This window comes from Trichomycterus rosablanca, chromosome 2, assembly GCF_030014385.1.
Source record: "Trichomycterus rosablanca isolate fTriRos1 chromosome 2, fTriRos1.hap1, whole genome shotgun sequence".
In the NCBI taxonomy this organism is placed as follows: domain Eukaryota; kingdom Metazoa; phylum Chordata; class Actinopteri; order Siluriformes; family Trichomycteridae; genus Trichomycterus; species Trichomycterus rosablanca.
Window position 1 is genome coordinate 54,831,865 of NC_085989.1, and position 121,565 is coordinate 54,953,429.

At 39.3% G+C, this 121,565-nt stretch overlaps 4 protein-coding genes across 4 annotated transcripts; 2 read left to right on the forward strand and 2 right to left on the reverse strand.

Annotated features, from left to right (window-relative positions):
• Window positions 1-2,860: 2,860 nt before the first annotated feature.
• Window positions 2,861-27,579, reverse strand: LOC134302326 (interferon-induced very large GTPase 1-like). The gene is made up of 4 exons (XM_062987393.1): window positions 27,561-27,579; window positions 21,532-22,212; window positions 12,104-12,855; window positions 2,861-8,506 (listed from the first exon to the last, which is right to left on the reverse strand). Exons 1-4 carry the CDS (start codon window positions 27,577-27,579, stop codon window positions 3,809-3,811), a joined length of 6,150 nt encoding a protein of 2,049 aa, XP_062843463.1. The 3' UTR covers window positions 2,861-3,808.
• An 8,267-nt stretch (window positions 27,580-35,846) lies between these two features.
• On the reverse strand, window positions 35,847-66,149 carry LOC134302332 (interferon-induced very large GTPase 1-like). Its single transcript, XM_062987406.1, has 7 exons — window positions 66,007-66,149; window positions 65,698-65,807; window positions 57,461-57,508; window positions 55,201-55,884; window positions 45,632-45,819; window positions 41,538-41,852; window positions 35,847-40,622 (listed from the first exon to the last, which is right to left on the reverse strand). The coding sequence occupies exons 1-7, from the start codon at window positions 66,147-66,149 to the stop codon at window positions 35,952-35,954; spliced, it is 6,159 nt and encodes a 2,052-aa protein (XP_062843476.1). The 3' UTR covers window positions 35,847-35,951.
• An 859-nt stretch (window positions 66,150-67,008) lies between these two features.
• On the forward strand, window positions 67,009-85,607 carry LOC134302341 (interferon-induced very large GTPase 1-like). The gene is made up of 6 exons (XM_062987417.1): window positions 67,009-67,017; window positions 69,558-69,630; window positions 71,042-71,680; window positions 72,269-72,786; window positions 73,155-73,382; window positions 80,835-85,607. The coding sequence occupies exons 1-6, from the start codon at window positions 67,009-67,011 to the stop codon at window positions 85,539-85,541; spliced, it is 6,174 nt and encodes a 2,057-aa protein (XP_062843487.1). The 3' UTR covers window positions 85,542-85,607.
• Window positions 85,608-93,209: 7,602 nt separating this feature from the next.
• On the forward strand, window positions 93,210-114,471 carry LOC134302351 (interferon-induced very large GTPase 1-like). Its single transcript, XM_062987429.1, has 10 exons — window positions 93,210-93,229; window positions 96,292-96,339; window positions 96,938-97,573; window positions 99,085-99,423; window positions 99,523-99,811; window positions 99,862-100,011; window positions 105,888-105,948; window positions 106,510-106,584; window positions 107,675-107,809; window positions 109,191-114,471. Exons 1-10 carry the CDS (start codon window positions 93,217-93,219, stop codon window positions 113,895-113,897), a joined length of 6,453 nt encoding a protein of 2,150 aa, XP_062843499.1. The 5' UTR covers window positions 93,210-93,216; the 3' UTR covers window positions 113,898-114,471.
• Window positions 114,472-121,565: the final 7,094 nt, after the last annotated feature.

The following is a 121,565-nucleotide window of genomic DNA, read 5'->3' on the forward strand; positions in this document are numbered from 1 at the left end:
TACTGCAGAATCATCAAAGTGGATTTCGAAGAGGAAGGAGCACTATAGACCCAGTTATATGACTAGAAGATGACATAAGAAAAGCTCAAATAAATAAAGAGACATTGATATCTGTATTTTTTGACATAGAAAAGGCATATGACATGTTATGGAAGGAAGGTCTGTTAATTAAACTAAACCAAATAGGAATTAAGGGACGAATTTTCCAATGGGTTAAGGAATTCTTAACAAAAAGGACAATAAAAGTTAAAGTTAATGGAGAAATTAGTAAAAGTTACATCGTTGAAAATGGTGTTCCACAAGGAAGTATTATTAGTCCTTTACTATTCTCTGTAATGATTAATGAAATATTCAAAGATGTAGGACAGTCGGTAAATGTTGCACTGTTTGCAGATGATGGAGCTATGTGGAAAAAAGGAAGAAATATAAGTTTTGTGATAAACAAGATGCAGCAAGCTATAAATAGTGTCGAAGAGTGGGCCCTGCAGTGGGGATTTAGAATATCAATCGACAAAACTAAAACAATGTTTTTCACCAGAAAGAGAACAGATTTAAATATAAAACTTAAAATATCAGGGAAGGAGCTGGAAAAAGTAGAGTCATTTAAATATTTAGGAATTTGGTTTGATAAAAGACTTACAGTACATGGGCAACACATATTCAAAAGATAATTGACAAATGTAGTATTGTAATGTAGTAAAAGTATTGAACATAATGAGATGTTTGCGAGGGGTTGAATGGGGAGCAAGCAGAACTGCGTTAAAGGCTATCTACACAGGGCTCATTAGATCAGTGTTTGATTATGGATGCTTGGTGTATGGCTCTGCGGCCAAAAGTTTAATAACCAAACTAGACATTATTCAAAACCAGGCATTAAGATTATGTTGTGGGGCAGTTAAAACAACACCGGTTACATCAATTCAAGTAGAGATGGGGGAGATGCCTCTACATCTTAGAAGAGACCAACTGGCCCTGGTATATTGGGCAAATCTTAAAGGTCATAATGAAAACCACATAAGCCAATCAGTATTAAGGCAGTGTCAAGAAAGAGTGAAAGAAAAAGTTAGAAGCTATGGATGGACAATAAATAGCAAAGTTAATGACATGGAAATAAAACAGTTAGAAGTAAGTCCTACAGTGGCATATCCAGCTGTCCCTCCCTGGGTACAAGAAGAAATAACAATAGACTGGTGCCTGTTGAACAAAAGACAATAACATGAAATAGACAAATACTGGGTGATGAATTATATGGATAAAAAATAATAAAACAGTAAAAACAATACTATAATATATACAGATGCATCAAAAAGAACAGACAAAAGAATGGGAATATCATATGTCATACCAGAACATAAAATATTCTGTAATAAAAGAATAAATTATGAGTTGGCTGTATATACGGGAGAATTAGTGGCAATTCAACAAGCAATGACATGGATAGAGCATAATAGACCAAAAGAGGTGGTAGTGGCATCAGATTCCAGCTCAGCTCTATTAAGTCTTGAATTATCTCAGGTTGAGGCAAGACAAGATATTGTATGGGAAATAAAACAGTTGGTAAATGACATAACAAAATCAGGGACAAGAATTTTATTTGTATGGGTTCCGGCTCATATAGGAATAGCAGGGAATGAATGTGCAGACAAATACGCAAAACAAGCAGCAGGAAAAGAAAGAATTGAAATTAAGATCAAATATAGTAAAGCAGAAATTAAAAGTATTATTAAAGCTAAAATGAAAGACAAATGGCAAGAGTTATGGGACACAGCACAGACAGGTAGACAGTTTTATAATATTCAAAGAAGAGTGGGAAAGGGCAGAACCACAAGCATTTTACTCTTAATGATTCGCATTTTACCTACATCTTGTGGTGCTTGACCCTGAGGAGGTTCTGGCGGACACCTGTTTACCCACCCGAGGTTGTCGAAACTGCCGTGCCAACAATGCTGCTCCTGCTAGATGTGACGGTAACCTGGCATGTTTGCACCAAAAATGTCAAGAACTCACTACTGACTTCATCACAAACTGGACTGAATAATGAAGAACTCCAATTGCTTGTTAATTTCTTAATTAATTTTGGTTGTATGATTTGTGTAAATTCTATTTACTTAAATGATCATCCAGGCCACCCAAAAAGGGTGGAGGTTCCTGCTGAGTTTGGTTCCTCTTAAGGTTTGTTCCTGTAATTTTAAGGGAGTTTTTCACCCTCGGCTGCTCAATAGGAGATTTTTGGTCTGTCAGTTCTAGATTCTGTAAAGTTGTTTTGAGATGATGTCCATTGTAAAAAGCACTATACAAATAAAATTGACTTGACTTGAATCATGACCCACCCTTATTTGTAAAGGCTAAGCTCTTGGTGGATGCTCCTTTTACACTCAAGCTTGATTAAATCTCTTGTCACCAGTTAAATGGCTAATTGTGGAACCCTTTCAGATCAGATCAGTCTAATATGCTTTAAAATGCAAGAATACACATTTAAGTTTTGAAGTAATACAATTATTGTTCTTTTTGATAAAACAATAAATTAAAGTTTCTGGGCTGTGTCCACAAATCAACCCTGCCACACTATGTAGTGCACATGAACTAGTGCACTATTAACAGCATCAGTACTACTTTGATCTGCTATTTAGTCGGTGTGATACAGACTGGAACCTCATTGAAATCGTTTCATCAAATTTAGAATATGCATTTATAAACAAAAAGCAATAATGTTGTTTAGCTGAAATTCATTCACCTTTGGGTAATAATCAGTTCATCAGAAACTAGTGCAGAATTTAGAATTCAGTTTTATTTGTATTTTGGAGACATTTCTACATTTGATTCATTAGAATACTGAATAAAGTTTCAGTGAAACTGTTGGTGAGCTTTGAGATATTGATCTTTATTTATTGTTACATGCACTTACATTGAAAACCACAATCATTATTACATTCATTAAGAAGAAAAAGATCAAATTCACTTTCACATTCTACTAATCTATAAATCCCACAACCATAAAACTTAAATGACTCTTTATAAAACACTGAGAATATAAATGATTACTCATCTGATCATGCTAATAGGTAATCACTGAATCTTTTGTGTGTTTACATACTGTATATCATGTGTGTCTGTGTATGTAGAGTTTGTGTGTATATATTGTGTGTACACATATAGGGTGTGTTCGAAAACCTAGTGAGCTGCCTCAGTAGAGAGGATTCTAATATTGACTTGTCATTGACTTATAAGTCAGGTTATTTGAACGCACTACTTAGACAGTGATAACATTGAGTTTTGCTTACTATGCTAACATAGTTATCCTCTTGCCATTAAAACCAATGGGATGGGGTGGCACAGCGCATTAGCATATCAACTAACATCTCCCTTCGTGTACCAAAAACGGTTACATTCACTGACAAGCCCAAATTTGCAAATAAAAACACATGTACAAGTTTATACAAGTTAAATATAACAATAATTTATTTACATTTGACAATAACTCAGTTTCTCTCCACCGTCAGCCATGTTATTTTATTTTTTCTGTGAGAAAAGTTATGCTGCATTGAATTCTGGGATAGCCTTGATCGCTAAGGACGCTTCCGATGCTCCCTCGTTCTTGAGTCAAAATTACATTGAAATGTTAAGATGCCTAACTAGTGAGGATATTAAGGCATCTAGAATTTCGAACAGCCTATTTCTCGGGAGTGCGCATAGGATGACGTAGAGAGAGAGCTAGCTTTTCGAACACACCCCATGTGTGTCTGTGTATGTAATTTGTGTGTACACATACATATTGTGTGTGTGTGTGTGTGTGTGTGTGTCTTATTCTTCAGATGTAATCATCCAAACTCTCAATAACTTCTTTTCTTGTGTATTTTCTCCATGCAGTGGGAATCTTTCCCTTTTCCTGAAATGTTTTACCATAAAGCATTTCCAGGTCTGTTTTGAATCTGCACACAAACCACTTCCAGTATGGGAGCTCTGAATTATCAGGAGTGATGCTCCACTCAGCATATTCTCCTCCTGCTGTTCTGTAGATTTTGTAGAGTACGAAATGATCTATATCATGACTGGGGTAGAAACCTTGATCACTTTGTACTAAAGTTGTACAAATATTAGCACAGAGATTTGTTGTGTATCTGTTGTACCATCCTGCGATTCCATTTACTCTGTGGAAGGGGACACTGTGATCTCCATCATGATCCTCCATTGTGTTGGTGCAGACGGCTTTACAGAATGGACACTGAACCCAGCAGCACTGACAGAGATGTTCAATCAGAATCTCATCTGGTTTCTTCCTGAACTTCTCCATGTTGATGTCTGTTACACTTTTGAAGATTTTATGTTGTTCTGACATCATCTTTGTGAGACCTTCACACACAACCTGCCGAAGAAAATCTAAATCTGTAATTTCCTCCAGACCAGTGCAGGTTATTTCTTTTAAGCTCAGCTCATCTGTTAGTGAAATGTTCAAACTTCTCAGCCACATGTTTGCATCACGACTGCTCTTCTTCACTTCTTCAGTTGTGATGTTCACAGCGTTCATCACTTTCTGCTCTTTGTGTTTCAGGTTTCCTTTGAGAAGATTCAGAACCTTGCTGTTATTTTCAGTGATGTATTTATCAACATTTTCTGTAATAAACTGTTCAAAATGTTTCTTGGGACGGTGGACGTACTTCATGTACTTCTCAAAGTTCTCCTGCTCTGCCAGAAATTTCAAAATGTGTTTCTCAAGCTGTGACCTGTTACCATTAAATTCTAGCATGTCTGATCTCATCTGTGTTGACAGATCAATAGCAGTTTTATTGTAAGCGGCTTCCAGGATGGCTGGTACAAGATTGTTGTAGACAAGTTCACCAAATACTGTTGTGGTTGTTGCTCCTCTGCAGTAGTTTTGGAAGACGCTGTAATATTGTGGTTTCTGCTTTTCCAGATACAATTTTACATCATTTTCATCTCTGAACTGTTGGTGGATCTTGGTGAATTCAGGATTTGCAAGTTTACACACATTAAGACAGAGATCCAGAGTGAATTCCTTCTTCAGCTTTATTTTCTTGTTCTCACTGTGATATTGTTCAACTCTGTGTTTGACATATTCAGTTATTTCCTGAATGTAGCTGTTTTTGTAGCCCAGTCCTGCAATTTTGCTGCAGATCTTCTTGATTAAGTCCTCAGATTCTTGGATGACATTGTTGATTAACTTCCTCACTGATTCCTGGACTTCAAAGGGAATCATTTTTATTGTCTTTAAAATGTACCATGAATAATCTCCCAGTCTGTCTATCTTTGTGTAATTTTCTTGAGATATTCGGTCATATAAAGCAGCTTGTTCATGACCTTCAGATAGAATCTGTATCACATCCTCCCAAACATCAAATGGTTTCTCTACAGGTGTGTCTTGTGTCAGATCAGTGACCCATTTGTTCCACACTTTATCAAATTCCTGTCTGAGGACTCGTTCATCAGTTTCTGTGCTTTTTAGTTGTAGAGCAAGTGCTTTACTCACATTGAAGAGCTTTTCATCATACTCTGTCTTTTTGTGATCAAAAGCTTCTCGAGCTATTTGCTGTTGAAGAAAAACATTCAGGTTTGTTTTTGCATTTTTAACAAGATCTTCAAGAAGTTGTTTAATTTTGTTTTCACATCTCACTTTCCACTGAATTAAAATGTCTTTGTCTCTGTCCTCTTCAAAGTAACATTTCATTGATTTCTCCACTTCTTCTTTGGTCTTCTTCATGTGAGCATAAAGGTCTTTGTCCTCAATCTTTTGCAGTTTTCTGTTTTTAATTGTGTTGTGCAGTTTTTCTTCATGTTCTAACATGGCACTTCTGAGGGACCAGGTCCATTTTACAAACTCAGTTTCTAGTTTCCTGTAGACTGCAATCTCCAGTGTGTTTCTGAAGCTAAAAACAAAGTTCTCGTTCAGTAGAGCCTTCCACAGATCACTGATGCGAGATTTAAACTCTGAAAGTTTCATACTATGAGACTTGGTAGCATTTGTGAAAATAGCTCTCTTTAACTTCTGAACTTTTTCACTGTATGAGGGGTTTGGTGGAGCCATTGGTGGGCTGCCCTCCCAGAGCTGTGCAAAATACTGAACATCATGTTGTACATTGAAAGCAATAACATCACTGAAGCACTCAGCTTCACTGTCTTCCTCTTTAGCAGCTAATCTTGTCATTTTATCCAGTTTATCCTGTAGACGTCTCCTGCCCTCCATGTTCTTCTCTCCAGCTGTGATGTCACCAACATTCTGATGGACAAACATACATCTGGGATCCAGTTTGACCTTCTTCATTCTCAGGAAGGCCTGAACAACAATCTGAAGAATCTCGTGCATCTCAGCAGGGTTCTCACCAAATATGTTGATCAAAGTCAGATTTCCAAGACCTACAACAAATGTTGCAAGTTCATTATCATGATGGTAAGTGGATTTTCCTGCAAGTTCAAGTGCTCGAAGCCCTTCAGTATCTACAATAAGTACGTAGTCAAACTTCAGCTGCTCCTTCATCTCCTCTGATACTCTGACCAGCTGCATGAAGGCTCCTCGGGTGCACCTTCCAGCACTGACAGCAAACTGGAGCCCAAACATTGCATTCAGCATGGTGGATTTTCCTGTGCTCTGAATCCCTAGAACTGACAGCACAAAGACTCTCTGGTCTCCCAGTTTCTTTATGAGTTCATCTAGAACTGCTAAAACCCAAATCAGAGGAACATGAGCAGCATCACCATCCATCAGCTCCATTGGAAGACCAGATTTTATGAGTTCTGCAGCAAGTTTGGGAAGATTAGAGAGGCTTTCTTTAAAGGTTTTCTTACTTGTTTGTATGGACATATTTGACTCATATATCTGACCTATCTCTCTGAAGATGTGTTCCAGACCAAACATTGCTGCATTTAGTTTTACAGATATTTCTTCAAGTTTTGTTTGCTCAGCCTTCATCTTTCCTGATTTATCATGTTTCTTTTTAAGCTCTAAAACCCTTGTCCATGTTTCATTGTACTTGTGATGAAGATCTGAAAGATCATCTGAGGTTTGTTTTTGCAGTAGAATCTCGAGCCATTTAATAAAGAACGATTTTTCATTTCCTGATAGAGAATTCAGTGAGGGAATAATTTGTTTCATAAATCCTGATTTTCCATTTTTTTGTTGCTGTTCACGGATTTCTTTCATTTGTGTTTGTTTTTCACTCTTTTGCATTTCTAAATAGTTTCCTTGAAGTCGATGTGAGTCTTTGTTTATCTGACACCACTCATACCAGAGCTTCCCTTGACAGGGCAGGTGTGTTTCCTTTAATGTGGATATTTCCTTCCCCTCCAGCTGTTTTGTTATCTCTAGTGCAGCTTCTTTTCCTTTCCTGCATTCAGGATCATCTTCATCTGTGCTGATCTCATCGTTTTTGTATAAATTCTCAAGTTTAAAAACTGAAGATGACTTGGACAGACACTCTGTGATGATTGTTCTGAGGTTCTCTGATACGTCTGACTGATTTCTGTCTTTTAGACCAATTCTGTATTTTCCATTCTTAATCTTACTGACACCTGATTGATCCTCAGAAAGGAGACAGATGAGTGGTTTGGGGTCTTTCAGAAGCTTCTGTAGCATCTCCTTATTTCTTCCATTTTTAGGATCAAATAAAAGAACAACATTTACAGACGACATTTCAGTCAGAATATCCAGTTGTTCTTTACTGGTTTCTGCATCACCGTGTAGATTACAGAAAGCAACACAGTCAGTAAAATGATCAGTTTCATTTCCAGATGGACAGTACCAAGCAATCTCCACAACTCCATCCATCAGTAGACGGTTTTTAATGCTGCCACGACAGTGTCTGTGGAAGAACGTCTGCTGCTTCTCATTGATGAAGCTGTTCATCAGCTGAGACTTGGAAAAGGACACGTCTCCTAACCTGAAGAACACCACCATTGGAGTTTCTGCTTCATAAACATGCTGGGTTTTACTGATCTTGGTACCAGAAGTGTCAGTGGTTTTCCAACTTTTAATAATTTGGCGAAATGTCCACAGAGGAAACTCGATCTTTCCAGTAAATGGATTTGGCACCAGTAGAGGCAGAGCGTACTGACACTGAGAGAGTTTATTTACTATTAGTTGCTTCAGGAAACTGTCTGAGCAGTGGAACACCGCCATCTGAAGATCCATGGGGTGAATAGGATTTTTTAAACTGTCCTCATCAAAAGATTTTCCTTTTTCACTAAAAAACTCATCAAATTCATCACCTTCTTCTTCATCTGTTCCTGGAGAAGAAGGGTCTAAAGCAGCTTTTTTGGTGGTGATGGATCTTGCTCTGTAATTCATCATTAACAACCTTTGTAGGAAGGTTTGAACCAGATCTTTTTCTTCACAAGGTTCTTGACAATGTAATATATGAGAAGTTAGTTGAAGAACATCTGAAGTTTTCATTTTTAGTTCGTGTTTGTCCAGAAGATGAAGTCTAGTTAAAAGTTGTTTTGTTTTTATCTTTTCTTCACATCCAGATTCTTGCACTCCAAGCTTCATCTTTTTCTCCTGTAAAATACATTCAAACAGTTTGATCACTGCAAATGTATTAAAGGTCATAATCCATTTCATTAATTTTGTTTAACAGCATTGGGAAAGGAAATCAAAAGTCATAAAGGTCAAAATAGACTTGTAATAGACATGTTATGGCAGATCATGGATTTCAGTGATTTTGGTAAATGTTCTTGTTCTGTGCTTGAATGAGTGTAATACTTTTTTTTCTTATTTAATAAAAGTGTTTTGGAGATTAATATAGAAGTATATCGGCCCAAACATTAACTTTCGGGTTGTTTCAGTCACTGGAAAGTTCATGTGTAAAGGTGCAGGTGTGCGCTTTATCGCGAGTTCAGTAACGTTACCGAGGGAAACCCGAGGACAACAAACTCGAGCTTCATAAATCGCTTGGGCACGTTTGAATCGTTAAATGCGGACGACACGTGAAGTGAGTTGCTTGCTGTCTTGGACGAGCCAAGAGGACTGCAGCTATGAATGAACTGAGTGCTTTGTGCAACGTGTGGATAATAAATGAGTAGTCTTCAGCTGTTGCTGTGGATGTTCAACTGGTTCCTGTGTGAACTTCGTGGATCTGTGAGTATCGGTTCAATTGAATCTTCTGATTCACTGACACCTGCATTTTGGATCTTCTAAAGTACCCCAACGTTTCTTAATTACAAGCGCTTGTATACCCTGGTACTAACACAACCATAAGACAATTTAAAGGGTCATTTTGGGTTATTTGATACACATCTTTTAAAGGACATTTGTGCATTTGCTTTTATTTTCTGGTCTATATTTTCTTGAGATACTATTTTGTTTAATAATTCAGTTTTCATTTACTAATGACCGCATTTAAAAGAAAGATATTGAGAAGCTTATTTTATTGTGGTTTCTGCCTATGTTTTTTTTACTATGTTTACAAAATAAACAGCTCCAGTATTGTTGTTTTATATAAACACTTGAGTATTGTTAAATTATTCTAAGGTCAATATTAATGATGCATTTATTTTCTGTTTATTAAAAAGAGGTATAAATACATAAATACATTTTTGGAGGCACCGCGCTATAGTGTTTGCATTGGCTAGTCCATTTTAGAAATGACAACATTTAACTTGCAGACATCAACAGTTATTGACATGTATGCTCCCTAAATTTTTATTTGGCGCCTTCAGGGAGGGGTTACACAAGTAAGAGGAAGGCTCACATCCAGGAAGAAGAGCAAGGGAGAAAGCTTGCATCTAGGAACAAGAAGATGAAGCATGTGGGGAAGTTTACATCCTGAAAGAGAACTGACAGAAATCAGTGGCGACTTAACTATTACTTAACTACAGGCAACACTCAAGCATGGTGGAGGTTCCTTGCAGGTTTGGGGTTGCATTTCAGCAAATGGCAGCAAATCTTCAGTGTAAAGAAGAACAAGAAGTGATGATATGGCCCCCATAGAGCCCTGATCTCAACATTTGGTACAAAAGCAATATCCACAAAAGTCTTTAAGGAGCAAAAATGAAAAGAGGCTCTCCGATTCCTCTGACAACACTGCATCAAGAACCATCAATAGCTGATATAACCATGTGGGTGAGGGATTATATTAGCTTTTGTCAAGCACTACAATACAGAGTTACTGCACAAATTCCACTTAAAACTTTACTGTGCAAAAAAGGAGCCTTATGTTAGCCATGTCCAGAAATGATGATAAGGGCTCAGAGGCATCTGTCCAGCAGTCCTGACCTGTCCCCAACAGAGTACTCTTGCACAAGTTAAGATGTGTTTGCAGGACAATTGGCACAAAATTACTTGAAACACAAACTTCATTTCCTGTTGTCCTCTGTGCCAAAACATCCTTCAGTGTCATGACCAAGGGTGCAATTAAACCCAGGCCCCCTTAGTGGTAACCCCAAGTTGGAAACACTATACTAGTAACAGACCCAAGTGCAGAGACTTAGTTGAAAGGAATACATTTTATTGACTTCTTAACCTTTTAGTCAACTTTATTTAACCAAAACAAACAGGGGCAAAAGCTCAGAAGATGTCTACAAAAACAAGGTTCATGATCAAAGAACAAAAAGGGACAAAACGCTCAGAGGATAGGAAACTTACAGTGCAATATTAAAGGACAAAATGAGGACAAAAGCACAGAGGATCTCAGTAAACTCACCAACGAACATCAAAGATTCAACAAAGACAAACAGGAAACACAGGTTTAAAAACACAGGTTAATTAGTCACATGAGAGGCAAGTAATTAGACACATGTGATACAAGGAGCAAACTGGCGGGAAACTGGAACAATGGCAGGCGGGGCTAAGGCAAACACAAAGGCACATGGCCAAGTAAACAAAGATTTCAAAAAGAGTTCCTAGTGGCCTCTAGAGGTCACCACAAACCCCAACTCATGACAGGACTCCCTCCTCTAGGGTCGTCAGGATGTTGGAAGTGATAGTCCCTGATGAGATCTTTGTCCAGAATGTCCCGGGCAGGTACCCAGGAGCATTCTTCCGGACCATAACCCTCCTAATCAACTAAATACTGAACCCCACCGCGAACCCGGTGGGAGTCCAGTAGGTGGTGGACAGTGAAGGCTGGTTGGCCCTTGATTTGGGAGGGAAGGGGAACTTTGGCCACAGGAGCAAGCGGTGAGGAAAGGACCGGTTGTAGCAAGGACACATGAAAGGTGGGGTGTATTCTGAGGGAGCTGGGCAACTGGAGCATGTAAGTGGCTGGGTTGATTCTCCGGATTACTTTAAAAGGACCAATGTAACGGGGGGCAAGTTTGCAGGACTCCACCCACAAAGGAATGTCCCTTGAGGACGACCAAACTCTTTGGCCAGAGCGGTACTGCAAGGCTAGCCTTCGATGTCGATTGGCCTGGCGCTGGTTGATTATGGAGACCCGCTGCAGTGTCTGATGAACTTTTCACCAGGTCCTTCTGCAACGCCTCATGTAGTGAAGAACTGAGGGTGCTCTGATGTCCTCCTCTTGCTCAGGAAAGAGAGGTGGCTGGAAACCAAACTGGCACTGGATAGGGAACATCTTGGTGGACGAAGACTGGAGAGTATTGTGCGCATAATCCGCCCATGGTAATTGAGAACTCCAGGAAGAGGGGCAGTCCATCACCAGACTCCTTAGAGTGGACTCAAGCTCTTGATTAATTGCAGAATGCCCGCCAAACTTGGGAGGAGAATTGGGGTCCCCGGTCTAAGACCTAAGTCCTGTGGAATCCCGAACACTCTGAAGACATGATCAAAGATTAGTTTGGTAGTTTCAAAAGCAAAAGGCAGTTTCTTAAGAGAAATAAAGCGACAGGCCTTAGAAAACCTGTCGACCACTACTAAAATAACAGTGTTACCATGAGATTCCGGAGGACCTGTGATGAAGTCGATGGACAAATGAGACCAGGGGCGGCTTGGAATGGTTGGATGTAGTAACCCTTGAGGGCGTTGATGGAGATTTTTGCTTTGGACGCAAATAGTGCAGGCCCCCACAAAGGCCTTAACATCCCTCTCCATGTCTGGCCACCAAAAACATCTTCGTAGAAATTCCAAGATTCTTTTAGATCCAGGGTGGACAGTCAGATGAGACGAGTGCCCCCACTGAAGTACCCGAAAACGTACCCCTTGAGGAACGTACAAAAGTCCGGTTGGAACGGTTCCAGGGTTAGACTCCAGTTGTTGAGCCCGTTTAACCGTCGTCTCGATTCCCCAGCGAATGGGAGCCACAATTCGGGAGATCGGGATGATAGGTTCTTTGTCGTTCTCCTGCTCAGCTGAGGAAAACTGCCTTGACAGGGCATCAGGCTTGCTGTTCTTTGAGTTGGGGCGGTAGGAAAGCGTAAAATCAAAACGACTAAAAAACATGGCCCAGCGAGCTTGGTGAGGGTTCAAACATTTTGCTTGCTTCAGGTACTCCAGGTTTCTGTGATCAGTCCAGACAATGAATGGGTGCTGAGCCCCCACTAACCACTGTCTCCATTCCTCCAGAGCCCTCTTAACTGTAAGTTCACGGTCACCCACATCGTGTTTGGACTCAGTAGGGATTAAACGGTGAGATAGGAAAGCGCATGGGTGTAATTTTTCATCAGAGTAGCACTGGGAAATAATAGCTCCTACACCTAAATTCAAGGCATTCACCTCAACAGATGGGCGGATGATACCAGAGGCTAATGCTTCCTGAATATAATTGTCCATAGCTTTGTGCTCTGGTAAAGAGAGGGAAAACAACCGTCCACGAGGAGGACTGGTACCAGACAGTAAATCTATGGCGCAGTCATATGGTCTGTGAGGCGGAAGGGAAGCAGCTCGGGTTCTACTAAAAACCTCTTTCAGGTCGAGGTACTCGGCAGGAACTTGGGATAACTCGGTGGGATCTAGAGACTCAGTAGGAGGAGGTGGAGAGCTAGAAAAGAGGCATGTAGCATGGCAGGTAGGCCCCCACTAAGATGTCTGGCCTGTCACCCAATCAATCTGAGGATTATGGCAACTGAGCCAAGGAAAACCAAGGACCACGGGAAACTCTGGTGAGTGTATAAGATATAGGGAGATCTCCTCTTGATGAGCTCTGGATCGAAGGTGTAGGAAACACAGGTTTAAATACAGGAAACACAGGTTTAAAAACACAGGTTAATTAGTCACATGACAGGCAAGTAATTAGACACATGTGATACAAGGAGCAAACTGGCGTTAAACTGGAACAATGGCAGGCGGGGCTAAGGCAAACACAAAGGCACATGGCCAAGTAAACAAAGAGTCAAAAGAGAGTTCCTAGTGGCCTCTAGTGGTCACCACAAACCCCAACTCATGACATTCAGGTGTTGTAAAAAGAAAAAGCAACTTTACAAATGCTTTACTACGGCAATTTGGAATGTGTTGCAGAATTCATTATATTTGCATTATTCCTACTTACCAATTTTGTTTCTGCTGGATAAAAGTTAGAGCTGGAGTCTGTAAATAAAAATGACAAAATATTGTGAGATGAAGATAATAAACACTTTAAAGTACAAATGATTATTTATTTCATCCTAACTGATTATGATGGAACTAGTGTTAGCTCACTCCTGCTCACAATTGTAAATCACTCTGAATAAAAACGTAAGGCTCAAATCTCTTAACCTGTCTACAGCAACATGATACTACATGGATCATGCAGAATAATAGCTGTTAATCCTACACATTCATACTGATAACAAAATGATGTGTATAATGTTTCATGATATACTCAGTTAGTTAGGGATTTATTTATTCCTGAATATTTCTGTTAATTAAACAAGATTGTAATGTTACAAACAGGTGTATGATGGCTGGTAACACAGCTTGTAGCGTGGCTCCTGCAATATAAGGACTATAGGATCTAATTTTGATCCTGCCTACAAGCACTGTGATGAGTTTTGTATGTTCTCCATGTGTCCACAAGTTCTGGGTTTGCTTTAAATTTGCTGCTCTAAATCACCAAGGTTAATTTAGATTAAATTATGTTAATAAATGAGTGAAACCCTGCACTGAACTGACCCCCTGTTTAGTTTATGATTATTTAACATATTTTAGTGTTTATTTGGGTATTATTTTAGTATTTATTTGGGTTTATTTATTTATTTATTTATTGTGTTTGTCATAATGAATTCACAATCATAGTAATGTGTGCTAAAGCTATAGATCATATTTGATATTATTAGTATCAAAACATATTTGATACTAAGAGTGAACTTGTATCTGAGTGTATCCAGGATTAACTGGTAAGGGAAATAAAAGAAAATATTTCTAGATGAACCTGATAAAAACAGTCAACTGGTAGATGTACCTATAGCGCCATCTAGTGGCCACTATTAATTTGCTCTCTTGGTGAGGCACGCGATTTCGTTACACCCTCGAAGGTGGTTCTATTGCTCATTGGCTATCTCCAACCAAAACCACCCCTCCTATTTTTTCTTCACAAAAACTTTAGAACATCGGAGTTGAGAGGTGAACAGCAGCAGAACCCAGAACAGAGAGATCGGCGCAAGAGAAGAACCGAGCAGAGCCGATCAGCAGAAGGAAGTGGCCTGCTGGCTTCTTGGCTGTTTTGCAGATCTCAGAGCTCGCAGTCTTGACTCCCTGTTCACAGTCTCTAGGTTATGTTCGTAGTAAATTAGTCAAAATTAAAGTGTGCTGGTCGCCTTTACTGGACTTCTGAAAGGTTGCTATTGGCCAAAGCAGCATTTCCCGAGTCTCACAAAAGTGATTCAGTTATGAATTCGTAGTACTGATTTATTTACACCTTTATTTTTACCTTTCTTGCCGTTTAATTTTTGATTCCCTGATTAATCACTGTTTTTATGCTATGTCTTTAACTTTTATTAAACATTATAATTCTTTAAACATAGTGTTGTAAGTTTAATAACCAGGAGTGAGGAATAGTTGACTCAAAGAACTTTACCGTTACGAAACAGGACTGATTCATTCTTAATTTGTTTTTTCTGGGATTTGCCATAAAATTCCGGTGGTGCCCCCATAATTGATTTTAGGTTATTAATTCTATAATTAACGGCTAACACCTTTTCCCAACGTTTAACACTATAGCTATACGTACTTTAACGTGATTATTTCTGTAAATAATTAATAAAATGACTTTTTATTTATTAACAATACAGTGATAACTGATCATAGGAATATTTCCACAGTTTAGCAAAAGTGTCTTGTTGATAGTCACAAACACTCAGAAATTCAGTGCATTCAAAAAGACTTCAGACTCTTTTTAATAATGTTTTCTTTCTGCTGAATATTTTATGTCCCTTCACCTGTAACTCAGTTAATCACATTTAGCTGAAAGAATGGTTTCTTGTTATTAGATCTAATGTTGTACTCATCTGTTTTCCATCTGGCCTAATTAATCTGTGAATTCATACCCTTTAGCTTCCTTTCTTTCTAGCAAAGTAATGTTAACGAGCTGTTCTCAACGAGAGTTTTCTATTCTTCTGTCATTAAAGGAAACTTGTATAGGCTATCTCATGTCATATCAGTAAGCCTTCATTCCTTTGCAATGGTAGAAGACAGAAAAAATACGACTTCAAAGTCAGAGTGTGTCACTTGGCACTAGCTGTAGACTAGTGGTTAAGATACTAGAAGATTACTAATTGCCGGTTCAAGCCCCACCACTGCCAGGTTGCCACTGTTAGGCCCTTGAGCAAAGCCCTTAACCCTCAATTGACAACTTATATTGTATACTGTCACTGAGGATGAAAGCATCTGCTAAATGCTGAAAATGTAAACATTTAGCATCATTTCACTTCGAGCTGCATGAGTGATAATAGTGACGTATCCAACAAGGTAATCCAACTAAATTCCTTCCATCTCGTCTCCCAAACTAAACCAAATGTGTTGATTAAATCATCAAAACCATCATCATGTTTACTTGACCCTGTTTCAACTTGCTCACTTAAAAAAATTACTCCCAGCCATTGTAGAGCCCCTTCTTACTTTAATTAATGCATCTCTTAGACTTGGGTACATACTGTAGGTCCGTGTACCTTTGGTAATTAGTTTTTCACTTTAAATCCCAAAGTTGAAAAACAAGAAAACGGGTAGTTTTTCGTTTTTCGTTTCAAAAACCAATATTGAAAAACGGGAAAACGGGGCGTTATTCGTGTTTCGTTTTAAGATCACAAATCAAATAACAAATAAGCAGAAATTGAAAAACGGGTCGTATTTTAATTTTCCAAAATCAACATTTTTTATCAGTTCAACCAGAAATAAAAGAGCGAGTGCGTGCACGTGCTGAGGTGCGTATACATGCTTCATATAAAGTGTAAATCAGGTACAAGTGTTGAGAAGACGGAGCACAAAGTCATAATAACGTTACACCGCGTCCCCTGTTCTGACTTTTGTGTCTGCCGTACTTTTTCCTGCCCTTGTAATTCACACAAGAACTATTTATCCTAAAAAAAATAGGGGGCTATTCTAAGAAAAAAGAATCCTGCATTATTTTTTACATTATTATCATTATTACCGTATAGGACTCAATTCTGTAATACAGGCATAACTAATCGTACATGTCACATAGTGGTGGTAAATTCGGTTCATTTTATGGACTCGGGTTAGTCTGAGTCACTCAGTGATGTGATTCGGTTCACTTGAGTCACTGACATCTTGATTGCGATTGATTTACTGCATGAAAATGCATCCAAATATCACTTATCTTCCGTGCACTCAGAGCCCGTTTTTCAACTTTGGGATTTAAAGTGAAAAACGAATTACCAAAGGTACACGGACCTACATACCTAAATTGTTCAAAAGTGCTGTTATTAAACCCCTGATTTAAAAACCTAATCTTGATCCGCATGTTCTATCTAATTATAGGCCAATTTCAAACCTTCCTTTTGTCTCTAAGATACTAGAAACTTCTAAACAATTCTGTTCTTCTTTACATGAAAACTGTATTCATGAAAAATTTCAGTCAGGATTTAGACCCAACCATATTACCAAAACCGCTTTAATTAGAGTAGTTAACGAGTTGTTAATGTCCTCTGATAATGGATGTGTCTCTTTTCGTGTTCTATTAGATCTTAGTGCAACGTTTGATCCTGTCGATCATAACATTTTACTGGATAGGCTAGAAAATGCAGTAGGTGTTAAAGGACTTACACTCTCTTGGTTTAAATCCTATCTGAGTGACCGCTCTCAATTTGTTTATGTAAATAATAAATGCTTGGTTTCTGAACTCCTCGGTTTGAAAATGAGTGTTGCCACCGGTCACCTGGGCACCATCTAGTAAGCATAATTGGCAGTGCCTGCAGCAGACACTGATTGGCTGCTAGGGGGGCAGGGTGACTGGACTATGTGGGTGGGGTCTTCAAACACTGTTTAAAGACCCAGATTGGCAGATAGAGAGGCGCCTGTGCAGAGTGCATGGGTGAAAAAGGGTTCTGCAAGGGGCTCTGTGCGGGTCTGAGGAGGTGTGAGCAGCAATACACCCACCTCAACTGCAAATTGGGGATCCCCCAGCAGCGGAACACAAATTGACTACACTAATTAAGGAGAAAAATGAGAGAAAATGCATAAATAAAATAGAAAAAGTATGGTATTCCACAGGGGTCTGTATTGGGACCTCTATTATTTACACTCTATATGCTACCACTAGGAGATTATTCATTAGTCAAATTACTCATAACATGGCATCAATATTCACTGCTATGCAGACGACACACAGCTGTATATATCAGCCAAACCAAATGATACTGACACAATCAGTAAGATTGAAGATTGTGTAAACGACATAAAAAACTGGATGTCGTGTAACTTTCTTTTACTTAATTCAGATAAAACTGAGGTTTTACTTGTTGGATCTAAAGCTGCAAGAGACAAATTGTCTAACCTGGTGCTAAACCTAAACACTTTCTCTGTTACTCCCAGCTCAGATGTAAAGAACTTGGGTGTCACAATAGACTCAGACTCTCCTCTGATGCTCTTCTTTTACAGAGCTCCATAAGGTGCTTGCATGAGTAAGTAAAGCAAGTACTCCATTCTATTTTACTCAGTTCAGAATCAGAAAAGTATTTATAACTGATGAACTACATGTCTGAACAACATACAACTAAGAAGAAATGAATGGATAAAGCTGAGAAAATAAAGTAAAGAATTCACATTTTGTAATTAAACATTTCTAGTGGTGCCAATAATTGTGGCATAAGTGGTTTTGTTAAAATTGTTAACCAGTTACTTCTTATTTTTACTTATAACCTACTTAAATGTAATCTTATTTAAATACCAAACACCAACTATCAAACACTAACTGTAAAGTAATCTAAATCTGCCATCAGAATTAGTGCAGTTCTGATAAATATGGAAGTCACATTTCATAAAGCATTTGGTTAGTATTTCTATAATACATTATATATGATCTGGTTGTTAATAAACTTTTGTGTAGAAATGTATGTATTATGTAAACATGCAAAAACAAACTTTTCATTCTAAACACTTACCAGTAGTATGTTGTTCTCTGGTGAACCACTTTTTTACTGCTGTAAAACCTAGTCATAAAAAGAGAAACAAAACATTCATTTGTATGTAGTTTGTTCATGATTTGGCAAATTGTGTGTCTCAAAAATGAAGAAGCTGGCATAGATTTTTCAGTGGATGTTTGTGGCACACTGTAGGTATTTACAGTAGTCAAAATATTTACATTTACATTTCGACATTTAGCAGACACTCTTATCCAGAGTGACGTACAGAGGTGCTCCCACAGTAAACATTACCCTACTCTAGTTTAAATAAACAACAGTACAAGAATACAAATCTGCTGAAAACTTGTTTTTAACAAGATGCTATAGGATGTTAGAAAATTCTCAGCTTAAGCGCTTAGTAAAGACGTGATGAAGGTCTTTTAAAGACAGTAAGAGATTCAGGTGTTCAAACAGATGTAAAGTTCATTCAAAGTTTCACTTAAAGCTGCAAGCTCTTATTTTTCTATCTCTCTCCCACTCTTCTTCTCACATATTGTCAACGACTGAACCCAAAAATGTCAAACCTACATTTGTCACGCCGTCATACTCTTTTCACTGATCTTCATTCCAGTCTTTGTGAGCTTTAGCATATCTTATTCTTTTCACCCAGTTTCCCTTTAGTAAAAGTGGTTTCTTGGCTGAAAGACCAAAAAGACAATTCCTGGTCTGTAGAAGGGTCTACTTTGAATTTCAATGAAGATGACAGATGCTGAGCCAGGTCCTTGCTGGACTATTTCTGGTCTCTAAAATAAGAAACTCAGAGATGTTTCTTTCACCTTCTAGTCCTTGACTTCTTCTGATTCTTAAAATTTCTTTAACAGCTTAAATATCATATCTTGAGTGTTGATGCAGAATTATGATCTTATGTCTGTCAAATTCTGTGATTCTTGATATTTTAAAAGAAATTATGTGATTAAAGTTGGTGTTATACATATTAGCAAGCTTCCAATCTAATAAACTCATACTACATGTGTATGTAACTCTCAAGCATGTCTTGCCTGGCACCAGCTGGCTTGCTGGTGTAATAAAATATTGAAGTAGTAAATCCAGGGAGCAATAACATTATTAGGGTTTCTGCAATTGCTCAAGTATAAGGGAAAGTCACACTAAATACTAAATATTTTAGCCTGTACACACTCTGCTTTTTTCAGATTTTTGTTTGTTCATTTAATTGCATTTTGTGAGACTAAGTGATGATCAAGTTAAATCTAAGCTTCTCTTTAGCTCTGTAAATAAATTCTACAAACGCAGAAACGTGTTCCCCCATGTTCCATCAGTGTTCCTATTAATGGGACTTTTTAATGCATGAAGAACTGAGGACAATAATTGTTGCAGTTGTGCAAGTTGCCGTTGTCTGATTCTTCTCATGACACACCGTACATTTTTAATAGCAGACAGATCTGGACTGCAGGAAGGTAAGTTAAGTACACACATTCTGTGTCCACAAAGTCACACTGTTGTAGCAAACGCAGAATGAGGCCATAACCACATCATTTTCCAAAAACTGAAAGCTGAAAAGGGGACTCCTTTGGATCCAACCACAGCATTTCAGTTTCTTTTGAACCATCTTAGATGAGCTTGGCTCTAGAGAACTCAAGTGTTTTTGTACAAAATTCCATGTACAGAATTGATGCAGGATATCACCCTCAATCTAATGGACAGTGTGAACGGGTTAAACAGTCTCTAGGGAAATTCTTAAGACTCTACTGTTTTAATAACCAGACTGACTGGTCAAATTTTCTGCCCTGGGCAGAGTTGGCCCAGAACTCCTTAATTAGTTCCTCCACAGGAATCACTCCTTTTCAATGCATCCTTGGTTATCAACCCCCCCTGTCTCCATGGACGGCTACACCATCGGACATACCCGCGGTGGACCACTGGATGAGGAGAAGCGAGCAAGTTTGGGAGCAAACTCATCAAAGGATTGAAACTGCGTTGAGACAACACAAACAGCAAGCAGACCGGCGGCGTGGTGACACACCCATCTACTCTCCGGGGAGTTTGGCTTTCAGCTCGAGACTTCAAGATCTCTGAGGGAAGTAAAAAACTAAATGCCAAATATATTGGTCCTTTTAAGATTCTAAAACAGATCAATGATGTTTCGTACAGATTAGACCTACCACGGCAATACAGAGTCTGTCGCTCATTCCATGTTTCTCTGTTGAAACCTTTTATTTCCACTCGATGAGGTGTCTTCTGACATTAATTCTCCACCACTTATGGAGGTTGAGGGCTCGCCGGTCTATGCTGTTCGTCGTCTGCTGGACTCCCGTTGACGTGGTGAAGCTCTCCAATACATCGTGGATTGGGAGGGTTATGGTCCTGAGGAGCGGAGCTGGGTACCAGCTAACGACGTCCTGGACCCAGTTTTGGTGCGGGAGTTCCATCTGCGTCACCCTAGTCGGCCCATGGTTTTGGATCGGTAGCTCATTGTAGGACCAGGACTCTCCACTCCAACTAAAGGCACACTCTTGTACCTCCTAGCTCTCCTTTTCAGTTATGCTGTAATAATTAAGGCTGTCGGAGACTCATGCTACTTTGCACAATTGGTATTATACTATTAATGATTTTGTTTATATCACATTTTAACTACATACATGGCGTGAACCTGTTTCCCACCTGAGGCTGATGACTGTGGGTGTAAACTCAAATTCTTTATGATTTCACTTGGTATAACTTTTATTAGAAATAATTTTATTTTAATGTTTTAAATCAAATTCTAATTCATTCAAATTAATCTTTAAGTCACCCAAGAAAGATGGAGGTTTCTGCTGAGTCTGGTTCCTCTCAAGGTTTAATCCTTGTTGTTTTAATGTTGCTCTCGGCTTGCAGGGTTTTTTTATATTAAGGGATTCTGTGCAGTTGTTTTGAGCAAATGCTACGCTAACCATACAGATAAAGCTCCAGATGAAAGATCAGAGTTTGTGAAGCTGAGCAACCACTTTCACCATAGTAAAAATGTCAACATTCACATGAAATAGTTCCATTTCCAAATGAACATGTACAAATGTGACTTATTTCTTTAACCATGGTAAAGTGTGCTGATATATTTATGTTCATTTCAACACTTACCTTTTCTAACACTTTCTACTCTGTTAAATGGCTTCTTGCTACTTTTTTCTTTAGAACAACCTGCACTTTTCCTCTCTTCATCTTTTCCATGTTTGTCATAATGTTGCAAAGTTTCCTCTGCATCTTCAAAAATCTCACATGTGAGGTGACTTCCATTTATGTTCACCACTTTGTCAATATCCTCAAACAGTCGACAAACTGAAGTCTTGTCATGTTTATCTCTGTGTTTAAATCTGTGAAACCTTCCATCACATTCATCCAGAAACGTGTTAAAACTTGCAGATTTTTCCTCTTCAGCCTCCCAGTCAGTACTGATCAATATAGAATAGTTTAGTGCTCGGTCACTGAAACAGTTCAGTAAGAGTTTCAGTTGGTCCGTGTCCTCCTCTGTAAAACTCTGAGGTTGCACCACGAGTAAGAAAGCATGAGGACCAGGAGCAGTAAGTGAAACACACTCTTTTAGTCTCTCAGTCGTCTGAGTGAGTTCTGGATTGTACAGATGAGGAGCATTGATGATGGTGATGTATCTCTCCTCCACCCATCCACTGGCGTACTTTCTGTGCTGATCTACTGAAAGTGGAGGAACTTCAGTCTCAAATGCAGCTCTACCCAGAATGAAGTTCCCCACACTGCTGGTCTCTGAGTGACTCTTTCCTAACAGAATTATCCTCAGTTCAGACACTGAAAATAAAGGAAAATATAAATAATTCATAAACATATAAATTAATGCTGTTTAGAGATTTAACAGGAACAGAATGCTTGACTATAATACACATGTACTAATTAATGGGTTTTATCTATTTTAATTAGAACATGAATAGGACCTACAGTGAATTTAGAAAGTATCAACACTTTATTGTGTTGTGGATTTGATTTTGATTATCCAATACATATACACTGCCTGGCCAAAAAAAGGTCAAAATCTGGATTTAACTAAGCAAATAAGTAAGATCCTCCCATTGGATAATTACTGCATGGGTGATTATGTTTCAGCTGGCAACAAGTTATTTTACTTTAACTGATGCAGTGAGTAGCTTCTCATTTGTTCAACAACCATGTGGAAAGACACATCCTGTGGTCGTGGAAAAGATGTTAATCTGTTTCAGGAGGGTCAATTTATTGGCATGCGTCAATCAGAGAAAACATCTAAGGAGAAGCTAAAACGACTAAAATCGGGTTAAGAACTGTCCAACGCATTATTAAAAAGTGGAAGGACAGTGGGGAAACATCATCTTCGGAAAAGAATCTTGAATGATTGTGATCGGCGATCACTTAAACGTTTGGTGAAATCAAATAGTACAAAAACTCCAGTAGAACTCAGGGATGTTTAATAGTGACAGTAAGAGCATTTCCACATGCACAATGTAAAGGGAACTTAAGGGATTGGGACTAAACAGCTGTGTAGCCTTAAGAAAACCACTCGTCAGTGAGGCCAACCGGCAAAAACGGCTTCAATTTGCTAGGGAGCATAAAGATTGGACTCTGGAGCAATGGAAGAAGGTCATGTGGTCTGATGAGTCCAGATTTACCCTGTTCCAGAGTGATGGGTACATCAGGGTAAGAAGAGAGGCGGCTGAAGTGATACACCCATCATGCCTAGTGCCTATCGTACAAGCCTGTGGGGGCAGTGCTATGATCTGGCGTCGCTGCAGTTGGTCAGGGTCTAGGTTCAGCAATGTTATGTGCCCAAAGATTGAGGTCAGTTGACCACCTGAATCGACTGAATCATACTGAACCACCAGGTTATTCCATCAATGGATTTTTTTCTTCCCTAATGGCACAGGCATATTTCAAGATGACGATGCCAGGATTCATCGGGCTCAGATTGTGAGAGAGTGGTTCAGGGAGCATGAGACATCATTTTCACACATGGATTGGCCACCACAGAGTCCAGACCTGAACCCCATTAAGAATCTTTGCGATGTGCTGGAGAAGACTTTGCTCAGTGGTCCAAATCTCCCATCATCAATACAAGATCTTGGGGAAAAATGAATGCAACTCTGGACAGAAATAAATGTTGTGACATTGCAGAAGCTTGTGGAAACTATGCCACAGCAAATGTGTGCCGTAATCAAAGCTAAAGGCGCTACAACCAAATATTAGAGTATGTGATTTTTTTTATTTTTATTGGCCAGGCAGTGTATATATACAGTATATATATAGTATATAAGATAAGATGGAAGTCACTGTTGAGTGTGCTTGATGTTTGTAACATCAAGCTCAGTCTGCTTCATGTTTGTAACATGTAACATAGGAAAATATTCTCTTGTATAATGAGATTAAACCTGAATATTTTCATTGAACATGCTTGGGATGCACTGGGAAGAAGTCTGGCAAACTGTCCAATGCCTCCCACAACACTTCTTGAGCTGGAAGTTGCCCTGGAGCAAGAGTGGCAGAGGATTGAGAACTGCTGGACCTTCTGATCCTGACCATGCCCCATCGCTGTCAGTGTGTTTTGGCAGTCTTGGGTGACCATACACCTTACTGAACAGTCAATGTGTGGCACTCTCGTCCAGTTTGACATGCTTCTGTTCACCTTCACCAATATGTCACTTGCTACTCCATAACGATTACTAAGTTTGCATCTCATTTGCGTAATCGAACAACTTTCTTTGACTTATCGTCTGCTTTTCTGATGTTCTTGTTTAATTAAAAAAATCAAATGCTTCTTTTTTTATCGCTTCATATTCATTTTGAAATATCCCCTAATTTTTGTAAGCCGTATATTTGGGCAGGACAACAAGCATTATGTCTGACAAAAACCTTTTACTGTAAGAATAATTATTAATCCTACAGAGCAGTAATAACTAAACCATAGCTGACACTGGTTTTTAAAATAATGTCTCGTTTCTCATTCACTTAATTAGCAATAAAATTTTACAAGTATAGAACAAAAAAACTTACTTCTTGGAGGTAATATCACACTCCTCCACTTTCTTAGTGGTAGATAATCTGTGCATGAATCACAAACCATGTTTTAATAAACGCACTGCAGGACCAGCTGATAAACATGATCTTATACAGAACTTACAGAGATTACAGTTCCCACCATAATTATCTGTCTTTTAATGGATTAGATTATTAGCACACTGAAAAACCCAATCAAGTTCATTTATTCAGAGGAAAATATCCCTCATTAAGCTTTTCCTGTCATCTAGCCATGAATACAAGCAACTGAAGTTTGTTAAACATTACTGGGACTTTGAGCTTTGGGAACAATTTAGCTTTTTGGCTACAAATCAAATCAAGGTTTATTTGTCACATACATAGTCATACACAGTACAACTGTGTTTGGCATAAAAAGAAATATGACTACATGGAAAAAACTTATGGCCATTAATAAGTATGATTTGTTTGTTTATTAGGATTTTAATGTCATGTTTTACACTTTGGTTACATTCATGACAGGAACGGTAGTTACTCATTACAGTTCACAAGGTTATATCAAACACAGTCATGGACAATTTAGTGTCTCCAATTCACCTCACTTGCACGTCTTTGGACTGTGGGAGGAAACCTATGGTGGCCGAGAAGTGCAAAACAAATTAACATTTTAGAAAACAAAATTACATAAAAAACACAAAAACAAATGTACATAAAAAACAAAAACACATTTACAAGAGCTGAAACACTTTTACCAATGCCAAAATGAATTTACAAACTGCAGATTTAAAGGAAAGGGTAGGAACAATACACAGGAAGTGCTTGTTGTTTACTCGCTGTCAATCAAACTGTTTCTCAGGGGTGAAGTGAATGGAGTTTGTGATGGTGATGCTAAACAATATTTTGACTATTTTGTGGAAATCACTTTATGCAGTTGACCCGCTCTTGTTTTTCTTTTGGGAAGTTATTAGATTGTTTGTACAGATGTTTACTCGTCGCCTGTGCATCTCTATCTACCGTCCGCTCTTCTAAACATCTAAGAACTTCCCACAAGAAAAACAAACACAAAATGGACAAAACATTGTTTATTAGGGACGGAACATTTGATACCGAGGCTTTGAAGCTTGTTTCGCTTTTGTAACACTGGACTCAGTGTATCGGAGCTTGTATTAAACCAGCAGGAATGTGCGGGACTGATTCAAAGCTTTGATGCTTTTATCTTACTGACTACAGTGGGGTCAAAAAGTATTTAGTCAGCCACTGATTGTGCAAGTTCTCCTACTTAGAAAGGTGAGAGAGGTCTGTAATTTTCATCATAGGTACACTTCAACTATGAGAGACAAAATGAGAAAAAAAATCCAGGAAATCACATTGTAGGATTTTTAAAGAATTTATTTGTAAATTATGGTGGAAAATAAGTATTTGGTCAATAACAAAAGTTCAACTCAATACTTTGTAACATAACCTTTGTTGGCAATGACAGAGGTCAAACGTTTCCTGTAAGTCTTCACCAGGTTTGCACACACTGTAGCTGGTATTTTGGCCCATTCCTCCATGCAGATCTCCTCTAGAGCAATGATGTTTTGGGGCTGTCGCTGGGCAACACGGACTTTCAACTCCCTCCACAACTTTTCTATGGGGTTGAGGTCTGGAGACTGGCTAGGCCACTCCAGGACCTTGAAATGCTTTTTACGGAGCCACTCCTTCGTTGCCCGAGCGGTGTGTTTGGGATCATTGTCATGCTGGAAGACCCAGCCACGTTCCATCTTCAATGCTCTCACTGCTGGAAGGAGGTTTTGGCTTAAAATCTCACGATACATGGCCCCGTTCATTCTTCCCTTAACACGGATCAGTCGTCCTGTCCCCTTTGCAGAAAAACAGCCCCAAAGCATGATGTTTCCACCCCCATGCTTCACAGTAGGTATGGTGTTCTTGGGATGCAACTCAGCCTCCAAACACGACGAGTTGAGTTTTTACCAAAAAGTTTCATCTGACCACATGATATTCTCCCAATCCTCTTCTGGATCATCCATATGCTCTCTGGCAAACTTTAGACGGGCCTGGACATGTACTGGCTTAAGCAGGGGGACAAGCCTGGCACTGCAGGATTTGAGTCCCTCTCGGCGTAGTGTGTTACTGATGGTAGCCTTTGTTACTTTGGTCCCAGCTCTCTGCAGGTCATTCATCAGGACCGTCCGTGTAGTTCTGGGATTTTTGCTCACTGTTCTCATGATCATTTTGACCCCACGGGATGAGATCTTGCGTGGGGCCCCAGATCGAGGGAGATTATCAATGGTCTTGTATGTCTTCCATTTTCTTACAACTGCTCCCACAGTTAATTTATTCACACCAACCTGCTTGCCTATTGTAGATTCACTCTTCCCAGCCTGGTGCAGGTCTACAATTTTCTTCCTGGTGTCCTTCGATAGCTCTTTGGTCTTGTCCATGGTTGAGTTTGGAGTCTGACTGTTTGAGGCTGTGGACAGGTGTCTTTTATACAGATAACGTGGTCAAACAGGTGCCATTAATACAGGTAACGAGTGGAGGACAGAAGAGCTTCTTAAAGAAGAAGTTACAGGTCTGTGAGAGCCAGAAATCTTACTTGTTTGTGGGTGACCAAATACTTATTTTCCACCATAATTTACAAATAAATTCTTTAAAAATCCTACAATGTGATTTCCTGGATTTTTTTTCTCATTTTGTCTCTCATAGTTGAAGTGTACCTATGATGAAAATTACAGACCTCTCTCATCTTTCTAAGTAGGAGAACTTGCACAATCAGTGGCTGACTAAATACTTTTTGGCCCCACTGTATATATATATATATATATATATATATATATATACTATATATATATATATATATATATATGGAAGTCACTGTTGAGTGGGACAGTCTGCTTGATGTTTGTAACATGTAACATGGGAAAATATTCTCTTGTATGATGAGATGAAAACTGAACTATTTGGGCAGGACAACAAGCATAATGTCTGAGAAAAACCTTTTACTGTAAGAATAATTATTAATCCTACAGAGCAGTAATAACTAAACCATAGCTGACACTGATTTTTAGAATAATGTCTCGTTTCTCATTCACTTAATTAGCAATAAAATCTTACAAGTATAGAACAAAAATACTTACTTGTGAGAGGTGGGGACATACTTCTCCTGTTTCTTAGTTGTAGACAATCTGTGCATAAACCACAAACCATGTTTTAATCAACACACTGCAGGACCAGCTGATAAACATGATCTTATACAGAACTTACAGAGATTACAGTTCCCATCATAATCACTGACACCATAACTATCTGTCTTTTAATGGATTAGATTATTATCACACTGAAAAACACAATCAAAGTAATTAATTCAGAGGAAAAAATCCTCCATTAAGCTTTTACTGTCATTTAGCCATGAATACAAGCAAGTTTGTTAAACATTACTGGGACTTTGAGCTTTGGGAACAATTGAGCTTTTTGGCTACAAATCAAATCAAGGTTTATTTGTCACATACATAGTCATACAGAGTACAACTGTTTGTCATAAAATAAAAGTATGCCTACATGGAAAAAACTTAAGCCCATTATTAACTATGATTTGTTTGTTTATTAGGATTGTAACGTCATGTTTTACACTTTGATTACATTCATAACAGGAACAGTAGTTACTCATTACACAAGGTTTATCAGTTCACAAGTTTATATCAAACACAGTCAGTCATGGACAATTTAGCATCTCCAGTTCACCTCACTTGCATTTCTTTGGACTGTGGGAGGAAACCGGAGCACCCGGAGTAAACCCACGCAGACACAGGGAGAACTTGCAAACTCCACACAGAAAGGACCCGGACCGCCCCACCTGGGAATCTAATGCAGGACCTTCTTGCTGTGAGGCGACAGTGCTACCCACTTAGCCACCGTGCCGCCCTCTTGTTAAAGTACATGGTATTGTAAACTACATGAAATACCAGGACATTTTAAATCAAAATCTGTCTTCCACTGCCAATTTCCATCAGCTCCAATGATTTGATGAACACAAAAAAAATGGTTTTCTGAACACAAAATTAAACTTGTGCCATGGCTACCTCAGTTCTTCTCGGTACACCGCATGGACAGAACAATGGAGTCGGGAAAGTCAAGAGAAGGTGGTGTGTGCATGATGGTAAACAGCAGCTGGTGTGATAATACCAACGTCGTTACTCTTGCACGCTCCTGCACACCTAACCTGGAACTTCTGGCACTCAAGTATTGTGGTTGGTGATTTTAACAGCGCTAACCTCAAAGGTGCAGTGCCAAACTTTTACCAGCACATCACCTGTCCCACCAGAGAAAAACAGACACTGGATCAATATTACACTCCGTTCAAAGACAGTTACAAGGCACAATCTCATCCATCGTTTGGAAAGTTGGACCACGCCGCCATCTTCCTCATGCCTAAATATAAACAAATGCTGAAACAGGAGGTTCCGGTTCAGAGGGAGGTCACTCGCTGGACGGACCAATGACGCAGACTGGGATATGTTCCGAGAGAGCTCCGCTGATGACGTCAGCATGTTTACGGAAGCGGTTGTGGGTTTTATTGGGAAACTGGTGGACGATACGTTGGAGAAAACCGTAGTGAAAACTTTTCCCAACCAGAAGCCGTGGGTGGATAAAACCGTCCGCGATGCCCTGAACTCTCGCACCGCTGCCTACAATGCGGGCTCATCAGCGGTAACATGGAGGAATATAAAGCTGCGTCTTACCGAGTACGCCGAGCGGTGAAAGAGGCAAAGCGGCACTACAGGGAGAAAATAGAGACACAGTTCCAGCAGAGTGACTCTAGAACCCTGTGGCAGGGACTACAGACAGTCACAGATTACAGAAGCCAACCCTCCAGACTGGTGAGTGCGGACGCGTCTCTGGCAACCGAGCTGAACACTTTCTACGCTCGCTTCGAGGCTGCAGCCGGCAACGCTAACAGCGCTACCGGTGTGACCAGAATGCAGACAGAGCTCGTCAGAACGCAAAGATGATGCACAGAGAGTTTTTAGGAGAGTGAACACCAGGAAAGCAGCAGGACATTAACACACCTGGACGCTGGGAGGGGTAATTATGTTAAAATGCTGTTTGTTGACTACAGCTCAGCATTTAACACGATTATCCCCTCTAAACTAACCATCAAGTTGGAGAACCTGGGACTTCATCCATCCTTGTGTCACTGGATTTCTTCTTGACGGACAGACCACAAGCTATGCGGGTAGGAAAACACATCTCACCCACACTCACCCTTAGCACTGGCGCCCCCCAGGGCTGTGTCCTGAGCGCCCTGCTGTACTCACTGTGTGGCCACTTCCAGCTCTACCATCACTGTCAAGTTTGCTGACGACACTGTTGTGGTGGGCCTGATCTCTAACAACGATGAGAGGGCCTACCTAGAAACACCTGGAGGACTGGTGCCAGGATAATAATCTTCTCCTTAACAGCAGCAAGACAAAGGAGCTGATAGTGGACTGCAGCATAAAGCAGGAGAGGAACTATCACCCCGTTATGATCAGTGGCACCGCAGTGGAAAGAGTAGACAGTTTCAAGTACCTTGGAGTTCACATCTCTGAGGACTTGTCATGGTTCTGCCACACCACTGCGCTGGCAAAGAAGGCCCGTCAGCGTCTTTATCACCTCAGATGCTTAAGGGACTTCAAACTACCATCTAAGGTGCTTTGTAACTTCTACACCTGCACCATTAAATCCATCATAACGGGAAACATCACAACCTGGTTCGGAAACAGCACCAAGCAGGATAGGCAGGCTCTACAGAGGGTGGTGCGTTCAGCTGAACGCATAATCCGGACTGAGCTTCCTGACCTGCAGTCCATATACAGGAAACGGTGCTGGACAAGGGCCAGGAGGATAGTAAAGGACCCCAGTCATCCCAGTAATGGACTGTTTTCTTTGTTACGATCTGGGAAGCGTTTTCGTGCTCTAAAAGCCAAAACGGAGAGGATGAGCTTTTTTCCACAAGCTATTCGAGTCCTCAACGAAAATAGCATTCAGGACTAATTCACTAACTTGCACAATCTAATTTATATGTATATATATACAGTATGTGTATATATATAGACATATGTACGTATGTATTTGTGTATAGTCTGCATAGCATTATGTTGCACAGTTTCTGCACTACTTGTCACTTTTACACACGTCACTTTTGTAGTTTTGTAATTACTGTGGCTGAGCAGTCACTAAAGCATGTGACAAATAAACCTTGATTTGAATTGATTTTGAAGTCCAATTATATAAACAAATCAAATTGTTATCATATGCCACCCTTAGAATAATGAGGAACACTTACTCTAGTACTCGTTGTGATTTTGGGTAAATTTTACTGTAGGAATTTGAAATAAGGAGATGGCAAATATATGTAAAATGTCAATTAGGTGTTCCTGTTAAATTGTGGTCATAACACAACCAAATAGACACTTTACACAAGTTTGCCATTCAATTAGTCTAAATTGCAACAGTAAAATCAGTCTTAAAATCACAGGAAATATTCTAGAGTAAATGTTCTTTATAACTGTAGGGATGCCATTAGATAACAATTTGATTTGCTTATTATATTGATTTTCAAAAAGCGGTCTGTGCACAACTGAATTGACACTTTACATAAGTTTGACATCCCAGTATTCCAACTTCCTGCAGTAAAATTGTCCCACAATCACACTATAAATACTAGAGTAAGTGTACTTCATGAATGTAGGATTGGCACTTGATAATTTGATTTGCTGATTTTATTGATCTTTAAAAAAGTGGTTTGTACACGACCTAATAAACACTTTACACAAGTTTAAGATCCGATCACAACAAATTCCTACAGTAAAAACATCTGAAATGTATTTCATTAATAACAGAATTAATGCTCTTCTTGAATGTGGTGGATTTTGTGCATCAGAACATGGTAGATTAAGTTTATTAAACTGTAAACAAACAGCTTTATTGTCTTCAACGCTTCGGTTACCGTAAAATACGGTTTAGACGCGCAGTAAAACTTCAAGTGCAGATAACGAGACCGAGCTTTATTAAAGTGCAGATTTGGTGACCGCAGTGTTTTAGTTTTACATCGTGAATGTTTATAGTTGAAGATTTTAATGTCAAAACATTACAAATGTTTAAAATAACGATAATGCATCACTGTACTGTACATCACATAACTGCAATCAGTTTATTATAGAATTCTGAATCTTACCTACAGCCGCCATCGTCCCTGATCCGTATTAATGTCAAAAGTGAAACACGCACACACACACTCACACAGCTAAAATTAACCTTGTTGTAAGTCACATGTTGTATCGTGTGTGTGTGTGTGTGTGGGTGTGGGTGTGTGTGAGTGTGTGTTAGTTTATATATATAAAACCAGATAATAATGTGTTGTAACCATATTAACAAGTAGTGCAATACACTAGTAAATAATAGATTATATATTATATACATTTACTTATCAAATATGTGTAATAATATCTTTTCATTTTTTATTGTTTTTTATTTTTTATATGTATTTTCCTTTATAAAAATGAACAAAACCTGAGTATTGTAAATAAATAGTTCTGTTGCACATTATTATTGTACATTGGAGAGTTTATGTGAAGCACTGATGAAATTGTGTACTGTGGTTTTACGTTTCTGCACTGTTGGTTGGTTGTACATGTTGAATAAAGTTTGTGAACAGTCCATACAAACAACAGCCAGTCTACTAAAGCGATAGCCTGCCGCGCGTCTTCTCTTCTCTCTCTCTTAAATAAGAATGCCAGGTGTTCCGGACTTTCAATTAGGAGAGCAGTCCATCAATTACAGATGAGGAGGGCAGGATCAACATAATCCAGGTTCATCCGATTTCAAACAGTCAGGGCGGTGCTCCAATCTGATCTAAAACACACACAAACACACACACACACAAAGGCACACAACCCGCATGTGCGCAAAAATAATAATAAGGCACCCTGTAACACATCCCAAAGGTGTTCTATCGGGTTGAGGTCAGGTCTTCCACACCAAACTCATCCACGTCTTTATGGAGCTTGTGCTTTGTGCACTGGTGCGCAGTCATGTTGGAACAGGAAGGGGCCATCCCCAAACTGTTCCCACAAAGTTGGGAGCATGAAATTGTCCATAATCTCTTGGTACGCTGAAGCATTAAGAGTTCCTTTCACTTGAACTAAGGGGCCGAGCCCAACTCCTGAAAAACACCCCCACACCATAATTCCCCCTCCACCACACTTTACACTCGGCACAATGCAATCAGACAAGTACCGTTCTCCTGGCAACCACAAAACCCAGACTCGTCCATGGGATTGCCATGCGATGAAGCGTGATTCGTCACTCCAGAGAACACGTCTCCACTGCTCTAGAGTCCAGTGGCGGCGTGCTTTACAGGAAGAACGAGACAAAATAAAAGCTGAAACACTAAATCACTTGGTCTCCTCGGTGCCAAAACCTTTTTAAGTGTGATGAAAAGGAACAGCAACATTATGAAGTGGTAAATGCTTTACTGTCCCAATTTTTTCTGAAATGTGTTGCAGGCCTGAAATACACCGTCTACAGTTAGTGCATGAAGTCATTTATCTATTCTAACCTAACAGTGTATTAAGTCATTTATCTATTCTAACCTAACAGTGCATTAAGTCATTTATCTATTCTAACCTAACAGTGCATTCTGGATTCAGTACAAAGCAATTCACAACTAATCCAATAGATGGAGCTCATGTAATATAAATGAAAATAGTGACGTCACTACAACTTAGATTTCACCTGTGATCGTTTATCGTCTTTATTAACATTTTACAATCCGACACATCTCCAAATATTTCATTTAAACCCCAATTACAATCATTTAAGACATAAACATACCCAGACATCCCAAGTTGCAAAAACTCATTTTCCCCCCAAGCCAAAAAAAAAAAGAATAAAAAAAAAGAGGAAAAAAAAGGCAAAAAAAAAACCTCTCTCACACACCAAAGGATTATGGGTGATAACTTTTAGGAGCTGCTAACTAAGCTACTAAGCTAACTGTTCGCATCACAAACACATTAATGTGTACTACATAGTGCACTAGATAGTGTGAAAGATAATATATTTATGTTCCCTACATAGTGACCCGATTGTATATCAGATCATGGATTTATGTTCCCTACATAGTGCATTAGATAGTGTATTAGATAACGCATTGATGTTCACTACATAGTGCACTAGAAAGTATAACTAGATGATGATTTGTGTTCCTTATATAGTGTATTACATAGTTAATTATGTTCCCTACAAAGTGCACTAAATTGTATATCAGATAACGGATTTATGTTCCCTACATAGTGCACTAGACTGTATATCAGATAACGGATTTAATACGCGATTGGGGAAAATGTCCGTGTCTGTGTGCACGTTTGTGGCGCTCTTGGCCGCTCGTTCTAGATTCCGGGAGATTTTATCTGACTTGCGGGCATCAGGGAGCCACTATGTATATTCGGGAGACTTTCGGAACTTCCTGGATGTCTGCATACCTGAGGGAAGTAACATGTAGCACAGTTAGCTCACACAGATAATACAGCTCTCTCTCTCTCACACTGCCTACTGATAGCTGAGAAGCTAACTGAGCTAAACATCGTCACATTTTTATTCACATTCAATTTAAATCCTCAGTTTGATTAAAACGCGCTCTATGTCTCTAACAACACGACTTACACGTAGTATAAATAAGATACATGACTTTTATAAACTTATTAGCATATTTTAGTTGAAGAGCCACTATAAACATTTACTGTGTTTGTAATAAAAGCTGGGAAACGCTGCACGAGCTCACTGTAGGTGTAACGGTTATAACGGTTATAACGGTCACAGCTACACCTCAGCAAACCACATATTTATAAATGACATAAATCTCTAACTATTTAACTAATTACAATTAATTACCATGTGACATCCTGTAAATGAGCAAAATAAAGGTTTAGTAAAGTTCACATCACAGATATCTCACAATATTTGCTTTGTCATTCTAATAAAAATGTGTATTCCTATTAACAAATCCCACCTACATGTACACACATACACCATAATCTTTATTATCAGTAATGGTTTTCTATAAACGACCAAAAATAGGAAGCACAGTATTAAAAATAATGAATATTTTTTATTAATTTTCTCTCAATTTCTCTTTTTGTCTGATTCCCTCGTTCCACTCTTTGCTCTGTATTTCCTCTGTATCTCCCTCGTTCTGTTTCCTCTCGGTGGACAGGAAGCTGTTGGGGTGTTTTGGAGACAGGAACGTGATGGAGGTGATGCAGGTGGAGTCGGTACAGTTGGAGACGTTACCACTGATGTTCACTGATAGACACTCCTACCTAGTTGGTCCACCTTGTAGATGTAAAGTCAAAGACGATCGCTCATCTATTGCTGCTGTTTGAGTTGCTCATCTTCTAGACCTTCATCAGCGGTCACTGGATGCTGCCCACGGGGCGCTGTTGGGTGGATTTTTGGTTGGTGGACTACTCACAGTCCAGCAGGGACAGTGAGGTGTTTAAAAACTCCAGCAGCACTGCTGTGTCTGATCCACTCATACCAGCACGACACACACTAACACACCACCACCATTTCAGTGTCACTGCAGTGCTGAGAATCATCCACCACCTAAATAATACCTGCTCTGTGGTGGTCCTGTGGTGGTCCTGACCATTGAAGAACAGGGTAAGATGGTAAAATGGTAAGATGGCATCAGCCATCTTTTATGGAGTGGTATGCTGGGGCAGCAGCATCTCTACAGCGGACAGGAAGAGACTAAACACACTCATTAAGAGGGCCGGCTCTGTCCTGGGGAGCCCCTTAGACCCAGTGCAGGTGGTGGGAGACAGGAGGATGTTAGCCAAGCTGGCATCCATTCTGGAGAACGACTCCCACCCCATGCATAAGACTCTGGCAGCACTGGGCAGCTCCTTCAGCGACAGGCTGCTTCACCCCAAATATGGGAAAGAGCAGTACCGCAGATCCTTCCTTCCTGCTGCTGTTAGACTGTATAACCAGCGCTGTTCCAGAAAGATTACACACACACTTTAAATCGTTTATAACAATGTGCAACTTTTTCCCCATGTGAAATTATTACAATGTGCAATTTTTTTCCCAAGTGCAATTATCTGTAATTATCAGTAATTATTTGTAAATACTTTTCAGAGCTTTTCTGAATTTTTTTTTATTATTATTATTATACATTGTACTTTTTATTGTCTATAATTTGTACTTGAGTCTTTTACTATCCCTTCGCTGCTGCAACAATGTGAATTTTCCCACTGTGGGACTAATAAAGGATTATCTTATTTTATCTTAAAAGCAGGTTAAAAAAGCAAGTACAGAAACAGATGGACTACAGTCAGTAATTGTAGAACTACAAAGTGCTTCTATATGGTAAGTGGAGCTGATAAAATGGACAGTGAGTGTAGAAACAAGGAGGTGGTTTTAATTTTATGGTTGATTGGTGTATATCATGTGTCTGTGTATGTAGAGTTTGTGTGTGTAATTCCTCAGATGTATTCATCCAAACTCTCTATAGCTTCTTGTTTTGTGTATTGTCTCCATCCAGTGGGAATCTCTCCGTGTCTCTGGAATGTTTTACCATAGTGCTTTTCCAGGTCTGTTTGGAATCTGCACACAAACCACTTCCAGTATGGGAGCTCTGAATTATCAGGAGTGATGCTCCACTTAGCATATTTTCCTCCTGCTGTTCTGTAGATTTTGTAATGTACCAAATCATCTGTATCATGACTGGGGTGGAACTCTTGATCACTTTGTACTAAAGTTGTACAAATATCAGCACAGAGATTTGTTGTCGTTCTGTAGTACCATCCCATGATTCCATTTACTCTGTGGAAGGGGACACTGTGATCTCCATCATGATCCTCCATTGTGTTGGTGCAGATGGCTTTACAGAATGGACACTGAGCCGAGCAGCACTTACAGAGATGTTCAATCAGAATCTCATCTGGTTTCTTCCTGAACTTCTCCATGTTAATGTCTGTTACACTGTTGAAGCTTTCATGTTGTTCTGACATCATCTTTGTGAGACCTTCACACACAACCTGCCGAAGAAAATCTAAATCTGTAATTTCCTCCAGACCAGTGCAGGTTATTTCGTTTAAGCTCAGCTCATCTGTTAGTGAATTGTTCAAACTTCTCAGCCACATGTTTGTATCACCACAGCTGTTCTTCACTTCTTCAGTTGTGATGTTCACAGCGTTCATCACGTTCTGCTCTTTGTGTTTCAGGTTTCCTTTGAGAAGATTCAGAACCTTGCTGTTATTTTCAGTGATGTATTTATCAACATTTTCTGTAATGAACTGTTCAAAGTGTTTCTTGGGATGGTGGACGTACTCCATGTACTTCTCAAAGTTCTCCTTCTCTGCCAGAGATTTCAGGATGTGTTTCTCAAGCTGTGACCTGTTACCATTAAATTCTGGCATGTCTGATCTCATCTGTGTTGACAGATCAATAGCAGTTTTATTGTAGGCTGCTTCCAGGATGGCTGGTACAAGATTGTTGTAGACAAGTTCACCAAGTACTGTTGTGGTTGTTGCTCCTCTGCAGTAGTTTTGGAACATTTTGGTATATTGATGTTTCTGCTTATCCAGGTACCTTCTTACATAATGTTCATCTCTGAACTGTTGGTGGATCTTGGTGAATTTGGGATTTGCAAGGTAACACACATGAAGACAGAGATCCAGAATGAATTCCTTCTTGAGCTTTATTTTCTTGTTCTCACTGTGATATTTCTCAACTCTGTGTTTGACATATTCAGTTATTTCCTGAATGTAGCTGTTTTTGTACCCCAGTCCTGTAATTTTGCAGCACATCTTCTTGGTTAAGTCCTCGGATTCTTGGATGACATCATTGATTAAGTTCCTCACTGACTCCTGAACTTCAAAAGGAATAATTTTTATTGTCTTTAAAATGTACCATGAATAATCTCCCAGGCTGTGTATCTTTGTGTAATCTTCCTGAGATATTCGCTCATACACAGCAGCTTGTTCATTACCTTCAGATAGAATCTGTATCACATCCTCCCAAACATCAAAAGGTTTCTCTACAGGTGTGTCTTGTGTCAGATCAGTGACCCATTTGTTCCACACTTTATCAAATTCCTGTCTGAGGACTCGTTCATCAGTTTCTGTGCTTTTTAGTTGTAGAGCAAGTGCTTTACTCATATTGAAGAGCTTTTCATCATACTCTGTCTTTTTGTGATCAAAAGTTTCTCGAGCTTTTTGCTGTTGAAGTAAATCATTCAGGTTTGTTTTTGTATTTTTGACAAGATCGTCAAGAAGTTGTTTAATTCTCTGTTCACATCTCACTTTCCACTGAATTAAAATGTCTTTGTCTCTTTCCTCTTCAAAGTAACATTTCATTGATTTCTCCACTTCTTCTTTGGTCTTCTTCAGGTGATCATAAAAGTCCTCAATCTTTTGCAGTTTTCTGTTTTTAATTGTGTTGTGCAGTTTTTCTTCATGTTCTAACATGGCACTTCTGAGGGACCAGGTCCATTTTCCAAACTCAGTTTCTAGTTTCCTGTAGACTGCAATCTCCAGTGTGTTTCTGAAACTAAAAACAAAGTTCTCGTTCAGTAGAGCCGTCCACAGATCACTGATGCGGGATTTAAACTCTGAGAGTTTCATACTATGAGACTTGGTAGCATTTGTGAAAATAGCTCTCTTTACCTTCTGAACATTTTCACTGTATAAGGGGTTTGGTGGAGCCATTGGTGGGCTGCCCTCCCAGAGCTGTGCAAAATACTGAACATCATCTTGTACATTGAAAGCAATAACATCACTGAAGCACTCAGCTTCACTGTCTTCTTCTATAGCAGCTAATTTTGTCATTTCATCCAGTTTTTCCTGTAGACGTCTCCTACCCTCCATGTTCTTCTCTCCAGCTGTGATGTCACCAACATTCTGATGGACAAACATACATCTGGGATTTAGTTTGACCTTCTTCATTCTCAGGAAGGCCTGAACAACAATCTGAAGAATCTCCTGCATCTCAGCAGGGTTCTCACCAAATATGTTGATCAAAGTCAGATTTCCAAGACCTACAAAAAATGTTGCAAGTTCATTATCATGATGACGAGTGGATTTTCCTGCAAGCTCAAGTGCTCTAAGACCTTCAGTATCTACAATAAGAACATAGTCAAACTTCAGCTGCTCCTTCATCTCCTCTGATACTCTGACCAGCTGCATGAAGGCTCCTCGGGTGCACCTTCCAGCACTGACAGCAAACTGGAGCCCAAACATGGCATTTAGCATGGTGGATTTTCCTGTGCTCTGAATCCCTAGAACTGACAGCACAAAGACTCTCTGGTCTCCCAGTTTCTTTATGAGTTCATCTAGAACTGCTGAAACCCAGATCAGTGGAACATGAGCAGCATCACCATCCATCAGCTCCATTGGAAGACCAGATTTTATGAGTTCTGCAGCAAGTTTGGGAAGATTGGAGATTCTTATTTCTCCAAATGTTTGACTTGACTCATATATCTGACCCATCTCTCTGAAGATGTGTTCCAGACCAAATGTTGCTGCATTGAGTTTTACAGAAATTCCTTCAAGTTCAGTTTGCTCAGCCTTCATCTTTTCTGATTTATCATGTTTCTTTTTGAGGGCTAAAACCCTTATCCATGTTTCATTGTACTTGTGATGAAGATCTGAAAGATCATCTGAAGTTTGTTTGTCCAGTAGAATCTCGAGCCATTTAATAAAGAACAATTTTTCATTTCCTGATAGAGAATTCAGTGAGGAAATAAATTTCTTCATGAAGCTTGTGACTCCATTTTTTTGTTGCTGTTCACGGATTTGTTTCATTTGTGTTTGTTTTTCACTCTTTTGCATTTCTAAATTGTTTCCTTGAAGGCGATGTTTGTTTATCTGACACCACTCATACCAGAGCTTCCCTTGACAGGGCAGGTGTGTTTCCTTTAATGTGGATATTTCCTTCCCCTCCAGTTGGTTCATTATATCTAGTGCTGCTTCTTTTCCTTTCCTGCATTCAGGATAATCTTCATCTGTGCTGATCTCATTGTTTTTGTGTAGATTTTCAAGTTTAAAAACTGAAGATGACTTGGACAGACACTCTGTGATGGTTGTTCTGAGGTTCTCAGATACGTCTGACTGATTTCTGTTTTTTAAACCAATTCTGTATTTTCCATTCTTAGTCTTTGTGACACCTGATTCATCCTCAGAAAGGAGACATATGAGTTGTTTGGGGTCTTTCAGAAGCTTCTGTAGCATCTCCTTATTTCTTTCATTTTTAGGATCAGATAAAAGAACAACATTTACAGACGACATTTCAGTCAGAATATCCAGTTGTTCTTTACTGGTTTCTGCATCACCATGTAGATTACAGAAAGCAACACAGTCAGTAAAATGATCAGTTTCATTTCCAGATGGACAGTACCAAGCAATCTCCACAACTCCATCCATCAGTAGACGGTTTTTAATGCTGCCACGACAGTGTCTGTGGAAGAACGTCTGATGCTTCTCATTGATCAAGAGGTTCATCAGCTGAGACTTGGAAAAGGACACGTCTCCTAACCTGAAGAACGCCACCATTGGAGTTTCTGCTTCATAAACATGCTGGGTTTTACTGATCTTGGTACCAGAAGTGTCAGTGGTTTTCCAGCTTTTAATAACTTGACAAAATGTCCACAGAGGAAACTCGATCTTTCCAGTAAATGGATTTGGCACCAGTAGAGGCAGAGCGTACCGACACTGAGAGAGTTTAGTCACTATTAGTTGCGTCAGGAAACTGTCTGAGCAGTGGAACACCGCCATCTGAAGATCCATGGGATGGATAGGGCTCTCACCATCAAGAGATGCAGCTTTTTGGCAAACAAGCTTACCAAATTCATCTCCTTCTTCTTTATCTGTATCTGCAGTAGGAGGGTCTAAAACAGTGGCTTCTTTTTTGGTGCTGATGTATCTTGCTCTGTAATCCATCATTAACAACCTTTGTAGGAAGCTTTGAACTAGGTCCTTTTTTTCACAAGGTTCTTGGCAATGTAATAAAAGAGAAGTTAGTTGAAGAACATCTGAGGTTTTCATTTTTAGTTTCTGCTTTTCCAGAAGACGAAGTCTAGTAAAGAGTTGTTTTGTTTTTATATTTTCTTCACATTTTGATCCAGATTCTTCTACTCCAAGCTTAATCTTTTTCTCCTGTAAAATACATTTAAATAGTTTGATCACAGCATATTTATTAGGTCATAATCAATTTTATTAATTTTGTTTAACAGCATTGGGAAAAGAAATCAAAAGTCAAAATGGTCTGAATAGGCTTGTAATAGACATTTTGTGGCAGACCATGGATTTTATGTTCTTGTTTTGTGCTTGAATGAGTGTAATTTTTTTATTATTAAAAACATTATACCTCCCATCGTTTATAAGAGGACACTTCCAGTTTCTGTTCCAGTTTGCATCCACTCAAGTTCATGAGTCAGCTCTAATATTGGTTTTGAAAATGTATTGACAATTGTACTAATATTTTTTGTGTGATTAGAGCAGACGTGAACCTATGGAGAGACTGTTGTATGATTTTAACATGCACATTATTTCGGTATCATTAATAGTGTCATACAGCTGATTTAATCATATTGTGGTCAACAGTTCCTTCACTATGTATATAACACATTTTAAACAATTTGTTGTGGTGTTCAATCAAGGGAATCGTAAAATCTAGTTCCTGCTCTGGGAATAAGGGAGGCTGATAGCCTAAATAAGCCTCAAATGGGGATCACCCAGTAGCAGGACAGGTAAGGGAGTTATGGACGTAATCCACCCAGGCAAGGTAGGTGAGCCACTGCAAGTGGTTGCTGGCAGTCACACAGTGTCTGTTCTTGAGTAGCCCTTTTAGCTTGTCCATTAGATTGGGGGGTGAAACCCTGACAAAAGACTGACTGATGCTCCCAGGGCCTTACAGCAAGGAAGGTAATCGTGTCCACATGAAACTCATATCTCAGCTTTTACAAATAGCTGTAATCGTTCTCCAGCAAGTGGGTCAGAACCTATACAGACACAACATGCATTCTGGGGTTCCGGAAAAGATCAGTATATCATATACAAAGGTAGGTATACAAAGACAGGCTGGGACAGCAGCAGGCCCGCAGGGGACTGATGAGAGGCCTTGCTCTGAGTACATGTAGGGCAGGTGGCCACAAACTCCCTCATGTCCACTTCCAGCAAAAGCCACCAGAAATGTTTTCTCAGGAGGAACTCCGTTTGGTTGGCCCCAGGATGGCAGGCAAATTTGGAGCTGTGGGCCCACTTCAGAACAAAGAGGTACACCACTGTAGGTACAAAGAGGCTCTTGATTGTCGAGGTGACACTAGCTATGACACAGTTGAAAAACGGGATTGGATCAAAGGAGGAAGAAAAGTCCTCAGAAGAGAACTGATGAGAGAGCACATCCCAGTTGGTGTTGCGTGAGCCAGGGCAGTAGGTCAGGGTAAAACTGAATCAGCTGAAAAACAGGGCCCATCTAGCTTGCTGGGAATTTAGCTGCAATGCTGCCTGTACATAGTACACGTTCTTATAATCTGTCCAGGCAACAAAGGGCTGCTCCGCACCCTCCAACCAGTCACCCTCCACTCTTCCATGGCTAGCTTGACTACTATGTCAGCAACTGCAAGCTCCTAGCAATTTGCTTCTGCTGGGGAGAGTCGTCGTGAGAAGAAAGTGCAAAGATGGAGCCTATTACTGGGGCTGGAACGCTGGATAGTACTGCTCCAATTCCAGTCAGAAGCATCAACCTCCACAATTAATTGTTTGGAAGGGTCCAGGTGAATGAGGACAGGTGCAAAAGTGAACAGACCCTTGAGGTGGTCGAATGCAGACTGGGTCAAGCTTTTACAAATAGTCAGTCTGGGAAAAGATCAGGATATTGTTTAGGTAAATAAATGCAAATTGATACAAGAATTCCTACAGAAGATCAGCGGCATGACCAGGTACGCAAAGAGTTTCAGTGTGGTATTGAAGCCTGTTTTCCACTCACCCCCCTCGCAAATCTGCACCAGGTGGTAAGCGTTGCGGAGGTCCAGTTTACTGAACATGGCAGCTTCACACAAGGACTCAAAGAGTGAAGAAGTTAACAGGAGGGGATACTTGTTTCAGAGAGTTATCAGATTTAGGCCCCTATAGTCTATGCCGTTATCCCACTTCTTGATGTAGAAAAGCCCTGCACCAAAGGGAGAGGAAGAAGGACGGATGAGGCTGGCACCGCTAGGCACTCAGAAATGCAGTTCTCCATAGTGGTCTCTGAGCACGGTCCTTATTGAAAACTTCCCAAAACTCATGAAACTTGGAGGGCATCTTGAAGTGGTCTACATTGTCATTGCAAGCAAGTGACTGCAAGCAACAGGAGTGGCAGAAATTGCTCCAGGCTGTTACCTTCCCATGCTGCCAGTCAAGGTTTGGATTGTGGGTGGAGAGCCATGGAAAACCCAGGATTAGAAGAAATCTGGGAGCTTTGATGACCGAGAAGGTCAGGGTCTCACAGTGGTTCCCGGAGAGTGTCCAGGGCCTCCAAGGTGGCAAGATTCTCATTGATAAGGTTATCCTCTGACCCAGAGTCGAGTACAGCAGGAAGAAGGTTAAGGAGTGTTAAGAGTTAAGTGGAGTCCTTCTGCCAGAGACTGAGGCAGGATAGATTGCGCCAGGTGTGGAGGTGTGAATCTGAAATCAGGGTGAGCCTTACCAGGGACATGGTGAGTGGTGCTTGGGGCAGAACCAGGGATGGGTTGTGAAGAGGTCAGAGCAGCAACCTGTCTGGAGACATTTACAAGCTGCTGGACCAGTTGGCAATTGCTTTTGATCAGGGAATTCAGCAGCTGATCATGCTGTTCCAGCTGGGTTGCTTGGTGGTATAGGACGGTCTCTAGTGACCTCTAATCTTCTGTGGGAGATAAGCAAATAATGTTTTTTTTGGAACCACAAAGTGAACACCACACAAAGGATTCAAGGGAACAATTTAACAGGTTTAATAGGGACAAAATAACCAAAGTTCTCAAGGTGCAGCAAGGGGACCAGAAGGCTTGGAAGGCCGCTAAGGTGGCGCAGCAGTAAAAACACATGCTGTTCACCATCTTGGATCTTGGATACAGTGGGGCCAAAAATTATTTAGTCAGCCACTGATTGTGCATGTTCTCCTACTTAGAAAGATGAGAGAGGTCTATAATTTTTATCATAGGTACACTTCAACTATGAGAGACAAAATGAGAAAAAAAAATCCAGGAAATCACATTGTACGATTTTTAAAGAATTTATTATGGTGGAAAATAAGTATTTGGACAATAACAAAAGTTCAACTCAATACTTTGTAACATAACCTTTGTTGGCAATGACAGAGGTCAAACGTTTCCTGTAAGTCTTCACCAGGTTTGCACACACTGTAGCTGGTATTTTGGCCCATTCCTCCATGCAGATCTCCTCTAGAGCAGTGATGTTTTGTTCTGTCGCTGGGCAACACAGACTTTCAACGCCCTCCACAAATTTTTTATGGGGTTGAGGTCTGGAGACTGGCTAGGCCACTCCAGAACCTTGAAATGCTTTTTACGGAGCCACTGCTTCATTGCCCGAGCAGTGTGTTTGGGATCATTGTCATGCTGGAAGACCCAGCCACGTTCCATCTTCAATGCTCTCACTGATGGAAGGAGGTTTTGGCTTAAAATCTTACGATACATGGCCTCGTTCATTCTTCCCTTAACACGGATCAGTCGTCCTGTCCCCTTTGCAGAAAAACAGCCCCAAAGCATGATGTTTCCACCCCCATGCTTCACAGTAGGTATGGTGTTCTTGGGATGCAACTCAGCATTCTTCTTCCTCCAAACACGACGAGTTGAGTTTTTACCAGAAAGTTCCATTTTGGTTTCATCTGACCACATGATATTCTCCCAATCCTCTTCTGGATCATCCATATGCTCTCTGGCAAACTTCAGACGGGCCTGGACATGTACTGGCTTAAGCAGGGGGACACGCCTGGCACTGCAGGATTTGAGTCCCTCTCGGCGTAGTGTGTTACTGATGGTCACTTTGTTACTTTGGTCCCAGCTCTCTGCAGGTCATTCATCAGGTCCCTCCGTGTAGTTCTGGGATTTTTGCTCACCGTTCTCATTATCATTTTGATTCCACGGGATGAGATCTTGCATGGGGCGCCAGATCGAGGGAGATTATCAATGGTCTTGTATGTCTTCCATTTTCTTACAATTGCTTCCACAGTTGATTTATTCACACCAACCTGCTTGCCTTTTGTAGATTCACTCTTCCCAGCCTGGTGCAGGTCTACAATTTTCTTCCCGGTGTCCTTCGACAGCTCTTTGGTCTTGGCCATGGTTGAGTTTGGAGTCTGACTGTTTGAGGCTGTGGACAGGTGTCTTTTATACAGATAACGAGGTAAAACAGGTGCCATTAATACAGGTAACGAGTGGAGAACAGAAGAGCTTCTTAAAGAAGAAGTTACAGGTCTGTGAGAGCCAGAAATCTTGCTTGTTTGTGAGTGACCAAATACTTATTTTCCACCATAATTTACAAATAAATTCTTTAAAAATCCTACAATGTGATTTCCTGGATTTTTTTTCTCATTTTGTCTCTCATAGTTGAAGTGTACCTATGATGAAAATTACAGACCTCTCTCATCTTTCTAAGTAGGAGAACTTGCACAATCAGTGGCTGACTAAATACATTTTGGCCCCACTGTACATGGTATTGAATCTCGGCTCTGCCTTGCCGGCTTGGGCTGAGTGGCTACATGAACAACGATTGGCCTGTTGTTCAGATAGGGGGCGGGACTTAAATCCGGAGGGGGACTTTCTCTCAAGCTAGTGCAATTACGCCCTCTGCTGGCTGGTTGGTGGTGCCTGCATAGAGATGGGAAGGAGTGCGGCAGAGTGCTGCCGCGCCGCACTTGTCAAGTGTAGGTGATAAGATGTTTGATTGCTGTGCACAAGTCGGAGGAGGTGGGAACGATGGAGACTGGAGTGGAGGAAGGAGGCATAGAACAGATGATCCAGGTAAAGCTCACGTCCAGGAAAAAGATGAAGCCAGGGGGAAAGCTTGCATCTAGGAACAAGAAGATGAAGCAGGGGGAAAGTTTGCATCAGGTACAAGAAGAAGCAGGACATTTTGGAAAAATATGATAAACTAGAGTTCAGAACAAAGGAGAGCTCATAACTAACAGCAATGGCGTCAACGGACGATCTGGTGAGTAGTGGAGAGAAACCAGGGGCTTTTAAAGGCAGAGTGATGAGGAGCAGATTGGAACCAGGTGTGCAGGATGAGCCATGGGGGAAATCTATTGGCTGAGCTATTAGGGTAAATCTGGGGCAGTTCCCTTTCAGTGCCACCAGATTCCACCAAAGCTTTTCTGAATAGAGCACAATGAACAGACATACATAAATAAAGCTCCTGACAAAGGTAGTTATAGTGCATCAGCAGGGTCTCTCCCAGGCTCAGATTTCAAAGTAGACTGCGGTTTCAACATGTGCTGTTCAAGCTCTTTTGCAGAAGCACAAAGAAACAGACAATTCTATGGACCGTTGTCACAGTGGTCAGCCAAGACAATTTTGTGCAGCAGATGAAAGACACATCATGCTTATTGTTCTTTAGAATCAGAACATGTCCAGCAGTGCCATCAGCGCAGAACTGACAGAAATCAGTGGGACCCAGGAACACACATTTACTGTTTGGAGAAGTCTGTCACTAAGTGGTCTTTATAGAAGAATAATGCCCATAAAACCAAACCTTCAATGTGGAAACAAGGCCAAGTCACTTAACTACGCACAAAAAATAGGAACTGTGGTCCAGAAAAATGGCAGCAAGTGCTCGTGATGAAATCAGAATTTGAAATATTTGGCAGTTTGTTCACTAAAAGGCAGGAGTGCGGTACAATAATGAGTGCCTGTAGGCAACACTCAAGCAAAGTGGAGGTGCCTTGCAAGTTTGGGACTGCATTTTAGCAAATTGCAGTAAATCTTCAGCGTAAAGAAGAACAAGAAGTTCTGGAAATGATGATATGGCCCCCACAGAGCTCTGATCTCAACATATGGTACAAAAGCTGTATCTGCAAAAGTCTTAAAGGAGCAAAGATGATCAGAAGATCGCCTGTTTGTCAACAAATGTGTAAGAATATTATTGAAGGTCTTCCGGTTTGGTGCGGCATGGAGTAGACATGTGTTTGGTGGTGCCCGTAGGGTAAAGTGATATTTTATTGTTTTGATAAAATATTATTTGTTTATTTTTAGATATTAGTCGTCAGTTTTACTTAGTTATCTTAGTTGTGCTTATTGCTTTTACTGCAATGCCTCCAAAATTAAATAAATCAACGACTTCAACACAGTTGCTCATACAGCCTGTTATACACGCTGCATCCTCACCGTCAGGTGCCTCAGCTCGCATGCACAACACCAGCTTCCATATTAGATGCATTAAAATCTGAGCTGGTTCACGCTTGAATAAACACCACTCTAAAATTAAAATGGAACTTCAAGATATGAAAGCTGAGCTAACAAGGAACTTTGCATTGCTGAGATCTGAATTGGCCAGCGTGAAAAGCACGGTTTAGGACATTGGTCATTCTTTGTCTGCATGTACCGATGATACAGCAGCGCTACAGAACAAAATTGAAATTATGTCTAAAGAACTCGTCAAACTGGATGCCAAATGTGAGGATTTAGAAGCTATCTCGCGCCGCCAAAATGTCCACATTGTGGGGATTCCAGAAGGTGATTCATTCTCCCTGACAACTCATTTATTAACTCAATTAATATATCAAAACTCCTTAAAGAAGCATTTTCTATGGATAAATGTCCTCTGGTGGATAGAGTCCACCATTCATTGGCACCCAAGCAGAGGCCCGGTGGGTTTCATAATAGAGATTACACTATTATGAAGACTGCTAGACGACAACAGCGGATTTCAGTTTCCCGACTTCACCGCTAAAATGGGCGAAAGCACGAGCTGCTTATAATAATGTCCATAAACTGCTCCACAACATTGATGGGGTTAAATACGGTATGTTTTACCCGGCCAGGCTTCGGATAACTCAGGACGGCAAACACCACGATTTTACTGCCACACAGTTCGTTACTTCAATAACTAAGTAATCGTACTATCTGGATTCGTAGACTGATTATCGCACCTTAGTTTTTGTGGATTTTTTTCTACTTTTGAAGAGCTGAATTCAACCTGGAACTTTGAATGGATCTATGCCTGACTGTTTACGAGCAAGCTGTATACGTGGTTATTTTCTGATTACACTATATCCTTTGAACCAGTTTACTTTATTTACGGGTATTTTTTTCTTTTCTTTTTTTTTTAAATGTATATCTTTATCTTACTAAATTTGCACCCTTCTTAAAAGGTTGGTATCCATAACTATACTGAATAACTGTTTTTTTTATGCTACTTCATTCACACTTATAATATATTATATGTTGTTGGTGCATGCTGTTTAATTTTCATTTGTTGGTAAATACCTAACCCTTGGGCCCTGCCTGTTGAACAACATGCTGTACAAACGGGGGAACTGTTCTTATGAGGTGGCTCCTGGTTAAGCCTAAATAGTCCTTATGTTTGGGTGTGTAGAGGACATCGGGTGGGCTATTTTATTTTTTTGTGGGTAAATTTAGTTGTGTGTGTGCGTGTGCTTGTGTGTGTGTATGTCTGTCTATTACCCCTCTCCCTTCTCATCAGCTGGCACTGTTTTCATTTTATTGCACAAATTTGACAAGGTAAATTGAATGATTCCTATTCATATAATTTAAGAAATGGGGCATCAGTGTGAGTTGGAATGTCAAAGGCTTAAACATACAGTTAAATGGTTAATAATATTTGCTTATTTGAAACGATTAAATGCTGATATAGTATTCTTACAAGAGACACATCTTACAAATAGTGATCATTTTAGATTAAAATCCTTCTCTGAATACAAATTTTTTTAATAATGGGTGGAGATTTTGATTGCATACTTGATCCAGTATTAGATCAATCAGATCCCCGTATGTCAACTCGATCCTCAATGTCAGTTTTTGATTTCATAACTAGAAATGCTATTATTGACCCTTGGAGCTCTCATAACCCTGACACCAAAGGATTCTCATTTTATTCTCATCCACATCAAACTTATTTCTGCAGTGATTATTTTTTCGTGGATAACTCTCTTATTCCTAGAGTTGGTTCTATTGAGTATCATCCTATAGTTATCTCAGATCATGCCCCTCTCACTATGAATATAAGTTTTTTGTGTTGTCCTGTCTTTTTGCAGCCCTTGAGATTTGACTCATTACTATTATCAGATGAGGCTTCCATTACCTTAATTTCAGCTTTGATTGATGCTTTTATTGCTATCAACAGGAATGACAGCACCTCATTTTCTTTGTTGTGGGAAACTCTTAAGTCCTATTTGCATGGACAGATAATTTCCTACACTGCATATTCAAAAAGATTACAGAAATCCAAGTTGCAAGATTTGATGTCAAAGATTGCAAACTTAGATAAACTTAACTCGATCGACTCATCACCTGCTCTACTTTCATGCTCTCTTAATTGTAACTAAATGTTTGCAAGAAGTCTTTCTGAGATTCTAGATCTCAGGAATGTTTTAATGCTTAATTATTTTTTTCCTTATGTAAAGCACTTTGAATTGCCACTGTGTATTACAAATAAACTTGCCTTGCCTTGCCTTACTGAAATGGTGACTTGAGTTACAGACTCAGAATTCAACCTCATTACAACAACTGACATGGAGCAATTACTGCTTTGTACACGTTGCAATTACTACAAGCATGGTAAGAAGAGCTCTAGACTACTCTAGCTCTAGACATGAGCTGCATCTCGTTTGATTCCTCAAATAAAGGATTCTTCCGGGGGGATGTGCACAGACCCATTATTAATTTATAAGATTTTAAAATCTTTTTATTCACATCTGTATCAGACAGAATACGCTGCAGATCATATAACTGGATTTCTGGAGGGTTTGGTGTTCCCCACGGTAGACTCAGGGACTGCAAGTGATCTGGACTTACCTTTACATCTAGAAGAAATCACTGCTGCTATCAAAACTACGCAGACTAATAAGGCACCAGGCCCTGATGGATTTCCTGTCGAGTTCTTTAAGAAATTTATAGATAAGTTAGTTCCTCTTTACCGCCAACCATGACTCAAGCATCTATATCCCTTCTATTGAAGAAGAACAAGGATCCCACATCCTGCGCTTCATACAGACCTCTGTCCCTTTTAAATGTCCCTTTAAATATATCCAAGATTCATATAAATCTCATGACCTGGGACACAAACTGTTTGTTTTATCCAAATGCTATTAATGATCAGTGTGACAGATACTCTGCCTCACCATGTCAGAGAAAACATGTGTTTTTTTTTGTCCTTCATTACACAAATTTTGGTCAGATTACTTTGAGATTATCTCAAAGGTTTTAGGTATTAACATCTCCCCCTGCCCTTCTGTTGCAATATTTGGTGTTCAAGCAAACTTTCTAGCCTTTACTTCTCTATTGGCAAGACAACGTATATTAATATTGTGGAAATCTGCAAAACCACCTTCAATATCGCAGTGGCTACACGATGTTTTGCACTTTCTTATATTGGAAAAGATAAGACTCACGTTGAAAGGTAACACTGCCGTGTTTTATTTAAAATGGAATTCTTTTCTTTAATTCTTCAATTTGCTTGAAGCAGTGCCGGCTGACTGGGGTTGTATATACAGTATGTTCACATAATAAAAACTTATTTCCTGAAACCTCAAAAAAGATAAATTATTTTTAACCATGAATGCAAAGATATATTCAGAACTGCTTACCAATTCTGTTTCTGCTGGATAAAGATTAGAGCTGGAGTCTGTAAATAAAAAGAGAAAATATAGTGTGATAAAGATAATAAACACTTTAAAGTACAAATGATTATTTATTTTAACCTAACTGATCCTGGTGGAAATGCAGTGTTAGCTCACCCCTGCCGAGTTACCACTGGGCCCCTAAGCAAGGCCTTTAACCCCCAATTGCATAGATTGTTTTTGGTCACAATTGTAAATCACTGAATTAAAGCGTCTGCTAAAAGCTGTAAAGTACTGTAGGACTCAAATCTCTTAACCTGTCTACAGCAACATGATGCTACAGGGATCATGTAAAATAATAGATGTTAATCCTACACATCCATACTGATAACAAAATGATGTGTATAATATTTCACGGTACACTCAGTTAATTCCCGAAAATTTCTGCTAATCATACAGGAAATAAACAAAACACCATTTAACAAATAGGTGTGTGGTGACTTGGTAACCGGGGTCTTGCACAGCAATAAAGGTACTATAGGATCTGGTTTTGATCCTCACCTCCGATCACTGTGATGAGTTTTGTATGTTCTCCACATGTTCTGGGTTTGCTTCCACCATTCAAAATCATGGTAGAAGTGGGAGTGGTCATTTAAAATTTGCTGCTCTTAATCACCAAGGTTTAATGATCAAATTATGTTAATAAATGAGTAAAACCTTGCAATGAATTGACCCCTTGTTCAGTTTATGATTATTTTATGTATTTAAGTATTTTTGGGTTCATTCAAGGGGGTCTGATGCAGTTTTCCAGCACTGTACCATTCTAATATCGTCAGCAATAAATGTTTTTGGTTGAGCTCATAGCCACTGATGCGCCGCTGTTTTCACATCATCGTCACATGAAAATCTTCTTCCCCTTAAAGCTTCTTTGAGCATCCAAAAAGGTGCAAATCAGATGGAGCTAAATCCGGACTTTAAGTGTCGCTCAGACACGACCTCCTCCTCCTACTACACCCTCACTGTTTATAACCAACATATAAAAGTGCAGAAACTTTTTGAAGATCCCTCGTATATGCCATTTAAATCGTTTGATATTGTTAACTAAGAAACTCATCACATGTATTTGTTACAATTTGTTGTGTTTGTTTTTGGCTGTATGTACTATACTGTGATTATTTCTGTATATAAGAAAGATACCCCTTAGCTTCCTTTTCTAGCAAAGTAATGTTAATGAGCTGCTGTTCTATTCCTGTCATTAAAGGAAACTCAAAAACTTCTTGGATAGACTATCTCAAAAACTGTTCTTTCTTATTTACATGAAAACAGTATTCATGAAAAATTTCAATCAGGATTTAGTACCAAAACTGCATTAAATAGTCCTGAAACCACTTTAATTAGAGTAGTTAACGAGTTGTTAATGTCTTCTGATAATGGATGTGTCTCTTTTCTTGTTCTATTAGATCTTAGTGCAGCTTTTGATACTGTTGATCATAACATCTAACTGAATAGGCTAGAAAATACAGTTAGTATTAGTGGACTCTCTAGGTTTAAATCCTACAACCCCAAATCAGAAAAAGTTGGGACAGCATGGAAAATGCAAATAAAATAAAAACAGAGTTTCTTATATTGACTTTGACTTTTATTTGATGTCAGACAGGATGAACCTGAGATATTTCATCTTTTATCTGCTCAACTTCATTTCATTTATTAAAAAAACATCCATTCCAGCATTTCAGGCCTGCAACACATTACAAAAATAGTTGGGACGGAAGCAATTTAGGGCCAGTAATGAGGTGAAAAAAACAAAATAATGATGTGATTTGAAACAGGTGACGTTAACAGGTGATGTGTGATGATGGTTTGGTACAAAAGCAGCATCCAGGAAAGGCTGAGACTTTGATGAGTAAAGGATTCAGTTTGTCCACAAATGTGCTGCCTTCAAGACGTCGTCTTTTCCAGGGACGTCAATCATTTTTCAACAAAACCACCTGCTGCACACATTACAAAGGCGTGGCTGTGGAAGAAGAGGGTACGGGTACTGGACTGGCCTGCCTGCAATCCTGACCTGTCCCCAATAGAGAACGTGTGGAGGATTTTGAAACAACGACTCCGTACTTTTGCACATCTTAAGACATGTTTACAGGAAAAGCGAGAGAAAATAAAAGCTGAAACACTAAATCACGTGGTCTCCTCAGTGTCAAAACGTCTGTGGTGAAAAGGAACGACAACATTACAAAGTAGTAAATGCTTTACTGTCCCAACTTTTTTTAGAATGTGTTGCAGACCTGAAATGCAGAAATGGTTGTTTATTAATAAATGAAACATGAAATATCTCAGGTTCTTGTCTGCAATGAAACAAAGGTCAAAGTAAATGTACAGTGGGGTCAAAAAGTATTTAGTCAGCCACTGATTGTGCAAGTTCTCCTACTTATAAAGATGAGAGAGGTCTGTAATTTTCATCATAGGTACACTTCAACTATGAGAGACAAAATGAGAAAAAAAAAAATCCAGGAAACCACAAACAAGCAAGATTTCTGGCTCTCACAGACCTGTAACTTCTTCTTTAAGAAGCTCTTCTGTCCTCCACTCGTTACCTGTATTAATGGCACCTGTTTGACCTCGTTATCTGTATAAAAGACACCTGTCCACAGCCTCAAACAGTCAGACTCCAAACTCAACCATGGCCAAGACCAAAGAGCTGTCGAAGGACACCAGGAAGAAAATTGTAGACCTGCACCAGGCTGGGAAGAGTGAATCTACAATAGGCAAGCAGGTTGGTGTGAATAAATCAACTGTGGGAGCAATTGTAAGAAAATGGAAGACATACAAGACCATTGATGATCTCCCTTGGGGTCAAGATCTCATCCCGTGGGGTCAAAATGATCATGAGAACGGTGAGCAAAAATCCCAGAACTACACGGAGGGACCTGATGAATGACCTGCAGAGAGCTGGGACCAAAGTAACAAAGGCTACCATCAGTAACACACTACGCCGAGAGGGACTCAAATCCTGCAGTGCCAGGCGTGTCCCCCTGCTTAAGCCAGTACATGTCCAGGCCCGTCTGAAGTTTGCCAGAGAGCATATGGATGATCCAGAAGAGGATTGGGAGAATATCATGTGGTCAGATGAAACCAAAATTGAACTTTTTGGTAAAAGCTCAACTCGTCGTGTTTGGAGGAAGACGAAGAACCCAAGAACACCATACCTACTGTGAAGCATGGGGGTGGAAACATCATGCTTTGGGGCTGTTTTTCTGCAAACAGGACGACTGATCCGTGTTAAGGGAAGAATGAACAGGGCCATGTATCGTGAGATTTTAAGCCAAAACCTCCTTCCATCAGTGAGAGCATTGAAGATGGAATGTGGCTGGGTCTTCCAGCATGACAATGATCCCAAACACACCGCTCGGGCAACAAAGCAGTGGCTCCGTAAAAAGCATTTCAAGGTCCTGGAGTGGCCTAGCCAGACCTCAACCCCATAGAAAATTTGTGGAGTCCGTGTTGCCCAGCGACAGCCCCAAAACATCACTGCTCTAGAGGAGATCTGCATGGAGGAATGGGCCAAAATACCAGTTACAGTGTGTGCAAACCTGGTGAAGACTTACAGGAAACGTTTGACCTCTGTCATTGCCAACAAAGGTTATGTTACAAAGTATTGAGTCGAACTTTTGTTATTGACCAAATACTTATTTTCCACCATAATTTACAAAAAAATTCTTTAAAAATCCTACAATGTAATTTCCTGGATTTTTCTCATTTTGTCTCTCATAGTTGAAGTGTACCTATGATGAAAATTACAGACCTCTCTCATCTTTCTAAGTAGGAGAACCTACACAATCAGTGGCTGACTAAATACTTTTTGGCCCCACTGTAAGAAAATCTGTGTTTTTTATTATTTGCATTTCCATTTTTTGCCGATTTGAGGTTGTAAATAAGCCACTGCTAAAACTTGCCCTCTACAGTTCATAATATTATCAAATGATTCAGAGACTATGTAGGAAATCTCTGTGCACAAGGCCAAAAAAACCTTAAATTAAGGAAACTTAAAAATCAGCATGATTTTGTGATGAATATCAGCACATGTATGTGGTACTTCTGACTCACCTTGAACAAGAACAAGTGTCATTTTGACTGAATAAGCATTAAGTCCCACATTTCAAAATCTTGTGAAAAGCCTTTCCAAAAAAGTAAAAGCTGTCACTGTCTTTTAAAAGAGGGTGGTGGTGCTACCATATTAATGCCCATGGTTTTGGAATGGTAGCTCATTGTAGGACCAGGACTGTCGACTCAAACTAAAGGTACATTCTTGTATCTCCTAGCTCTCCTTTTCAGTTATAGTCTAATAATTAAGGGTAATGAAGTCTCATGCTACTTTGCACAATTTATGTTATATTATTAATGATTTTGTTTATATCACATTTAAACTGCATCATGGCGTGAACCTGTTTCCCACCTGAGGCTGATGACTGTGGGTGTAAACTCAAATTATTTATGCTTTTCACTTGGTGTAACTTTTGTTACAAATAATTTTATTTAAATGTTTTAAATCGAATTCTAATTCATTCAAATTACTTGTAATCAAGTTTAATCCTTGTAATTGTAATGGAATTTTCCTTATCACTGTTGCTCTCGGCTTGCAGGGTTTTTTGTTGAGGATTCTGTGCAGTTGCTTTGAGCCAATGCTATGCTGCTATATAAATTTGACGTAACTTGACCAAGGTGTCCTAATACTTCGGTCATATAGTGTACATGAAAGCAAACATTCTCTGAAACAAGCACAATGGGGACAAGACCCTTAGAGATCTGGAGCTAACCATCCCAATAAAGCTCCAGATAAAAGATCAGTGTTTGTAAAGCTGAGCAATCACTTCCACCAAAACACAACTTTCAACATTCACATGAAATTCCTTTAACCATGGTAAAGTGTGCTGGTATATTTATGTTCATTTTAATACTTACCTTTTCTAACAACACTTCCTACTCTGTTAAATAGCTTCTTGTTTTTTTTTTCTTCAGGACAACCTGCACTTTTCCTCTCTTCATCTTTTCCATGTTTGTCATAATGTTGCAAAGTATCTTCTGCATCTTCAAAAATATCACATGTGAGGTAACTTCCATTTATTTTCACCACTTTGTCAATATCCTCAAACAGCCGACAAACTGAAGTCTTGTCATGTTTATCTCTGTGTTTAAATCTGTGAAACCTTCCATCACTTTCATCCAGAAACTTGTTAAAACCTGCAGATTTTTCCTCTTCAGGCTCCCAGCCAGTACTGATCAATATAGAATAGTTGAGTGCTCGATCACTGAAGCAGTTCAGTAAGTGTTTCAGTTGTTTTTTGTCCTTCTCTGTAAAACTCTGAGGTTGCACCACGAGTAAGAAAGCATGAGGACCAGGAGCAGTAAGTGAAACACACTCTTTTAGTCTCTCAGATGACTGAGTGAGTTCTGGATTGTATAGATGAGGAGCATTGATGATGGTGATGTATCTTTCCTCCACCCATCCTCTCGCTCTCTCACTGTGCTGATCTACTGAATGTGGAGGAACTTCAGTCTCAAATGCAGCTCTACCCAGGATGAAGTTCCCCACACTGCTGGTCTCTGAGTGACTCTTTCCTAACAGAATTATCCTCAGTTCAGACACTGAAAATGAAGGAAAACATAAATGATCTTTAAACATATAAATTACTGCTGTTGACCATGATACACATGTACTACAACCCCAAATCAGAAAAACAAATTGGACAGTATGGAAAATGCAAATTAAAAAAGAGTTTCTTACATTTACTTTGACTTTTATTTGATGTCAGACAGGATGAACCTGAGATATTTCATGTTTTATCTGCTCAACTTCATTTCATTTGTTAACACACATCCATTCCTGCATTTCAGGCCTGCAACAAAAGTTGGGACAGGGGCAATTTAGGGCTAGTAATGAGGTGAAAAAACTAAATAATTATATGATTCCAAACAAGTGATGTCAACAGGTGATTGTAATCATGGTTTGGTACAAAAGCTGCATCCTGCATTTCAGGCCTGCAACACATTCCAAAAAAAAGATGGGACAGTAAAGCATTTACCACTTTACCACCTGATTTAGTGTTTCAGCTTTTATTTTGTCTCGTTCTTCCTGCAAACACGTCTTAAGATGTGCAACAGTACGCGGTCGTCAGTGTTCCTCCACACGTTCTCTATAGAGGACAGGTCAGGACTGTAGACAGGCCAGTCCAGTACCCGTACCCTCTTTTTCCGCAACCATGCCTTTGTAATGTGTGCAGCAGGTGGTTTTGCATCGTCTTGTTGAAAAATGCTGGACATCCCTGGAAAAACTGACGCACCCCCATACCATGACAGACCCTGGTACTGACGCACCCCCATACCATGACAGACCCTGGTACTGACACACCCCCATACTTTGACAGACCCTGGTACTGACACACCCATACCATGACAGACCCTGGTACTGACACACCCCCATACTTTGACAGACCCTGGTACTGACACACCCATACCATGACAGACCCTGGTACTGACACACCCCCATACTTTGACAGACCCTGGTACTGACACACTCATACCATGAAAGACCCTGGTACTGACACACCCCCATACCATGACAGACCCTGGTACTGACACACCCCCATACCATGACAGACCCTGGTACTGACACACCCATACCATGACAGACCCTGGTACTGACACACCCCCATACCATGACAGAGCCTGGCACTGACACACCCACTTATCATGACAGACCCTTGTACTGACACACCCCCATACCATGACAGACCCTGGTACTGACACACCCCCATACCATGATACACCCTGGCTTTAGGACATTCTCTCTTCTTCATTCTGGGTGATTAAGTGTAGATTGGTGGTAAAATGATAATTACATCCATTCAAAATTAAATCCACAACACAATAAAGTGCACAAAAAGTCATGGGGTCTGAATATTTTCTGAATTTACTCTATTAAGTCGAGAGACAACACTAAGATTTCAGCCTTATAAAAACCACAGATTTGTTAAAGCAGATTTGATACAGAAACAAAAAACATCTAACTGGAATGTGGAGTGGAGCTGGTGTTTTTACTGTGAGAATATTTTTTTTATTTAAAAACAACACCATAGTTGATTTATTATTAAACTAAAGTGCAGAATTTGTCATTCACTTAATTAGCAATAAAATTTTACAAGTATAGAACAAAAAGACTTACTCATGGGAGGTGGGGACATACTTCTCCTCTTTCTTAGTGGTTGATAATCTGTGCATAAACCACAAACCATGTTTTAATCAACACACTGCAGGACCAGCTGATAAATATGATCTTATACAGAATTTACAGAGATTACAGTTCCCATCATATTCACTGACACTATAATTATCTGTATTTTAATGGATTATATTAGTCTCACACTGAAAAACCCAATCAAGTTCATTTATTCAGAGAAAAAAAATCCCTCATTAAGATGTTCATGTCATTTAGCCATGAATACAAGCAACTGGAATCAAAGTTTATTTGTCACATACATAATCATACACAGTACAACTGTGTTTGGCATAAAAAGAAATATGACTACATGGAAAAAAGTTATGCCCATTATTAAGTATGATTTGTTGGTTTATTAGGATTTTAATGTCATGTTTTACATTTTTGGTTACATTCATGACAGGTATAGTAGTTACTCATTACACAAGATTCATCAGTTCACAAGGTTATATCAAACACAGTCAGTCATGGACAATTTAGTGTCTCCAGTTCACCTCACTTGCACATCTTTGGACTGTGGGAGTAAACCGGAGCACCCGGAGTAAACCCACGCAGACAGGGGGAGAACATGCAAACTCCACACAGAAAGGACCCGGACTGCCCCACCTGGGAATGTGAGGTGACCGTGCTACCCACTTAGCCACTGTGTCCCATTAAGTATGGTGAAAATTTTGTTAAAATCTTTAAATCTTGTTAAAGTACAAGGTATTGTAAACTACATGAAATACCAGGACATTTTAAATCAACATCTGTCTGCCACTGCCAATTTCCATCAGATCCAATGATTTGAAGAACACAAAAAAAAAGGTTTTCTGAACACAAAATTAAACTTGTGCCATGGCTACCTCAGTCATCACCATTGAAAACCTGTGGGGTGAAATAAAGAGGAGAGTGCACAAGAGAGAATCCGGGACCCTGGACTTGAGAAATTCTGTAAAAAGGAATGGACTCAGATTTCCTGCTTTTTAAGGTGTTACAGAAGAAGACTTAGTTCTGTTTTGTTGGCAAATGTAGACTGTACAAAGTACTAAATGCAGGGGTGCCAATAATTTTCACACATGCTTTTTTTCTCAGAATAAATGAACTCCAGTTAAAGGTTAAATTTTTCAGTGTGAGATAATTTCACCAGAAGTTTAAATACAGAAAGTCAGTGTATATTACAAAAATACTTCTTCAAAATAAGTCTTATCTGGGAATTCTTTGTAAAACCTCAAACCAAAATGTTAGTAGAACATTAATAAATAAAAGAAGGGAAAATTACTGTTTTATTTTAATATGTTATACCTGAACTTTCTAATCGTATTCTTAACGGGACCAATTAAGCACAAGCTACATCTGATATAACAGAGAAGGTCTGAATTTCCAACATTATAGACTGTTCTACTTATAAGTTGTAACAGACTTTTTTCTGGTTACGTTTATTAAGCTGTTACACTAATTTCCTTCCAGCAACCTCAGTACCGTAAAACAGAGTTTATAAGTGCACTAAAAACTTTAGTGTAGACAGAGCAACTGAGCTTTTGCAGATGTCTCGTTCAAAGCCCAACAAAATAACTTTACTGTGACATTTTTTTCTTCTTTATTTAACCTAATTTTATTCATAATAAATATCACAATGGTTAAATCACAAAATCTACAATAATCAAAGTTATGATCAGATCGACTGAATATTGTCAGTACCTGATGGTTTTTGTTACCACAGTCACGCCATCTGCACTTTAAAAAAGCTCGGTCACACTATCTACACTAAATGTTTTACATCTAAACCGTGTTTTACGGTGATACAGCTGCGAAGTATTGAAGAGGGTAAATCATCTTTTTACAGCTTAATATACATTACTACCGAGTTCTGATGCACATAAAGTGTACCGGAAACAAAAGTGTGTACAATAAAATAGGCAGATTAAATATTTATCAAATCCCACCATTATGACCATGAAGAACATTTACTGTACTGCTCATGTGCTGATTTAGAGAAAATTTTACTGTAGGAATTTGGAGTAATGTGATGGCAAACTTGTGTCCAGTGTCTATTTGGTTGTGTTAAGACCACATTTTGAAGTCCAGTAATATAAGCAATGGATCTAATATATATTAGATCCATTAGGAACACTTACTCTAGTACTCACCATGTGATTTTGAAACATTTTACTGTAGAAATTTGGAGTAATGATAACAGACTTGTGTAAAGTGTCAATTCAGTTGTGTTTAGAACACTTTTTGAAGATCAATAAAAAAAAGAAAACCAATTGTTTTCAAACTTCACCCCTAGATTCATAAAGTACTTAGTTTAGTACTCATGTTGTGATTTTGGGACAATTTTACCTTAGTCATTTAAAATAAACAAATGGCAAACTTATGTAAAATGTCGATTCGGTGTTCCTGTTAAATTGTGGTCTTATCACAACCGAATTTGCCATCTCATTATTTCAAATTTCTACAGTAAAATTTCAAATTTTAAATTATCAAATCCACAAAATGAGTACTACAGTAAATGTTTCTTAGAGTCTAAACACAACGGAATAGACATTTTACACAAGTTTGTTATCACATTACTCCAAATTTCTACAGTAGAATTGTCCCAAAATCACAACACAAGTACTGGAGTAAGTGTTCTTCATGACTGTAGTGGTTTAAGAACAATTTAAGAACAATTTGGATTGCTTATGTTATTGATTTTCAAAAGTGGTAACAAAACTGAATAGACACTTTACACAAGTCTGCCATTTCATTACTCTAAATGTAAACAGTAAAATAGTCTTTACATCACAGGATTTATTCTAGAGTAAATGTTCTTTATAATTGTAGGGATGCCATTAGATAACAATTTGATTTGCTTCTTTCATTAATCTTCAAAAAGTGGTCTGTGCACAACTGAATTGACACTTTACATAAGTTTGGCATCCCAGTATTCCAACTTCCTGCAGTAAAATTGACCCAAAATCACACCGTAAGTACTAGGAGTAAGTGTTCTTCCTGACTTTAGGGGTGGCACTTGATAAAAATTTTATTTGCTAATTTTATTGGACTTCAAATGTGGTCTAAACACAACCTAATTGACATTTTACATTAATTTGCCATACAATTATCTTCAATTCCAACAGTAAAATTGTCCCAACATCACACTATAAATACTAGAGTAAGTGTTCTTCATGACTGTAGGGGTGGCACTTGATAACAACCGAATAAACACTTTACACAAGTTTGAGATCAGATCACAACAAATTCCTACAGTAAAAACATCTGAAATGTATTTCATTAATAACAGAATTAATGCTTTCTTGAATGTGGTGGATTTTGTGCATCAGAACACGGTAGATTAAGTTTATTAAACTGTAAACAAACAGCTTTATTGTCTTCAACACTTCGGTTACCGTAAAATACGGTTTAGACGCGCAGTAAAACTTCAAGTGCAGATAACGAGACCGAGCTTTATTAAAGTGCAGATTTGGTGAACGCGGTGTTTTAGTTTTATATCGTGAATGTTTATAGTTGAAGATTTTCATGTCAAAACAACATTACAAATGTTTAAAATAACGATAATGCATCACTGTACTGTACATCACATAACTGTAATCAGTTTATTATAGAATTCTGAATCTTACCTACAGCCGCCATCGTCCCTGATCCGTATTAATGTCAAAAGTGAAACCACACACACACACACACACACACATACACTGTCTCACACACACTCTTTCTCACACACACACACACACTCTCTCTCTCACACACACACTCACACACACACACACACACACACACTCTCTCTCACTCACGCACACACACACACTCACACACATACACTCACACACACACTCACACACACTCTCTCACTCACTCACACGCAGCTAAAATTAACCTTGTTGTAAGTCACATGTGTCGTGTGTGTGTGTGTGTGTGTGTGTGAGTGTGTGTGTGTGTGTGTGTGTGTGTGTGTGTGTTTACTTGGTTATTTATTGTGTTTTGTTGTTTACCACACAATCACACATTCATTATGATTTTACTCTCTGGAGAACCAACAGAAACAAGAAGTTAATTACATTGATTACATAATTAACATAGTTCACAATAAGTATTCAACAGTCTTATTTAAAAATAATAATAAAATAAAAATAAAGAAATCTGTAATTTGTATGAATTCATAATTCACCATTCATGCACTAAAATGTTTTACACTGTTTTACATAAATAAAATATTTTTTACTTCAATAACATTTATTAAGCTGAATTCTGAAAACATTTCAAGTATGTAAGAGTTTTTTTACTATTACATGATAATGAAGGCACTGCTTGCTCCTGGTCAGGGTAACACTAGGCACAAGGCAGCAATACACCCTGAATAGGGCACCAATCCATTTTGTCCAATTGTCCCCATTACCCTCAGACACAGCCTATCTATCACTGACTGGCCGATAGCACTGTTAAGATTTGAACTTGGATTTCACTCTGCTTAAATCATTCGTTTTTCTGAAATATAACCAGATAATAATGTGTTGTAACCACATTAAAAAGTAGTGCAATACACTAGTAAATAATAGATTGTATATTATAAACATTTAAATTTCAAATATGTGTAATAATATCTTATTTCATTTTTTATTGTTTTTTTTATTTTAATATGTACAGTGTATCACAAAAGTGAGTACACCCCTCACATTTCTGCAGATATTTAAGTATATCTTTTCATGGGACAACACTGACAAAATGACACTCTGACACAATGAAAAGTAGTCTGTGTGCAGCTTATATAACAGTGTAAATTTATTCTTCCCTCAAAATAACTCAATATACAGCCATTAATGTCTAAACCACCGGCAACAAAAGTGAGTACACCCCTTAGTGAAAGTTCCTGAAGTGTCAATATTTTGTGTGGCCACCATTATTTCCCAGAACTGCCTTAACTCTCCTGGGCATGGAGCTTACCAGGGCTTCACAGGTTGCCACTGGAATGCTTTTCCACTCCTCCATGACGACATCACGGAGCTGGTGGATATTCGAGACTTTGCACTCCTCCACCTTCCGCTTGAGGATGCCCCAAAGATGTTCTATTGGGTTTAGGTCTGGAGACATGCTTGGCCAGTCCATCACCTTTACCCTCAGCCTCTTCAATAAAGCAGTGGTCGTCTTAGAGGTGTGTTTGGGGTCATTATCATGCTGGAACACTGCCCTGCGACCCAGTTTCCGGAGGGAGGGGATCATGCTCTGCTTCAGTATTTCACAGTACATATTGGAGTTCATGTGTCCCTCAATGAAATGTAACTCCCCAACACCTGCTGCACTCATGCAGCCCCAGACCATGGCATTCCCACCACCATGCTTGATTGTAGGCATGACACACTTATCTTTGTACTCCTCACCTGATTGCTGCCACACATGCTTGAGACCATCTGAACCAAACAAATTAATCTTGGTCTCATCAGACCATAGGACATGGTTCCAGTAATCCATGTCCTTTGTTGACATGTCTTCAGCAAACTGTTTGCGGGCTTTCTTGTGTAGAGACTTCAGAAGAGGCTTCCTTCTGGGGTGACAGCCATGCAGACCAATTTGATGTAGTGTGCGGCGTATGGTCTGAGCACTGACAGGCTGACCCCCCACCTTTTCAATCTCTGCAGCAATGCTGACAGCACTCCTGCGCCTATCTTTCAAAGACAGCAGTTGGATGTGACGCTGAGCACGTGCACTCAGGTTCTTTGGACGACCAACGCGAGGTCTGTTCTGAGTGGACCCTGCTCTTTTAAAACGCTGGATGATCTTGGCCACTGTGCTGCAGCTCAGTTTCAGGGTGTTGGCAATCTTCTTGTAGCCTTGGCCATCTTCATGTAGCGCAACAATTCGTCTTTTAAGATCCTCAGAGAGTTCTTTGCCATGAGGTGCCATGTTGGAACTTTCAGTGACCAGTATGAGGGAGTGTGAGAGCTGTACTACTAAATTGAACACACCTGCTCCCTATGCACACCTGAGACCTAGTAACACTAACAAATCACATGACATTTTGGAGGGAAAATGACAAGCAGTGCTCAATTTGGACATTTAGGGGTGTAGTCTCTTAGGGGTGTACTCACTTTTGTTGCCGGTGGTTTAGACATTAATGGCTGTATATTGAGTTATTTTGAGGGAAGAATAAATTTACACTGTTATATAAGCTGCACACAGACTACTTTTCATTGTGTCAAAGTGTCATTTTGTCAGTGTTGTCCCATGAAAAGATATACTTAAATATCTGCAGAAATGTGAGGGGTGTACTCACTTTTGTGATACACTGTATTTTTCTTTATAAAAATGAACAAAACCTGAGTATTGTAAATAAATTGTCCTGTTGCACATTATTATTGTACACTGGAGAGTTTATGTGAAGCACTGATGATATTGTGTTCTGTGGTTTTACATTTCTGCACTGTTGTTGGTTGGTTGTACATGTTGAATAAAGTTTGTTAACATGCAGTCGTGTTTTAGTTACCATAAATAAATCAGATGTATTGTATTGATTCCCAGGTAAATAAAATATCGGACATTAATGCAGTTGTGGATTTCAGTTCAGGTTTTTGTAACAGTTTTGTTAACGATGTTTATTTTATGTTGAATTATGTTTAATAAATCTTACCACATTAACAACAACATGCTGCATCTAACAGCTTTATTTAACCTCTACTGAAAAATTATTAGGTGTCGCAGTGTGTATTGCTGTCGCCTGACCTTAAGAAGTGTTTCAGTTCGATTCTCCAGCCAAGGTCCTCTTTGTGTGGAGTTTTACATGTTCTCCAGTTGTCCTTGTGAGGTTTTGTTCTGGGTGTTCCGGTTTATTTCCAGGACTTTAATCTGCTCTATTCCCTGTATTTGTGTTATGATGGGAGATATAACATTATACAAGTTACCTCTGTGAGAGCTGGTGAAACTCTATGAGGTTTTGCTTTTCACATATACAAACCTAACTCAGAGCAGTAGTGTGAAGTCTGTATTAAATCTATCATTCAGCTTTCAGTGAGAATTAGGAGAGAATTCATGAAAACTTGTGTTTGTGTGTCTGCCACCACCGTTTACAAATCAGCTTAAAATGTGGGCTTCAAGAAAAAAGAGAGAACATACACAGATTGCATGACATTTGGACAGTTAACATAATCGTAAATTTAACTGCACTGGGGATTTTATCCAAGACCCTGCTAACCCCAAAGTGTAGCAGTCATAAAGCACCCTCTTCTTTCTGTGCACTCAAAGGACTAAAACCCATTATAGGAAAGGAAAAACTGCACATTACTCAATAAGTTTTAAGCACCAATACACATTATCACAGTCATTTCATAACCACTGGGTTTTACAGAAATATGGACCCACAAGAATAAGAACAAAATAAAATATAAGAAGACAAAGAAAAACAGTGGCTACACCAGTCTCTGCTCTACTACAGTGGAGGAAATAAGTATTTGATCCCCCACTGACTTTAAAAGTTTTAATACAAAAAAATCAATGAAACGTCTCATAATTTTATGCCAGCTTTATTTTAACAGTGACACATAGAATATCAAAAGAAAAACTGAGAAAATTACATGAAATGATAAATAAAAATTTATTTGAATTTCATTGAAGGAAATAATTATTTGACCCCCTAGTAAAATATCATTTAATACTTGGTGGCAAAACCCTTGTTGGCAAGCACAGCAGTCAGACGTTTCTTGTAGTTTTTTATAAGGTTTGCACACACTTCAGGAGTAATTTTGGCCCACTCCTCTCTGCAGATCATCTCCAAATCCTTAAGGTTTTTAGGCGTGCATTTGGAAACGCGAAGCTTCAGCTCTCTCCATAGATTTTCTATGGGATTGAGGTCAGGAGACTGGCTAGGCCATTCCATGACCTTGATATGCTTCTTATGGAGCCACTCCTTTGTTTCCTTGGCTGTATGTTTTGGGTCGTTGTCGTGCTGGAAGACCCATCCACGACCCATTTTCAGTGCCCTGGCGGAGGCAGGTTGTCACCCAGGATTTTGCGATACATGGCCCCGTTCATCTTCCCGTCGATGCGGTGAAGTTGGCCTGTGCCCTTAGAAGAAAAACACCCCCAAAACATAATACTTCCACCACCATGCTTGACGGTGGGGATGGTGTTCTTAGGGTCATATTCTGTATTTTTCTTCCTCCAAACATGTCGAGTTAAGTTGAGGCCAAAGAGCTCAATTTTGGTCTCACCTGACCACAGCACCTTCTCCCAGTCTCTCTCGAAGTCATTAATATGTTCATTGGCGAACTTGAGGCGGGCCTGGACATGAGCCTTCTTGAGCAGAGGAACCTTGCGTGCACTGCAGGATTTTAAACCATTACGTCTCAGTGTATTACCAATGTTTTTTTTGGAGACTGTGGTCCCAGCTGCCTTGAGATCATTAACCAGCTCCTCCCGTGTAGTTCTTGGCTGATTTCTTTCTCATGATCAATGAGACTCCACGAGGTGATATCTTGCATGGAGCTCCAGGCCTAGGTCGATTGACAGTAATGTTGTACTTCTTCCACTTCCGAATAATTGCACCAACAGTTGTCACCTTCTCATCCAGCTTCTTACTTATGGCTTTGTAGCCCATTCCAGCCTTGTGTAGGTCAACAGTTTTGTCCCTGACATCTTTAGACAGCTCTTTAGTCTTGCCCATGGTGGAGATGTTGGAGTGTCACTGAGTCTGTTGGCAGGTGGCCTTTTACACAGGTGACAATTTGGGACAGGTGTCTCTCATGCAGGTAACAACTTCACTGAGATTAGGGTGTGTCAGTGGTCTGTGGGAGCCAACATTAGTCATGGTTTTTAGGGGATCAAATACTTAGTTTCCTCAATGAAATGCAAATGATTTTTTATTTAAATATTATTTAATTTTCTAGATTTAAATAAAGTCCTGGGAAGAACAAAACCTCACAATGACAACTGGAGAACATGTAAAACTGCACACAAACAGGACCTTGGCTACTTGGCTGGAGAATCAAACTGAAGCCCTTCTTGAGGTCAGGCAACAGCAATACACACTGCGACACCTAATAATTTTTCAGTAGAGCTTAAATAGAGCCATTAAATGGTAGAATGTTGTTATAATTCAACATAAAATATACAAACTTTTACATCTACTTATAACTTCATTATTGCTTCATACTAAAACAAGACTGTTGTATAAACTTGTGTTGTAAATCATGTAGTTGCTGTTGTTCTATTATAAATGTGATTCTAAGCTAATGTGAACAAGACTAACATAATATGTAAAGGACACACCACCACTTAGTTCTTTAATCTGTTTAATCACATTCAGAATTAAATCAATCTTGTAAACATGCAGGTTTATAGTGTAAATGTTTCAATAAAAAAACACATAATAAATAACCAAGTAATTCCACACACACACACACACACACACACACACAGGATACAACATGTGACTTACAACAAGGTTAATTTTAGCTGTGTGTGTGTGTGTGTGTGTGTGTGTGTGTGTGTTTCACTTTTGACATTAATACGGATCAGGGACGATGGCGGCTGTAGGTAAGATTCAGAATTCTATAATAAACTGATTGCAGTTATGTGATGTACAGTACAGTGATGCATTATCGTTATTTTAAACATTTGTAATGTTGTTTTCACATGAAAATCTTCAACTATAAACATTCACGATATAAAACTAAAACACCGCGGTCACCAAATCTGCACTTTAATAAAGCTCGGTCTCGTTATCTGCACTTGAAGTTTTACTGCGTGTCTAAACCGTATTTTACGGTAACCGAAGTGTTGAAGACAATAAAGCTGTTTGTTTACAGTTTAATAAACTTAATCTACCGTGTTCTGATGCACAAAATCCACCACATTCAAGAAAGCATTAATTCTGTTATTAATGAAATACATTTCAGATGTTTTTACTGTAGGAATCTGTTGTGATCGGATCTCAAACTTGTGTAAAGTGTTTATTCGGTCGTGTACAGACCACTTATTAAAGATCAATAAAATCAACAAATCAAATTGTTATCTAATGGCATCCCTACAATTACAACATTTACTGTAGAATATATCCTGTGATTTTAAGACAATTTTACTGTTGAAATTTAGACTAATTGAATGGCAAACTTGTGTAAAGTGTCTATTCGGTTGTGATAAGACCACAATTTACCACAAACACCAAATAGAAATTTTACATAAGTTTGCCATTCCGTTATTTTAAATGACTAATGTAAAATTGTCCCAAAATCACAACATGAGTACTAAACTAAGTACTTTATGAATCTACGGGTGAAATTTAATAACAATTATTTTTCTTTTTTTATTGATCTTAAAAAAGTGTTATAAACACAACCAAAAAGACACTTTACACAAGTTTGTTATCACATTACTCCAAATTTCTACAGTAAAATGGTTTCAAAATCACATGGTGAGTACTAGAGTATTATTGGACTGAAAGTGGTCTGTACATAGGATTGTACATAAGTTTGCCATCTCATTATTTCAAATTCCCACAGTAAAATTGTCCCAAAATAACATCAGTACTAGAGTAAGTGTTCCTCATGGATCTATGGGTGGCGTTTGATAACAATTTGATTTGCTTATATTTTTGGACTTCAAAATGTGGTCTTAACACAACCAAATAGACACTGTACACAAGTTTGCCATCACATTCCTACAGTAAAATTTTCTCTAAATCAGCACATGAGCACTACAGTAAGTGTTCTTCATGGTCATAATGGTGGAATTTGATAACTATTTAATCTGCCTATTTTATTGTACACACTTGATGATTTATCCTCTTCAACGCTTCGCAGCTGTATTACCGTAAAACATGGTTTAGACATGCAGTAAAACATTTAGTGTAGATAGTGTGATCGAGCTTTTTTAAAGTGCAGATGGTGTGACTGGTAACAAAAAACATCAGGTACTGACAATATCCGGTTGAACTGATCATAACTTTAATTATTGTAAATTTTGTGATTTAACCATTGTGATATTTATTATGAATAAAATCAGGTTAAATAAAGAAGTAAAAATGTTTTGTTTGGCTCAGTTGCTCTGTCTACACTAAAGTTTTTAGTGCGCTTATAAACTCTGTTTTATGGTATTGAGGTTGCTGGAAGGAAATGAGTTTAACAGTTTAATAAACGTAACCAGAAAAAAGTCTGTTACAACTTATAAGTAGAACAGTCTATAATGTTGGAAATTCAGACCTCCTCTGTTATATCAGATGTAGCTTGTACTTGATTGGTCCTGTTAAGAATATGATTAGAAAGCCCAGGTATAACATATTAAAATAAAAACAGTAATTTTCTCTTCTTTTATTTATTAATGTTCTACTAACATTTTGGTTTGAGGTTTTACAAAGAATTCCCAGATAGGACTTATTTTGAAGAAGTATTTTTGTAATATACACTGACTTTCTGTATTTAAACTTTTGGTGAAATTATTTCTACACTGAAAAATTTTACCTTTAACTGGAGTTCATTTATTCTGAGAAAAAAGCATGTGTGAGAATTATTGGCACCCCTGCATTTAGTACTTTGTACAATCTACATTTGCCAACAAAACAGCACTAAGTCTTCTTCTACCACACCTTAAAAAGCAGGAAATTTTAGTCCATTCCTCTTTACAGAATTTCCCCAGATCCTCTCTTGTGCACTCTCCTCTTTATTTCACCCCACAGGTTTTCAGTGGGGATGACTGAGGTAGCCATGGCACAAGTTTAAAAAGACTATTTTTTGTGTTCAAATCATTGTATCTGATGGAAATTGGCAGTGGCAGACAGATTTTGCCACAGATTTAAACTGTCCTGGTATTTCATGTAGTGCACAATACCATGTACAATGTAACAAAATTTTCACCATTCTTAATAATGGGCATAAGTTTTTTCCATGTAGTCATGCTTCTATTCATGCCAAATACACCTTGAGTGTTTGTAGCCAAAAAGCTCAATTGTTCCCAAAGCTCAAAGTCCAAGTAATGTTTAACAAACTCCAGTTATTTGTATTCATGACTAAATGACAGTAAAAGCTTAATGAAGAATTTTTTCCTCTGAGTAAATTAACTTGATTGTGTTTTTCAGTGTGATAATAATCGAATCCACCAAAAGACGGATAATTATGGTGTCAGTGATTATGATGGGAACTGTAATCTCTGTAAGTTCTGTATAAGATCATGTTAATCAGGTCCTGCAGCATGTTGATTAAAACATGGTTTGTGATTCATGCACAGATTGTCTACAACTAAGAAAGAGAAGTATGTTCCCACCTCCCATGAGTAAGTTTTTTTTGTTTTATACTTGTAAAATTTTATTGCTAATTAAGTGAATGACAAATTCTGCACCTTATTTTAATAATAAATCGACTACGGTATAAATTTTAAATAAAGAATATTCTCACAGTAAAAGCATCAGCTCCACTCTGCATTCCAGTTGAATGTTTTTGTTGCTGTATCAAATCTGCTTTAACAAATCTGTGGTTTTGTTAAGCCTGAAATCTTAGCGTTGTCTCTCGACTAAATAGAGTAGATTCAGAAAATATTCAGACCCCATGACATTTTGTGCACTTTATTGTGTTGTGGATTTAATTTTGAATAGATGTAATTATCATTTCACCACCAATCTACACTTAATCACCAAGAATGAAGAAGAATATTTTTAGATTTTTACAAAAATTAAAATAAAAAAATTTCATTTTCTTATTCCCAGACCCTTTATTTAAGTCCTTTTTGGTGACTGTAATCATGGTTTTGCACAAAAGCAGCATCCAGGAGAGGCTGAGTCTTTGATGAGTAAAGATGATGAGAGGATCTCCAGTTTGTCCACAAATGCGTGAGAAAATGATTGAAATGTTTAAAAACAATGAACCTCAAAGAAAGATTGGAAGGGCTGTGTCAGTGCCCTTGGTAAAGGTCATTTACACTTCTGTGATGCAGCATTAATACAGAAAAGTACATTGAGATCTTAGAGCAACATGTGCTGCCTTTAAGACGTCGTCTTTTCCAGGGACGTCCAGCATTTTTCAACAAGATGATGCAAAATCACCTGCTGCACAGATTACAAAGGCATTGTTGCAGAAGAAGAGGGTACAGGTACTGGACTGGCCTGCCTGCAGTCCTTACCTGTCCTCAATAGAGAGTGTATGGAGGAACAACAACGACCCCCCGTACTTTTGCACATCTTAAGACGTGTTTGCAGGAAGAATGAGACAAAATAAAAGCTGAAACACTAAATCACTTGGTCTCTTCGGTGCCAAAACATATTTTAAGTGGTGAAAAGAATCGGGAACATTACAAAGTGGTAAATGCTTTACTGTCTTAACTTTTTTTGTCAAAAATCGATGTAAGAAACTCTGTGTTTAAATCTAATTTAAATAAAAGTCAAAATCGATGTAAGAAACTCTGTGTTTAAATCTAATTTAAATCTCTAAATAATATATTATTTTATATATTTTTGTATAAACATATTATATATGTTTTTTATATCTAATATGAAACCTGGCAAAGCAATAATTTATAGAACCCCGTTGAGTTGAGTGTTTAAAATCATTTGTTTTCCTTCATTTTCAGTGTCTGAACTGAGGATAATTCTGTTAGGAAAGAGTCACTCAGAGACCAGCAGTGTGGGGAACTTCATCCTGGGTAGAGCTGCATTTGAGACTGAAGTTCCTCCACATTCAGTAGATGAGCACATTGAGAGAGCGAGAGGATGGGTGGATGAAAGATACATCACCATCATCAATGCTTCTCATCTGTACAATCCAGAACTCACTCAACTGACTGAGAAACTAAAAGAGTGTGTTTCACTTACTGCTCCTGGTCCTCATGCTTTCTTACATGTGCTGCAACCTCAGAGTTTTACAGAGAAGGACTTGAACCAACTGAAACGCTTACTGAACTGTTTCAATGTCCGAACACTAAACTATTCTATATTGATCAGTACTGACTGGGAGGCTGAAGAGGAAAAATCGGCAAGTTTTAACAAGTTTCTGGATGAATGTGATGGAAGGTTTCACAGATTTAAACACAGAGATAAACATGACAAGACTTCAGTTTGTCGGCTATTTGAGGAGATTGACATATTGGTAAAAGTGAATGGAAGTTACCTCACATGTGAGATTTTTAAAGATGCAGAGGAAACTTTGCAACATTATGACAAACATAGAAAAGGTGAAGAGAGGAAAAGTGTGAGCTGTTCTGAGGACAAAAGTAAGAAGCTATTTAACATAAGGAGTTTAGTTTAAAGAGGTGGTAAGGTGACCATAAATATATCAGCAGACATGGTCATGGTTAAAGAAATAATTTACATTTTAGATGTTTATTTGGAAATGGAACTATTTAGTGTAAATGTTGACATTTATATAATGGTGGAAGTGATTGCTCCGCTTTACAAACACTGACCTTTTATCTAGAGCTTTATCTGTATGGTTAGCTCCAGCTCTGTGAGGCTCTGGTCCCCACTGTACTTGTTTCAGAGGATGTTTGCTTTTATGTACACCATCTAGGCCACCATTGTAAAGTCATTTTTATTTGTATGAGCAAGCCAGCCAAGGGAAACAGTGGCAAGAAAAACAACTCCCTATATATTACAAGGAGGAAACTTCTGTGAGAGACGCCACGCCCCTCTCTCCAGGAGCACTCTTAGTCCTGAGCCAATGCCCCTTTTATGGTTAATCCCCTTGATTGGCAACTTGTTTAGGGGTAATGCTAAGAGCCTATAAGAAGGCAGCTGTGGTTCAGTCATTGGGGACTGTTTGCTTTTGGACACAGGACACAGTGAAATGTTGTTTTTTTTAGGGTTCCCGGAGTTAAGCTCCATGAGATTCCCTCAAACTTGCTCAGTAGGCCAGCTCCGTATAATGGAAGCGACTCAGAGACAGCTCGATGTGCAGAACCTTCTGGACCCTCAGCCAACTGAAACAGAACAGGTCCTGTTTATGATGACTCGGCTGAAGTGTGCTGCTCGTAAATGGACTAGGCAGCTATGGTCTGATAGGGCAGCTGAGCTGAAGTCGGTTAAAGTGTTTAAGGGCCTCGTGAGGGCCAAATCTCTGGGAGAAAAACCCCATAGTTTTAGTGTAGGGATGTTTGCCCAAACTCCCGTGCCTATTGGAGATGTTTCAAGTAGCAAAGCGCCCACTGCAGCATATGCCCGGCATTCAGTGCCTGATGGGGATGTTCGTGTTCCCCCAGTGCCTACTGCTGATGTGGTCCGGGTGCCAGTGCCTGCTAATAATGCTCTACGTCTTTCAGTGTTCACGTTAGCAGCTCAACCCATTTCCTTATGTCCGTCGGTTCAAGTTCTGTCATGCCAGGTCCGGCCAGTGACCAATCTACAATTAATCACCCAGAATGAAGAAGAGAATTAATTCAAATCAAGACTTGAATTTTCTTATTCACAGACCCTTTGTTTAAGTCTTTTTGGTGACTGTAATCATGGTTTGGTACAAAAGCAGCATCCAGGCTGTCCAAGTCTGTCATGTCTCTTCTTTAGGTTCAAGGAGTTCTGGTTTGTCTAGTCATGCTTCGCCTATGTTACAGTCTGTTAAATCTGTTCCATGTTCGTCTGTCTCTGTCCATTCTACGTCACCAGTCAAAGATCTATTCTCCAAGCAGCTGACTTCTGATGCCTTGCCAGGCCCCTCACAGCTGATTATATGCTCTCCCCAATATGATGCTCCAGACCTCACGTGCTGTCAAACTGATACCTGGAGTGCCATCTGGTGGTGTTGACATGAGACCTGGAGCATCGTCTGGGGGCGCCGACGTGAGGCCTGGAGCACCGTCTAGGGATGTCGACATGAGACCTGGAGCACTCTCTGGGAGTGCCTTTTTGGAGCATATAATCAGCTGCGAGGAGCCTGGTGAGGCATCTGGCATGAGCTGCTTGGAGCCTGGAGAGGCATCTGACGTGAGCTGCGTGGAGCCTGAAGAGGCATCTTGTCGACTCCACTAGACGGTGCTCCAGGTCTCATGTCAGCACCACCAGACGGTGCTCCAGGTATCAGTTTGGTGCCCCCAGGCGGCACTTCAGGTCTCACGTTGGCAGCCGGTTCTCAAGAACTCTTGTCGTGCTCACCCAGCTTGTCGGAACTCAGAGCAGCTCAAATCTGTTCACTCTTGTCCTGCCTGCCTCCGAACCTGCTGGAGGGTGTTTGCTTTTTGCTGCTCAGGGTCCAGGACCCCCTCTTTTTTATTGTATGTTTGTTTGTAGGGGCACGCCGGCAGTCATACCTTTTGGAGGGGGGCGACTGTCACGGATTCAGCCCCTTTGTGCTCCGGGAGCAGGTTCAGCAAAGAGATGCCACGCCCCTCTCTCCAGAAGCACATTGCTAATTATTTGCCACAGCTGCAACTTGTTTAGGGGTAATGCTAAGAGACTGTGGGGACTATTTGCTATTAGCTTTGCTTTGGTCCTGTCCATTTGCTCCTTGCTCTGATTCTGTTTGTCAGTTTGCCTTTGCCCTTGCCTTAGCCTTTGTCTAACTTTTGTTTTGTTTATTTGCTCCTGTAAGATCCTGTTACATAGTTTCTGTTGTTAATTTTGTTGTCAATGTCTGCTTGTCTTATTCATGCCTTGTTTAGTTTTGTTCAAGTCAAGTCAACTTTATTTATATAGTGCTTTTTACAACAGACATTGTCTCAAAGCAACTTTACAAAATCCAGGACCAACAGATACACTTGTCATGTTTGTCTTAGTCTAGTTCTTGTTTAACTTTGTTCATGTTTGTTTTGTGATTCTGTCTTGTCCCATGTTGTTAGCATTAGCTTACATTAGAATTAAGATTTCATGTGTTTAGCATTTAGTTCATATTAGTGTGTCTTTTCTTGTTCCAACTTGTCTTGTGTAATCCTGTCGTGTTTTTTGCTATCATTAAACTCACTGTAAAACATCTCTGTGTGTGTCCACCACTTGTCTAGTCTAGCCCTATATCATGACAACTCCACCCTCTTTGGGTGGCCTAAAGGATAAGTTTTAGTTCTTGTAAAAAGATTGATGTATGTGGTCGATGTATATTGTTAGATAAGGACACTTCATATATTAGAAGGGAGTGAACCGTAGTCCCATGTTAGGTCTGTAACACTTGGCCTGTAATGAAGCACCCACATTACAACACTGAAGGCAGTGGTTTAGGAGGACTTATGTAAGTACTCAAAAGATGAGAAAGACCAAGAATAAACTGGATTGACATAATCATGTTGTTTGTTATGAGGGGCTGTAGGCGACACAACACAGCAGGTTTTTAAGACAGTTGTCCTATCTGTGCAGCCAACCATCGTAAAGGAATGACGGCTTACTCATGTGGCATGAGATAGACTATCCAGTAAGTTTTTGAGTTTACTTTAATGACAGAGGGATAGGAAAGGTAAATGAAATATTCAGCAGGAAGAAAACATTACTTAAAAGAGTCTGAAGACTTTCTGAATGCACTGAATTTCAGAATGTGTGTGACTATCAACAAGACACTTGACACAAAACTGAAAATATTCTGAGGAGATTTCACTGTATTGTCAGACTTTAATATTAATAAATAAAAAAGTCATTTTTATTCATTATATACAGACATTATCACATTAAACTACATAAAAGCCTGATCCAAAGGTAGTTGTACATGGGATAAATGGCATATATTAACCCAAATAAATACTTAAACTAAAATACATAAAATAAACTGAACAGGGAGTCAATTCAGTGCAGGGTTTCATTTTCATTACATTTACATTTTAAGCATTTAGGAGACGCCTTTATCCAAAGCGACTTACATTATAGGTACAGTATACAGTCTGAGCAATTGAGGGTTAAGGGCTCTGCTCATGGGCCCAGCAGCAGCAACCTGGCAGTAGTGGGGCTTGAACCAGCGACCTTCTGATTACTAGTCAAGTTCCTTAACCACTAGGCTACGGCTTGTGGTTTCACTCATTTATTAACATAATTTAATATAATTTAACCTTGGTGATTTAGAGCAGCAAATTTAGAATGGCCACTCCCACTTCTACTTTTGGGTGGTGAAGTAATCCCAGAGCACATGAATACATGCAGAACATACAAAACTCCTCACAGTGATTGTAGGTATTATCAAAACCAGATTCTATACTTACTTATACTTATAGTTCTCCTACTTAGAAAGATGAGAGAGGTCTGTAATTTTCATCATAGGTACACTTCAACTATGAGAGACAAAATGAGAAAAAAAATCCAGGAAATCACATTGTAGGATTTTTAAAGAATTTATTTGTAAATTATGGTGGAAATAAGTATTTGGTCAATAACAAAAGTTCAACTCAATACTTTGTAACATAACCTTTGTTGGCAATGACAGAGGTCAAACGTTTGCTGTAAGTCTTCACCAGGTTTGCACACACTGTAGCTGGTGGCCTATTCCTCCATGCTTTTGGCCCATTCCTCCATGCAGATCTCCTCTAGAGCAGTGATGTTTTGGGGCTGTCACTGGGCAAAGTCAACTCCCTCCACAAATTTTCTATGGGGTAGACTGGCTAGGCCACTCCAGGACCTTGAAATGCTTTTTACGGAGCCCGAGTGGTGTGTTTGGGATCATTGAAGATGGAACGTGACTGGGTATTCCAGCATGACAATGCTCTCACTGATGGAAGGAGGTTTTGGCTTAAAATCTCACGATACATGGCCCCGTTCATTCTTCTCCTAACACGGATCAGTCGTCCTGTCCCCTTTGCAGAAAAACAGCCCCAAAGCATGATGTTTCCACTCCCATGCTTCACAGTAGGTATGGTGTTCTTGGGATGCAACTCAGCATTCTTCTTCCTCCAAACACGACAAGTTGAGTTTTTACCAAAAAGTTCCATTTTGGTTTCATCTGTTGTTACTGATGGTAGCCTTTGTTACTTTGGTCCCAGCTCTCTGCAGGTCATTCATCAGGTCCCTCCGTGTAGTTCTGGGATTTTTGCTCACCGTTCTCATGATCATTTTGACCCCACGGGATGAGATCTTGCGTGGGGCCCCAGAACGAGGGAGATTATCAATGGTTTTGTATGTCTTCCATTTTCTTACAATTGCTCCCACAGTTGATTTATTCACACCAACCTGCTTGCCTATTGTAAATTCACTCTTCCCAGCCTGGTGCAGGTCTTCAATTTTCTTCCTGGTGTCCTTCGACAGCTCTTTGGTCTTGGCCATGGTTGAGTTTGGAGTCTGACTGTTTGAGGCTGTGGACAGGTGTCTTTTATACAGATAACGAGGTCAAACAGGTGCCATTAATACAGGTAACGAGTGGAGGACAGAAGAGCTTCTTAAAAAAGAAGTTACAGGTCTGTGAGAGCCAGAAATGTTGCTTGTTTGTGGGTGACCAAATACTTATTTTCCACCATAATTTACAAATAAATTCTTTAAAAATCCTACAATGTGATTTCCTGGATTTTTTATATCATTTTGTCTCTCATAGTTGAAGTGTACCTATGATGAAAATTACAGACCCCTCTCATCTTTCTAAGTAGGAGAACTTGCACAATCAGTGGCTGACTAAATACTTTTTTGCCCCATTGTAGTGCCTATATTGCTGTGCAAGGCTTGCGCTACCAGCTGTGTTACCAGGCCACCACTCACCTATTTGTTAAATAACACCTTGTTTATTTCCTGTATGATTAACAGAAATTTTCAGGGATGAATATCCTTAACTAACTGAGTATATCATGAAATATTATACACATCATTTTGTTATCAGTATGAATGTAGGATTACCAGCTTTTATTTTGCATGATCCATGTAGCATCATGTTGCTGTACCTTACATTTACAGCTTTTAGTAGACACTTTTATTTAGTGATTTACAATTGTGCCCAAAAACAATCTATGCAATTGGGGGTTAAGGGCCTTGCTTAGGGGCCCACAGTGGTAACTCAGGAGGGGTGAGCTAACACTATATTTCCACCATGATCAGTAAGGCTAAAATAAATATTCATTTGTATTTTTCATCACACAATATTTTCTCCTTTTTACAGACTCCAGCACTAACCTTCATCCAACAGAAACAGAATTGGTAAGCAGTTCTAAGTTTATTTTTGCATTCATGGTTAAAACTAATTTCTCTTTTTTGAGGTTTTAGGAAATTTGTATTTACTATGTGAACATAGAAGGTCCTGGGTTCGATCCCCAGGTGGGGCGGTCCGGGTCCTTTCTGTGTGGAGTTTGCATGTTCTCCCCGTGTCCGCGTGGGTTTCCCCCGGGTACTCCGGTTTCCTCCCACAGTCCAAAAACATGCCACCAGGTTAATTGGAAACACTGAATTGTCCTATAGATACCTAGCCGCTACATGCACTAGTGCATTGTAGTGCCAGTCCCAAGTCCGGATAAATTAGGGAGGGTTGTGTCAGGAAGGGCATCCGGCGTAAAAACTGTGCCAAATCAATGAGCGATCATGAGGATGACTCGCTGTGGCGACCCCTGAAAAAGGGAAAAAGCCGAAAGAAGAAGAAGTATTTACTATGTGAACATACTGTATATACAACCCTAAAAAATGGTACAGTAGGAATCATGCAAATAAACAATTCTTATTTACAAGTTTCTGACCACTTAAGATGGTGCACCACCATATTATGGGTGTCAGGTCCGAGCATTCCTAGATGAGTTTCCTGGAGAGTGGATTGGTCGTCGTGGGCCAGTTGAATGGCCCCCAAGGTCTCCCGATCTGATCCCCTTAGACTTTTATCTTTGGGGTCATCTGAAGGCAATTGTCTATGCTGTGAAGATACGAGATGTGCAGCACCTGAAACTACGGATACTGGAAGCCTGTGCTAGCATTTCTTTTGCGGTGTTGCTATCAGTGTGTGAAGAGTGGGAGAAGAGGGTTGCATTGACAATCCAACACAATGGGCAGCACTTTGAACACATTTTATAAGTGGTCAGAAACTTGTAAATAACTCATGAAAGAATAAAGTTACGTTAAAACCAAACCTTGTGAAATTCTCAATAAGTTTGATGTGTCACATGACCCTCTTCCCATTGAAAAAACTAAAGTTGGATCCAAAATGGCCGACTTTAAAATGGCCACCATGGTCACCACCCATTTTAAAAAGTTTTCCCCCTCCCATATACTAATGTGCCACAAACAGGAAGTTAATATCACCAACCATTCCCATTTTATTTAGGTGTATATAAATGGCCCACCCTGTAGAATAGTCGCGGTGCTAACAGCCAGGATCAGCAGAGCACGATAGCAGCGGTGCTAACAGCCAGGTTCAGCAGAGCACGATAGCCACGGAGCTAACAGCCCGGTTCAGCAGAGTAGAGTAGCCGCGGTGCTAACAGCCAGGATCAGCAGAGTAGAATTGGCGCAGTGCTAACAGCCAGGTTCAGCAGAGCACGATAGCCACGGAGCTAACAGCCAGGATAAGCAGAGTAGAATAGCCGCAGTGCTAACAGCCAGGTTCAGCAGAGCACGATAGCAGCGGTGCGAACAGCCAGGTTCAGCAGAGTAGAACAGCTGCGTGGCAGCAACAAACACGCCAAATCCAAAACAAAAACTTAAAATTAAAACGTAAACACTATAGACAAAGACAACACAACAAACACAGTTCAGACATGGGGAGAAGCGGCAGTCAACAAAGGGACGCCAGCGTATTCTCACCCGACCATGACGCAGACATGACGCAGACAAAAGGTCACTTTAAGGGTCTATTTACTTCCAAGAAGAGGTTGATGCTTCTGACTGTGGAATTGGAGTGGTACTATCCCAGCGTTCCAGCCCTGGTATTAGGCTCTATCCTTGCGCCTCCCAATGACTCTCCCCAGTGGAAGCAAATTATGATGTCGGCAACTGCAACCTTTTGGCAGTCAAGCTAGCTGTGGAAGAGTGGAGGCACTGGTTAAAGGGTGCGGAGCAGGCCTTTGTTGTTTGGACAGATCACAAGAAAATTTCCTATGTTCAGCTAAATACCAAATCAAGAACTGGAGGCTGCTCTGTGCTGTGTGACTTCCAGCAACCCCTTGCAGTGGATCACTTACCCTGCCTGGGTGGAATATGCCCATAACTCCCTGTTCTGCTATTGGGTGATCCCCATTTCAGTCTCTCTTATTCCTAGAGCAGGAACTAGATTTGGCAGTCCTCAGTACCTCCCCGGTCGGTCCGTTTGGTTATCCTCCCAAAACTTCTCTTTGCACACTCCAGGAAGCTGGCACCATGCTTCATCAGTCCCTACAAGGTTGAAAAGGTCATCAGCCCCACTGCAGTCTGTCTCAAACTCCCCAGCCATATGCATGCCCATCCTACTTCCCATGTCTTGCAGCATAAACCTGTCCAAGACTTTATTTTGTGCAAGTATACCTTGAAGAGTTGGCTCTGTTATGAAGGCACAGGCTGATCACACCAAATCTGGATTTAATTTAGATTACCCTTTTGTTTGTTCACTTTTCATTTTGCTAATTGACAAAAAACTTTTAACAACTCTACAACCCCAAATCAGAAAAAGTTGGTGTCTTTGGTGGGCGGAGATGGCTCACAACACACTATGGCACTCCATACTAGGTATGCCCCCCTTTGAGTGCGAGTTTGGCTACACTACGCCCATGTTTCCCGAACAGGATGTAGAAACTGGGATTCCATCAGCCAGACAATTTATCTAGGTGTGTCGTAGGACCTGAAACAGGTTCAATCAAGTGCTCAGAAGAGCAGTTTGCACACAGAAACGGAATGCAGATCAGAAGCGCAGACCAGCAACATCCTTCAGTCCATTCCAGCAGGTATGGCTGTCAGCCAAAGACCTGCCACTTTGAGTCACCTCTTGTTCTGAGTGCTCAGTTTGTAATGCAGAAACCTGGGTTCAAGTCCAACTCTGAAAATGTTTGTTTATAAGTTCAATAATCTGTTTCATGGTCAAATTAAGCATTTGGGTCCTATCTCTAAGAAGTCTGGTGGCTCACCTTGTAAAGTCATCAGTGTGGTGCACAGGGGTTATGGGTTCAAATCTACCACTGGGTAAGCACCAATACATAAACATTTATTAAATCAGCTGTATGGCAGTATTATTGAGACCTGAATAATGTGCACAGTAAAATCATATGACAGTCTCTACATAATCCAGATTTCTCATAGGCTCCAATCAAACAAAACCAAAATAAAAGCTGATTTATAAACTTTAGTGGATGCAAACTGGAACAGATTATATAAACGATGGGTATAATGTTTTTATTAAAAAAAATTTATACACTCATTCAAGAACAGAACAAGAACATTTACCAAAATCATTGAAATTCATGGTCTGCCATAAAATGTTTACTAAAAGTGTATTAGACCATTTAGACTTTCCCAGATGTTTTCAAACAAAATTTATTAAAATTGATTATGACCTTTATTAAATATGCTGTGTTCAAAATGTTTAAATGTATTTGACAGATGGACAAAACAGAGCTTGGAGTAGAAGAATCTGGATCACAATGTGAAAAAAAAAAACAAATAAAGCAACTTTTAACCAGACTTAATATCCTGGAAAAGCAGAAACTAAAAATGAAAACCTCAGATGTTCTTCAGCTCACTTCTCTTTCATTACATTGCCAAGAACCTTGTGAAGAAAAAGATCTGAATCAAACCTTCCTACAAAGGTTGTTAATGATGAATTACAGAGCAAGATTCATCATCACAAAAAAAGAAGCAACTTTTTTAGATCCTCCTTCTCCAGATACAGATGAAGAAGAAATTGATAAACTTGATGAGCTTTTCTGCAAAAAAGCTGCATCTTTTGACAGTGTAAAAAATTTTATCCATCCTATGGATCTTCAGATGGCGGTGTTCCACTTCTCAGACAATTTCCTGAAGCAACTAATAGTGACTAAACTCTCTCAGTGTCAGTACGCTCTGCCTCTACTGGTGCCAAATCCATTCACTGGAAATATCGAGTTTCCTCTGTGGACATTTCGCCAAATTATTCAAAGCTGTAAAACAACTGACACTTCTGGTACCATAATCAGTGAAACCCAGCATGTTTATGAAGCAGAAACTCCAATGGTGGCGTTCTTCAGGTTAGGGGACGTGTCCTTTTCCAAGTCTCAGCTCATGAACAGCTTGATCAGTAAGAAGCATGATACATTCTTCCACAGACACTGTCCAGGCAGCATTAAAAACCGTCTACTCATGGATGGAGTTGTGGAGATTGCTTGGTACTGTCCATCTGGAAATGAAACTGATCATTTTACTGACTGTGTTGCTTTCTGTAATCTACATGGTGATGCAAAAACCAGTAAAGAACAACTGGATATTCTGACTGAAATGTCATCTGTAAATGTTGTTCTTTTATCTGATCCTAAAAATGAAAGAAATAAGGAGATGCTACAGAAGCTTGTAAACAAACCCAAACCACTCATCTGTCTCCTTCCTGAGGATGAATCAGGTGTCAGTAAGATTAAGAATAGAATATACAGAATTGGTCTAAAAGACAGAAATCAGTCAGACGTATCTGAGAACCTCAGAACAACCATCACAGAGTGTCTGTCCAAGTCATCTTCAGTTTTTAAACTTGAGGATTTAAACACAAACAATGAGATCAGCACAGATGAAGATGATCCTGAATGCAGGAAAGGAAAAGAAGCTGCACTAGAGATAATAAAAAAGCTGGAGGGGAAGGAAATATCCACATTAAAGGAAACACACCTGCCCTGTCAAGGGAAGCTCTGGTATGAGTGGTGTCAGATAAACAAAGACTCACATCGACTTCAAGGAAACAATTTAGAAATGCAAAAGAGTGAAAAACAAACACAAATGAAACAAATCCGTGAACAGCAACAAGAAACTGGACAATCAGCCTTCATAAATGTATTTATTTCCTCACTGAATTCTCTATCAGCAAATGAAAAATCATTCTTTATTAAATGGCTCGAGATTCTACTGGACAAACAAACCTCAGATGACCTTTCAGATCTTCATCACAAGTACAATGAAACATGGACAAGGGTTTTAGACCTCAAAAAGAAACATGATAAATCAGAAAAGATGAAGGCCGAGCAAACAGAACTTGAAGAGATATCTAAAAAACTGAATGCAGCAATGTTTGGTCTGGAACACATCTTCAGAGAGATGGGTCAGATATATGAGTCAAATATGTCCAAACAACATATTAACAAAAGATCTGAACAAGAAAGCATCTCCAATCTCCCCAAACTTGCTGCAGAATTCATAAAATCTGGTCTTCCAATGGAGCTGATGGATGGCGATGCTGCTCATGTTCCTCTGATTTGGGTTTCAGCAGTTCTAGATGAACTCATAAAGAAACTGGGAGACAAGAGAGTCTTTGTGCTGTCAGTTCTAGGGATTCAGAGCACAGGAAAATCCACCATGCTGAATGCCATGTTTGGACTCCAGTTTGCTGTCAGTGCTGGAAGGTGCACCCGAGGAGCCTTCATGCAGCTGGTCAGAGTATCAGAGGAGATGAAGGAGCAGCTGAAGTTTGACTACGTTCTTATTGTAGATACTGAAGGGCTTAGAGCACTTGAGCTTGCAGGAAAATCCACTCGTCATCATGATAATGAACTTGCAACATTTGTTGTAGGTCTTGGAAATCTGACTTTGATCAACATATTTGGTGAGAACCCTGCTGAGATGCAGGAGATTCTTCAGATTGTTGTTCAGGCCTTCCTGAGAATGAAAAAGGTCAAACTGGATCCCAGATGTATGTTTGTCCATCAGAATGTTGGTGACATCATAGCTAGAGAGAAGAACATGGAGGGCAGGAGACGTCTACAGGAAAAACTGGATGAAATGACAAAATTAGCTGCTGAAGACGAAGACAGTGAAGCTGAGTGCTTCAGTGATGTTATTGCTTTCAATGTACAAGATGATGTTCAGTATTTTGCACAGCTCTGGGAGGGCAGCCCACCAATGGCTCCACCAAACCCCTCATATAGTGAAAATGTTCAGAAGCTAAAGAGAGCTATTTTCACAAATGCTACCAAGTCTCATAGTATGAAACTCTCAGAGTTTAAATCACGCATCAGTGATCTGTGGAAGGCTCTACTGAACGAGAACTTTGTTTTTAGCTTCAAAAACACACTAGAGATTGCAGTCTACAGGAAACTAGAAACTGAGTTTGGAAAATGGACCTGGTTCCTCAGAAGTGCCATTTTAGAACATGAAGAAAAACTGCACAACACAATTAAAAACAAAAAACTGCAAAAGATTGAGGACAAAGACCTTTATGCTCACATGAAGAAGACCAAAGAAGAAGTGGAGAAATCAATGAAGTGTTACTTTGAAGAGGACAAGGACAAAGACATTTTAATTCAGTGGCAAGTGAGATGTGAAAACAAAATTAAACAACTTCTTGAAGATCTTGTTAAAAATGCAAAAACAAACCTGAATGATTTTCTTCAACAGCAAAAAGCTCGAGAAACTTTTAATCACAAAAAGACAGAGTATGATAAAAATCTCTTCAATATGAGTAAAGCACTTGCTCTACAACTACAAAGCACAGAAACTGATGAACGAGTTTTCAGACAGGAATTTGATAAAGTGTGGAACAAATGGGTCTCTGATCTGACACAAGACACGCCTGTAGAGAAACCTTTTGATGTTTGGGAGGATGTGATACAGATTCTATCTGAAGGTAATGAACAAGTTGCTGTGTATGAGCGAATATCTCAGGAAGATTACACAAATATACACAGACTGGGAGATTATTCATGTTACATTTTGAAGACAATAAAAATGATTCCCTTTGAAGTCCAGGAGTCAGTGAGGAACTTAATCAACAATGTCATCCAAGAATCTGAGGACTTAATCAAGAAGATCTGCAGCAAAATTACAGGACTGGGATACAAAAACAGCTACATTCAGGAAATAACTGAATATGTCAAACACAGAGTTGAGAAATATCACAGTGAGAACAAGACAATAAAGATAAAGAAGGAATTCACTCTGGATCTCTGTCTTCATGTGTGTTACCTTGCAAATCCCAAATTCACCAAGATCCACCAACAGTTCATAGATCAAAATGATGTAAGAAAGTATCTGGATAAGCAGAAACCACAATATTACAGCGTCTTCCAAAACTACTGCAGAGGAGCAACAACCACAACAGTATTTGGTGAACTTGTCTACAACAATCTTGTACCAGCCATCCTGAAAGCCGTCTACAATAAAACTGCTATTGATCTGTCAACACAGATGAGATCAGACATGCCAGAATTTAATGGTAACAGGTCACAGCTTGAGAAACACATCCTGAAATCTCTGGCAGAGCAGGAGAACTTTGAGAAGTACATGGAGTACATCCACCATCCCAAGAAACACTTTAAACAGTTTATTACAGACAATGTTGATAAATACATCACTGATAATAACAGAGAGGTTCTGAATCTTCTTAAAGGAAATCTGAAACACAAAGAGCAGAAAGTGATGAACGCTGTGAACATCACAACTGAAGAAGTGAAGAAGAGCTGTGGTGATGCAAACATGTGGCTGAGAAGTTTGAACATTTCACTAACAGATGAGCTGAGCTTAAAAGAAATAACCTGCACTGGTCTGGAGGAAATTACAGATTTAGATTTTCTTTGGCAGGTTGTGTGTGAAGGTCTCACAAAGATGATGTCAGAACAACAGAAAAGCTTCAACAGTGTAACAGACATCAACATGGAGAAGTTCAGGAAGAAACCAGATGAGATTCTGATTGAACATCTCTGTCAGTGCTGCTGGGCTCAGTGTCCATTCTGTAAAGCCGTCTGCACCAACACAATGGAGGATCATGATGGAGATCACAGTGTCCCCTTCCACAGAGTAGATGGAATCATAGGATGTTACTACAGAAAAACAACAAATCTCTGTGCTGATATTTGTACAACTTTAGTACAAAGTGATAAACGCTTCCACCCCCGTCATGATTCAGATGTGTCAGTACCCTACAAACAATACAGAAGAGCAGGAGGCAAATATGCTAGGTGGAGCATCACCCCTGATAATTCAGAGCTCACATACTGGAAATGGTTTGTGTGCAGATTTCAAACAGAACTGGAAAAGTTTTATGGCACAACATTCCAGGGACACAGAGAGATTCCCGCTGCATGGAGACAATACACAAAAACACAAGCTATAGAGAGTTTGGATAAATACATCTGAAGAATCACACACACACACACACAATACACATACAAACTCTACATACACAGACACATGATATATGTATACACACAGATGATATATAATGATTACTTATGAACATGATCAAATAATCATTTATATTCTCGATGCTGTAATGAGTCATTTTAGATTTTCAGGGTTGTGAGATTAGTAGAATGAGCATAAATTTGATCTTTTCTTTTAAATGACTGTAATAATGATTATGGTTTTAAATGTAAGTGTATGTTACAATATCTCAAAGCTCACCAGCAGTTTCATTTCAGTACATTTCTGCAGAATCTCTACTGAATATTTCGATGTATACATCAGGATTAGGATTTATGGATAATTAGGATTTATAAATGTCTCCACAATACAATTCCACTCTAGTTTCTGATGAACTGATTATTATCCAACAGTTAAACATTATTCAAATAACATGATTGCTTTAAGTATATAAACGTATATTCTAAATCTGATGCAACAATAAGAAGAATTTGTGCCTGAAGTGATCTGAGATGAACCAAAATAAAGTGTAAAGTTAAATAAAAATAATGAAATAGTGTAAAATAAGTTATGTGCCATGTTCTTTGTTGTAATATCAAAGTGTTTCTTTATGATCTAGTCATTTGATGTGACAAATATATAATTAATATGCTACAATCATTCTAATAATCAATACACTTACAAGTGCTAAAATAGAACAACAATTATGAACTTATTTTACTTTAATTGTACAAAAATACTACAAAAAAATGTGTTTAATTAATTATTTATTTATTTAAGACTAATTTAAGTACAACCCCAAATGAAAATAAAGTAAAAACAGAGTTTCTTACATTGACTTTGACTTTTATTTGATGTCAGACAGGATGAACCTGAGATATTTCATCTTTTATCTGGTCAATTTCATTTCATTTATTAATAAACATCCATTCCTGCATTTCATGCCTGCAACACATTCCAGAAAAAGTTGGGACAGTAAAGCATTTACCACTTTGTAATGTCGCTGCTCCTTTTCACTTCTTAAAAGAGGTTTCAGCACAGAGGAGACCAAGTGATTTAGTGTTTCAGCTTTTATTTTGTCTCGTTCTTCCTGCAAACACGTCTTAAGATGTGCAGCAGTATGGGGTCGTCGTTATAGCATTTTTCATTTCAAAATTCCTCACACATTCTCTATTGGAGACAGATCAGGACTGCAGGCAGGCCAGTCCAGTATCCATACCCTCTTCTTCCTTGGATAAGATGACATCTTGAAGGCAGCATATGTTGCTCTAAGATCTCAATGTACTTTTTGTGCCATTTGAGGGATGGAAGATCACGAGCGTTCAGGTTAAGCTTGCGCTCTTGGCCTTTACACACTGAAATTCCTCCCAATTCCTTGAATGGTTTAATAATATTATGCACTGTAGAGGGAAAACATGCAAACCCCTTCCAATCTTTCTTTGAGGTTTATTGTTTTTAAACATTTTAATCATTTGCGCACATTTGTTGACAAACTGGATCCTCTGATCATCTTTGCTCATCAGAGACTCTTCCTGGATGCTGCTTTTGTACCAAACCCGATCACATCATTATTTAGTTTTTTTCACCTCATTAATAGCCCTAAATTGCCCCGTCCCAACTTTTTTTGGAATGTGTTGCAGGACTGAAACGCAAGAATGGATGTTTATTAACAAATGAAATGAAGTTGAGCAGATAAAAGATGAAATATATCAGGTTCATCCCATCATACTTAAAAGAGGTTTTGGCACCGAAGAGACCTGTAAAGCACGCCGCCACTGGACTCTAGAGCAGTGGAGACGTGTTCTCTGCAGAGACGAATCACTCTTCTCTGCCTGTTAATCCGATGGACGAGTCTGGGTTTGGCGGTTGCCAGGAGAACGGTACTTGTCTGACTGCATTGTGCTGAGTGTAAAGTGTGGTGGAGGGGGGATTATGGTGTGGGGTTGTTTTTCAGGAGTCGGGCTCGGCCCCTTAGTTCCAGTGAAAGGAACTCTTAATGCTTCAGTATACCAAGAGATTTTGGACATTTTCGTGCTCCCAACTTTGCTCCCAACACCAGTGCACAAAGCACAAGGTCCATAAAGACGTGGATGAGCGAGTCTGGTGTGGAAGAACTTGACTGGCCTGCACAGAGTCCTGACCTCAACCCAATAGAACACCTTTGGGATGAATTAGAGCGGAGACTGTGAGCCAGGGCTTCTCGTCCAACATCAGTGTCTGACCTCACAAATGTGCTTCTGGAAGAATGGTCAAAAATTCCCATGAACACACTCCTAAACCTTGTGGAAAGCCTTCCGAGAAGAGTTGAAGCTGTTATAGCTGCAAAGGGTGATCATATTAAACCATATGGATTAAGAATGGGAGTCACTCAAGTTCATATTTGTGTGAAGGCAGATGGGCGAATACTTTTGGCAATATAATAGCCCTAAATTGCCCCCGTCCCAACTTTTTCTGGAACGTGTTGCAGGTCTGAAATGCAGGAATGGATGTTTATTAATAAATGAAATGAAGTCGAGCAGATAAAAGATGAAATATCTCAGGTTAATCCTGGCTGACATCAAATTAAAGTCAAAGTCAATGTAAGAAACTCTGTGTTTTTATTTTATTTGCATTTTCCATCCTGTCCCAACTTTTTCTGATTTGGGGTTGTAAATATTTACACATTTCCATTAATCTGGCAAAGTAAACATTACAGTTTTTCTCAATTGCTTTGGTACATTTCTCTGATCAGAATTAAAATTCTCATAACTGTTAGTTCAACCTCCACAAGATTTAGTCATTTGTGCACATCACAGTAGCAGTTTCTCATTCCTTCCAACAAATTGCAAATGCTTTTGGACATGTGTCAATTGCTTTCATACAATTCTCTGCTGTTTTATAACATTATCATTTGCTTATGTCATGTCAGTCAAAATGAACTATACTTATGAATGCTGAATAGTCATTCCCTATAAAACTAATAGTCCTCATTTCATTGCTTAAATCATTACATACAAAAATGTTGAACTAGTTGTCAAAATCAGTATGTTGTATGTTTCAATTCAGTTCCAATATTTACTGCAATATTGTTTACAGTTGTGCACAGCTCTACCCAAAGGGTGTTTCCTATGTTTGTTGTAAATAAGTTTGTACTTTAGCACAATGCTGTGAACAAATTAGAATGGCAAAGAGCATATGCAGTAAAAATGTGAAACATACATATTACAGTTTTTCTCGATTGTTTACACACATTTTCTGAAAGCATGCCTCATACTCTCAAAACTCTACACACAAATCAAAAAACACACACACAATGAGCAAAACTCCTCAATTCTCCTGCAAAATGAAACTTTACATTAAAAACAATGTTATCTCTTCTCAAAATGGTATTTTGTTTTCAGATGACACACACAAACCATCATATGAATAGACATTTATAAGAACCAGTTGAACACTGATGTGCTCAATGTAAAACACTATGATGAATGGAAAACACTTCTTCTCCATTCATCATAATGACTTAGGCCTTTTTTTGTTCAGTGTTACACTTACTACAGACAGTACATACATAAGTGTGTTGTGAAACATTTTGGAATATTGTTTTTATACTCAGAACACACAAATACACGGTAACGAATGTATTTTATTTTTCCCACAAAAAACAATGTACACAGTGTACATCCCAACCAACACAAAGTTGCACATACAGTGGTCTACATACAAAACAACAGAAGAATTTACTGTATACAGTTACAGTAAAAAAAAAAAAAGACACAGTCCAGCGTTTTGAAATATCTCATTGTTTTCTATTATTTTTCTTTGTATTTGCCATAATGTTATGGCGTTATTTTCTAGGACCATGTTCATGATTTCAGTTTCCTGTTCAGGAGACAGAAGACGTTTACAGTCCTACAGAACAGTCCACAGGCAATACTGTACTACTGTACTCACTGTATTGATATGCAGTACTGCAGTTTTGTAGTGAGAGTAGATTTCTTACCTATTCTCATTTCGGAAAGTCCGGATGATGGATGCTACAGTGTACCTGCTCAAATTTGCCTGTACTCTTCGCCCAGCCTCCCTCATTGTTAGACCATGGTTGACCACATGGTCAACCAAAGTGGCTCGGATCTCATCAGAGATTACGGTCCCTGGCCTTCCTGGTCCTCCCCGTCCTCCTCCTCTTACTTTTACTCCTCTGGCTCTGCCTCTGTTTCCAATGTTGGCATCCATTGCTCCAAAACAGAAGAGCTCACCTGTTGCCCTTTCATACTAAAGCTCTGATTTCTGATTGTTAACCTGTGTGACAGGTGTTTGCCCATGTGATTAGTCAGTGTGCATAGTAGAGCATTTAACTTTAGAGTTTTGAATAACAGTGTGTTCCTTGTGAAAACAAGAGATTTTCTTCATGAAAATTGTGCCAAATGCAGAAAATTGTGTGTAGTGTTTTGAAAAAAAGCATGTTTTAGAACTGCAATTTGAGTGTAAAGCAGGAATTGTGCTTGTAGTTTAGCAGAACTGGTTTAGGGGGTTGGTGCATGAGTTACATGTTGTGGTCATTGTGTCTCAAGTACCAGAATTTGTGTGTAAACAATCGAGGAAAACTGTAACTTGTACTCATTTACCTCACTAAATACAATAACGTAACTTAACTGTAGATTTTAAATGGGTGTGCTAATAGTGTATAGTGCTGTCTTGAGCATTTTCAGGTAGTGTCACTATGATCTGACTTTTTTGCATTGAAAAAAACACAGAGTGAACTGTCATAATGAAAACATGACAAAGCCATTTGACGATCTTGTTCATAAACAATGGTGTCAGGACGTTTTATTTTTATGACACTGACACTTTCATTGACATAAATACTTGCTTTTGAGGAATGAACTCTCCATTTTGAGCAAGTGACACGCTTTTGCAGGTTATCAGCTAGGTTTTGCTGTTTGTACTAATTGTTTTGAGAAATGCACTTACTGTTGTGCAAATGTTAATAGTGATGTGAGAAATGCACCAAAGCAACTGAGAAAAACTGTAATTGTAAGATCTCTGTGATGTGAAATTTACTAAACCTTTATTTTGCTCATTTGCAGGATGTCACATTATAATTAAGTGTAATTAGTTAAATAGTTTGAGATTTATGTCATTTATAAATATGTGGTGTGCTGAGGTGTAGCTGTGACCGTTATAACCGTTATAACCGTTACACCTACAGTGAGCTCGTGCAGCGTTTCCCGGCTTTTATTAAAAACACAGTAGATGTTTGTAGTGGCTCTTCAACTAAAATGAACTAATACGTTTATAAAAGTCATGTTTCTTATTTACACCACGTGTAAATTATAATGTTAGAGACATAGAGCGTGTTTTAAACAAACTGTGACGATTTAAATTGAATGTGAATGAAAATGTGATGATGTTTGGCTCAGTTAGCTTCTCGGCTATCAGTAGTCAGTGAGAGAGTGAAAGAGAGAGAGAGAGAGGGAGAGAGAGAGCTGTATTATCTGTGTGAGCTAACTGCGCTACATGCTACTTCTCTCAGGTATGTTCATGTTTTAAACGGATGGGGATGTCCCCTTTGTGTTTCAACATGACTGCGCTTCAGTACACAAAGCACAAGCTCCATAAAAACGTGGACGATCCAGTTTGGTGTGGAAGAACTTGTCCTGACCTCAACCTGATAGAACACCTTTGGGATGAATTAGAGCGGAGACTGCGAGCCAGGCCTTCTCGTCCAACATCAGTGTCTGACCTCACAAATACGCTTCTGAAAGAATAGTCAAAAATTCCCATAAACACACTCCTAAATCTTGTGGAAAGCCTTCCCAGAAGAGTTGAAGCTGTTATAGCTGCAAAGGGTGGCGACATCATATTAAACCCTGTGGATTAAGAATGGGGCGTGACTCAAGTTTATATGTGTGTGAAGGCAGACGAGCGAATACTTTTGGCAAATATAGTGTACATGTGTATGTTCTTGTGTTTGTGTGTCTGTTCATAAGTGTGTATGTATGTAAGTGTGTGTAGATTTAGAAGGTGAACAAATGTAAGTTATCAGAAATGTGATGTAACAATCTGGGGGGGTCGTCAGGAATCATCTTCAGGTGAGTTCAATTTTCCTGAATTCTCTCCTAATTCTCCCTGAAAGCTGAATGATAGATTTAATACAGACTTCACACTACTGCTCTGAGTTAGGTTTGTATATGTGAAAAGCACAACCTCATAGAGTTTCACCAGCTCTCACAGAGATGTCATGTATAATGTTATATCTCCCATCATAACACAAATACAGGGACTAGAGCAGATTAAAGTCCTGGAAATAAACCGGAACACCCGGAACAAAACCTCACAAGGACAACTGGAGAACATGTAAAACTCCACACAAAGAGGACCTTGGCTGGAGAATGGAGACGACAGTAATACACACTGCAACACCTAATTGTTCAGTAGAGGTTAAATAGAGCTGTTAGATGCAGCATGTTGATGTTAATGTGGTAAGATTTGTACAACATAATTCAACATAAAATAAACATCGTAAACAAAACTGTTACAAAAACTTGAACTGAAATCCACAACTGCATTAATGTCAGATATTTTATTTACGTGTGAATCGATACAATACATCTGATTTATTTATGGCAACTAAAACACGGCTGCATGTTCACAAACTTTATTCAACATGTACAACCAACCAACAACAGTGCAGAAATGTAAAGCTACAGTCACAATTTCATCAGTGCTTCACATAATAATGTGCAACAGAACAATTTATATACAATACTCAGGTTTTGTTCATTTTTATAAAGAAAAATACATAGAATGTATTTAAAATAGAAAACAATAAAAAATGAAATAAGATATTATTACACATATTTGAAATGTAAATGTTTATAATATACAATCTATTATTTACTAGTGTATTGCACTACTTGTTAGTGTGGTTACAATACAGTATTATTTGGTTATATTTAAACTAATTATTTAAGCAGAGAGAGATCCAAGTTCAAATCTTAACAGTGCTATCGGCCAGTCAGTGATAGATAGGCTGTGTCTGAGGGTAATGGGGACAATTGGACAAAATGGATTGGTGCCTTATTCAGGGTGTATTGCTGCCTTGTGCCTATTGTTACCCTGACCAGGAGCAAGCAGTGCCTTCATTAACATGTAATAGTAAAAAAACTCTTACATACTTGAAATGTGTTCAGAATTCAACATAATGTTACATGAGTTACTGAAGTAAATAAATAAACAAATAAATAAATAATAAAGTGATCTGAAATCCACAACTGTGTTAAAGTAATATCTTTTATTTATGTAAAACAGTGTAAAACATTATAGTGCATGAATGGTGAATTATGTATATATACAAATAACAAATACATTTTTATTTTATTATTATTTTTAAATAAGACTGTTGAATGCTTATTGTGAACTATGTTAATTATGTAATCAACGTAATTAACTTCTTGTTTCTGTTGGTTCTCCATAAAGTAAAATCATAATGAATGTGTGATTGTGTGGTAAACAACAAAGCACAGAATAAATAACCAAGTAAACACACATAAACACACACACACACACACACACACACAGACATACGATACAACATGTGACTTACAACAAGGTTAATTTTAGCTGTGTGTGTGCGTGTGTGTGTGTGTGTGTGTATTTTCACTTTTGACATTAATACGGATCAGGGACGATGGCGGCTGTAGGTAAGATTTAGAATTCTATAATAAACTGATTGCAGTTATGTGATGTACAGTACAGTGATGCATTATCGTTATTATAAACTATTGTAATGTTGTTTTGACATGAAAATCTTCAACTATAAACATTCATGATGTAAAACTAAAACACCGCGGTCACCAAATCTGCACTTTAATAAAGCTCGGTCTCGTTATCTGCACTTGAAGTTTTACTGCGCGTCTAAACTGTATTTTACGGTAACCGAAGTGTTGAAGACAATAAAGCTGTTTGTTTACAGTTTAATAAACTTAATCTACCGTGTTCTGATGCACAAAATCCACCACATTCAAGAAGAGCATTAATTCTGTTATTAATGAAATACATTTCAGATGTTTTTACTGTAGGAATCTGTTGTGATCGGATCTCAAACTTGTGTAAAGTGTTTATTCAGTCGTGTACAGACCACTTTTTGAAGATCAATAAAATCAGCAAATCAGATTGTTATCAAGTGCGGTATTGAGGTTGCTGGAAGGAAATGAGTTTAACAGCTTAATAAACATAACCAGAAAAAAGTCTGTTACAACTTATAAGTAGAACAGTCTATAATGTTGGAAATTCAGACCTCCTCTGTTATATCAGATGTAGCTTGTGCTTGATTGATCCTGTTAAGAATATGATTAGAAAGCCCAGGATTAAAATATTAAAAAAACAGCAATTTTCCTTTCTTTTATTTATTAATGTTCTACTAACATTTTGGTTTGAGGTTTTACAAAGAATTCCCAGATAAGACTTATTTTGAAGAAGTATTTTTTTGTAATATACACTGACTTTCTGTATTTAAACTTTTGGTGAAATTATTTCTACACTGAAAAATTTAACCTTTAACTGGAGTTTTATTCTGAGAAAAAAAGCACGTGTGAAAATTATTGGCACCCCTGCATTTAGTACTTTGTACAATCTACATCTGCCAACAAAACAGCACTAAGTCTTCTTCTGTAACACCTTAAAAAGCAGGAAATCTGGGTTCAATCCCCAGGTGGTGTGGTCTGGGTCCTTTCTGTGTGGAGTTTGCATGTTCTCCCCATGTCTGCGTTTGTTTCAGGCATGTGCACAGACATTTTTGGGGTCAGGTGCTCAAGCCAAAAAAAAAGGGCACCCATCACCAAAATTATTAATAAAAAAAAAACACAGTAGGATATTTAACTTTTTATAACTTTTTTTTTTGTATTTATTTTTGTTAACACAATCAATGTAGCTCAACTTGAGACCTACCTTTGATTTCAAATCAGAAACCCACTTTGGGTAGTTAATGTTAACAATGGGCCTATTATTATGCCAATAAATTTAAATAGACAGCTAAATAACATTTTCCTATTTATTCATAATTTGTTGTATGCTGTTCTATAGAGCATTATATTTAGCCTTCTACATATATTAGTTTGTAATGTTAATTACCTAGCAAAATTATTCCTCATTTGTAAACCTCAACTGTTAAAGTGTAAATGCTTGCATGAAAATAACTCCTTGAATAAAGGCGACTGTTCCTACACAGCGTTTTGGCCAGGATGCTGTAATTATAAAATTATAAAATAATGTTTGTATCTATTTTCAATTATCTATTTAAAAAAAATGAAATAAAAAAGATAAAGTTCAATCTGTGCCAATTTGTGAGAGTTCAAGTCTTGTCACTGCATTAGTGGCTGTTTTTAATTTTTATCCCTGTCAAATACCTCTCCATTCTGTACATCAAGACCAGGAGTGCCCACACTTTCATGGCTTGAGATCTACTGTTTCAGTCTACAGGTCATCATGATCATTTTTCAAAAAAGCTTTGAAGCTTTTTTAAATGTGCTTCAGTTCTTGTATTGATGTTCAGCTTTACAGAGCAAGTGACTGATAAATCACACTGACATTATTCTGATGATTTGCTCTAAATGGTATCAGTCAGGTTTATGTATCTGGACAGGAGCTGCTTATGCTCAAGCAGATTTTCAGGTGTTCATCAGTAAGGACGGGCCCATATTTACACTTCATTATTTTCATGTGAGAAAAGACTGATTCACACAAGTAGGTTGATCCGAAACAGCTGTCAAATACAGTATGTGGAAGTTCCAAATTGTCCAGCAGAGGCCCCCGACTTCATATAAATGTCAGATTGTAGGTTTAAATTTCTCCATCAGAAATACGTTCTAGATTCGCAGTGCTTTATGTGGACTGAGGCATAATTATGGTAACAAACCACAAATTAAACAAACAGTGGCCACATTTCATGTCAGTCAGGCTGACCTGTTTGAATGAGGAATGATGTACCAGCGTGTACTGAGCGATCGATGTATTGAGCTCCCCGATCTAGACACTCTGTCAGAATGAATACTGCTATGATGAAAACACCATTTGTTTATCGTCCACCATAAAAAAAATCAGACGTTAAAACACTGGTTCCACTGGTTAATTTCAGTCAGACGCACTACTAGGGGTCTATCTGTGCATGTGCCTGGTGGGTTTCCTCCGGGTGCTCAGGTTTCCTACCACAGTCCAAAGACGTGCAAGTGAGGTGAATTGGAGACACTAAATTGTCCATGACTGTGTTTGATATAACCTTGTGAACTGTAATGAGTAACTACCGTTCCTGTTATGAATGTAACCAAAGTGTAAAACATGACGTTAAAATCCTAATAAACAAACAAACCCTACTTAATAATGGGCATAAGTTTTTTCTATATAGTTATACTTCTTTTTATGCCAAACACAGTTGTACTGTGTATGATTATGTATGTGACAAATAAACCTTATTTGATTTGATTTGTAGCCAAAAAAGCTCAAAGTCCCAGTAATGTTTAACAAACTCCAGTTGCTTGTATTCATGGCTAAATGACAGAAAAAGCTTAATGAAGGATTTTTTCCTCTGAATAAATGAACTTGATTGGGTTTTTCAGTATGATACTAATCTAATCCATTAAAAGACAGATAATTATGGTGTCAGTGATTATGGTGGGAACTCTAATCTCTGTAAATTCTGTATAAGATCATGTTTATCAGCTGGTCCTGCAGCGTGTTGATTAAAACATGATTTGTGATTCATGCACAGATTATCTACCACTAAGAAAGAGGAAAAGTATGACTCCACCTCCCATGAGTAAGTCTTTTTGTTCTTTACTTTTATTGCTAATTAAATGAATGACAAATTCTGCACCTTATTTTAATAATAAATCAACTACAGTGTAGTTTTTAAATAAAAAATATTCTCACAGTAAAAATACCAGCTCCATGCCACATTCCAGTTAGATGTTTTTGTTGCTGTATTAAATCTGCTTTAACAAATCTGTGGTTTTGATAAGCCTAACTCTTTTCTAAATAGAGTAGATTCAGAAAATATTTAGACCCCTTGACTTACTTTATTGTGTTGTGGATTTAATTTTGAATGAATGTAATTATCATTTTACCACCAATCTACATCAAAATCAAGTCTATCCGTTCAAAATCAAGTCTACCACACATTAAAGTGTTGACACATAGTTAATCCACTGTAAGTCCTATAAATGTTCACATTAAAACATATAATTTTGTAAAGATAAAACCAATTCAATGTTAATGTGTTTCATGGTCCAGCATTCTGTTCCTGTAATTTAAATCTCTAAATAATTTCTTTTCTTTAGATGTTTTATATCTTATATGAAACCTGGCACAGCAGTAATTTATGTTTATAGATCATTTATATTTTTCTTCTTTTTCAGTTTATGAGCTGAGGATAATTCTGTTAGGAAAGAGTCACTCAGAGACCAGCAGTGTGGGGAACTTCATTCTGGGTAGAGCTGCATTTGAGACTGAAGTTCCTCCACATTCAGTAGATCAGCACATTGAGAGAGCCAGAGGATGGGTGGAGGAAAGATACATCACTATCATCAATGCTTCTCATCTGTACAATTCAAAGCTCACTCAGACGACTGAAAGTTTAAAAGAGTGTGTTTCACTTACTGCTCCTGGTCTTCATGCTTTCTTACTTGTAGTGCAACCTCAGAGTTTTACAGAGGAGGACACGAACCAACTGAAACACTTACTGAACTGTTTCAGTGACCGAGCACTAAACTATTCTATATTGATCAGTACTGGCTGGGAGGCTGAAGAGGAAAAATCTGCAAGTTTTAACAAGTTTCTGGATGAATGTGATGGAAGGTTTCACAGATTGAAACTCATAGATAAACATGACAAGACTTTGGTTTGTTGGCTATTTAAGGAGATTGACAAATTGATAAAAATAAATGGAAGTTATCTCACATGCGAGATTTTTGAGGATGCAGAGGAAACTTTGCATCATTATGACAAACATGGAAAAGATGAGAGGAAAAGTGTGAGCTGTTCTGAGGACAAAAGTAAGAAGCCATTTAACATAAGGAGTTTTGTTAAAAGTGTTGGTGAACATAAATATATCAGCAGACATTGTCATGGTAAAAAAAATGTCACATTTTAGATGTTTATTTGTAAATGGAACTATTTAGTGTAAATGTTGACATTTATATAATGGTGGAAGTGATTGCTCAGCTTTACAAACACTGATCTTTAGAGCTTTATCTGTATGGTTAGTTCCAGCTCTATAAGGCTCTGGTCCCAACTGTATTTGTTTTAGAGGCTGTTTGCATTTATGTATACTATCTAGACGAAAGTATTTGGACGCCATTGTAAAGTCATATTTATTTGTATGAGCAAGCCAGCCAAGGGAAACTGTGGCAAGAAAAACAACTCCCTATATATTATAAGAAGGAAATCTCTGTGAGAGATATCACGCCCCTTTCCCCAGATGCACTCTCAGTCCTGAGACAATGCCCCTTTTATGGTTGATCCTCTTGATTGGCAATTTGTTTAGGGGTAATGCTAAGAACCTGTAAAAAGGCAGCTGTGGTTTAGTCACTGGGGACTGTTTGGTTTTGGACACAGGACACAGTGAAATGTGGCTCCATGAGATTCCCTCAAACCTGCTCAGTAAGCCAGCTCCGTATGATAGGAGTGACTCTGGTGTCAAAGGCTTCCTTCTTCAGAGCCATCTCCACCCTGCAGAATCTTCTGGACCCTCAACCAACTGAAACAGAACAGGTCCTGTCCAGGTGTCCTGGTTAAAGTGTTTGATTGCCTCATGAGAGCCAAATCTCCATGAGAAAAACCCCATAGTTTTAGTATAGGGAAGTTTGCCCAACCTCCCGTGCCTGTTGGAGATGCTTCAAGTAGCAAATCGCACACTGCAGCATATGCCCGGCATACAGTGCCTGCTGGGGATGTTCGTATTGATGTGGTTTGGGTGCCAGTGCCTGCTAGTAATGCTCTACGTCTTCCAATGTCCACATTAGCAGCTCAACCTGTTTCCTTATGTCAGTCGGTTCAAGTTCCGTCATGCCAGGTCCAGCCAGTGACTGTGTCAAGTCCAGCTCATTCTGTCAGTCAGTCTTTTCTGTCTTGTCCATCTGTCCAAGTCTGCCATGTCCCTTCATCAAATTCCATGAGTTCTAGTTTGTCTAGTCAGGATTTGCCCATGTTCCAATCCCGTCAAGTTAGTTCTAGGCCTCTGTCGGCTCAGTCTGTTTTGTCAAGTTTGCTGGTTCAAGTTAGTGTTCTGTGTGCTGTGTGTTCACCATGTCAAATCAGTCCAGTCATTGTGTCAAGTCAAGCTAATTCTTCAGGAGCCACCTAGGATTCTTTGTTTTGTTCATTGGTCTATTAAATCTGTTCCATGTTCGTCTGTCTCTGCCTGTCCTAAGTGTCAGTCAGCAGATCAGGGTTCAATAAATAATGGGTTTGTAGTCTCGGGTCATCCAGCCACCCAGTCAGAGTCAACCGGTTCAGTTTTCTCCAGGTTTGGTTGGTCACTTAAGAAACCCGTTGCTGACTGCAGGCGATTTAACAGGGTTCAAGTCACCATCTACTCCAGACAGCTCTCCCTGTGCTATGTTGCCACCACCAGACAGAGCTCCAGTTTCCAGGCTGCAGACTGCTGGCAACTCAACAAGGTTCAAGTCACAGTCTACCCCAGATGGCTTTTGCTGTGCTATGCTGCGGTCACCAGTCGAAGCTCCAGGTTCCATGTTGCAGACTGCAGAGTTTAAGCCACCATCTACTCCAGACGGCTCTCCCTGTGCTATGCTGCAGTCACCAGTCAAAGCTCTATTCTCCAAGCAGCTGACTCCTGATGCCTTGCCAGGCTCCATGCAACTGACTTCAGATGCCTCCTCAGGCTCCACAAAGCTGACTTCAAATGCCTCTTCAGGCTTCACGCAGCTGACTTTATACGCCTTTTCAGGCTCCACTTAGCTGACTTCAGATGCCTCCTCAGGCTTCCCGCAGCTGACTTCAGACGCTTCTTCAGGCTCCATGGAGCAGACTTCAGACGCTTCTTCAGGCTCCCCGCAGCTGACTTCAGTTGCCTCTTCAGTCTTAATGCAGCTGATTATTTGCTCCCCCCAGAGGCCTGGAGCACTGTCTGGGGGCGCCAAACTGATACCTGGAGCGCCGTCTGGTGGTTCCAACATGAGACCTGCACTGACTGGTGGTGCTGACAAGACATCTGGAGCGCCATCTGGTGGCACCGACATGAGGCCTGGAGCACCATCTGGGGTGCTGACGTGAGACCTGGAGCACTCTCTGGAGGTGCCTTCTTGGAGCATATAATCAGCTGCGAGGCATCTGGCGTGAGCTGCGTGGAGTCTGAAGAGGTGTCTTGTCGGCACCATCAGATGGTGCTCCAGGTCTCATGTCGGCACCACCAGACGGCGCTCCAGGTATCCTTTTGGCACCTCCAGGCTGTGCTTCAGGTCTCACATTGGTAGGTGGTGTTCAAGTACTCTGGAACATGCTGGAGGGTGTTAAATTTGCCCCTCTGGGTCCAGGACACCCTCTTTTTCATTGTATGTGTGTTTGTAGGGGCACGCCGACTGTCGTGCCTTTGGGAGGGGGGCTACTGTCACGGATTCAGCCCCTTTGTGCTCTGGGAGCAGGTTCAGTGTAGAGATGCCACACCCCTCTCTCCAGAAGCACATTGCTAATTAGCCACAGCTGTGGTTTAGTCACTGGGGACTATTTGCTTTTGGATTGGATTAGCTTGGCCTTTGCTTTGGTCCTGTCCATTTACTCCTCGCTCGTTATTTTGAATTTGATTTGAATTAGATTCTGTCTGTCAGTTTGACTTTGCCCTTGCCTTAGCCTTTGGCTTACTTTTGTTTTGTTTGTTTAGTTTGTTTGTTTGCTCCTGTAAGATCCCGTTAGTTAGTTTCTGTTGTTAATTTTGTTGTTAATGTCTGTTTGTCTTAGTCTAGTTCTTGTTTAACTTTGTTCATGTTTGTTTCATGATTCTGTCTTGTCCCATGTTGTAAGTGTTAGCTTAGCTTAGGGTTAATATCTCATGTGTTTAGCGTTAGCATTTAGCTTAGTTCATGTTAGTGTGTCTTGTCTTGTTCAACTTGTATTGTGTAATCAGGTTGTGTCTTTTGCTATTATTAAACTCATTGTAAAACATCTGTGTGTGTGAGTCCACCACTTGTATAGTCTAGCCCTATATCGTTACAACTCCACCCTCTTTGGGTGGCCTAAAGGATAAGTTTTAGTTCAGGCTGTGGTAGTCTAATAGTGAGCTTTGGACATTTTAAATGCCGACACGGCAGATTCCATAATATCCAGCAGGATCAGCATTGTTAGCATGTCTTAAACCTGAAGAATTCAGACTCAGTGGGGGAAAAGGTTCATGTCAGAACCACCTTGCGCATGAGCCTCTGACACCCCTAATTATTACAGCATAACTAAAAGGAAGAACTAAGAGGTATCAGAGTGTGTCTTTGTCTATAGCTGAAATGGACAGTCCTGGTCCTACAATGAGCTACCATACCAAAACAATGGGCATTAATATGGGGCACCACTACCCTCTTTTTTGACAACAGTGACATTTTCTACTCTTTTGGGGCAGCTTTTCACAAGATTTTGAAGTGTATCTGTGGGACGTAATGCTGTTTAAGATGCGTGAGTAGTAGGTCGTGGTATCATATACATGTTGTAATATCCATCACAAAATCATGCCACTGTTCAATTTATTTTAATTTAAGAAATGTTTGAGCTTGGCATTTACGCACAGAGATTCCTACATAGTCTCAGGATCTCATGACAATGTTATGCACTGTAGAGGGCAGCAGTGTATTATTAATAACAAAAAAATAAATGGTTGGCTTATTTGATGACCAGTTTTGCTTATAAAGGGTTAGTTTGTTTATGAGGGTTAAATACAGAGCATCCTGAAAGTATTCACATTGCTTCACTTTTTCCACATTTTGTTATGTTACAGCCTTATTCCACAATGGATTAACTTCATTTTCCCCAAAAATTTATATACACACACACACACACACACACACACACACACACACACACACACACACACACACAATACCCCATGAGGAAAAAGGTTTGTTTCATATTTTTGTATATATGACAAATAAAGTATATCTCCTTCTTCTCATTTTATATATAAAATTTATATAAAGCCCTGTAGCAGACAGTGCATGTCAGAGCACAAGCCAAGCCATGAAGTCATCTGTATCATATGTAGACCAAGGAATCATCTGTAGACCTCAAAGACAGGTTTGTCAAGGCACAGATCTTGGGAAGGGTAAAGAAAAAATTCTGCAGCATTGAAGGTCCCAGTGAGCACAGTGGCCTCCATCATCACCAATCTGGCCTGTATGCTAGAGTGGCCAGACAGAAGCCACTCCTCAGGAAAAGGCACATGGCAGCTCGTCTGGAGTTTGCCAAATGGCACCTGGAGGACTCTCAGACCATGAGAAACAAGATTCCCTGGTCTGATGAAACAATGATTGAACCTTTTGGCCTAAATACCAAGCATCACGTCTGGAGGAAAACAGGCACCGCTCATCACCTGGCTAATGCCATCTCTACAGTGAAGCATGGTGGTGGCAGCATCATGATGTGGGAATAGTTCTGATATAGGGAAAGATGAATGCAGCTAATTCGACTGAGATTCTTGAAGAAAACCTGCTCCAGAGCACTCTGGACTTCATACTGGGGTGAAGGTATACCTTCCAACATGACAAAGACCTGACACCCACACAGCCAGGAGAACAAAGAAGTGGCTTCAGGACAACTCTGGAAATGTTCTTGAGTTCAAAACCTTTATGTTCAAAACCTAGAGTAGGTATTTTTGTTGAAGTACAATTAATGGGTGAAGTAACCTCCAAATGCATGGGGCCCTTATGGCCCTGGATGCTGGACGGTACACAAAGAACGCAGCTAGTAATGTGTTTTGGTCTTGGTTGCTCTTACTGGATGGTACGCAAATAATGCAGCCTTATTAAGATCTGGAATGGATCAACCTTGATATGGTCTAGTAATATGATTTGGCCTCAGTTGCGGCCCTGACTCACTTGCAGAAGCATTCCTTTAATGGGGGGGGGGGGGGTGTACTTGCAGGAGCTCAGCCATGGGACAGCACGCATTGCCCGGCATTTCTGGGTTAACTTGATCTCATGCCAGAGCTGAAGGGGCTCCCCAGCAGATGAGAGGTGGGTGATGATAGCTTAATCCAGGGCTTTGCAGGTAGTTTTAGGTTGGGAATTATTACTTATTGTATGTGTAACTACTGTGCATTATAATAAAGCTATTATAATCATGAACCAAGCGTGCCTGCTGTCTGACTCCTGAAAGTGATAGTGTTAATCATCCATACTAAAACACTCAGCCAGAGCCCAGACTTGAACCTGATTGAACATCTCTGGAGATGTGAACCGATGCTCCCCATCCAACCTGATGGAGCTTGAGAGGTTCTGCAAAGAAGAATGGGAGAAGCTGCCCAAAATTAGGTGTGCCAAGCTTGTAGTATCATACTCAAAGACTTGAGGCTGTAATCACTGCCTAAGGTGTTTCAACAAAGTATTCAGCAAATGCTGTAAATACTTCTGTACATGATTTATATTAGTGTTTTATTTTTAAAACATTTGCAAATATCTCAATCTTTTTACTTTTACCTTATTGAATAAGGCTGTAACATAACAAAATGTGAAAAAAGTGAAGGACTGTGAATATATATATATTTATAAACCCCATATCAGAAAAAGTTGGGACAGCATGGAAAATGCAAATAATAAAAACACACAGTTTCTTACATTTACTTTGGGGTGGCACAGTGGCTAAGTGGGTAGCCATGTCGCCTTACAGCAAAAAGATCCTGGGTTAGATTCCTAGGTCGGCCAGTCTGGGTCCTTTCTGCGTGGAGTTAGCTCAAAACTAATTGAGCTACAGGTGAAGGGAAATAAAATATTCAGCAGAGAGAAAACATTACCTAAAAGACTTTCTGATTGCACTGAATTTCAAAATGTGATACCACTGTAATGTCAGACTTTATTTTAATAATTAAAAATTTATTTTTATTAATTATATGCAGAAATAATCACATTAAAGTACATTTAGCCAAAAACAAAACACAACAAATTGTAAAAAATACATGTGATGAGATTAAAAATGTTTCTCAGGTGAACATATTAAATGCTTTAAATGGTATGAATAAACTCAAATAAATACTTAAACTACAATATGTTAAGTAATCATAAACTGAACAGAGGGTCAATTCAGTGCAGGGTTTCACTCACTTATTAACATAATTTAATCATTAAACCTTGGTGATTTAGAGCAGCAAATTAGAATGGCCATTCACACTTCTACTTTGATTTTGGGTGGTGAAGTAAGCCCAGAGCACATGGATACATGGAGAACATACAAAACTCATCACAGTGATTGTAGGTAGGATCAAAACCAGATACTATAGTGCCTATATTGCTGTGCAAGGCTCGCGCTACCAGCTGTGTTACCTGGCCACCACTCACCTATTTGTTATATAACACCTTGCTTATTTCCTGTATGATTAACAGAAATTTTCAGAAATAAATAAATCCTTAACTCAATGTGTATATCATAAAACATTATACACATCATTTTGTTATCAGTATAGATGTGTAGGATTAACAGCTATTATTTTGCATGATCCATGTAGCATCATGTTGCTGTAGACAGGTTTAAAAATTTGAGCCTTACATTTACAGCTTTTAGCAGATGCTTTTTTTCAGTGATTTACAATTGTGCCCAAAAACAATCCATGCAATTGGGGGTTAAGGGCTTTGCTTAGGGGCCCACAGTGGTAACTCGACAGGGGTGAGCTAACACTATATTTCCATCATGATCAGTAAGGCTAAAATAAATAATCATTTGTGTTTTTTTCATCACACAGTATTTTCTCCTTTTTACAGACTCCAGCTCTAACCTTTATCCAGCAGAAACAGAATTGGTAAGCAGTTCTAAGTTTATCTTTGCATTCATGGTTAAAAATAATTTCTCTTTTTTGAGGTTTTAGGAAATTTGTATTTATTATGTGAACATAATACATTATACAACCCCAAATCTGTATCCAAAAAATTGAGTATGTATTTAACACTGATTTGTAGTGCCTGACAAAGGTTTGCCAAACTAATCATTTCCCCACATGTGTTGACCAACTGGAGATCCTCTGTTCATCTTTGCTCTTCAAAAACTTGGCCTTTTGTAGATAATGGTTTTGTACCAAACGTTGAGATCAGGGCCCTAGAGGGGCCATCATCATCAAGATTTGCTGAAATGCAACCCCAAACTTGCAAGGAACCTTCACCATGCCTCAGTGTTGCCTGAAGACACTCATTATTGTACCACTCTCCAGCTCTTTGGCGAAAAAAATGCCTTCTGTTACAGCCAAACATTTCCAATTTTGATTTATCACTAGTTCCTATCTTTTTGTGCATAGTTGAGTCACTTGGCCTTGTTTTCACATTGAAGGTATGGCTTTCATGAAGACCCCTTTTGACCAGACTTCTTCTAACAGTAGACTGGTGTATTTGGGTCCCACTGGTTTCTGCCAGTGTTCACTACTGGACATCTTTTGATTTTGAAGGGAAGTAAGCATAATGTGTCTTTCATCTGCTGCACTATGTCTCCTTGGCAGACCACTGTGTCTATGGTCCTCAATTTTGCTCGTTTCTTTGTTCTTCTTTGAGCTTGAACAGCATATCTTAAAACATATCAACTTTGAAATATTTGCCTGTGAGAGACCTTGCTGATGCAGTATAACTACCTTTGTCAGAAGCTATGTATATTTATTGTGCTCCACTCAAGAAAAGCTTTGGTGGCAGCTGTAGATTTTTACCCTTCTCTGCTCTAATCGTCTCTGGGTCAGAGCAAGAAGGTCCTGGTTTCAATCCCCAGGTGGGTCGGTCTCGGTCCTTTCTGTGTGGAGTTTTCCCTGTCATGTAGGTTTCCTCTGGATGCTCCGGTTTCCTTCCACAGTCCCAAGACATGCAAGTGAGGTGAAGTGAAGACACTAAATTGTCCATGACTGTGTTGGATATAACCTTGTGAACTGATGAATCTTGTGTAATGACTAACTAATGTTCTTGTCATGAATGTAACCAAAGTGTAAAACATGACGTTAAAATCTTAATAAACAAACAAACTTGCAGTCTGCTGTTCACCCCTCTGGCCCTTAACCTAGCACTCTTTTGTCCAGTGATGCTGTAGACCTCTCCAAGATGCCTTCTGAGTACCATGACCTATAGGAAGTTTTCAGTAAGGACCATGCTCAAACACTACCACACCACCGATCTTATGACTTTTCCATAGGCCTTCCCCCAGGGGCCCCACTTCCTACCAGCTGTCTGTACCTCTTGTCACGCTTATAGAGGTAAGCTCTGGAGAACTACATCTCTGAGTGTCTACCAGGATCATCCATCCTTCTTCCTCTCTTTTCGGTGCAGGGATTTTCTTCATCAAGAAGTATACATAGACTAGTGGGGCCTAAACATTATAACTTTCCGAAACAAGTACCCCCTTTCCTGTTGACCACTTCAGTCTTTGTGTCCTTGCGAGAAGCTGCTGTCTTCAGTAAGCTGGACCTCCACACTGCTTACACTTACCACCTGGATTTGCGAGGGGGATTAGTGGAAGACAACCTTTAACACCCCGTTGGAGCACTTCAATTACCTTCTGTGGCTTGGCTTTTTTCCTTTGATTTAGCCAGGGCAAATCAAGGCCAACTCAGAAAAGATCTGCACTGTGGCGGAATGGCTGACCCCCTCATGCCGCAAGGCATTGCAACGCTTTCTGGGTTTTGCTAATGTTTATAGGAGGTTCATTCAGAAGTAAAGCAAGGTAGCCGCTCCTCTCACCTGCCTAAGTCCTATCCCCCTAAAGCCCAGTCTGCATTTGACCACTTTAAGCATCTGTTTACTTCTGCGTCTGTCAGCTGGACCCTTCCAAGAAGAGGTTGATGCTTCTGACTGTGGAATTGGAGTGGTACTATCCCAGCGTTCCAGCCCTGGTATTAGGCTCTATCCTTGCGCCTTCTTCTCCCAATGACTCTCCCCAGTGGAAGCAAATTACGATGTCGGCAACTGCAACCTTTTGGCAGTCAAGCTAGCTGTGGAAGAGTGGAGGCACTGGTTGAAGGGTGCGGAGCAGACCTTTGTTTTTTGGACAGATCAACAACTGCCTCCTTGTCAGCCTTTTGTTGGGGTTTTTTCCCCAATCCAGTGGACAAGCTGGAAGAACTAATCAAGAACTGGAGGCTGCTCTGTGCTGTGTGACTTCCAGCAACCCCTTGCAGTGGATCACTTACCCTGCCTGGGTGGAATATGCCCATAACTCCCTGTTCTGCTATTGGGTGATCCCCATTTCAGCCTCTCTTATTCCTAGAGCAGGAACTAGATTTGGCAGTCCTCAGTACCTCCCCGGTCGGTCCGTTTGGTTATCCTCCCAAAACTTCTCTTTGCACACTCCAGGAAGCTGGCACCATGCTTCATCAGTCCCTACAAGGTTAAAAAGGTCATCAGACCCACTGCAGTCTGTCTCAAGCTCCCCAGCCATATGCATGTCCATCCTACTTCCCATGTCTTGCAGCATAAATATATTGCAAGTATATAAGAATTGGTTCTGTTATGAAGGCACAGGCTGATCACACCAAATCTGGATTTAATTTAGATTACCCTTTTGTTTGTTCACTTTTCATTTTGCTAATTGACAAAAAACTTTTAACAACTCTACAACCCCAAATCAGAAAAAGTTGGGGCAGAATGCAAAAAGCAAAGAAAATAAAAATGTTCCTTACATTTACTTTGACTGCATTTCATACTCGCAACACATTCCCAAAAAACGTTGGGACAAGGGCAATTTAGGGCTAATAATGAGGTGAAAAAACTAAATAATGATGTGATTTCAAACAGGTAATTTCAGCAGGTGATTGTAATCATGGTTTGGTACAAAAGCAGCATCCAGGAAAGGCTGAGTCTTTGGTGGGATTCGTATGGCCATCTACATCCCTGGGGCTGGTTTCTTCTTGTTGGAAAGAAGTATGGAGGCCTTTGCCCCTGCATTGATTACCGGGGTTTGAGTTATTTAACTGCTGCTCACAGATGCACACACCAGAGGCTGTGATCCCCAAGGCCCGCATCTTAGCGCCTACTTATTGGAGCCTGGAGGAAGCCATACAGCAGGCTCAATGGACAGAGCCTGACCCGGTGGAGAACCACTGGGAAGACCCCTCCACTGTCAGGAAGAGAATCCTTCAGTGGGGGCACACCTCACCTTTTACAGCACACCCAGGCGTCACCCACATGCTGGGATTTAAACGACAGCAGTTTTGGTGGCCCCACATGGATCGCGACATGCTTTATAACCTCTTATGCAATTTGTGCCCAGAACAAGGACACCAGAACCAAGCCAGCTGGACTACTACACCCCTTGCCTATCCCATCGAACCCATGGTCTCACATTGCCCTTGACTTTATTATGGGTGTGCCCCATCTAAGGGGAAGACTGTGATGTTGGTGGTTGTTGATCGCTTTTTTAAAGCGAGTCATTTCATTGTGCTATTGAAGTTACCATCAACTAGGGAGATTGCCGAGTTGTTACTGCAACGTGTGTTGAGGATTCACAGATTGCCAAGGGAGGTGGTCTCTGTCAGAGGCCTGTGGTTTGCCAGCCGTTTCTGGGGGGGCTTTTGTCAAAATCTAGGGGCTGATGTGAGCCTGTCATCAGGGTTCCATCCTCAGTCAAATGGCCAAACCAAGAGGGTCAACCAGGACCTGGAACGGACTCTTCGGTGTCTGGCATCCTCAAATCCCTCCTAATGTGGGCGGAGATGGCTCACAACACACTATGGCACTCCATACTAGGTATGCCCCCCTTTGAGTGCCAGTTTGGCTATGCTACACCCATGTTTCCCAAACAGGATGTAGAAGCTGGGATTCCATCAGCAAGACAATTTATCTAGGTGTGTCATAGGACCTGAAACAGGTTCAAACAAGTGCTCAGAGAAGCAGTTTGCACACAGAAACGGAACGCAGATCAGAAGCGCAGACCAGCAACATCCTTCCGTCCATTCCAGCGGGTATGATCAGACCATTAAGCATTTGGGTCCTATTTCTAACAAGACTGGTGGCTCACCATGTAAAGTCATCGGTGTGGTGAACAGGGGTTATGGGTTCAAATCTACCACTGGGTGAGCACCAGTACATAAACATTTATTAAATCAGCTGCATGGCAGTATTATTGAGACCTGAATAATGTGCACAGTAAAATCATATGACAGTCTCTACATAATCTGGATTTCTCATAGGCTCCAATCAAACAAAACCAAAATAAGAGCTGATTCATAAACTTTAGTGGATGCAAACTGGAACAGATTATATAAATGATGGGTATAATGTTTTTATTAAAAAAAATGTATACACTCATTCAAGAACAGAATAAGAACATTCACCAAAATCATTGAAATTCATGGTCTGCCATAAAATGTTTACTGAAAGTGTATTAGACAATTTTGACTTTTGATTTCCTTTCCCAAATGTTTTCAAACAAAATTAATTAAAATTGATTATGACCTTTATTAAATATGCTGTGTTCAAAATGTTTAAATGTATTTGACAGATGGAAAAAACAGAGCTTGGAGTAGAAGAATCTGGATCAAAATGTGAAAAAAATAAACAAATAAAGCAACTTTTAACCAGACTTAATATACTGGAAAAGCAGAAACTAAAAATGAAAACCTCAGATGTTCTTCAGCTCACTTCTCTTTCATTACATTGTCAAGAACCTTGCGAAGAAAAAGATCTGGTTCAAACTTTTCTACAAAGGTTGTTAATGATGAATTACAGAGCAAGATTCATCGCCACCAAAAAAGAAGACACTGTTTTAGACCCTCCTTTTGCAGATACACATGAAGAAGAAATTGATAAACTTGATGAGCTTTTCTGCAAAAAAGCTGCATCTTTTGACAGTGTAAAAAATTCTATCCATCCCATGGATCTTCAGATGGCGGTGTTCCACTTCTCAGACAATTTCCTAAAGCAACTAATAGTGACTAAACTCTCTCAGTGTCAGTACGCTCTGCCTCTACTGGTGCCAAATCCATTTACTGGAAATATCGAGTTTCCTCTGTGGACATTTCACCAAGTTATTAAAAGTTGGAAAACCACTGACACTTCTGGTACCAAGATCAGTAAAACCCAGCATGTTTATGAAGCAGAAACTCCAATGGTGGCGTTCTTCAGGTTAGGAGACGGGTCCTTTTCCAAGTCTCAGCTGATGAACAGCTTGATCAGTAAGAAGCATGATACGTTCTTCCACAGACACTGTCCAGGCAGCATTAAAAACCGTCTACTGATGGATGGAGTTGTGGAGATTGCTTGGTACTGTCCATCTGGAAATGAAACTGATCATTTTACTGACTGTGTTGCTTTCTGTAATCTACATGGTGATGCAGAAAGCAGTAAAGAACTACTGGATATTCTGACTGAAATGTCGTCTGTAAATGTTGTTCTTTTATCTGATTCTAAAAATGAAAGAAATAATGAGATGCTACAGAGACTTGTAAATGGACCCAAACCACTAATCTGTCTCCTTTCTGTGAATGAATCAGGTGTCAGTAAGATTAAGAATAGAAGATACAGAATTGGTCTGAAAGACAGAAATCAGTCAGACGTATCAGAGAACCTCAGAACAACCATCACAGAGTGTCTGTCCAAGTCATCTTCAGTTTTTAAACTTGAGAACTTATACAAAAACAATGAGATCAGCACAGATGAAGATGATCCTGAATGCAGGAAAGGAAAAGAAGCTGCAAAGAAAATAATAAAACAACTGGAGGGGAAGGAAATATCCACATTAAAGGAAACACACCTGCCCTGTCAAGGGAAGCTCTGGTATGAGTGGTGTCAGATAAACAAAGACTCACATCGACTTCAAGGAAACAATTTAGAAATGCAAAAGTGTGAAAAACAAACACAAATGAAACAAATCCGTGAACAGCTACAAGAAATTGGACAATCAGGATTTATGAAAGAATTTATTTCCTCACTGAATTCTCTATCAGGAAATGAAAAATCATTTTTTATTAAATGGCTCGAGATTCTACTGGACAAACAAACCTCAGATGATCTTTCAGATCTTCATCACAAGTATAATGAAACATGGACAAGGATTTTAGACCTCAAAAAGAAACATGGTAAATCAGAAAAGATGAAGGCTAAGCAAACAGAACTTGAAGAGATATCTGAAAAACTAAATGCAGCAAAATTGGGTCCAGAACACATCTTCAGGGAGATGGGTCAGATATATGAGTCAAATATTTCCAAACAACATATTAACAAAAGATCTGAACAAGAAAGCATCTCCAATCTCCCCAAACTTGCTGCAGAATTCATAAAATCTGGTCTTCCAATAGAGTTGATGGATGGTGATGCTGCTCATGTTCCTCTGATTTGGGTTTCAGCAGTTCTAGATGAACTCATAAAGAAACTGGGAGACCAGAGAGTCTTTGTGCTGTCAGTTCTAGGGATTCAGAGCACAGGAAAATCCACCATGCTGAATGCCATGTTTGGACTCCAGTTTGCTGTCAGTGCTGGAAGGTGCACCCGAGGAGCCTTCATGCAGCTGGTCAGAGTAGCAGAGGAGATGAAGGAGCAGCTGAAGTTCGCCTACATTCTTATTGTAGATACTGAAGGGCTTAGAGCACTTGAGCTTGCAGGAAAATCCACTCACCATCATGATAATGAACTTGCAACATTTGTTGTAGGTCTTGGTAATCTGACTTTGATCAACATATTTGGTGAGAACCCTGCTGAGATGCAGGAGATTCTTCAGATTGTTGTTCAGGCCTTCCTGAGAATGAAGAAGGTCAAACTTAATCCAAGCTGTATGTTTGTCCATCAGAATGTTGGTGACATCACAGCTGGAGAGAAGAACATGGAGGGCAGGAGAAGTCTACAGGAAAAACTGGATGAAATGACAAAATTAGCTGCTAAAGAGGAAGACAGTGAAGCTGAGTGCTTCAGTGATGTTATTGCTTTCAATGTACAAGATGATGTTCAGTATTTTGCACAGCTCTGGGAGGGCAGCCCACCAATGGCTCCACCAAACCCCTCATACAGTGAAAATGTTCAGAAGCTAAAGAGAGCTATTTTCACAAATGCTACCAAGTCTCATAGTATGAAACTCTCAGAGTTTAAATCACGCATCAGTGATCTGTGGAAGGCTCTACTAAATGAGAACTTTGTTTTTAGCTTCAGAAACACACTGGAGATTGCGGTCTACAGGAAACTAGAAACTGAGTTTGGAAAATGGACCTGGTTCCTCAGAAGTGCCATGTTAGAACATGAAGAAAAACTGCACAACACAATTAAAAACAGAAAACTGCAAAAGATTGAGGACAAAGACCTTTATGATCACAAGAAGGAGACCAAAGAAGATGTGGAGAAATCAATGAAATGTTACTTTGAAGAGGACAAGGACAAAGACATTTTAATTCAGTGGAAAGTGAGATGTGAACAGAGAATCACACAAATTCTTGAAGATCTTGTTAAAAATGCAAAAACAAACCTGAATGATTTTCTTCAACAGCAAAAAGCTCGAGAAACTTTTGATCACAAAAAGACAGAGTATGATAAAAAGCTCTTTAATATGAGTAAAGCACTTGCTCTACAATTAAAAAGCACAGAAACTAATGAACAAGTCCTCAGACAGGAATTTGATAAAGTGTGGAACAAATGGGTCTCTGAACTGACACAAGACACACCTGTAGAGAAACCTTTTGATTTTTGGGAGGATGTGATACAGATTCTGTCTGAAGGTAATGAACAAGCTGCTGTGTATGAGCGAATATCTCAGGAAGATTACACAAAGATACACAGACTGGGAGATTATTCATGCTACATTTTAAAGACAATAAAAATTAGTGCTTTTGAAGTCCAGGAGTCAGTGAGGAAACTATTCAACAATGTCATCCAAGAATCTGAGGACTTAATCCAGAAGATCTGCAGCAAAATTACAGGACTGGGGTACAAAAACAGCTACATTCAGGAAATAACTGACCAGGTCAAACACAGAGTTGAGAAATATCACAGTGAGAACAAGACAATAAAGATAAAAAAGGAATTTACTCTGGATCTCTGTCTTCATGTGTGTCACCTTGCAGGTTCCAAATTCACCAGGATCCACCAACAGTTCAAAGATGAGAATGATGTAAAATTGTATCTGGAAAAGCAGAAACCACAATATTACAGCATCTTCCAAAACTACTGCAAAGGAGCAAAAACCAGAACAGTATTTGGTCAACTTGTCTACAACAATCTTGTACCAGCCATCCTGGAAGCAGCCTACAATAAAACTGCTATTGATCTGTCAACACAGATGAGATCAGACATGCCAGAATTTAATGGTAACAGGTCACAGCTTGAGAAACACATCCTGAAATCTCTGGCACAGCAGGAGAACTTTGAGAAGTACATGGAGTACATCCACCGTCCCAAGAAACACTTTAAACAGTTTATTACAGACAATGTTGATAAATACATCACTGAAAATAACAGAGAGGTTCTGAATCTTCTCAAAGGAAATCTGAAACACAAAGAGCAGAAAGTGATGAACGCTGTGAACATCACAACTGAAAAAGTGAAGAAGAGCAGTGGTGATGCAAACATGTGGCTGAGAAATTTGAAGAATTCACTAACAGATGAGCTGAGCTTAAAGGAAATAACCTGCACTGGTCTGGAGAAAATTACTGATTTAGATTTTCTTCGGCAGGTTGTAGGTGAAGGTCTCACAAAGATGATGTCAGAACAACATGAAAGCTTCAACAGTGTAACAGACATCAACATGGAGAAGTTCAGGAAGAAACCAGATGAGATTCTGATTGAACATCTCTGTAAGTGCTGCTGGGTTCAGTGTCCATTCTGTAAAGCCATCTGCACCAACACAATGGAGGATCATGATGGAGATCACAGTGTCCCCTTCCACAGAGTAAATGGAATAAATGGATGGCACTATACAAATACAACAAATCTCTGTGCTGATATTTGTACAACTTTAGTACAAAGTGATAAAGGTTTCTACACCAGTCATGATACAGATGTGTCAGTACCCTACAAAATCTACAGAAAAGCAGGAGGAGAATATGCTAAGTGGAGCATCACCCCTGATAATTCAGAGCTCACATACTGGAAGTGGTTTGTGTGCAGATTCCAAACAGACCTGGAAAAGCTTTATGGTAAAACATTCCAGGGAAAGGGAAAGATTCCTACTGCATGGAGAAAATACACAAAAAAAAAAGCTATTGAGAGTTTGGATAAACACATCTGAAGAATTACACACACACACACACACACACACACACACACACACACACACACACTATACACATACAATGTAAGGTATGTAAACACACAACAGATATATATATAATGATTACTTATTAATATGATCAAATGAGTAATTATTTACATTCTCAATGCTGTAATGAGTCATTTTAAGTTTTCAGGGTTGTGAGATTAGTAGAATGAGCATAAATTTGATCTTTTCTTTTAAATGACTGTAATAATGGTTGTGGTTTTAAATGTAAGTGAATGTTACAATATCTCAAAGCTCACCAGCAGTTTCATTTCAGTACATTTCTGCAGAATCTCTACTGAATATTTCGATGTATACATCAGGATTAGGATTTATGGATAATTAGGATTTATACATTTCTCCACAATACAATTCTGCTCTAGTCTCTGATGAACTGATGAACTGATAATTAACCAACAGTAAAACATTATTCAAATAACATGATTGCCTTATGTATATTAATGTGTATTCTAAATCTGATGCAACAATTTAAAAAGAATTTGTGCCTGAAGTGATCTGAGATGAACCAAAAAAGTGTACATGTGTTTTGTGGTCAAACAAGTTAAATAAAAAACAATGAAATATTGTAAAATGAGATATGTGCCGTGTTCTTTGTTGTTTCTTTATCATCTAAAGTCATTTGATGTGACAAATATACCACTTTATATAGTCATAGCATTTGTATATTTATTTAAATAATTTAAAAAGAATATCTCTTTAATAAGCTACAGTCACACTAATGATCAATACACTTAAAGTGCTAAAATAGAACAACAATGATGTATTTATTTTACTTTAATTGTACAAAAATAATACAAAAATGTGCGTTTAATTATTAATTATTTAAGACTATTTTAAGTACAATAAAATAAAAACACAGAGTTTCTTACATTTACTTTGACTTTTATTTGATGTCAGACAGGATGAACCTGAGATATTTAATGTTTTATCTGCTCAACTTCATTTCATTTATTAATAAACATCCATTCCTGCACTGACACAGTCCCATACCATGACAGACCCTGGCTTTTGGACTTGTTGCTGATAACAGTCTGGATGTTCCTTTTTGTCTATGGTCCGGAGAATACGGCGTCCATTTGTTTCCAAACAAAGACCTGGAATGCTGATTCATCTGACCTCAATACACGTTTCCACTGTGTGATGGTCCATCCTAGATTCCTTCGAGCCCAGAGAAGTTGACGCCGCTTTTGGACATGGTTAACATAAGGCTTCTTTTTTGCACAGTAAAGTTTTAAGTATCATTTGTGCAGTAACTCTGTATTGTAGAGCTTGATAAAGGTTTGATAAACTAATCCCTCACCCATGTGGTTATATCAGCTATTGTTGAGTGGAGGTTCTTGATGCCGTCTGAGGGATGAAAGTTCATGGGCGTTCAGCTTAAGCTTGCGCTCTTGGCACTGAAATTCCTCCCAATTCCTTGAATGGTTTAAGTAAATGGTCAAAGTAAATGTAAGAAACACTGCATTTTTATTTCATATGCATTTTCCATACTGTCCCAACTTTTTATGGCTTGGGGTTATAAATAATTACACATTTTCATTATTATGGCAAAGCAAATATTAATTGTGAGATCTCTGTGATGTGAACTTTACTAAACCTTTATTTTGCTCATTTACTGGATGTCACATTATAATCAATTTTTTAAGGTTTGCTGAGGTGTAGCTGTGACTGTTATGACCATTATAACCGTTACACCTACAGTGAGCTCCTGCAGCGTTTCCTGGCTTTTATTACAAACACAGTAGATGTTTGTAGTGGCTCTTCAACTAAAATGTGCTAATAAGTTTATAAAAGTCGTGTATCTTATTTATACTACGTGTAAAATATAATGTTAGAGACATAGAACGTGTTTTAATCAAACTGTCACAATTTAAATTGAATGTGAATGAAAATGTGACGATGTTTAGCTCAGTTAGCTTCTCAGCTATCAATATGCAGTCAGAGAGAGAGAGAGAGAGAGCTGTATTATCTGTGTGAGCTAACTGTGCTACATGCTACTTCTCTCAGGTATGTTCATGTTTTAAATGATTGTAATTGAGGTTTAAATGAAATATTTGGAGATCTGTCGGATTCTAAAATGTTAATAAAGACGATAAATGATCACAGGTGAATTCTAAGGTTTAGTAACGTCACTATTTTCATTTATGATCCTTGAGCTCCTCTATTGGAGTAATTGTGAATAGCTTTGTACTTAATACAATTGTACTGTTGGGTTAGCTAAGTGACTGTGCAAACCATTAGACATTATAAAGTGGAATTGACCCCAGATCAGGTTTCAGTTATAAACTAGAGACTAAAATATTAAATAAGTTTCTTCTATATGCTCTATAAAAATTGTGAGAAGAAAAGTGGATGCTTGTACGGGGAGATTGAGAGAGCTGTACTGTCTGTGTGAGCTTAATGTACCTCATGCTACTTCTCTCAGCAATAAACCAGCAGATCTCCATGTGTGAGTGTGTGTGTGTGTATGTGTGTGTGTGTGTGTGTGTATAGAAATGTGAGGTAACAATCTGGGGTGTCGCCAGGGATCATCTTCAGGTGAGTTCAATTTTCCTGAATTCTCTCCTAATTCTCCCTGAAAGCTGAATGATAGATTTAATACAGACTTCACACTACTGCTCTGAGTTAGGTTTGTATATGTAAAAAGCACAACCTCATAGAGTTTCACCAGCTCTCACAGAGGTGTCATGTATAATGTAATATCTCCCATCATAACACAAGTACAGGGAATAGAGCAGATTAAAGTCCTGGGGAGAAACTGGAACACCCGGAACACAACCTCACAAGGACAACTGGAGAACATGTTAACTCCACACAAAGAGGACCTTGGCTACTTAGCTGGAGAATCAAACTGAAACACTTCTTGAGGTCAGGCGACAGTAATACACACTGCGACACGTAATAATGTTTCAGTAGAGGTTAAATAGAGCTGTTAGATGCAGCATGTTGTTGTTAATGTGGTAAGATTTGTAAAACGTAATTCAACATAAAATAAACATCATAGACAAAACTGTTACAAAAACCTGAACTGAAATCCACAACTGCAATAATGTCAGATATTTTATTTACGTGGGAATCAATACAATACATCTGATTTATTTATAGCAACTAATGCATTTACACAATAACTCATTTCTTTTTTCGTTTTCATCTACACTGAAAAAAAAGTATGTTGGATTTACATGAAAAAATATGTACATCAGTTGCACATACATCAGAGTTGGATCAGTTGTCAAAGGTCCCCAGAAAACTGCCCAATTTGATTTGATTGATATGGTGGGCAGAGCCGTTGGAACTCAGACTGTGAATATTAATCGCAATATGGATTTCATCTTGGAGAAACTTACGGCTTTGCGAAATGAGGTGAACCAGAGACGCATTAATTCTGAGAGTTCGTGTTAAAATGTTATAGTGCTCAGACAAAACAGTGAACAGTGTCCTCAGGGAGCACAATCTGGTTGCTGTTTTTTTTTTATCTCCTACTCTCTCCCAATGTGTTACCATTTCTTGTCTAACCATGCAAATTTCCCCATTGTGGGACTAATAAAGGATTATCTTATCTTATAATAAAGTTATGTTTACTTAAAAGTATTCATGTTCTACACACTAAAGTATTACATTACTGTTTACATTCCACCCGATGCTAATGCTAGCATAGCGCTAGGCTACCTGCTCAATGCTATTAATTTACAGCAGAATAGCTATCCTGATGCAGCACACGTAATAGCTGGTGACTTTAACCACGCTGATTTAAAAACAGTTCTCCCGAAATTTGATCAACACATTAAATGTGCTACCAGGGGAAAAATACACTAAATAAGGTTTATTCAAACATTAAGAACAGTTTCAAAACAACACTTTTACCACACTTGGGCCAGTCAGACCACTGCTCCATATTTTTAACTCCTGCATACACCCCCCTCAAAAGGAAAGCTCAACCACTCACAAAGACTGTCAAGATATGGCCTGAAGGAGCTTCCTCACAGCTGCAGGACTGCTTTGAAAGGACCAACTGGGACGTCTTTGAGGACCAGGACCTGGAGGAGTACACATCAACTGTACTACATTAAGAACTGTGTGGATAATGTTACAGTTGACAAAAACATCAGGGTGTACCCGAACCAAAAGCCTTGGATAACAAAGGAGGTCAGAATTCTTCTTGATGAACGCAACACCGCCTTCAGGTCTGGAGACAAAGACTTCTACAGCACGGCTAGATCCAACCTGAAGAGAGGCATCAAGGTCGCTAAGACTTGAGGACAACTTTGTCAACAACGACCCACGACAGGTATGGCAGGGCATCCAGCACATAACCAATCACAAGACCAGGAACTGCACGATGGTTTAAGGTGACGCCTCACTAGCAGAGGAGCTTAACTGTTTCGTTGCTTGCTACGAGGTAAAAGCAGCGGAGACAGACACAAGACCTCCACCAGTCTCCAACAACAACATCCTCACGGTGCAAGAACATGAGGTGAGATGTGTGCTGAGAGCAGTGAACCCCAGGAAAGCTGCTGGTCCAGACGGTGTGACAGGAAAGGTACTGAAGGTATGTGCAGACCAGCTCTCTGTGCTCTTCACCAAAATCTTTAACCTGTCCCTATCCCAATACATCATACCAAATTGTCTGAAGTCTACCACCATCGTACCACTGCCCAAAAAGACAAACATCAGCGACCATAATGACTATCGCCCGGTCGCACTCACTCCAGTCATAATGAAGTGCTTTGAGAAACTGGTTCTACATCACATCAGAGCCAGTCTCCCACCCACCTTTGATCCACACCAGTTTGCCTACAAAGCTAATAGATCCACCGAAGATGCCATCACCAATGCTCTTCACACAGCACTCACTCACCTGGAACACCAGGGGAGCTATGTGAGGATGCTCTTTATAGACTTTAGTTCTGCTTTCAACACAGTCATACCAAGCAGACTGGTGATCAAACTCACAGATCTTGGACTTTCTCAACCCACCTGCCTCTGGATTAAGGACTTTCTGACAAACCGCACCCAGTCTGTTAGATTAGGCCACCATCATTCTTCCAGCATCACACTTAGCACTGGTGCTTCTCAGGGATGCATGCTAAGCCCACTTCTCTATGCTCTGTACACTTACGACTGTGCCCCCACCCACTCCAGCAACACAATCATCAAGTTCGCGGATGACACAACTGTAGTCGGACTTATCTCAGGAGGAGACAAAACCGCATACAGGGGTGAAGTTCAAGGACTGTCTGAGTGGTGTTTACAGAACAATCTCACCCTGAACTCATCAAAAACAAAAGAACTAATAATTAACTTTAGGAAAAACCATGCAGACCCTGCACCTCTGATCATTAATGGAGACTGCATGGAAATTGTCCCTTCCTTCAGATTTCTGGGCACTTACATCTCTGAAGACATCTCCTGGACCACCAACACCATGGCAGTAGTGAAGAAGGCACAGCAGAGACTCTACTTCCTGAGAATTCTCAGGAAAAACAACCTTCAGGAGAAACTGCTGGTGTCATACTACCGCTCTGCTGACATACTGCATCTCAATATGGTACAGTAGCTGCTCAGCGGCAGATAAGAGATCTCTTCAGAGGGTCATCAACACTGCCCAGAAGATCACCGGCTGCCCACTGCCCAGTCTGGAGGACATTTTCAGCTCTTGCTGCCTCAGCAGAGCAACCAGCATACTGAGAGATCCATCTCACCCTGGACATCATCTGTTCAACCTGCTGCCCTCTGGAAAACCATCAGGTCTTTCATCAGGTCTTCAGGTCCATCACAGCCCGGACAGACTACAAAACAGTTTTTACCCCAGGGCCATACGGGAACTGAACACTCCCAAACCACACACTAACAACTGACTCTTATAAAATCACTGCACAAGTAAACTGAACAACAACATTAAACACTGGACTCCTTTTAAAAAAAATGGCACAATGTTTCATTCTACTCTGACTGTATTTATATGCATATTTATTATGACTGCACTACTATTTTTTTTAGAGCTAAATATATATTCTGTGCAGTATCCTCTTAAGATACTCAGGGCATGTGCAATACCCCACTGCTACCTCACTGCTGTAAATAATGTTTGTTGTCCTTTTTAATAATTAGAGTTTAGTCTTTATTCTTTATATTTAAGTTTTTTAGGCATACATACATGTGTGTATTGTGTATATGTATATAATTTTTGCTTTTAGTTTTTACTTATTGTGTGTGTAAGCACCGTTGGATTGCTACTCAATTTCGTTGTACACTGTGCAATGACAATAAAGGCATCTTATCTTATCTTATTATTTGTGAAATCAACGTAACTTTTTCATATTAATGTAAATCTTTTAATTAACGTAAAAGTATAATCAATTATTATTTGTTAAACTAACATGACTTTTTTGTACAAATGTAAAGCTTTTCATTAATGTAAATTATTTTCAAATATCATCTATTAAACCAACATGACTTTATTATGCTAAGTACACATAGGGTGTGTTCGAAAACCTAGGGAGCTGCCTTGCTGTCTTACTGTCTACATAGGCAGCTGACTTAGTAGAGAGGATTATAATAAGTCAGTGACTTATAAGGCAGGTTATTCGAACGCACTACTTAGATAGCGATTCTATCGGGTTTAGCATTTAGTGTTTAGCATTTAGCATCTCACCATTAAAACCAATAAACTGAGGTAGCACAGCACGCTAACGTCAATAACATCTCCCTTCATGTACCGATAACGGTTAAATTTACTGACAAGCCCGAACTTGCAAATAAAAACACTCGGTACAAGTTTATACAAGTTAAAAATCAGTAATATTTTATTTACGTTTGATAATAACTCCATTCGTTTCTCCGCCCCGTCAGCCATGAATGCTGGGTTTGCCTTGATCACTAAGGCAGCGTCGGATGCTCACTCGTTCTTGAGCCAAAATAACATTGAAATAATAAGATGCCTCAGAAGTGAGGATTTTAAGGCATCTAGGATTTCAAACAGCCTCCTTCTCGGGAGCGCGGACAGGATGACGTAAAATGCTGTCTATGTAGACAGCACACTAGCTTTTCGAACACACCCATAGTGTGTTAAACTAACTTATCCTCAGGTCAACCTGATACTATGTAGTTATAAACCTTTGGCATTAATTTTACATTATTTTGTAAGCTAATTAATGTTAAGTAGTGTATTTTGTACCTAACTAATTCCGCCTAATCTTTTAAAAAACACAAAATATCTGTATTTGGTAACAATACAGTCATTTTTATAAATTTACTCTGAACTGCACTATTGTGAGGATTTGGCCTTTTCTTCCTCAAACAACTTTACCAGAAAAATAAAAAAGTCCGTCAAAAAAAAAAAACTTGTGTGCATACACAATACATATAACATTTGAAAAAAAAAAAAAAAACACAGATAAGCCATCCAATTTAAACCACCTCCTTGTTTCTACACGCACTGTCCATTTTATCAGCTCCACTTACCATATAGAAGCACTTTGTGGTTCTACAATTACTGACTGTAGTCCATCTGTTTCTCTACATGCTTTGTTACCCGCTGTCACCCTGTTCTTCAATGGTCAGGACCCCCACAGAGCAGGTATTATTTAGGTGGTGGATGATTCTCAGCACTGCAGTGAC

Excerpts from the sequence above, each read along its gene's own strand:
- LOC134302326 (XM_062987393.1), bottom strand. Across the intron at positions 12,856-21,531 it reads AGTAGAAAGTGTTAGAAAAG|ATCCCACCGAGTTATCCCAA; the intron begins GTAAGTGTTGAA and ends CTGAGTCTCTAG. Across the intron at positions 8,507-12,103 it reads TTTTGTACGTTCCTCAAGGG|GAGAAAAAGATGAAGCTTGG; the intron begins GTACGTTTTCGG and ends TGTATTTTACAG.
- LOC134302332 (XM_062987406.1), bottom strand. The coding sequence starts at position 66,149 with ATGGGCAAGACTAAAGAGCTGTCTAAAGATGTCAGGGACAAAACTGTT. Across the intron at positions 45,820-55,200 it reads AGGAAGTGTTGTTAGAAAAG|AAAAGCTTTGGTGGAATCTG; the intron begins GTAAGTATTAAA and ends TGCTCTATTCAG. Across the intron at positions 40,623-41,537 it reads TGCTGTCCCAGCCTGTCTTT|GAGAAAAAGATTAAGCTTGG; the intron begins GTATACCTACCT and ends TGTATTTTACAG.
- LOC134302341 (XM_062987417.1), top strand. Across the intron at positions 69,631-71,041 it reads TGATGGGAACTGTAATCTCT|TGTCTGAACTGAGGATAATT; the intron begins GTAAGTTCTGTA and ends CTTCATTTTCAG. Across the intron at positions 72,787-73,154 it reads TTCAAGTTCTGTCATGCCAG|ACCTCACGTGCTGTCAAACT; the intron begins GTCCGGCCAGTG and ends ATGATGCTCCAG.
- LOC134302351 (XM_062987429.1), top strand. Across the intron at positions 97,574-99,084 it reads GAGCTGTTCTGAGGACAAAA|GCGATTTAACAGGGTTCAAG; the intron begins GTAAGAAGCCAT and ends TGCTGACTGCAG. Across the intron at positions 106,585-107,674 it reads ATCCCAGCGTTCCAGCCCTG|ATGCACACACCAGAGGCTGT; the intron begins GTATTAGGCTCT and ends TGCTGCTCACAG.